At 43.1% G+C, this 108,376-nt stretch overlaps 1 protein-coding gene across 1 annotated transcript; it reads right to left on the bottom strand.

Moving 5' to 3' along the window:
• Positions 1-17,207: 17,207 nt before the first annotated feature.
• On the bottom strand, positions 17,208-103,368 carry dchs1b (dachsous cadherin-related 1b). The gene is made up of 29 exons (XM_069539958.1): positions 102,687-103,368; positions 85,723-86,559; positions 85,415-85,612; positions 84,546-85,319; positions 37,496-37,687; positions 36,140-36,371; positions 35,809-36,045; positions 34,065-35,123; positions 33,765-33,952; positions 33,395-33,491; positions 33,124-33,281; positions 30,489-30,929; positions 30,060-30,355; positions 29,778-29,893; positions 27,639-27,878; positions 26,888-27,013; positions 26,566-26,775; positions 25,957-26,213; positions 25,613-25,819; positions 25,122-25,518; positions 24,898-25,011; positions 24,582-24,793; positions 24,323-24,474; positions 23,794-23,924; positions 23,162-23,448; positions 22,417-22,558; positions 21,758-21,929; positions 21,257-21,666; positions 17,208-21,178 (listed from the first exon to the last, which is right to left on the bottom strand). Exons 2-29 carry the CDS (start codon positions 86,539-86,541, stop codon positions 19,131-19,133), a joined length of 9,912 nt encoding a protein of 3,303 aa, XP_069396059.1. The 5' UTR covers positions 86,542-86,559; positions 102,687-103,368; the 3' UTR covers positions 17,208-19,130.
• Between the last annotated feature and the right edge of the window lie 5,008 nt (positions 103,369-108,376).

The raw sequence follows: 108,376 nt of genomic DNA, 5'->3' as shown, positions 1-108,376 counted from the left end.
CTTTCATTCATTTTATGGATTATTTGTGTGGATGAGGGAGTCTTTGTTCGGTGCCCAAAGATTCCAGAGCCCTCCCTGTGGTGTACGTTACTTGAAACTCAAACAAACCTAACATCAAAAAATGAACAGTGTTTGTTTAGACAAACACAAACATGGCCTCCGTCGGCTCCGGGCTGCAGCGCATGTCGGCCCGCAGTGATTGCATTGGCTGCAGAGTGTGACAATCCAAACCATATACCATAGAGGGAGCGGCACACTTGAATGACATTAGCAGATGAATATAATTCAGCGTGCAGGAGCTGCCCTGGTCCGCGTTGAACACACAGACACTCGAACATGGATTCAAACAGCTCTTGGTCGATCTCCAGAAGCAAATATAGAGCTGCAGTGTGTTTTTTCATCCCAGCGAGAATTTAATGGGACCCAAAAGTTGTGGTGTTGACTCAAGTCGGACAGCCATTCATTAAGGCAGGACCCTGTGAGCATGCGGGCTGTTCACTCAACTATTCTGTTTGATGGATTGATTGAAATATGAAATGCTGCTGTGTAACACCATGGTTGTTTGCGCTGCTTGGAAGAATAGACAATTATCTCTATGACAACCGCAGAAACAGTGAAGAGGATGAAATCAAACAATGCTCTTAAAAACACTTAAATGAGGGAGTTGAAAAGTATTGGTCATGGAAAATGAATTTGCTTTGTTCCCTTTGATTCAGATATCATAAACAAAAAAGACAATACAGTTGTTCTTTTGGCATCTGTCTGTTAGTGTATCTCTTTATTGCTCCCTTTCTTCCTCCTTATCCCATTAATCAGTAGATCTCATACCTCTTCCAAGGCCCAACATTAAATTCATTCAAGCTGCACCAAATTTGCACATGACTCACAGATATCCTAAACGTGCCCAATCAAGATGAAGAAGAATGGAAATATAGAACAAATGGCCTATCTCACAATATCAAATGAACGGATCTGTTCCAAAATTAAATGGGTTCTTTCTTGGCCCATGTGCCATCCTTTCACCAAGTTTGTAATCCATCCTGTATCCGTCCCGTCCTTAATTGGCAAACTTCACACACACATAAATATCAGTTTCTTTTTCCCCTGGACATTTTTTCAACAAGCTCCATGAATTCTCTTTTTGACGAAATCCATGAAAATGTTGAAAAAGCCCATCTCGCAAAATGAAATCCTGGATCTGCCCCCTGATCCATATCTGCACCAACATTTGATGGCTTCTTTCCTCACTGGTTCCACATCCTTCCAGCACGTTTCATGGTAATCTGTCCAGGAGCTTTTGTGTAATCTTACCAACAAACAAACAAACAAACAAACAAAGGGACAGTGGTGAAAACATAACCTTCCTGTTCTGATAATTTCATTTATCAATAATAATCAGTGGGAAGAGACAAGTTGCCAAGACAACAGATGTAAACTGAACACTTGAATACTTCTGATAAATGATTTTGATGAATATTGTCTGCCACTAATATAAATAAATGACTTGTCATCTCTTCAAAATGGAAAATTTTTCTATTTCTGTTCTATTTAATTCAAAAAAGGAAAAAGACGGAAAAAGGAAAAACAGACGCTAGTCATCAGAAATGTTCCCATAGCAACAAAAAGGCAGAGACGACATTTGAGATGAGGTAAAAATCCTCCTGGTACACAAATTAAAAACAAACCCAAGTGTTGCATATGAGGAGGATCAGATCTGGCCTTTACTGGGGGACACTTTATATCGTAACACCACAGGACAGTTTTCAGTTCTCACATTCAAGTCGACTCTCTAAATCCGAAACAAAGCAAGAATAAAGAAAATCTTGAAATGGTGATACAGTGAAAAGAGCAGGATGGGAACGAAGGATGGATGGAGAGAGAAGTGCAATAAAAGTGTTCAGTAGGGATCTTTATTTAGTTTAGGACTCAGACTCTAAAGTGAAAGCAGATGGAACTCGAGTCTGGAATAGTTTCCACTTGATGTCTTGGACTTGAGTTTTCTCTGCTCGCTGTTTCTGAGCCCGGTCCAGTTTTCTTCAACCTGTGTTTCTGGCCCTTCAACAGGAGGTTTTCTGACCACAGATAGGAACAGACGCTCAAATCCTGCTTATGAATTTGGATATGCACACTTGCACATGGAGCACAACGCCTCGTAAGCGTTTCGGCTGCGCTGGCTGTGTGAGGTCAGCAGAGTGGTATTAGAAAGACAGAGCGCTGTGACAGGGCGAGCGTGAGAGAAACCCCAACAGCACAAAAACACAATAAGATAGATGTGGCTGACAATCCTGTGTGAGGTTCGTTAGAGGTCAGTTGACAGTTGCTGATGTAGCACACAATAACTTACAGTCACAGCTCACAATGGTGCGACATACACCCCCCCCCCCTCCTGTAGATGACAAGAATGATGTTTGCAGCACAAACATCTGCAATGTGACCCTGAGAAATAAAAAAAGTCAGGCAAATAACCAGCCGTGTTCATTCGTGTTCATTCTGCAGGCCTGAGAGGGAAGAGTGGTCCTCGACCTACATCTCAAAAATGTATTTCTAGCAGTGGTGTAGGAAGTACTTAACCATTTTATTGAAGTAAAAGTACAAATTAATAGACACAAATGCACTCAGGTAAAAGTACCTCATTAAGTTTTCAACTAAGATAACTAAGTACTTGGTTTTCAATATACTCTCATGAGCAAAAGTAGTGGACAAGCAAATTCTCTGATGCAACGATCTACTACAGCTACAACGGTCTCTACTGTGTATTCTGTTTGGTACCACGATAATACAGCTACACTCATATTAATGAAGAACAACGCAGACGATGCTACAACAAACATTTGCTTCTCGACTTTTACAAAATCTATTTTAGATACTGAAATACATAGAAACATGATGTGGAGTTAAAGGTACAGATACAGAATGTACTTGAGTACAGTAATGAAGAAAAGTACTTAAATCCCGCCACTGATTTCCATTATTATAAAACTGCATGCATCTAAGTCTAACAACATGATGCAACTCAATGGGAATCCTCACATTTGTTTCACTTGTATATATTTAATGGTGATATGAGGGGTATGGGAGATCCTGACTGTAAAAAGATCCGTATATGTTTTAACAGCCAACTGTAAATTAAGTTGCAATCAGCGCCTCTTGGCTTCTCCAAACATAGAAGTCCTGTGTCATAACTTACAGTGCTGCAGCTTGGCTCACATTTACATTTACTGTATGGCCATATGCACACACACACACACAGACACACAAATACACACACACAGTATTAAGCTGTTTCCAACATCTCTAGCTGCACTCTCAGGAGAGTCACTGTTTTGGTCACCTTCTCCATCACTTAAAGCTGTGTGATTTATTTTTAGCCGGGGACACCAGCAGTTCCTCTGTGAGCGGTCTCCCATACGTTTGTTATTCAGTGGAAAACAAAAGCACAAAGATGGACTCACTCAGCGGTTGTGTGTCTGAATTCAACAACTTCTTTCACACGCCAAACCTTTGACGAGGTCGGTGGACGACAGGGACCCAAGAGTTTGCTGCTCAAAGAGGATTACTTTGTCCTCCACACTCAGTTTTTTCACGTTAGCATCGGAAAGTTCTGTGCCTTTATTTCAGATGACCTCCTCACCCATATATACCTCATCTTTGGGAGGAAGCCGGGATTCTAACCAGGAACCAGCTTGCTGTGAGGTGAGAGCGCTAACCACTGTACCACTGCGCCCGAACCTAAATAAACCCAAATAAAAAATCTAAAATTTTATTAAAAGTAAGTTCTAATACACATTTTAACTTCGCTTTAATGATTTTTGCTGCAGTAGTACATTTTTGCTTTGTGCAATTTAGATAAATGTGTTAGAGACAAGCGACTTATAGGTTATTTAAATCTGAGGTCTTGTGTATGACATTTCTGATATATGTACAATACAGAAACACAAAGTTTATATATAAATCCAATGTAGTTTTAGAATAATGGACCCACTGTACATCTTAAATCAACCCTGCAATAACTTATCTGTTGGCCCTTTGGAGTGGAAACAAGCTGTGAAACTTGCCTATTAACACAATCAGCTGATATTGTTGTTTATTAGGAGTCATACTGCGATTGTATATGAAGAATAATAGTAAATGTGATTGTAATTACATATAACAGCCTTCAGGTTTACAGTAAACTGTAACTTAACAGTTAAATCATTTGTGCAAAAACAAAATATATAAACCTGGTTCACCCTGACCGGCATCTCTAATGAAATGGAATTCTCACCTCATCTGTCTTGTTCCAACGCACAATCTCCAGGGTTAAATATTTTCCCCTCCCTCCTTCACTCACGGCTCGCTGGCCTTGACATCTCACTGTTCCTCCGAGTGTCATGCCACGCTGCCAGGAATTCAGTTCATCTGAGCTATGCACAACCACAAACCGTATCCCTTACAACCTGGTCGGCTCGCTCAGCGGGGGCCATGGGAAACGAGAGGAGGAGGCAGATGGAGGTTTAAGGCTGAAGAAAAAAACCTGAGGCAAAACTTGCCTCCTGTCAAAAATCAGATCCCTCCTGTAGTTCTTCTGAAATGTGAGGGGATACGGTGTTTTGTATTTCGTAATATACCTACAAATGGCAACCGCATGTGCTGAGTGCTGGTATTCAGGCTGCTACTTTAAAGAGGGAGCTGGAAAGAATATAACAAAGCTGCCGGAGGAACGTTAACGTTCCTGGAAACTCTGGTGGGACAGTTAATCTTCACGATCATGGTGTGACTTCACTCCTCTGCAGATTAAAGGGCAGGTCAACGCTGAGGTGTGGGTCAATGCAATCTTGTAGTTCACGGGGAGAATCAAAACTTTGACCTCACAACTCAGCAGCAGATCTTTCTGTTCATAATCGTCTCCTTTCCTGTCAAATACGTTTTCACAAATTCATCTGGACAATTCTGACCATGAGCCAAGACGCTGCGAAAGTTGGCAACTAAAATCAAACAATTTCAATCTGCCAATTTCTTATTTGTCTTTAATCGCCTGTCGGGTGTTTGAGGAGACACATGATGCATTTAGGCATTTTCTTCCTCTCATGTGCTGTATATGTTTTTTGTCATCACCATGTTATGCATACTATATATATATATATATATATACTGTACATATACTGTATATAGAGTATTCACCAAAAATGTTATTATGAATCTGAATCTGAACTATAATATTCATTAATTAATTATTATATTAAGATTGTGACGATAGGAATTATCTTTGAATAAAATACAAGGTGGGAACTTGGCTCTGGATTTTATTTCCCATGCAGGTCAGAGTGTAGTTGTCAGCTGTGTAAATGTAGATATTTTCCAGTTTTCTCCGTGTCAGCACGACCTACACAATGTTCTAATTGAGTGTAAAACAGATTTATCGACTCAATGCTTTGTGTATCTGCTCCTTTGGCACTGTCACGTTTATGCTTTACTGTTAATGACTTCGCCAACAAAGCCAACATCCAAATCTCCCCTGTCTCTCCAGGAGGAGAGAGAGTAACTGTGCAGACATCTTTCATACTGACATCACTGGAACACAAAACCTTGACGCCTTGAACCGTGGAGACGACTGACAAAATTAAAAATGGGTGAGAACAAGCAAACCGATGATAACGGCCTCACTAACAGTGACTTGCAAAAACAGCATTGCGTTTATCGCCACATTCTTTCCCTCCTTCTTTCCCTCCTTCTTTCCCTGTCGTTGGACTCAACCAGCACTTGTTTTTGTTTAAGCTTGTGTTTTTCCACACCAGATATAATTCATAAAGACAAAGCACTGTAAGTATGATAGAAAGGGGCTTTGAAAAGGTGCAACGCACTGATGCATCCATCTAAATATCCGTGAGAGGAGAGGTGAAGGGAATTAGCAGGAGAGAACGAGCGCGGTGCAGGAGGTGACGGCGATGAGCGGGAATTCTGGAGCTGAGATCACGGGGGGGAGTCTGCATCCTGGACGTGACAGGAAATGAGGGAGTCGTGGGGGGGGGGGGGGGGCACTTCGGAGATTTCCACGGAGCCCACATAAACCTTCGTCACTCACACCTCGCTGCCTGATATCTTTGTTATGTTGTCCTCGGCTGTCATCGGTTAGGAAGCCAAACCAATATTTCTGGAGTCCAGTCATTCATTATGAGGAAAACCACCTCGTTGAAACGCGACTCAGGACGGTCCATTCACAACTCTTGACCTTTCAGTGACATAAATGGTTTCATGCAAAGTTCAACACTGTTGTAAATCAGTGAAACTTTATCCAGGTTTTTTTTTTTGTCAGCCAGAAAACGACATTTTTGGAAAGCGTCAAAATCCAAATCTTGTTAATTTATACGATTCTGTGTCTCTGCAGTGACGCGATCCCGCCCTCTCCCGCTCCCTTCCGTGCAAGAGAGAAGAAATGTGGTTTCATTAGTCATGCAGGCCAAAACAGATCGTCGTTTTTTTCCCCTTGTTTTCTCCACAGAAAACAGCCTGTGAGAGACACTGTGGGAGACATGTGGAGCCCTGAGACACTCGGTTATAATCAAACACAGGAGCCACAGTGTCCTGACTCAGCTACTATTACTACGACTACTGGCAGCTGCAGTGACTCAGTCTTTTCAAAGAAACTCCGAGCTGTCATTTACAGTAATGATTTATCGGGTAATGAGCCAGAACCAACATTTCCCTGATGATTTTACGAGAGGCGGTGCCACATTTCAGCGTCTTTAGTCGTACCTGTGTCAATACCTCAGTCACAAAATAACAGTTTGTTCAACAACTGTGTAATCTGATCGTATTAAACCTTGTCTGGATTCTGTTCAGTGACTAAATCTATTTACTGGATTGTGGAGCAGCCTTTGGTGGTATGGTGGTGCAGTGGTTAGCACACCATGAAGGTTCGGGGTTTGAACCCGTTGGTCTTTTTGTGTGGAATTTGCATGTTCTCCGTTTTCTCTGGGAACTTCCTCCCACAGTCCTAAAACATGTAGCCTTGGTTAATGGAGATTCTAAATTAAAGGTTTAAAACTGAATGTGAACAGTTGCAGCAGGGATTGACTCCAACTGCCCTGTGACCCTGAAGACCAAGGGGTATAGATAACGGATGGACCATCCTCTAATTGGCCGAATCAGACAATCAACACTTCCACTGATGCCACAAATTTAACTCCCATCTAACATTGTCTGTGATGTCGACATGAAAAAAAAGTACATTTTGAAATTAGTAAAAAGAAAAAGTCCCACTTAAAATTTTGGATTTCTGGAAATAGCCTCACTGAGCTCATATACAGCTGGAGAATGATCGGAAAACTGGCGGCGAGCGAGCAGAGTTTTTGATGGCGTGATGTGACGGACTTGAGACTGAAAAAAACAAAATGAATACAGGACCTCAGGATGAATGAAGAGGTGCCTTACACGTAGAAGACGACAAGATTCAAGAGCTATTTCAGTTTGGAGGTGCTGGGTTGAAATGACACGTTATGTCCTGGCGCCGTCTGACACATGCTACTCGGAAAATTGGACTCAAACATTTTCCAGTTCATTTCTGAAAACGGTTCATTTCTATGATTGGTTTATTAAAGATCAATCCACTGAGAGTTACCAAACGTAATTGATAGGAATCACATCAGTATTTCCATTTTTATTTGTGCTGTATGTTTTTGCAAGATACATTAGGAAGATAAGCTGTCACCGCAATTACAACTGATGTGGGTTTGATTGGAGTAAAATACTTCACAAAAACCAAACAAACATTAATATAATCTTTGACCTGCAGGAAAGAAATTTAAACTTTCCGTGTTGGGTCGATTTTCTTAATGTAATGCTCATCCAGTGTCGTGCCAGCCACACGTCAGCTCAGTGCCAGTCACCTCAGTCGTTCTGCGAAGGAGCACGATGCTGCTGCTGCTGCTGCATGAACGTGTGTCTGTCAAAGGAATCACCAGAAGACGAGTCAATTTATTAAAATGAGAATAGCGTGGATATAAGCCATGCTACTTAGCAATACTTTTTCCTTCCAACTTAATCTAAACAGAGTGTTGAGCAAAAACTTCTGTGCCCAGAGTACTTAAGCAGTCCAACGCTTTAAGCTGAAATGACAAGCAGTTGGCTTGTTTCAATGATAAGCCTGATCCACGTCTCCTCTCGGCCAAAACGCTGCACACAACCGATCTGCCTCTTACTGTAAATACTCCCTAATTCCCTGTTCTACCTCTCCACTCTGGGCAGCCTCATCCGCAGCAGAGACATGTCTGCCTGCGCTGACGACAGAAAGATTGTTAAGATCATGTAGCGCTGAAGAAAAGCAGAGTGAAAGTTTGGAGACATATTTTGATTTGAGTCAAAATACTAGTTTTCCACTGATGTGAAAGAGAAAGATGTTGAATTTCTACATGTTTCAAACCATAGGAGGGACACGACACAACCAGCTAGTGAAAATGTATGTTGAGGATGTATGTTCTTTTTAAATTGTACTTATTGCTAAAATCAAAATCAAATAATTGAGTTTAATGAACACTGTTCTGCTTATCACACTGTAAAACGAAAACCTGACCAGAGAATATTCAGTCACTGGTGAGCAGTGACGTTAATCGGTTATATTTAAAAGTCAAAATGTTCTTCTGGGTTTTTATATTCATCAAAGTTAAAAGATCAGAGCTAAAGATAAACTGTATGTGATTTCAAAGATTTGGTTTCTGTAGTTCAACCTGTCCTGTATTTCAAGTGAACGTTGCAGTACTTCCACATTACTTCCAGTTTTAATGCAGCCATAAATAACCGCTGCAGAGTAACTGCACATACAAGTGCAGTGATTCAGGAGACATGTGTTTGAGAAAGACTTAAATGAAGTGAATGAGAGAAAACACCAGTTCTGATCGGAACCAACCAAGCTTGAATTTTGGATTGAACCGTCAAAGTTGATAAAAGCAATGAAGAGCACATCGATGGCACCACAGATGTGTTCAGACAGCAGCCTGCTATACCCACTGTTATCAGGGAATATTTATTACTCCTGTGAATTATGATGATTACAGTGTGAACTGTTGGCTGCTTCTTAATATTTTACTGCTTCTGTATCTCAGCACTTTGCACTAGTGTCCGAACCATAAAACAGCTGCACTGCTCACGGTCTCCTGGAGAGACTCCTGCCTTCAGCCTGACGGGCACAGAACTTAAATAAAGACAGAAGCTGTTTAAAAAATGCCAGTGAACGAGACCAATTCAATTAGAGAAGGATCATAATAAGAAGAAGTGAGTGAACCAAAGTTTCCACAAAACAATTCTGTTGAGCTGGTTCACCACCGGAAACGAATTATTCACAGCCCAACTTTCTCTGAATACGTTTTTGTCAGATAACACGAGAGATGAGAATAAAGTGGGAAAACAGAAGACTGGGACTTTGAAATACAGCTATCCTCCACGATTGTTTTCAGTGCGTATCGCCAAAATGCAAAACAATAAGTGGACGCTCTGAGATCGGATGTCTCCGCTGATTTGTTCTGCTCTTATTGAATCCATTACGAGGGTTTACATGCGTGAGATTTTGCTCAGGAGCGAGCAGCAGACAAATAATCCGGCTGGAATGCCTCTTGTAGCCCCCACCAGTAAAGCTCGCAGTTATTGTTTTTATTTGAAAAATCTGCAGCGGATAATGCCGAACGTTTCCTTGACAGTGAGGGGTCAGCGACCTGCACCTCCGTACAGAGCGCTGGGATATGCTCCACATACCAGAGGGGAAAACGTACACGCATGATCCGCAGAGCCACGGGGAAATAAACGGGCAACTGTGGTGTTTTAAAATGCTGGAAATGTTTGGCTGCAGCGTTTTTTAATTTTTCCATTTTAAAAAAACTGCTTGACTCACAGACTATCAATCTATCAATCATAAATCAGTATAATGGCTCCTAATGTGAAACATATTCCACGTCCACCACAGTCACAGATTTTCCCTTTTAAAGGCTGCATCAAGACCATTTTTTAGTGCTTTTGTTGTCCTGTTGCTTTTCCCTCACTGCCCGTGGTGTTGCTTTAACCTTCCTGACTGAGGGCCAGGACTGTTTTCTTAAGTTCGGTATCTGTGTCAGACCTTTGGCTCACATCGTGGGCACAGAGCAGAGCAGAGGCCGGGAGAGAGCAGGAGAAGAGGGGGGTGGTTATTGTGACAGTGGGACGGATGGAGAAATGGTTTGGTTTCATATAATTGGAGACAAAAATGACATTAAATAAAAACCAAAATGTGAACTCAGACTAAGCTGTTGTTCCGACAATCCTCACCGACTAAAGCCGTTCACACACATGAACTTTGGATAACGTTCTGAAAAGACATTTTCCGGTCTTTCAGATGCGAGGAACGCAGCAGGAGATTGTCCAGGTCAGATACAACATGAGGGAAATCTCCAGAGCGTTCAGCTGAGGGACGGTGCTGCGTTCTCACACCGGCATTCACATGTTATCTGGAGTTTTTACTGAGGTACTGGCAAGGAAATGTCCAGAGAAAGCCTAGAGCCACTGCCTCGGACACATAGCCCCTCCAGTGCATGTGTGAAAGCAGCTTAAGGACCAGCTACGGTATCTCGCCGCAGTTGCTGTTCCTACTGTGTAAGTAGGAGAGAAAGCTGTGGGAGAGACAGAAACAGAGGGGGGTGAAGAAAGTGAAGATGTGAGGGAGAGAAAGATTCGGAGTCCATTAGGATTTCTGCAGAACAGGGAAGATTGAATAATCTTGGCACACGCTGACTCAGCCTCCCTCTCTTTTCCTCTGTACTTTCCAAACTGGGTGCCATCCAGTGACCTTTGAACCCCCGTCTTAGTGACTGTGGCCTGTAAATTCATGCAAATAAAGAATTAATAACTGGTAAGGCACCCCACCCAGGAATGTGTTGGCTGGCGGCACCACAACCTGTGCAGGGACTGAATGGCCCATTCAGACTCAGAGCATGAGATCACGAATAAACCAGCTGCAGCGTCATCCTTCACAATCAGTGAAGGCGGCTGGCGGCGCAGAATTATGATGTCAAATGTTGAATCTGTCCGGCGCTCTGCTGTCTGATGATGTACATCACACATGGAGTGGAAAAGCTTTTGGAAGCAGGAAATAAATATATGATTTTTTAAAATGCTTAAGATAAAGAAAAGTCTGATTCTTATTTTATTAGTTTACATTTGATTTGTAAACTAAGCTGTAAATGACCCAGAATATACAATTACACCCAGACTAGTACAAACCCAATAAAACTTAATGATGATTTAGTTCAACATCCCAAGATGAATAAGTGATAATCGTATTTTCTTAAATAAGAAGTTGGTCAATTATTTCTTTTAAAACTCGATGTCCATGCAGCCATTGTCACAGAGAATTATCCCTGAAAAGAACAGGTATAGCAAATATGTGAAAGAGGAATATGTTACTGTAAATAATACTGTAATGTTGCTGTTGTGTTCAATCTATCTTCAGAAATGTCTCACTCATCATCCATCAGTCCATCGTCTTTAACACTTTGAGGGTCTCAGGAGGAGCTTGAGCCAATCACAGCCGACACTGGGAGAGGAGTGGGCCACACCCTGGTCACGTCACTCTCACATTCACACCTACAGTCATTTTAAACAGAGAGCTGTGAGAAAACCCACACAGACACGGAGAGAACAGGAAACCTTCTTGCTGCCTATCATATAAAAGTAAATAATGACAACTACCACTAATAATAAGGTTGTTGTAAACAGAAATGTAAAAGCTCCAGATACTGACCACAGCTCGACAGTATTTTGAGGAACAGTTGGACAAACCTCTTACTCCATGTTTTGCCTGAGGAGCTTTGGAGCTTCTAAAAGCAAACAGATTGATTGACTGACCGTAAACTGAAATGTTTGGTTTCTCTCACCGGAGTATCTGATACCTGCTCGCTCTCACACGGAAACACTCAGGAAAGACTTCGGGGAAATACGCTTGCGTGTTTTGTACATTTTTACTTTTGTTTGCTGACTGATTGATCTGCACTGCAATCCAGAGAACAATTTATTATTCTAACAATTCAAAACTTGATTAATGGCACAATAAACAGCTTGAAACACTATTTGGAATGATTCCCTTCAATTCGTTTTAATTCCATTTAATTAACACTGTAAGACTGAATGTGATTTTCCATAACACTGAGTATGATTTCATTTTTCAGTCTGCTTCAGAGGTAACTAAGCTACAGTTTGTTTTTCCTGACAGTCTCTGCTGAGCTCACTCTCCTCCTCCTCCCTCCTTCCTCCTCCTCCCTCCTGCAGCGTGAAGTGTGAGTGACACTAGTGAAGGAGTCCTGTAACACAAGGTCAGCACAAATGAGAACCAGGCTCACACTGACTCAGCTGGCTTCTTTCTCCTGTCATTTTTTTTCCTCTGCTTGATGCCGCAGAAGGAAAAAAAAAAGTGAAACCTCACTATAAATAGAGACTCAAAGGCCACGGGCCAGAGAGCCCCGGTTTTTCCTCCATGAATCCTGTGAGGCACAATAAATCCAGAGATGACCTCTGGTTCAGGTTTGATTTTGATAAATTTACAGTTTGTCTTTGAGTGAATTCTGCAAAATCTCAACAAAAGTCTTTGGAAAACCGGTCGGATCGAGGTGATGAATTTCAAAACCAAGGCTGTTTTACAAAAGCTGATATTTGGAACCGGACTGCTTCACAGTAAACATCACACATATCTATCATAAAACCCACAAAAGGAAAACGGTGAGAAGCTTTTCCTCTGCCAGCAGAGATAACGACTGACAAATAGAACTGGATGTTGGCACCAGTGTCGGGCTTGTATACGTTCATGTGTTCGTGATCATTCCCTGATGGTTGAGGATGCCAGAGAGGTGGGGGGGTGGGGTGGGGCAGATTCACTGCGGCACGACTGACCTTGAAACAGAAGTCGCTTCAGCCAACTTCCACAGGTCTTGTTTGTGGTTCTGGGAGTCTGTTCAAAAGAGATTTGCAGGTGAATATGATGCAGTGAATTGAGATATTCTTTACCTTATGTAACAGTATCCTGTTGTTGACTCGAGGAAAATGAGATGACAATGCTGGACATGCTCCATGTGTCTTTGTGGAACTTTTTTACTTGTTCAACATATTTTTGCGGGAACGATTTTCATGGGGATTAAAGGAGGCTGAGATATCATGACACCCAGAGAAATCAACGAAAATGTTAAATGTCTGCCCCTGATCCAGATCCACAGATCAAACACTTTCTTCCCTGATCACATCCCTCGCCCAAGTTTCATGGTAAACCGTCCACAAACAGACACGGCATAGCAAACTAATAAAAAGGTGTTACTACTGGCACTGTCCTTACGCATGTCAAGTGTATTAACCTTAATAGGAGGTTGCATACGAACTCCGGTTTCCTCCCTCAGACCTGTCCTGGATGGACCCAATGTCAGCTGGGATCAACTCCGGCCCCCTGGTGACCCTGAAAGGAAAAGAGGTCTAAATAATGATAATAATAAATAATGGATGAATGGATGAATTATTACTAATTACTGAATAATAATAATGTTCAGGTATAAGAAAGCAAACACACATCATGTGATCATCGCAGTTTACCATCAGCTTAATGAACTTCTCTCATCTTTCAAATCAAACTTGACGAGTCATCCTTGATACGTTCTAGTTGCCTTCAAATGAAATCAGACTCAAATAAAAAATTTGTTTCATTAATATTTCATCAGAATTCATTAAATCCAAGTCTTAAACTTCTTCCTCTGACGTGTACATCAAATAGGAAATATTGCTACACTTGTACCGCAGACTTTACATTTGCGTCTTATTTCAACATGTTTTTATTAAAGACTTGATTCCTCTGACAAACAGTTGTAGAAATCTCCGCAGCACCTCAGCCTCAATTAGAAGTTTCAACAAAAGTGTTTTACTTTCACTTCCTGTCTTGTTTTTTCTGTTACTCTCTCTGTGCACTGACCTACATTCACGAGTGCTGCAACCGGTGCACTGCAGCAATATTTTATTCTAATACACAGCACCTTGCACAATTCTTCATACTCCACAGCTGCGTGCATATTTTAAAGTAGCTGTACATTTCAGTGTGTGTAATGATCGTTCATCATTAAAATACTACGAACTGATCAAAGTCAGAGTGAAGGAGCACCTGGATGCTAACTACAGCGTGAGGCCGGTTTAATGTGATGTTTACAGGCTTGATTCCCAGAGAGAGCGTGCAGGGGCGGATTAGCGGAGACCCACGGGAAAGAAAACATGGTCCCTAACAGAGCGCGCTGACATTTCAACAGAATAAGATCAAAGTGTTTAACCATGTTTCTGCAGAAGCTTCACTTCTCTTCCAAACTCTTGAGATTCTGGCAGTTAGAATTAAAGAAATTCCAAAAGCTGTCAGTGAAAGTGAGGATTTCTCAACAATTTCAACTTATATAAATCTTCATTTGTATTTCACTGACAAAAAAAAATTAAAATGATCTGTTGCAAGAGCAAAGCTCTGAACCCTGCACGCTGTATTTAGTTAAAGATTGATGATATCATTTTTTATTTTTACTTTCATGTGTTGAATCTCCCGTCATGTGAAGTTAAATTAGGAGGAACTGAATGTATCTGCCAATTCAAACTGCAGTTGTTTGTATCGAGCTCTGATTTCAGACATTTTGAAGTGATACTGTCAGAGGACTCAACAGACTCGTTAAAGACGATGAGCCGAGCGAAGCTCCTCCAAACTTGGTTTTAAATCATAAGCATTTCTCACAGCTTGTATATACACGTGGACAAACATGAAGGCTTCCCAAACTGGTGCCGAATCATAAGACATAAACCCTGCCTCCTCCATGGTATTGCATGGGACATGGATCAAACCAAAAAACATTTTTATGTCATTTTAGGTAGTTCTTATTACACTGATGTTAGTTTAAGTGCTCATTTTCCAGTAAGTTTACATCATATACACTGCACATTAATACTGAAGTACCTAAGAACATTGAAGTTTTCTTTGTTAAATACCCAGACAATCAGTTTCAACAACAACCTGGTAACTAAAGAAAACTTCTCAACAGTTGTCTTCAGATTTATGATGTCGTTGAACATTTTCTCTAATTCAAACCAGTGAAAATTAAAATAATCAAAACTGTTCCAACTGTTCAAGTAATGTTTTGTGGTCTGTTAGCACCTCGTTACTCAGAGTTAGAGAATATTTTTTAAATAAGGTTCTCAAGAAGGTTTAAAGAGCAAATGAACCAGATAAGTCGTACAGATGTTAAAGTGAATATGCTGGGTCCATCTTTGTCCTGATAACTTAACACATTGGTTAATTATCGCTTATAGACCTGATGCATGCAGTGTCTGGATGTTTATTGTGCCTTGACAGCAGCTGTCCCAAAGACTATCGTTATCCTCTGTCACAAAACCAAACACACACTCAAATATCACAGTTCCAAATTTCATGTTGAGCTTTCATTCACATAAATTCTTCAGGGGACAGATTTCAACGTCAGACGGATTTCTTTCTTTCTCCAAGATTTTACAACAAAACTAAAAAACCTGCGACTGTAACTGCAAGGCTGGATCTGAGCCAGAATCAGCTGGGGAGATTGTTGCGGGCCATGTGTGTCACTGTGTAGTCTCATTTAAGTGTGTGTGGGTGTGTGTGTATGTGTGTGTGTGTGTGTGTGTGTGTGTGTGTGTGTGTGTGTGTGTGCATGCGTGTCTGTGTGTGTGCGTGTGTGTGAGAGAGAGAGAGCAGATTGTAAACACAGCTGTGTTGAGGTGCTCATGTTTCTCTTGCCCCCTGCAGGCAACACTATAGGTTAGTTAACATGTACGGCATTAACACACAGTGAAGGTAGAGCCATGTTGTAAATTGTACACTTGCACCTGAGCTGTCTACAAATACAAGAACTTTCACCATATAAATCACACAATCATGTCAACATTCAAATACGGTTGTCATTTGAAAATGGCCAATTCATCATCACCTCTCATTCCACAGGAACTCATGCACGTCTCGCCAGGACCACAACGGCTTCTGTCTCTGGCTCTTTCTCTTGCACCTTGTCAGAGCCGGCGTTCGGCTCCTTCTGTACAAAACAATAACAGAGAAACACTGCTCCGGCCTGTGTGTGATGACCAAATGAGGCAGAAATCCCCCCGCAGCTACGCAAACATATCTGTGCTCCATATGAAATAAACATTTTGTAATTATTCAGCTATATCAACATCATATGCCTTCATGTGAGCTGGAGGAACTTAATCCACCGTTGACTGGATCTTGGCTCGATCTCAGGTTTCTGGTTTCTGTGATGTACGACTCAAGGCTGACATTCACTGTGTCCACTGATAGAAAAATACTTCTCCCAGAATCACAATCAGAATTCAGTGAAATATTTTACAAAATGAAAAAGTAAAATCAAAATTTCATTCTGTTACCTACAAACATTTTGTCAAGTCAGAGGTGCAGTGCACTGATAATCTCAAGTCTCTTTGGCGTTAATCTGTCATGTGCATCATTAGTCATCACATCAGCCAGATGAGAGGAGAGAGGGCAGACTGTCTCAGCGTCCTCTGTCTGTCCATTCTACTTCTTCTTAATCTGATCCAAAAGGTTAGACAGGTTTATATTTGCCGCCATTTTCACAAACCATTTTTAAAAATGTTTTTGTGTACGTCCCTAATATTACAGATGGCGTGGTTTGTTTTTCATCACCAGCACGAGACAAATGTGAATGGTAATTTAACATGCTTCCTACCTAAAAGTATTAATAGTAAGTGTAAATTAAATATTGCAACCACGGGCTACTGTTCAGTGATACCTCCAGGTGAATACTTGCCCATACTGGACCTACAGCTCAATCAATCAAGCAAATTGTATTTGTACAGCCCATATTCACAAATCACAATTTGTCTCATAGGGCTTAACCAGGTGTGACATCCTCTGTCCTCAACAAGTAAAAAAAAAAAAAAAAGGGGGGGGGGGAATAAAGTAGAAACCTCGGAGAGAGCCACATGTGAGGGATCCCTCTCCCAGGACGGACAGCTCTGCCACCTGCTAACCTCATAAGAGATAACTCGGCCACTGTCTGACTCTTCCCATAAATGACTGGAATAAAGTCCAGAGCTTCAAAGTTCCCCCTCACAGCACAGACAACCATTTCAAACTTGAATCACTTCTTTCTTCTTCCCCATAAAGTCTTGAATTGAGTTCTGAAAAAGACAGAGTCAAACTCCAGTTTGTCAAAAGGGATCAGTTTATTATTTGCCTTAAACACATGTTCAGCTCAATACTTTTTCTGCCATGGCTCCACTGATCAGTCACTGGCATTCATCTCAAACTCAGCTCCAAATTGACTCCAATGCAGAAATGCGTCTGTCACAGCGTGATTATGAGACGAGAACATGTTGTGCTAGAGTCAGGCTCACGGCATGTGTAGCTTTTTGATGAACCAGTGTCAGACTTGCATGAGTCAATTTGTTGGGTTACATGCTGAACAAAGAACAGAGGTACAAGCCATCTTTTGAAAAGGAGAAGACGTCCAATCTGCAAAGATTAAAAACAGGCCAGAGGGAAAGATACACACGGAAGAATGAAAAGAACATTCATGAAGTCTTTTGCCTCTAGCAGCGCAGGCAGACGGCTTAAACTCGATCTGAACGATGAGAGAAAAGAGAGAAGGTGCGGCTGATGAGTTGAGCACATGGTGGGTGAAAACACCTCATCATGCCATTGACAATCTTGATGTGTGACTAACGGAAATAAAATGTACAGAACAGAGGGTTCACATGGAAATAAATACTGCACTGGTTGCAAAATCCTTCTACATTCATCAGGGTTCATGCATTCAGGCTCCTGCTTCCCATTAGTTTGGCTTGTGTGCTACATTTGTCCAAGTTATGCCACTTCTCCGTTACAAGAATCCCAGCCTGCTCACTGCAAGTTACTGCTGTTGTGCTAAGATGAACAACTTCACAGTAAAATGAATTAAAGACTGGTGTTATCCACTTTAGGAAGCACTTTTATTTTTCAAAGACACAGAGGTGATCAGTAAAGGAAGCCGTCCCTGGAGAAACAAAGGTGGTGCCTGTGCTGCTGAATGTGCTGAATGTCTGGAGAAGCAGGCATTTAGATTGGTTTGCATCAAGCTGCTGTTCTGGATGTGGAGGGATCTACAATTTGACAAAAAAAAAAGAAAACTCTTAAGAACACAGCAAAGTGTGAGCTGTTCGGTTTCCTACTGGTGGAAATGGAGCGACAAGTCTTTTCATATAAATAATGATAAAAACACAACAGTCTCCCAGTCACTCACAACAGAAATGTCACAAGAGTCTCTAAAAACCTAGGAGACACATACAGTACATAATGTAGTCTGCATACAAATATACATATATGCAATTACACAAAATCAATAACCTCTCCGTGTGGAATAATGGCATTTTTGGAAATCTGAAATCATAATTTCATATAAAAATATTTAAAAAAAATAAAATCAAAATCAAAAGACATGTCATCTGTCTCCATTGGTCGTCTCCTGTGTGATGCAGTGGCGAGTCAGTGAATCAGTGTCTTTGTGAACGCAACCGTTCATTTGTCCGTTGGATTCACAAACATGTGCAGCAGCCATTTTGAAAGCAGCCACTCGATGAGTTTAATACTGGAGAGTAAAAATGTCCATGGACACAAAGAGAGGAACAAGGCCCTTAACTCTCTGGCCAGCCAGCGAGGTAACATGAAAACTACACATTTATCTATCTACACACTAAGGGATCTCTGACTGCAGGGCTTGGTAAGAGAGAGGTCCGTTAACCTCCTCACCCCGATCAGTTCATGGAGACCTGCGTCACTGTGGAAGGGTGGGCTGGTCCTGTCAACCCAGGCACATGTTCCACTTCTGTGTGTTCCTGTAACACTGTCGAGCAAGGGAAGTACTTCAAAACCAATATTCTAACAGAGGAAGGTTTACGTTTGCTTTTGTGGGTGCGTTTATTGTCCAGATCTGAAGACTGGACATCTGCGAAACCCTCATTCAAAACAATGGTTTCTGTCAATGACAGTACAACTGACACCCAAGAGAAACAGTCAGAGGGATGCTCTGTCATGCTTTGCTCTGTTTGTCTGTATTAACAGTTCTTCCTTAAATAGTTTTCAAATTTTTACATCATATTCTCATCTCACGGTCTGGACTCTGGTCCAGCGAGGGCTCTCTAGTGCTGATCATGGATGCCGAGGGCCCTTGGTTGACTCCAAAAGGAGAAACAGCGGGGGACCGAGCCGCCAGAGGGGACAGAGAGGGGGAGAAGCTGGGGGACATTGCTGCTGATGAGATGGATCCCTCATGACTGATAGGGGACCTGCGGAGTGAGGCCAAATGGGGGAATGTCCGTCCAATCACAGGGACCTTGGGTGGGACTGACATGGCCCCTGGGTGAGCCACTGATGTGATGAGGGGTGGAGGATCAATTCTAGGTTTGGGGTCCATTTTGGGCTTGGGCTGGAAGGGTTGGCGGGGGTTCTGGCTCTGCTGGGCGGTTTCGTCTTTCAGCCTGGCAATCTCTGTGAAGACATTGGCAAGAGGCTGGAACTGCGGGCACCAGTTGAGCAGGTAATCCCAGTTATAGCTTCCACGGAGCTCCTCGTCACTGGCGACGATAGCTGTGAGGGAACCATCCACTGAAGGTTTACCGTCTTCAGGGAAGGGATAATCCTTAGGTAAGGAGATGTTGAGGCCACGGCCAACTCCCAGGTACCCACCTCCCTCATCCCTGTACACTGGGAGCTGGCCAGACAGCAAAGTCCCACTGAGACTGCCTCCCAGTTTCTTTCCTTTGAACCAAGTGCTACCCTCTAGAGCTGCGGGTTCACAGGAGATATCTGAGAGCTGGTCGGCATCCTGCTGGATCCCAGAGTCTGGTCCTCTGGCCGAGATGTGCTCCTGCATGGACGAGGTGATGGAGGCAACGCGGGGGTACTCGTTTATCATCCTGATTTCATCATCTTCCGCCGCTTCAGCCGATCCTCTTCCACTAGAGTGAGAGGGATCGAGAGAGCCCCCTCGAGTGTAGGGACCACCACCAGCTCCACCCTGATCTCCAGCATAGCCTGGCAAGGCCTGGTGGTAGATTCTCTCCCCTCCAGGTCCCGAGTTGCACTCATCCAGTTTCTGCAGAGCAGTTCCTGAGGCTGCAGTTCTGTTTCCTGTTTCCTGTGCTTTCTTTCTCCTTCGGGACTTGACCAGGAACACCACCACGGCCATGACCACAAGCAAGATGATGAAACCAAGGGACACAGCAATGATGCTAATCAGTAGAATGTTCACGTCAGGAACTAGGCCAAAGTTGGTGTTTGTGACGTCGATGGAAACCTGGGCAGTAGTGGTGCGAGATGTATCCAGAGGACTGTGAGCTTTCACGTCCAGAGTCATCAGCCTGGTGTCTCTTTTGGCCCTGCCCGAGCCACTGCTACTGCTACTGCCTGAACTGTCCAGCTTGAGGAAAATTGACCCAGTCGTTTTGTTTACATCAAAGTATGGAGAGTTGGTGGAGAGAGAATAAAGAACAATTCCATCCACACCTCCATCCTCATCATTTGCTTGGACCTGGCCAATGGTCTGGCCTTTCTTGGCTCCATCAGGGACTTCAAAAGTGAAATCAGACGATGTGAAGGCAGGATCATACTCATCCTCGCCTGTGACAAATACCTGAACAGTCACAGTGGCTGTGTGGTTTCCTGAATCTACAGCGATTGCTACGAAGTTAAAGGCATTGACCTTCTCAAAGTCAAAAGGAATTTTGCTTCTGATTTCTCCTGAGTTTTGGTCCACGATGAAGCTGTCTTTTCCCACCCTGGACCGTTCCACCATGTAATACTTCAGCTGGCCGAAAACCCCGGTGTCATGATCAATAGCGTGGAGAACAGTCACTGCTGAGTTGGCCGGTTGGTTTTCTCTGATACTAGCTGTCAGGACTTCCACGGGGAAGAATGGATGATTATCATTGATGTCTTTGACCTCGAGAATCACTGGAGCTAGCGTGAAGTGTCCCTGTCCGTCTGTGGCCTGGACGATGACAACATGTGTTGACTGGTGCTCACGATCCAGTGCTTGCTGAAGCCGCAGAGCTCCAGTCCATTGGTCCACGGAAAATAAGTTCACCTCATTACCAGAGCTTATGGTGTACTGGACCTCAGCGTTGGGAGTTGAGTCTGGGTCTGACAAATAGGAAAACAACAGAGTTAGTAAGAATGGAACAATGAGACAGGAAGAGAAAATTAGAAACTATTTCCCACCTGTTGCAGTGAGTCGAATGATCTCCGTCCCAGCAGCAGCTCCCTCACTCAGGGACACGGTATATTCAGCACTGCTGAACACTGGAGGGTTATCATTCACATCACCGATGGTTATCACCGCGGCAACACTCGAGCTCCTCTGGGGAACGCCACGGTCTGATACCACCACTGTAAGGTTGTAAAGTGGCTTGGTTTCGAAGTCAAGCCCCTCAGCCAACAGCAGAGTCCCAACAGTTTGAAAGCCCCGCCCCTCCAGGAAGCGCACGCTGCTTTCAATCTGGAATGCGTTTCCCTCATTGCCGTTGGCGATGGCGAAGTCAAAGCCACAGTTTTCTCTTGAGAGGTCACTATCAAAGGCCTCAAAGGTCAATACTGTCGACCCTGGAATGGTGTCCTCTGCAACTGTAGCCCTGCAAACCGAAGAATATAACATCTGTAAGAGCAGCTAATGAGTTTCCACCATGAATCATCCAGCTCCTAATATAATGAATGTAGACTGACCTGTACTCAGATTGATGGAACACAGGAGCGTTATCATTGACGTCAGAGATTTGAACCTGGACTGTAGTCAAGGACGAGAGCGAAGGCGAGCCTCCATCGCGAGCTTCAATGACAACACTGACTGACGGACGCTCAGGGTCAAACTCAGCCCTGTGACTAATAAACAGGGTGCCTGGATACAGAAAGCAATAAGAGTGAGTCAGACAATGTGCTTTCACTCAACTTTCAAAATGTAATGAATTTCATATTACTGAACCTTCAATCCATTTTGACACGAACAACGGAAAAAGTCCAATTAATTGGGTCTGGAAATTTTCTGGAATTTGACTTTGACGTATGAAAAACACAGCAGGAGAATGTCCAATTATATTTGGATATATTTTTTTCAGTTTTTTACGTCCATCCTGTGCTAGAAATGTCATCAACACACCCACTCGCTCACTGTGAATTTTCATTTTCTGCTGAAACTCACATGGGATGGCTTGGACATTGTCTAAACAAGGCTAGCAAGAAAAGTTCGACAAAATTTTGCAACCAAATAACTGGGACGTTTGCTTTCTCACATGCAGCCCCTCCAAAAAATAAGTGTTCTTCAGTGCAAAGCAGCTCTTGTGAGGTAAATAAATATCAGGACAGAAACTAAAAGGTTGTTTGTTTACCATTGTGGGGGTCAATGTAGAATCCCTCCTGGGTTGACGACGTCACTCTGTAGGTGATCTTTCCGTTGTCGCCTGAGTCCCTGTCAGTTGCTGTTACTGTGACAACTGCACTTCCCGGCGGCGTGTGCTCCGGCAGAGTAACCTGGGGCGCAGAAAGATCACAAACAAAAGTTGAGCATCTGTGTGAAAAATAAAAAATAACAGCGCACATAAACACTGTCATAAATTCCCTCAACTCATGGCGAGGAGGTCAACAAGCACTAAACTAAGCATTTTACACTGTAGTTCCTGTTTTTCCTGAACTCACGCTCATGTTGAGGTCATTTCCTGCACCCGAGTAGTAAATATTATACAGGCTCATCTCTGCAGCCTTTCCCCAGTGAATATTAGGTAGTTAACTTTTATCACCCACACTGTGTGCACTTTGAGAATGTACTTGTGTGTGTTTTTTTTGCAGTGTGCGTACATGCCTACATGTGCAGTTTTCCCCTTCTCGATGAAGTAGTCTGTTTCTGAAGTGAATTTAAATTCCCTATCAAACTTTATTAGCCGTGAAGACATGAGAAACTTGAATCAAATTCCTTTCTACACCATATTTATGATGTACATTAAACTACAGTACAGAGACAAAACAAATCCTACAGATAAACATGAATGTTCATAATTTTTTAAGTGCATGTATGAATTTGCAGGAAAGAGATTTGCACAGCACACACAGAACATGAGCTCGATTTATAAGTCATACCTGGTAGAGATCATGGGTGAACACGGGTGCATTGTCGTTAACATCCTCCACCAGTATTGTGATGTTAGCCTCCGCCTGGTGCTGGCTGTCTGTGGCTCGGACAGTGACAGTGTACCACGTCTTCTCCTCAAAGTCCAGAGGGGCGGTGAGTGACACGCCTCCGCTGTAACGGTGAATCCCAAACTTGCCGGACGCTGTTGGATCCAGCTGCAAGGAGTAGGAGAGGGCGGGACTAGAGTCGACGTCATTGCCCGTCACAAGAGTGATCTCTGTGCCGATCAACATGTCTGATAGAGGGAGAGAGAAATCGGACAAAAAAGTGTTGGTTGAATCCGTGTTTCTCTTTTGCACAACTCACACGTTCAAATGCAAGTCTCACACGTATACGCTGCTCTGCCATTGTGCTGTGTTACTCGTGCTGTGTATAGCAGAAGTATAGCAGAGCTAAACTCTCCATACTGCAACGGAGGCATCAGCCCACCGTCAACCATTTACGAAGCACATACGTGTGAGTGCAGCGTATGACCTGTACAGAGTTTGTATTGTGACAGAATGTGTTTTGCACTCATAACTTGCAGCACCATGCAATACAAAATCAGAAAGCATAAAATTCCTGCAAATGAATTACTTACTCTCTGGGATGCGGACTTCCTTGGGTAACGGAATAGTGGGACTATTGTCATTCTGATCGATGATGATCACTGTCAATGTGGCCGAACCAGCCAATCTTGGACTTCCTCTATCGGTTGCTGTAACCACGAGTCTGTGGGTCAGCAAAGAAAAAGAGGTTTTCCAAAAAGTCTCTTATTACATTAGATTCTACAAATTAAATTTTAATGCTTATCAACTTGATTTCACATTTTTACCTTCAGCTACACATTCTCTCTCACACACACACACACACACACACACATCTGGCATGCAGATATCAGTGTGTAATGTTGTATTTGTCTTCACCAGACTACGTCAGCTTCCTCAGCGGCTATCGTAACACAAGCGGGTTGAGTGAGTATGATTCATGATGTGCTTGTCTAATTTCTTCCTTCTCCTGTACACCACCATGAAGTAACAGCTATTACAGGTAAAATATATATCCATCCTCAAAATCTGCACATCGAGTAGTTCTTGCTGAGGTTTATTTAACCGAAGGTCTGTTCTCACTTGGTCTGGGTAAAGATTTCACGGTCCATGATGGCGGCTGTGGTGATGCTCCCTGTCATCGGGTCGATCTTGAACAGGCCGCTCATACCTGATGACTGAATGGAGTAGGTCACCTGACCGTTCTGGCCCTGATCCACATCCTCGGCAACCACCTGGGAAAAAGGTGGAGGAGGATGAAATAGGCAGAAGTCGTGCAGACCACGAACCAGTCGTACACCATCTTATTTCTTTATTGGTCGGGTTTTACATTTATCAATACCTGTATAATCGGCATTTCATATCCCTGTGCCTCTCTCATGTAGGCTACATAATTCTGTAGTTGAAAGCGTGGAAGGTTGTCATTGACATCCTGCAGGATCAGGTTGATGGCCATGAAAGAGGTGGAGGATATGGTTTCAGCCTTCACGACAAGGCGGAGTCTAGGGGTGTCCTCAAAGTCCAGGCCCCTTGACTTCTGCACCCAGATTTCACCTGGAGGAAGAAATGAGAAAATGGGTTTCAGGAGGTCATCGGCCATGAACATCCTATTTGCAATCTGTAGTCTGTTACTTGAAAACTTTTTTTGGGAGTATTACCTGATGAGGAGCTGATGCCAAATGCTTGCTTCCTGTTCCCACTGAAGAGGCTGTAGCTGATACCGTTTCGTGTGCCGTCTGGGTATTGAGCCTGAGCCTGAGCCACGGTTGTGCCTAAATGTAAGAAAAAAAAATTATTCCTTAACTGTGACACCAGGGACGTCATTAAATGGTATAAAAGCACAAATCAATAGACGCCTAATAAAAATGTATTATTTTCCAACCGTTTGCTGTGTTCTCCTGTATGCTGACGTCTCTGGCATTCCTCGAGAAGCGAATGCCACTGTACTGCACCTCCTTCACGTAAATCACCACCACACCCTGTGCGGACTGAGCAGGGCTGCCCTGGTCCATGGCCTCCACGATCAACGTCCTCTGAGCCTGAGTCAGGTCTCCCAATGGCTGAGTGGCCTGGATCTCCCCAGTCAGGGAGTTGATACTGAAACCCTTCACTGGCATCGCAAAACGGTAGAACACAGAACCGTTGGCCCCGAAGTCCTTGTCCTCTGCCTTCATCGTGGCTAGAACCCGTTGAGAATGTCTGCTTGACACTTCAATGACAAGCGGATCCTGGATGAAGAAGGGGGTGTTGTCGTTGACGTCCAGGACGGTGACTGTCACCTACAGGGAGGAGTTCTCAAAATTAAGTAAAGAACACAAAAAGTACTCTAAAAGGGAACTGAACACCTTCTCCTCAACATCGAACCTCCTTTACCTGAGCAGACGTGTTCCTGGGTGCAGCAGGTGAAAGGTCAACAGCTAACACCTGGAAACTGTACGATGCCACTTTCTCCCGGTCCAGAGGTGCAGCTGTGGTGATTCGACCAGTGTTCTCGTCCACAGTAAACGCTCCATGCGTCTCCCGGCTAAGGAAATACAGAACCTTTCCATTCAGGTCATCATCAGCATCTGTGGCCGTCACCTGGAAATACACAAATAAACATATAACATATATTAAAACATATATAGGATTAAATCAGTGTTGATATATGAGCACTTTTGTTAGTATGATGCATGTTTTCTGATTTACTAATCATCTTCATTTAAATTTCTGCCAACCTCCAGAATGTGTGTGCCCTCTGCAGCGTCCTCTGACACTTCCACAGAGTAGCTGGTTCTGCTGAAGACCGGGCTGTTGTCATTGACATCCAGCACTTTGACCTCCACTGTGGCGGTCGTGCTGAGAGCGGGGCTGCCTCGGTCTGTGGCCACCACCTCAAGAGTATATTCGGCCTTCGTCTCCCGGTCCAGGCTGCGGGACGTAGACAGGGCTCCGGTGCTGGCGTGGAGTTGGAAATCTCCTTGAGGGTCCCCTGCTGAAGGAAGTCATGCGACAGATGAATAATCTTTAATACAGGGTTTCTGCAGGTTTCAACAAGTTCAAGAGATTTCAAACCATAAGGAATGAAATATAAGACCAGATATGACAGAATTATATACTTTCCCATAACTGAAGATGAAGTAATCTAGTAGAGAGTAATCTTGCAAACACCAGATTATTTCACAAACTATAGTGACAGCAGTCGGTATCTATAATCTTTGCTACAGCCAAGACAATCCATTTTGTTCTTGTTTGTATCTACTGATAAAGAACTACAACACATTGAGACATTACAACTTTGCACGTCTCCAAAGCATTTCTCTGAGACACACAACACTGCTCCTCACCAGTGATCCTGTACTCCAGCTGTCCACCAGGGCCTGAGTCAGGGTCTGTAGCTTTGAGAAAGCAGAGCTCTACCGGGGCCTGGTTCTCCGGTACCTCCAGCTGGTACCACGGCTTCGAGAAGACCGGAGCGTTGTCGTTCACGTCCTGCACCTCTACACGGACCACAGCCTTGGCAAAGTTGGGAGGCAGCCCTCCATCCCTGGCGTACACTGATGAAAACATGGAAATTGTTAAGCTGATGAGATGCTGGATCCCACACAAAGGCTTTAAACCACGTGCTCGAGCTGCTCTGTGGATATAAATGAGTTTTAGTTGTAGTACCAGTGAGAGTGAAGTGATCCTGTAGCTCTGCGTCCAGCTCCTTCGTGGTGGTGATGACTCCCGTCACAGGGTTGATGACGAAGCCTTCCTCTGTCACACCTCCATATGTCACTTGGCCGTTGGACCCTGCGTTAAAACACAACAAAGAAAAAAAACCTAACACACTGGGCACACTGCAAAACAAGCCATAAAGAAAATTGGCTACGTTTAATGTAATAAGGTAATGATTTGATGACTCCAAAGCTGCAAAACGCCTTGAGGAAATCCTAATGAAAGCTGCAGCAGCACAAGGCTCTGGACAATGACTGCGACCACACATTTTCATTAGCAGGAGCTTGTGGTTTGTTTTATAATCATGTGGGTTTTTTATGTCTCCCTCTTGTTTAGTTCTCCAGCCTGATTCCTACTGGAGGCGTACAGTATGAAAAGTACGTCAGCTGGACCTTTTAAGTCATTCTTTCCACACAGAATTTTTGAGCTTTATACTACACAGCTCCATCTTTAAATTATATAAAGAAACAATGTGTTCATGGAATTTCAGACTTTATATATTTATAGATTTTACACATATGATATGTTATGGAATTATAGAGAAGAAAATCTGGGTAACACATGTTTCCAGTTTGTTTTTATTGAGTTAAAAGTTCCTTGTTTCATAAAATAAGATGTGTTCGTATCTCCACGTACTCTGTAGGTGTGTTTGTCTCTGTTTTCCACTCACTGACTGAATTATTTTATTATTTGAACAAACCTTGATCCTTGTCGGTGGCGGTTACTGTCAACACTGTTGTTCCTGGTCCTTGGTTTTCCATCACCTGGGTCTCAAACTCTGCTCGCTGGAACACCGGAGCTTCATCGTTCACGTCAATCACCTGCACGCACAGCACCTGAGACGTGGATAGCTGAGGTATCCCATGATCCTCTGCCATGATGGTCAGATTAAAGACTTCCTGTTCTTCCCGGTCCAAGGCTTTCAGGATGGAGAGAGAACCTACAAAAGATGAAAACAATATTTAGTGAGCAGTGAAGAAGTTTACTTTGTGAACATATGATTGTGTGTACCTGAGAGATGCAGATCACCACAGTGCATTCAAGCAGCTCTATCAATTAACATGTGTGATTATTGCAAAGTACAAGAATTTCAGCAAAAAATAATAATAACCTGGAGCTACATATTCGCCAACTCAAATCAACCTTTGACCTTCCCTAAAATTCTGACATTGTTTTTTTTCTTCATTTCTCTGGACGACATTACAGCGACCTTTGACCTTCTAAGGGATTACTTTGTGTTTATTTTAGGTAAATTAAGTTCAGATAGAGACTGAATTAGACCTCTACTGTTTAGACTATGGCTTCAGTTACTCTCCTAACTTTCTGTGTGTGTGTACCCCACACACCTGTCATCACCCCGACTATGACAAGGAGAGCCAGCCAGATGCGAGAGGAAATATGAAACGTGTGTGTGTGTGTGTGTGTGTGTGTGTGTGTGTGTGTGTGTGTGTGTGTGTGTGTGTGTGTGTGTGTGCAGTTCAGAGCAGTGTAAAAGTTTAGCTGGCATGCTGCGTCTGAGAAATGTGTGTAATGTGTTAATGTCCCACTGTGTCAGACGCACACAGTACATTCAGAGTTCTGTGAGTTTATTACTCCACTGTTTCTGTGAAGTTCTGTTTCCTCCCGTGTTTTAGACAGGTCCAAAACACAGACTGCATTTCATCCTCCTCTGTGAGTAATTTACTGATAACAGCTTCATCCTCAAACTGGGTTACTGCTAAATATGCATATTATAAGACAGACATTTAATCGCATGCAGGGCTGCATCTCTAACTAGAGGATGCTTGAGAGTGCGTAACTCCACCATCATTTATCCGGATTCACTCCAAGGTTCTTCCTTGGGTCATGTTGCACCCCTCCACAAAATTTCAAGATGTGGGTTCAGTAGTTTTTTTTTCCTTGGCTGAGGTAATGATTGCGTGCAGAAATGTGGTTTTTCTTACATTTAAAAGTCTGGCAAGAGCCAAAGAGACAAATAGAAAACATTAGCTTTCAAGTGGTCAATAAAACCACCAGGAAAGCAGCTGTAATGTGAAATGACAGAAATCTAATATTGGCAGAGCAGACATGTAATTTATTCGCAGTAATCATGCTAATGATACCCCCATATCAGCCAGGCAGTTTGGTAAATGTCTCTGCAGTACAAAGCTAATCTGCTATTACAGCTACTCTTAACCATGAGCTTAAGCCATAACCACACAGTCTGAGACACAGAGCAGGAGTGAAATCAACCCCTGCAAACACACGAGACACTTGACAGTAATGAAGTAAAGACTTTCTTCCATCTGGAAGCTCCATTAAATGTCCGTCTCATGGTTCCTAATCCCATCCCCGCCAGAGTGGAGCACACCCACACCACCCAGCACAAGCGATGAAGAGATTACACATACACATATATAAGATATCAAAGGCAGTCCACGTCCGCAGCCCAAATAAAGATCTGTTCCCATGAAGGAAGCCGTCAAGAAAAGAACACAAGGGCATTATTCAATGGGAATATTGCACTGTACGGCAGTGAAAGATCGTCTAGTAAAGCAGGTTATGGGGGTTATGAGTGTTTCAGCAGTTGAGACCCCGTAGACGCAGAAGTTCAGTGGATAATTATGATGTTCTGGAAAGTTCTGTTCATTCAGGGGGCGTCCAGGGGTTGGATGCTGATGATCTATCAATCATAGTCCTGCAGTGTTAAATCATTCAAAAACAAGATTTTAAATGCAAGGAATTATGTGGTGAGTTTTTCTCCAATCAGCTCTTGATGGAGTGTGAACTGGATATTTATGGGAAACTCTCAGCCTCCTGTTATTTCTAGATGATGTCCTCAGCCTGAAAATAATCTTACCAGTGTTGGGGTTCAGACTAAAGCGGCCAGCGCTGTTCCCCATCTGGATCCTGTACGACACGCGGCCATTTTCACCCTCATCTTCATCTCGAGCCATCACGTACAAAATCACAAACCTGCCAGTAAAGATACAAACAAACTGTCACATGATAGCAAACATGAACATTTGCTGATTTTCAAGCTTTCAGCCATAAAAGTGAATCAAAATTAAGACTTTATTCCCAAATATTTCATTTGTTTCTAGTATTACTGCATATTTCAGATTTACAGTTCGCCCCTCACCCCACAGGCTGGTCCTCCATGATGCTGACTGCAGATGGAGAGCTGAAGACAGGAGCGTTGTCGTTTTCGTCCGTCACAAACACTCGAGCGGTGACCGATCCCCAGCGCCTCTGAGAAGGATCCACTGCCTGATCTGTGGCCCGCACCACGAGAAAGAGGGAGGGCATGGACTCACGATCTAACTTCTGCCCAAGGGTCAGGACTCCGCTGAGGGGGTCGAGGGTCAGGAAGTCTGGCGAGTCAGGCCAGTAGTGTTCAATGGAGTAACGTAGCTCACAGTTGGGTCCACTGCCGTCCTGTAAAAACACAGAAGCACAAATGGAAATGCTAAACCAGCATGGAGAAATGAAAACTTTCAGATTTGCATCCACATAGTTTATTTCAGTACATGACATTTGCCTTTACATGTGATTTATTTCAGTTTCCCACCTGATCCACAGCCTGGAAGGTGTATATTGACGCCCCGGACTCCATGTTCTCTGGGATCACGATGGTAACAGGGTCCTCTGTGAACTGGGGGGCGTGGTCATTGCTGTCCTGCACGTTGATATCCAGCTGCACCAGGTGGCTGCTGGGAAACGCTTGAGAGAAGTCGGACACCTCGACATGCATCATGTACTTCGACCCTTTCTCATAGTCCAGCTCGCGCACCAGATACACGTCGCCCTTCAAACGGTCCACCATGAACGTGCCGTCGCGGTCTGTCCCTCCCACCACGAGATACGTGACCTGCCCTTCCAGTAGAGCAGAGTCATGCTTGTCATGCGGGCGGAGGGAGCCGATGACGGAACCCGGGGCAACGCCTTCCACTATGTTCAGGGTCATGGAGAGCATGTTCGGATTAGGACTGGACCTGGAGGAGCTGAGAATCTGCAGGAAAATGGGTACAATAAATTGAAATGTGGGAGAAAAGTGTCAAGTTGAGTTTTGCCCTGTGTACGTTAAAGGATCTTATTTCCTTTGGTATTCTGCAGACGATGCAGACATATATGGCTCAAACCCCAGGCCATCCCCAAACATGGCCTTGGGCTGCAGTCTGTGTCTGTTTTGTTGTTAATACCATAATAACCCTCACAAGCATTTCTCATTTTACACGAAGACATTATGTTCGATTCTTCCAGTAAATATCTTGACACTGCAGCATCATGTCTTCGAGATGAGAGTCAGGATTTGTGATCTGTGACAATATAATGACGGGGATGTGTATGTGGAGGGAATAATGTAAATATATCATGGCTCCATATGCAGCAGTCTGGTCAGATGAGGAACAAATACATGCCAGGAGGCTTTCGCTGCTTTGAGCAATGGTTTCAGGGTTTTAATATTGTTCTGGGGCAGATGAAAGAACTCTGAAGACAGCAAACATAAGCAGATTTTTACAAGCTCTGGTTACAGCATTTAAAAGATCCACACACACACACATCCTTCACTTGCTTTAACAAGGTCTCTTGCAATGAATTGCATCTTTCTTCTTTATTAAACGTAAAAAGCAACAATAAAGACAGAAAAAGAGGAACGTGATGTGGGTAATGTGCATAATTAAACCTCATGTGCTGACTAAAAAGACCAATCGATGTCCAGACATTTGAAGTCAACCATATATCGATGTAAGAAAAATAGCTCAAGCCTTCTGTATGTGCCTCCCATATTTCCATAACTGTTTGTCTTATTTGCTACAGCTTTGGCGTGTGTGTTGTTAAGGATCCAAGGAAGTGCAGTGTCGAATTTGGTGCAATTTGAACAAGTTCAATAACTTTGAAAAAACAGGTGACGAGTGTAGAAGTGACAATTAGGATTCAACAATGTGGGTTTGATGTACTATATCGAGTCTCACTGATCTTTGAATAAACAGGTGAACAGGTCTTGCGAGGTGGTGCAGCTTCAGGGTTCTGTGGACTGAGTCCTTCAGCCACTCTATACTTTCTGCTGCTCAATTACTGCAGGTCACTTTTACAGTTTCAGAAAGAAAAGCTGAAACAAGCATCACCACAGGCCAAACAAACAGTCCATTCCAAACATGTAAGCCATAGATGCAGTGTATGTGTGTGAATGGGTGACCGGCAAAACACTGAACTGCTTTATAAATTTCGACTGTTTACCATTTTAATGCATCACAGCATTTCAGTTATCTGCTGTACTTATCTTTCCCCACTGCCTTCTCCTCTACAAGCTACATGGGTACTTGAGTATTTGTGGTGTACAACAACATCCCTGTGTCAGTTTTCACCCACAGCTGTTTGAAATGTTATCTCCAAATCATTATATGGAAACGTTACCTCCTGAGAGTGTTTGAATGTGCCGTGTGCAGCGTGCACGTCCGTGTGCGTGCATGTACCGCGGCCTGCTACCGTACGGTGGTGTATTCCCTTTCTCTTTGTGCGATTCGATGCAGCTGGCTCTCATCAGATCTCATCTGGGACCATTTGATTCCAAGGTGCCTGTTTCCCCTCAGTCTAATCTCAGTGTCGCACAAGCAGGCAAAATCTAAGGCAAGCGCTCCTGCTGTAATTAACATCCTTTTCCTTTCTGAAATCACATCACACAAAAAACACAGAGCTCTGCAGCTCCACAGTCAAAGCAGAACCACCACCCTTCCCTGGCTACATGCCTCTGTGGCAGACCACTCTCTTTCCTGCTGGTGAACTCCTGATAGTGTATGTTGATACACAGGATTGACCCTCCTACAGAAAGTTCAGAACAATAACTCAATTGGGACCAGCTCCCTCCTGCAGCTTGGGGTTTCTCACCTTGGGTTTTGATTACCCTACGAACCTTTGGAGCAGGAAACGCACGCTAGATTGGATAGATGATTTTGTTTGTATGGGCCCAGGCTCAGTTTCTCTCCTTCTCATATTTACCTCCTTTTTCAATTCCTTTGACAGTTATACTGTTCTTTCTGTGCACAGTTTGAGGAAATTACTCTCGGCAAGGAATGCAGAGGGGCTGAGGTAATGTGGAGATATGAGCTGCTTTTTGGCCTGTTCACCAGATTGGTCTTTGTTTAAAATTGTCCAATGCCTCAGAAAAGTTTTTGAGAAGCAACAAATGCACAGATTAAGTTTACCTGTATCCGTATCTGGCAGGTGGAGCTGAGGCCCGGCGTTCCGTGGTCAGCAGCGGTCACAGTGAAGATGTACTCAGCTCGCTCCGCCCATCTCAGAGGGGCGGCAGTTCTCAGCTCGCCGCTGGTCGGGTTGAAGGAAAAACGCTCCACTCTGGAGCCTTTGGAGGATGTGACAGATGTAGTTATCAGCTCAGAGTAAAAGCAGTGATGAGGTAATACTGGGATTTAAGTGAATAAAGGGTCGAAATGTAAAAGTATTATTGACACTCACCTGATAAAGAGTAGTACACAGTCCCATTCTCACCCTCATCTGAGTCTTTAGCTGCCACTGTCCCTAAGACAGTCCCAGATGGAAGCCCCTCCATCACCTGCATTCAAGAATGATTTGTATTATTGAATATATATTCATGACTTTCTCCAACATACCATGTGGGATTCTTATGATATGAAAGAAAAACAAACAAATCAGAGGATTAGACTTGAAAACCCACTTTAAGAAAATGTTTATTATATTTAAGAACCCATGCAGTATTAAATCAATATGGGAATGAAAAAAACAAAATTGCTGCAGTCATATGAAAATAGTAATATGAAAATAGTTTTTCCAGGCAACTGATCAGATCTATCAAATTCATTCTCACCTGAAGGAGCAGCTCCCTGTCCGGCCTGGAATGTGTAAAACTGGGGGCATGGTCGTTTTCATCCAGCACAGTGATATGAGCGGTGCCGGTGGCACTGCGAGGGGGCGTCCCTCCGTCCTGGACGACCACAACCAGCTGGTAACTGGACTGCTGCTCTCTGTCCAGGGCGAGGCGGGTGCTTATCTCACCTAAAGAAATACAGGACGATTGAATGAGTGAAGGCTTGAGCTAACAAATCATTCTTCTTATGGAGTAAATTCACCACATTCATTTCACTTAACACAAAGTCTTCATCTTCACCTGTTTGTGAGTTGATCTGAAAGTGTCTGTCAGCATGCAGGAGCCTGTAGGTGAGTCGAGCATTCAGTCCTGCATCCCTGTCTGTAGCAGACACTCTTCCAAAGCCTGTCCCGGCCAGCAGGTTCTCTCTGACAGCCAGGAACACCCTCTCCTGGCTTAGTCTGGGGGAGTTGTCGTTCTCGTCAGTCACTGTCACCCTGACTGTGGCACTTCCAGTTCTCCCCACCCCTCCTGGGCCTGAAGAGGCGAGGACAGTCAACAGGTACATGTCTTTGACTTCTCTGTCCAGAGAACTACGGACAAAGAGCCATCCGCTATCGGGCATGATGCCAAAACCAGCGGCATCACCGTCAGGCCTAAGGCGGTAGGAAATAGAGGAGGAAGAAGATGAGGAGGAGCTTCCACCATTCCCAGAAGCCTCTCTGTTGAGTGCTCGGACCTGGAGGAAACGTGTGTTGAGCGGTGTGTTTTCCCGTAACTCCACACGGTAGGTCAGGGTGTCAAAGTTGGGTCCTTGTGCATCTTGTGCTTGGATGTGGACCACGAGTGTGAAGGTGGAGCTAAGCTGAGGCGCTCCGCCATCCTTGGCAACCACCTGAAGGTCATAGCGTTGGACATTGTCATAAGACAGAGTCCCAATCAGACGTACCTCCCCACTTCCCCGGTCAACACCAAACGTCCTCTGGCCAGTGCTGCCTGCAGCTCCGGCAGAGACCAGGTCGAAGCTGAGCTGACCGTTATGACCAGAATCCTTGTCAGTGGCCTGAATGCGGTAGATAACAGTCCCCATTTTGGTGACCTCTGGTAAGAGGAGGGACTCTGATGAAGAGGGGAGGAAGGTGGGGGCGTTGTCATTGACATCAGAGATGGTTATTCGCACTCGGCTGGTTCCGTACGCGGGAGGAGAGCCGGAGCGTGCCTGGATTTCCAGGTCTAGACTGGAGCAGGTCTCATGGTCCAAAGGAAGAGCTGTACGGATGGTACCAGAAGCACTGTCCACCTTGAAGTAACCCTCAGGGTCTCCGGAAGAGATGGAGTAGAAGATGTCCTTAGAGACAGCTGAGTGGAGGACGACAAAAAAAGATATAAAACTGCAAATAGTTTGAGTTAAAGAAGGAAAAATAACAATGTTTCATAAATAAAAGAGACTGAAAGAGTGTTGATTGTCCACTCCACTTGTAAGTGAATACATACCCAGGACATTAAATAAAATCCACATCCACTCTCATTTCAAGTGTTAATGAAGGTCTGGGTTTACTCAGAGAGGGAGCACGTCTGGATTCACTGAAAGCCTTGTACAGGTCAGGACAGATATGAAGCACTCCACAACTGAGAACAGTTCATTCTGACTCCCACTCAGAATTATAGCCCCATTCAAATCCATTTCTCCATCATTAATAGTGGGAGAAAATAAAATTCTAGCCACGGCTAAAAAAAATAATCCCCTGTAAAGTGCGTGCTGTGTGATGGATGTGATTTCTTAACGGAGTCTATGCTCTTGTTGCCGACATATTTGTTCAACTGCTGCAGAGTAAGAGCTACAGCACCGTGCATGCTGCAGCCCATTAGTGCATTTCCATCCTGTGCGTGTCAGGAAGATGGAAACAGGTAAATCACATGAAGCTGGGTGCTGCTGGTGAGGTATGTGAAGGGAATAGATAAAAGAAAACCTGAACTGACTAAAGCTTGTGGTTTGAAGAGAAACAATATAAATCTGAGGACATGATTGAACAGGTGACCTCACCTGTCTTGGCAGCGGCACGGACAACTCCCACCGCCGTCCCCCTTAGAACGTCTTCGGACACGGTGAAGAAATACTGCGCCTGTTCAAACGTGGGAGACGCCACTGAGCCGCCAACCACGCTCACATTCACCCGAGCGTTGACTGGCGCCGTCAGACCGCCGCCATCTTCCGCCGATATCACCATGGAGATGACCGTGTTGGCTTTGCCGTGGAGCGAGCGGGAGAGAGAAATGACTCCTGCAGGGAAAGAAGGATAAAAATTACACAACATTCATTGATTTTGTCCAAAGTGCCCCTGTGTCACAAAGAAAACACAGCCACACATTCATACCTGTGTCCTTGTTGAGGGTAAAGAATGTGGAGCCTCCTCCAGGCACTGTGCGGTAGGTCACCCTGCCGTTCTCCCCAGCATCAGGGTCATTGGCTGTTACCTTGACGACAGAAGTTCCCGGGGCGCTATGGGCGCTGAGACTGACTGTGTAGAGGACCGGATAAAATGTGGGCCGGTTGTCATTAATGTCCACCACAGAAACCTGCACACGGGCTACTGAGCTCAGACCACCCTGAAAAAGAAAAAAAAGTTGTTTCAATTACATTTTATTAAAAATGTAATAATAGTCTATTGAAGCACAAGATATACAGTTAAATACCATCCTTCCTCCCTTGCTTCAGAGAATATCCCCAAAGGCAACACTGATTTCGTTTTCTGCCCCTCGGTGAAAGTGACACTGACACAGTTCAGGTTTTTATTAAAAACTTTATGAAACTGCGACAATAGATTTACGTCACACTGTAAAGATGAAGCAGCTGTAAATGAAGACAGATGAACTCTCTGTTGAAGATCCCTGACATTTGGACCCAAACGCCCTCTGCAGCATTTGTCAGCAAGAAGAAGAGTTTGAACTCATTACACTGTATCTGTGCGCTTTAGTTTTACAAGAGCGTTAAAAACAGGGATATTCGAGACAAGGGGAGCAGACACCGGCTGGATTAAACTGGGAATGTGCTGTGGCTGCGAGGAAAGATGCATTGTGGGATCATTAATTACCTGAACATGGGTAAAAAATAAAGAAAGTAAGAATAATACTACGATGCATAGAAATGGCTGTGTATCTATTTCTTTATATAACCCAACTATACACGTGAGAATAAATGTTTTATTGCATCTCATGTAGTGTCTCGGTGTTGTTAAAGTGCACCCATTGTGATTAATTGAAGCTTTAAATGTTCATGGATCTATTGGCATGATCCAAGGACAACAGTGTGTAAATGTGGTCAGGTAGAGCTGTTTAACTGAGATGGTATCATTCTTTAGTTAAAGGTCAATTAAATGGGTCTGTTTCCGTACTTTACTCTACGTTTTCTTTTCCTCCTGTTTTCCTCTGATTGCTTCGCCATGCTGCTGAGGTTCCCTTGATTTTTTTTGATGACACTGGGTACCTTCCTCTTCAAACATATCTTCAATGCATCTTTGATCAGATATAGTTTTCCTGCAGCTGTACACAACTTTAATTTGATGTCTGCCTGAAGCTTTGATCGGATGAGACACTGCACACTCCGTGGGCGACGTGTTTGGTCATGGAGCAACTCAAAGAACGAATACTTTGACTTTAGTGGAGTTTGACGTTTTGCTAGGAAAAAGAAAAAGGTTATAGAGTTTTGAACTTATCACAATAACTTTTCTTACTCCATCTGTTGCAGTTACAGTCAAGTCAAACTTGTCCAGCCCCTCGTCACGGTCAAGAGCCGTGCTGGTGCACAACTGGCCCGTCTCCTTGTTGAGGGTGAAGTGCGTCGGTACCAGGCCTCCTGCGGAGCCTGAGCCTAGCGTGTAGGAAATGGCGCCGAAGGAACCGCGATCCTCATCTGTGGCCGACACCTGAAGGGAAACAGACATAGGCTGAGTCACGGACGGTCCAGAGGCGTCAAACGGCCTGTGACACATGAGGATCACATAAACACACAAAGCCAAAGTCTGCGTGAAAGCAAACCTACACGTGTCATAATTATTATATACGAGCGAAGGGCCTTTCTGTTATCACAATAACCACCCCATAACACGAGCCCATACATCTGCACTTGTCCAAATATCACACACCATAGCACTACTTGTTATGATTTCCAGAGTAGAATAAAAAAAAACGGAGCATATGTCAGAGTAATTCATTTTTTTAGATCACGTATAAGGAGTGTGTAAAAAAAATTGACCCATCTCCCAGCGGTGTGTTTGAAAACCCGGCAAAGGAACAGGTGATGTGGTGTAACCATGGATACAGAGGGGGGGGGCCTGACAGGTAACCTTTAGCAGATGAGAGGAGAGTTGTTGACGGAGGTTGTGAGTTTGGGTCAGAGGTCAACAGAGGCATTAACTGGTTTTCAACTGACGTTTAAATAAGATGCAGTCTGACCGGACGACTCCTTGATCTTTGACCTGTTTCATCTCATCTACCATCCTTCATCCTGCTGCGCATACACACACGCACACACACACACGCACACGCACACACACACACACGCACACACAAATATACACCGTACGCTCCACTAAACCACGAAAAAAATCCCATAATACAACAAAGATTTCCTTGCAAAAACCGAAAGGGTTATATCCCCTGCATGTGCTCCAGGGTCCTGTCTCTGGCTGGAGTTTTACACGGGTCTATAACATTGTTTGGTGGCGTTTATGGAGCCTGTTTAAAGTAGCACTCTCCCTCAGATCTCGAAGCCTTGAAGGCGAGCCAAGATCCAGGAGGCCTCGTGATATCAGCCCTCCTCTGGATTACAGTCTCTTCTCATTCAGCCACAGTGAGATATCTGATGTGTTTGATTTCACAATGAACGGAGACATTTTGGATTTTAGCGGTTTAACGTTTTGAGACGGAGGAAGGATGTTGCTCTGTTTCCAAATGGGATGATGTGATTCACCTCAATCACAGCACAAAGTGTAATATGCATATATGCTTATAATTTGAAAGACAGATAAAGAAATAAAGATGGAAAAACACAAGTTGTAAGTGTAATGAACGTTTATATACACACTCATACACTTTTCTTTTCATACATTCAATTTCATGAAATTTCAGAAAGTGAAACCAAAGCATCTTAATCAGCCCCCGGTGGCTGGTTGCAGTATAGGTGATGGTGATAAACCCCACCTCCTCCATGTTAGCAGATGTTTCCTCTCATTTTAGGTAGTTCGCTAACCTCCTATCGCTACTTTCCATTCTGATGTCTTCTGCATTTGTAAATGAAACTTTGGCTTTCACTTCTGGATAGTAGAGGGAAGTAGAAACAAGTCAGCGATCTTTATATAAAGTCTACGTCCAGTTTACACACTGATGACATCGGAGCCTTGACCCAGGACACTTTGTCCATGGGCAACGGAGGAGCAAGGGAGCAAGGGAGCAAGGAGCAAGGGAGCTCCCCCCCAACGTTCTAATTAGTGGTCGACCTTCACAGCCACAGCTGCGAGTGGATGTCATGCTATGAAAATAAAGTTTCTATAGTTCAGGAATCAAGCAGTAGTATGAAAAAGAAGATAGTATGTTTGTGAGGACAAGTGAGATATTTTTTGTAATAGGATTATTAAACTATTCTCTTCTCTTTTTTTAACAGTAGTCCCAGTATTCGATCAGTTTAAAGTGATTATTCTTCTATAGATGCACATCCCCTGGAGTTGTCACAGAGTATTTTCCACCTTAATTAACTCCTCAAAAAAAAAGTGAAATAGACAGACAGATTTCTTATGTCTACGCTTTTTGCTTAATGATTTCATCATACGCCTGAAACCTATTTTCTGAACTCGCCCTGGCCCTGAACCCCGCAGAGCGCAAGACCACCGCAGCAGCAGACATCCGGCAACAACCTTCCTCCTGTCCCACTGACACCTGTCTTCTTCATTACACTTAACTACTGGCTACAGACAGAAAGACAGACAGACATACGGGACAGGAATAATACCACCTTAACTCATACTGCTGCTCCTATAGAATATTCAAACATGGAAATAGTAGAACAGCACTTTCTGGGTTTGACCAGGGCAGGGACAGTTGTGGTTTCGGTGCAGCTCGATCCGAACCTCGTCCTCTGGTCGGCCTTTACAGCGTGGTGGGGTTTCATATCATTGCTGAGACTTCCTATAGAGTACAGTGTTGACACTGACGCTATCTTTAGGATCGAGGCTCATGTCTGGGTGTTCCTCGTGTCTTTCTGGCTGTCTGTGATGGATTAGCCACCTGTGGTGATGAGAACTAGATGAACACACACAGACACTCACATATATGATGACCCCATCCTTTTCACAAATCTAATTAAAGAGGTTTTAACAACCATGACTGCCCACCTGGTCATAGTGTGACCTCATCGACACAAATGCCCGTCCCGAACAAAGGCAAGCGAAAGGTCGTTGTGTCATGGATACGACAGCAAAGGAGACAAATGTTGTGTCTTTAGGTTTATATAAAATACAGGCAGGAGCAAACAGCACATGAATACACTTGTTTTTGAGGAGGGAAGGACTGGGAACAAAAAGAAGAGCAGGACATCGATTCTCCACACAGTTAAATTTAAAAACCCTCAGCAGTATGGTATGGATTCTTCATGCTGGAGGGAAAAAAAGTGCAACGCAAACGCAAGGAGGTAGTACAGCAAGAAAACGTCTATTTAAGCACGCTTTCATGGAAACCTTGGGAGCTATAAAATAAAAGATGTAAGGATTTGGGGTTTTTTTCTGCAGCAACATACTGTACACACAAAGCACAGCGGTTATGTGGTTCCACAGCTGAAATGCTGAGTTAAAACATGGGATAAAAATGGAGAGGGACAGAACAGAGACAGGACTTCAAGGCAGAAATACACAATGGTTTTGCCCAAGAACAAAAGTTGTACATGTGCGGCAGACAAAACAAAAAAGATGGAAGGGAGCATCTTAGAATCGAATTTCATCGTTTCATTTCCCTCCTGTAAATCCATCTGACAGCACCAGCAGGTTGGGTCAAACTGCCGAAACTACACAAAGCTCCTTCTCTTAGTTTGTTTCCTTTTTCTGAATTTTTAGTGCTCATTCAAAAAAGACAGCACAGTTTTGAAGCCAACAAGATAAACTGGTAAACACTTAGACTCAACATGTCTTCTTAAATCAAGAGCTCTGCTCGGCCAGACGAGGGTGTTTGTTTGCCAGGGAGGAATTCCTCCCACGCCTGATCCTGCTCTGTCATCCACGACCAGCCAGCCAACCTCAGCTCTGCACAGCTATTCCTCGTCGCATCCCTCCATGATAAATACACAACTACACAGCAACCCGTACTTCTTTGTTGCTCACAATTCAATGTGGGCCTTCCAGAGTCACAGTGACTTTTGGATGAGGTCCTTTGGTAGTAGAGTGTGGATACACAGTGAGTTAAACCAGGTTCAGACAAAATATGTTTTTGGGTTCGGGTTGACTTGATTTTTTCGGTGCATGCGCCTGTAATCGGGGAAAACATCAGTCTCGGGTTGGGTTGAGAGACCAAAATACGAGATTCCTGAACAGATTTGGGTTTGGTTCAGTAAGTTTTCTTTTGCACTTACACAGAAAATTGCCGCCCAAGCCGATCTCCAGTTGGCAGGTCTGTTCTTTGGCTGAAAGGTCAAAAGTTTTTGTAATGCTATAGAGCTGCTTTGGATGATGCAGGGTTTGAGGACAAAAAAGTTTAATCCTATTGTGTTCAAACATTAAATTAAAGACTATAAGTGTGGTTTTGCAAGTTGATTTCCATTTATCGTTGGAATTACCTGAAACTAATGGCTGCCGGGAAGGTGGCAAATGTCTGGAGTAAGGTTTACTTTGGAAAAGGGTCTGCAGTAATTAATAAGTGTACACAATTTATAGTTAATGGGCTAAAACTTGCTTAAACCTCCAGTGTGGTTCTCCTCTCTGTGGGAGAGTTGATATCTCACCTGGCGCCAGTAAATTTAAAAGTGTTTGGAAAAAACCTTTGGCAAACGTGATGCGGAGCAGAGCGAGGAAACAAAGAGATTAAGGTCAGTAAAACGTTTAAATCTCTCGAGTACGATCAAGTGAGGTCATACTCGGAGTAAGAGTAAAAGTAATGTAGGCAGTGACGTTGTAAGTTGCAGTTAAAGAACATCAACATCATCTACTGCATCTGCCAAACATCTGAACTGACAGTACCACGATCCATGATTTGCACACAGCAGCGTATTGACCAACTTCTATAAATACAGTTTCACACAGCACACGTCAGCCCGTTAAGACTTTGTGAAAAACAGTCAGGAAGAGCGTGCCGAGTATCGGATTCAGCCCAGACTCAGGCCTGGGGTCGTTTTTTTTCTTTTGTCCATAGAGAGTCATTCATCCCTGGCTGCGGCAGAAGAGGAGCAATCACTCACTGGAGCATTAGCAGAGATCCAGACCCCATCACTCATTTGCCTCAAACGACACCCTCTCTTTCTGTCTCTTTGTCTCTCTACCTTTCCACTTAACCTCTCTCTGTTCCCACTGTCGCTCTCGGTCGCTCTCAGATACAGCGGCTATCTCTCACAGGGTTTTACTTAGATCGCAGACACTCACGTAACCCTTCCTATCCACAACTCAACGTCCACACCCATCTGTCGGTGGAATTTACCGCTGCACGGAAGGAGCGGCCTCCTGCCCGTGATACGGTGCAGATTAACAGCTATTGTCTAATGATACCAGCAGGCCAGTGGTTATCGCACAGCAAACATCTGGCACACCTGTAACTCTTGAGCTGGTCAGCTTTTATTTGTTTTTATACTATACATGCTTTCCTTTTTCCATCTCTACTCTTCTTTTTCGCTATACTCATTGCTCTATACCCCTTTTATTGTATTACACCTCCGCTATTCATTCCTCTCATCTATGCTCGTCCTCTCCAGATGTGGGCGCTGATCCAGATGGACCCTGCTCCTCTCTGCAGTTTGTCTCTGTAAAACATCAGTTAGTGTCAAAGGGGGTTTGCGCACGGCTTCCCAGAGGCGGCCGCAGTTCTGCTGCAGTTCAGGACTTTTATGGCCTCTCATGAAAGAGAGGGAGGGAGGTTTTCTATAGGCTTTCACAGTAAAAACCTGTAAAACACAGAGTTATACCGACCTAATCCACTTCTTCCTCATGACTGTTGCCAGGCCTGAATGTTTATGAAGCAATCATCATCTCTGAGGTCGAACGGGCCAAGAATAAGCCTATATCTCTGCAAATATAGATCCACCACAAGCTTACAACTTTTTTTGTAGATTTCACAATAACTTGTATTAGTTATGACACTGTGCTCACCAAAGAGATTTTGAAAGTAGGGCTATATGTAAAAATATATATTGTTTTTAAAATAGTATTTAATGCTTGGATTAGTCTTGAGCCATTTTCAGACATGAACTCTGGATATTTTCAAGACAACTGGGTCCAGATATTATCAGGAGCTTGCCTTTTACATAAGAACAATGCAGCAGGAGATAGTCAAGGTCAGATGCATTCACAGCAACAGGAAAATCGCTGCAAAATTGAAATGAGGCATGGCGTCTGGGTAGAGCGTGCAGAACGCAGGACATAATGTGACCCGTCTTTTTGTTTATAGCACAATGGCATCCCCAAAAGATCTCGAATCTCGTTGTCTACTTATGCAACCTGTAGTACCTACTACCTTTTTTTTATCCTGAGATATTTTTGTTCTCCTCGGACCGTTTCTTTCTTTGTTTGTCGGCACAATTATGCAAAAACTACAGAACATATTTCAACAAAATTGGTGGAAGGATGGAACATGGGCCAAGAAAGAAGACATGAAATGTTGGTATCGATCTGGTCAAAGGAGACGGATACAGGATTTTTGTTATCATTTTCTTTCCAAATTCCCAAAATATCTGGCAACTGCAATCCCACATCTCAGAAATCAACTAGATGAGCACAATTCTTCTTATTACTGATATAAATAATAATTGCAGAAACTATGAAAACTAGAACCAAACGGTAATAAACCTGAATGATCCTTTAAAGCAGCAGCGGTGACCATAAAAGAGCACGAGAGACCTGAAGCCTGTGAAGTGAATGCATCATCGTTGGGATAATTCAACACATGCTGACGTTATTTACAAGAAACTGAAATTGGAGAAGTGATAGCGATTGTTGGTGTGTTGTGTGGAGCCTTAACCTTAACTTAATTTCACTGTATTTTTCCACTGACACATTCCTCAGCCCCCCAGTGAGCTGCATTCCTCATATCAGACATTCTCATGTCTCCAAATCAATTTGTGCCTCACTGTTGCCGATGAGTTGAGGCACTACTTGCACAATGATGTATGGCAGGAAGGGAGAGATGAGGAGGGGAAGGTAGGAGAGGGAATGAATTGGGCTGGAGAAGGAACAAAAGGCCGAGCTAATGATAACATGAGACCTTGAAATGAGGAGGAACAAGTCTTCATCTCGCTTCTCATTCTCCATTCCTCCCTTGACCTCTGCTTTCTCTTAGCGTCTCCCCTCTTTCCTATCCTCTCCCTCGCTCGGCCCTTCGGCACCCTATTATGGCAAGTGGTTGTTGTCTTTCATGTGGAGTTCACGGCTGGAAATGATTATGAACATCAAACCACAGAGGGGAAGAGAAGGAGAGGGAGGTGAAGGAGACGGAGCGGGAGAGATTGACTTCTATATTTGGAAGAAAGAATGCTAATATATTAATGAACGTAATAAAGGATGATGGCCTCTAGAACTCTCTCTTTCTCTTTTCGTCTCCCACAATAGTTCCCACACACACACGGCAGGTTCTTATACACAGAAATCTAAACAGTAAAATGTACCATAAGGTAACTGCTGTAGCCCGTGGGCTTTTTTAACATGCAGACATGTGGTGTGTGTTAGGAAGTTTATCTCTGGGCTGCATCACATGTTAAAAAAACAGCAGGCACGGTTTACCCACGCTGGCTCAACAACATGTTGTCACTCCCCGTGCCTGCTTATTCTCCAGGCTTCGCAACAAACAAAAGATGGAGCACGGCAGCAACGGGAAACTGTGATCGCACACCACGGCAGGTTGCATTGCTGAAATGAAACGCAACTAAAAATGGGACCAATCAGAAAACACAACATTGTGATTGAGAGATGCTGAATGTGTTTTTTGAGCTGGAAACGAAACTATAAGGCTGATTGTTCTAGAATGAAACACATGAATATCTTCATAACATAACCTAGTGTTTAAAACCGTCTTGGACGTTGCAGGACTGATGCTAACGTAGAGTGAACCATTTGGGATGCCTTTACATCATGACATTTCTCTCTACTTGTATATAAATGGTTATAGGCTTTGTGTGTGTGTGTGTGTGTGTGTGTGTGTGTGTCTGTCGGTGCCTCCCTGCCCCCTTCCCCAGTTTATAGATTCCTTTCAAAGGGAATCCTGTGGGCCCTGACTGACAGCTGGCCTAATCAGTTTGGAAATCAGCCCTATTTTTTACTTATTGTTAAATATTTATAGCCATTTAAACCCTGTCTCTCTCTCTGTGCATGTCCAGGCCTTAGTGAGACTCACTCTGGCCGGCGCGGCATCTGCGCACAGCGGATCTGCATATCTGTGAAATGCCAGAGATTTTTAGTGCCGCTATCTCACAAACAGCAAAGCTAATGAGGAGCTCGGGGTGAAGTGTCAAAGCTAAAGGGTAAGTGTGCACGTTCACCACCCACAGAGACGCACACGGACTGTCAACGTATATTCACAGTTGTGAATGTTGCCTTAAGGGCAGCAACATGGTTCACAATCCTCCACAACAGCTCAGGAGCGGGGTTGTTTTCTTTCGGCATAATTAGGTGAATTAACATTGGAAGTGACCCTCGGTCAGCAATCAAACTCAGATATTTGTGAGCTTAATGAGGCTCAACGCTGCTACACTGTTGATGAAGAGCAGCGCAACTGTTCTGCTTTGTGTGTTGAAGGTAGAAATACATCGTTTTGAAGCTGGAATTTATTTGTTAGCGTCACATGAATATCACGATCAGGTATCATAAATTGTCCTTTGCCTAATAAAGACAATTTCTTTTCCTTTTTGAAGCAAGAATTTCCCATTTATTCAACTAGAATATGTGTTTGTTGAATCATCTATAAGACTTATCCTATGAGGGAAGAGCTGAAGCGTGGAGTTTATTGGGCGAGAGGCAGGGCTCAACTATTCACACTTGTGTGTACACTTGCAGCCAATTTAGAGTCTCTAATTAACTTAACGTGTCTTTGGACTGTGGGAGGAATCAATCAATCAACTTTTATATGTATAGACCATATTCAAACATCACATTTGCCTCATGGGGCTTCACAAGGTGCGGAATCCTACAAGCTTATCCATTGGAAGAGTGAGGAAAAACTACCAAAATAACCCTTTTAACAGGAAAGAATAACATGGAAACTTCTGAGAGGGCTGCATGTGAAGGATCCCTCTCCCAGAAGTGCAACAGAGCACATCAAGCGAGTAACACTACAAACATTCATGAGAAAAAACAGTGTCGAGCATAAATGGAGCGGAAGTGTATCAATGTGGAACGTATTCAAACACGAAGCCAACGTACCCGCAGAAATGAGCTAAACAAGAATACGTACGTTGGCAGTCGTCAAAAGTTGAGAAAACTCAAAAATCTCTTGCATGATGTTGACTTGATGATTCTTAATGTTTTCTCGTTGTCATTGTGAACTGTACGTCAAAATACTGCATGGGGGGGTGGGGTGCAAAAGCTGCTCCAAGAGAGAGCAAACACAATGCCTGAGAGAAAAGTTCTCCCTCAGCTATCATCTTTGTTTTACACTGTGAGGTCTGTAATGTAAAGCGATGATTATCACTTCTTGTTTCCCAGCTGTAATTTTGCTTCAGAGATGAAGAGAAAACAGTAATTAAGGAGTGAGAGGGAGCACAAAGGCAGACTGGAGCTGGACCTCAAACTGGGGGGGGACGGCGGTCTGAGACTGTCTGAGGCTGTCGTTGGGTTTTTGGGATGAACGAGCGGATGAATGATTGAGAGCGAGTAGCCCACTGTTGCCACTCGGGGTAATTTTGAAATCCTCTAGCTGGCTAAAACAGCAGTGTGTGTTCGGCAGGATGTGTCTGTGTTTCTGCTGCAGCATCTCTCTCAAATGGGAGCAGACACTTGTGTGTGTATATATAAATTTGGGGCATTTTAGCGGTTTATCCAATAAAAACATGACAAAGAGATGGAGAGAGTGCAGCGGAATCCGTTTTGTTGTTGTTTCTCTCTTCCTCCTCTGGGACACCGCATGATTTTATTTCCTCTTTGATGAGTTAGTGAGACTTTTTTTTTTGAGCATATCATTGGTAGTGGGCACTTGGAATTTGAGGCTTAGCGTCTTGTTTACAGTTATTGTTTCCAATTTGTGCTTTAATGTTGAACGCATGTGTGCATGGCGAGAGAGGACGCGAGAATTTGGGATTCGCAAATCTGCAAATGTTGTTTATCGAAGCCCGATATATCTGTGTGTGTGTGTGTGTGTGTGTGTGTTGTGAAGCAACACCAGTAGCAGTTTAGGTATCGATTAGTCAAACTGTGGAAGACAGGAGATCAATAGGTCTGATTCGAAAGCGATCTATCATGAAGACATCTGTTAAGAGCTAAACTATCATAAATAATATCATATCAGCCGCAGGAATTCATTCAAAGACAAAATGTTCGTGTTAATCTGTGATCTGGTTTAAAATCAGGGTGCCGCTGAGAAAACATCAGTTATCTGTGTGTTTACATTCTGCGGGTGAGTTTTTCCTGATAAGGCTGATGTTTTACAGTCTTAAAATAAACACTATTACCACCATCTCTATATTATGTCTGAGCTGTTTAGACAAGCCTCTCTAATCTGAGGCCAACGGGGGAAACTCCTGCCCTCCCAAAAATATGGTTCAAGTTGATACACAAATAGAGACACACGTATCTTCTAAACATGTTACTCAGAGGTTCGGGCTCATCCACTTTTGATTGCATAGCTTCGTTCCTCTGAACCAAAATAGTGTCTGTAAGCCTTTGTAGCCCTCCGCCTATTCAGCGGTGCTTCCTGGACGTGATCCCCGAGGCCGTGGAGCGGTTTCATCATGCTCTCCTCCGTCACTGTGTCAACACTGAGCAAATGAATTAACACCAGACTCCAGCCAAATAAAGCTGAACTGTGGCTATGACTGGGACGTTTCTCTACCAGTCACAATGGTGGGTTACTAAAACCAACTAGAAGGATAATAAGTGATAAGTTCACATTGTTTTATGTCTGTTGAGTTTTATTTGTAGTCTATGAGAAAATTATTCTACTTCTCACTTGATTTATTAAGTCAGTTAATAAGGAGTTTATGGTCTCAAGCTGTAGTTCCAAGTCTTCCTCATTACAATAATGTTCATTTTATAAATCCTGGTCCCTTTGAGAGCCAAATAGATGATAAAGCACTGTATGCATTGGGGCGTGGATACCGTTGGATTGACAGCAAGTACCGTCCAATGGGTGCAGGTTGCAGGTGTAGGTGGGCGTGTAGGTCACAGGCCGCTCTGCCCGTCAGTCCTCCTTATATGTCTACTTCTGGTTTCAAAAAACTAAAATGGTGCAAAATTCCAAACTCAAAGCTTAAACTCAGCAATTGAAACAATCTGTTGTAAAAAAAAAACAAACAAACAATACAACTATTGATTTAGTTTTACACATCAGTTTTGTTTGTTTGAAAAATACATTGCTGCAATTTTCTTTAAATGATTTTACAAACTATATATTTCAAGTAAATACAGTAAATATTAATATTAGACAAATTTAATATTGGGATTTCCAACCGTACTGCTCAGCCCTGATACTAAACTATTCTCAAAAATGCGGTTGATAAAACGTCAAAGCAACTTGGGATTTTGTTTGTGTATCAATCGACTGCGGTCAGTTAGAAAACGAAATTCTCTTATTTTCCATGAAGTTTAAACTGATTTGAAGGGGGAACCCAAACATGACTCATTGAAAAACCACAGTTTTTCCACCACTCCCCCACGCTCCAGAAAAAACCCTCCAAACATGGCAGATAAAAAAAAATGGCTGAACTCACACGAGCACAGAGGTAAAAATCATTTGTCACTGCCACAATGATTCCTTGTATCTTACGCCTACGGCACGGCCTTGGTTAGGGCATTGTGGTACGTTGCCAGATGGAAGCCTTTAACTCAAAGACTTATTACATTATTTATCTATTATTATCTATGCCCAGGGGCTAAGAATATAATAAATCTAGCCAAACTTGAGTTAAAGGATTACGCCCTGACATGTTTCCAATTCAAACTAAATCAGGGGTTTATAAAGTAAATCTGATTGAAACCACGTCCTGCTCCGTGCAGGAGGGACGCAGCCTCTTTGATTTGCATTCAGGCTTCCACGCAAGATGAATTGCTCCAGATAAACATTTATGTTTCAGTGTCATTTTCTTTCCTAATTTGTAAACCAACACATTGCAGCTATGTGGGAGGTTCACACTAATCAAGCAGAGTGTGTTTATCGTTACGAGGGAGCTCGGCTTTACTGGGGACAGACTAAACCTTCGTCTGCCGTCCAGAAGTGGTCGCACAGAGAGCCAATCGAAAAAGAGCCAAGACGTCTGACAATATTAGTTCCTGAGATGAATTTCATTACAAACTGTGTGTCTGTGCATGTGTGTGGCATGTGTGTGTATGTGTACGACCAAATCCCTGAGTTAAAGGGGTCAAAGGTGAACCAAACATCCAGCTGTGACTCTCTTTCCTTGACCCCTAAAGATAGAGAAGCTATTATATGTTCATCTATATTTTCTGAGAAATGGCAGATCAGCACACATGACACATTTAACCAGCTGTGTGTACTGTGTGTACTTTCTTTTGTCCCTCATCTCTGTCCGTACTTTCTCCACGTTGCTCTCCCTTTTCCCGACTCCTCCCGAGGTCAGCTCGGCTGGCGACCTCCACCTCAGGGAGGTGATAATAGTAAAAGATAGCAGGAGCGCCCCCTGAGCTCTGGGCTTACATCTGGTGTTGGGTTACTCCGATAGATGTTGACCTCAGCAGAGAGGTACAGTCAACACACAAGGATCCACACCATAAGATCCTTGTGTGCGTGTGTGTTTGTGTGTGTTGGCTTGTGTGCTTGAGACTTCACACTTTGAAAATGAGATAATATAACAGTGTCAGTCTGCAGTGTTGTGTTAAAAGTGGGTCTGTGTTTAAAAGTAGTGTAAATATACACTGCATATAGCATTATAAAATGCTCTGTCTTGAACAAAGGAGAAACCCACTTCAAAATAAAGTGGGAAACCACCTTCAACCCTCACACACAGTAATATGCACATTACAGAGCAGCTCGGGCTGTGATTTTACGTCCGAGCCCGACCGAGCCTGATGTGCCTGAAAACAATTTCAAACATTTAGTTTGAACCCTGCCCAACCTGTCAGGTCCCCTCGGGTCCTGGTGGGCTTGGGTCAAGTATCCACACTCACACACATACACATCTTATCACAAGCATATCATACTTAAAAAGGCATAATTGCACCATGAGAGTGAATTTAATGAAGCTCAAAAAGCCAAAGGAACACTAATCAGTATTGTTTAACGAAGAATATAAGCTAATTAACTGGTTGGCAACTTTAAAATGTGTTGGTGCTAATGTCAAGCTTCACAAACTACTCAAAATATTTCAATGGTTAAAATGAAAAAAAGTTATCACACATTACTTTCTCAGGCTCTCAATTGTAGAACCACAAAGTTGAATTGTAAACTTGCTGGAGCCATTTAAATCTCCAGCGAATGTTCTCTGCACGTTTTGCAGATGTTGACAGATTTTTGAGATGCCTGCTGCCGTCGATCCCTCAGTATCAGTGCTTCACTGCAGATGTGTGTATTCTGACATCGCATGAACATTTCGCTTTAGGCTAAAAAAAACAATACATTACTGTACATGGCCTTGACTCTGTGCACGTCTGTAGTCATGTGCATGACAAGGGTCGAACAACAACAGCTGGTTATATTAGATCTCAGACTGACAATGGAGCTAAGTTGATTGTGCAGTTAGGAGAAGTGATGATAAATGAATTACCCTCTGACTGACCCGGGTCTGACCCACAGCCAGAGTCAGGGACGGGTCACCCAGTCAGAGGCCGTGTAGGGAAACATAAAGAGGTTCTTTTGTGTGCGTTAATGTTCATTAGCACCAGGGTCAACGGCAAGATTAAACGTAACACAGTTAGCGAATTTAATGTTGAGAAGGTTAAGCTATTTGGGTCCCACCCAAGACCCTGCAGGTCACGAACTCCAGCTGATGTGCACGATGAGCGTGGACGATTAAAAGAGCGATAGGTACAGTTTAAACACATAACCCTCATTAGCCCACACAAGTAAAGCAAAGTATAGGCCCCCACAGTGTCACACAAAGTGCTGAATGGTCAGCTCGAAGTCAAAGCTATTACAACTTAATGAACACTATTGATTAACCTTTTTCTGCTGAAGATACAGGAGCCAAACCCTTGTCTTCTCCACACACACACACACACACACACACACACACACACACACACACACACACACACACACACACACACACACTTAATTGACCCACAGAGACACAAGAAGCGTCCATGTGCATATTTGGGGGGGTTGGAGGTATCAGACCTGCGATTACACATTCGTACACAGCCTGAGGGGGTGAGAAACTAGCTTATCCTTGTTAAATTAATTTCCTGAGTCTGCACATGTGAGGTGAGCACAAGGAAGTGGTGAAGAAACACATCTCTGATTCCTGAAGCACCTGTTAAATAAAAGTTCATGCAGGACCAAAGATGATCCCCAGATCTTTCGACCATGCTTAGAAGAGGCAGCCAAGTTATTCTCAGGATAAACTGTTCTGTCTAAAGCTAAACATGGCTGCTTTAAATCATCATCGTCTTTCTCCGCTGTTTTTTTTTATTCGCCGCTCACGTGTTTCATGTGCTCTCGCCGGTTTCTCTGGAGAGGATTAAACGTAATTATTCCTTTGGGTTCGTCTTTTGGGCTCATTTGTTTTCCTGTCCCTCTGATTCTGGTGCTAACAAAAGACAGTCAGTGATGGCTCAGTCCACCAGCAGGGAATTAAAGTGCAATTAAAAGCGAGCACCAGAGGCTCATAAAAAATAAAACACACTTGATCAACCAGGTTGTCAGTGATGTAGTACATCTATCAAAGACACGTCCATGTGTGCAGAGGTATACAAGCGCACATGTGCATGCTCTTCCCCCCGCATTATCATCCCATCCTCCACGGTTAGCTCAGCCAGCTGGAATTTCCAAGAAAAACAGGTTGGCTATGCATGATGCAGCCCCGGGGTCAGAGACACGGCCAAACTCCTGCAGGGAGAGAATCAGGCAGGGATGAAGAAAAGGGGGAAAGAGAGAGGAGTGTGAGGGGAAAGAAGACGAGGGAGGGAGAGGGGGTTGGCGTTGCACACCTACGGACGTGTTGAAAGAAGTCTTAAATCAGCCGCACGTCCACACTTCATCAGTCAGTTCAGCGGGAAACGACTTCTTCACACAGAGACACACTGGAAGCACTGTGCAGCACAGTAGTGGCTTCAAACACAAACACTGCAGAAGTGAACTGGGCAGACAGGGCATGAGCCATAGATTACTTCATTGTCTCCTGTAAAACTACAACAGAACACCGCAGCTATTCCAAAAAAACGATGAATGCTAAGAAAGATGCTTTATCTGGATGTCGGGAAACTGAAAATCTTAATTGCTTGAACTGAGGCGAAGATAAACGGGAACGAAGATTAACTTGAAGCTGAATAGTCTCCGCAAAGAGAGACTTCGGCTTCAAAAGAAAGAATTAATGAGAATGTGACTGATTAATTGAGGGGCTTTTTTCTATCTTCATTACTTCATCTTTGTCGCTATCGCTATCGTATCTCCGCTGCCTCCATTCACTGTGCTGAATCATTACCACGGCATCGCTGAAGTGATTACAAGCCAACGCGTCGCTGATTACCTCATCTCTCATGCAGAAAGTTTTGGCTAATTTATGTTCGTGGGGAGATAGAAGACGATGTCGTCACACTCCAGGAGAAGAATGGTGAAAGTTGACTTTACGATGTCTTTGGAGAAAGAAAAAGGAGGAAAACTGCCATCGTGCTACAGAGATGCTGCTCCGAGGCCTCGAGTCCTCGTCTCGACGGACACCATCATCTGCTGCGTAGATCACGATGCACCTGTCATTTCCATCCCACGTAGCGAGGAGGAAGGAGGTGTTAACAGAAGTCAGGAGTTAAGGGGATGAAAGCAAGATTACACTAATGGGTATGATAGTGAGGGATGAGGTGGTGATGTGCAGTGAAAGTCTCGGGTACAGTACGTGTTGGGAAGGAGTGGAAATTGTTAGGATAAGAGGTGTGTATGAGGGAAGGTGCATATAAGGGAGGGAGAGAGGCAGCTGAACTAATGTGGTGTTTCAGAGAAGTGGAAAAAGAGGGTTAAGCAAGATGAAGCGGGGGCGGATAGACGGATAACCGAAGGGAAAAGAGGGGAACTAACGCTTCACCCAATAAAGATGATGACAGAATAGCATGTGATTTACTTTTTTTTAATGTCAGTTGCCTATTTTGGCACCGTTTTGCCTCATAATGGGGGGGGGGGGAGACAGGCAATGAAGGTTGAGAGGTTTAGCCGGGAGTTAGAGGGGATTAGCTCGAAGTCACGGGGTAAACAGACCTCCAACACAGCGAGCCAAGGGGTTCAAGGTAGGGGGCGCTGAGCAGTAATGGGAAATGATAGGGTCCCAGCTATCACATGGCTGGTCACACCGCGGCCAGGAGAGGGGTGAGATGGGGCGGCGGACCCGCGGATGGCGTAGATTATTACCCAGATCAAAGCCGCGTTTGAGTGGATTTGGGTTTCAGAAAAAAAAGGAGCAGAACAGGGGGAAGAGTGTAGCATGAGGGGAGGGCGCAGATCTAAAGATGCAGTATTTTAAAGAGGTTTTAAATCATAACATCTTAAGTCGTTCCTCTGTAACTACACCCCTAAACACACAGCGCTCACCATTTCTTTCATCACGCACCTGCTGTGACAGATTTGCATCTCGCCACCGTCCCCCCCTCTCCTCTTTCCCCAACCCCCACTTTAGTGCACAGCTGCCAAAAACAGCTTCTGCCCATGCATCCTGTTTGCTTACCCTCTAATGCATTTACTTGACCTCCAAGAGGCATCCATTCCTCGATGTTTTTCTCATCCCAATAAACTACCCCCCCCCTTCCCTCCAACCCCTGCTCGGATAGCAGCGTCGTACCTTAGCCAGCAGAGCTCCCCCATCACTGGGGTCACATTTAGCTCAGCTCAGCACTCACAAAGGAGAATAACAGAGGGACAACTGATACACCTGCAAGATGCAGAGGGGAAAACAGAGATAGAGGGATGAAAGTGGAGGCCAGGGATGAAAATACTTGGAGGAGGGAGAGGAAAAGGAGGTCCCTGTTGTGTTTTACTTTACTCGTGGGGTTCCTCTTCCATTGCAGAAACTGTTTGCCTTGACCCACACATACAAAACCAACAAAACCAACTCATCATACCAACACCAGCAACTTCCGATACTGCAGAAAATACCAGGTCCGGCATCGGCAAGTAGTCTATGCAAATCTGTGAACTGATCGAGCAGTTGCACTATTCTGCCACTTGGAAATACTGTTTATATAGCAGTGAGGAAGAAGAAGAAGAAGAAGAAGAAGTGATTCCCGGCTGTGCAGCGTTTGGCACAGCGAGCTAAAAAATATCAATATTTTGCACCGGTATTGCCAATTACAACAGTATATTAATCTCATAAAGCATTTGAAGAACGATCAAACAAAGTTCACAAAGCAAAGGGAAAAAAGGGAGGAACTGCAGATGCAAACTTTCACATTGTTGAAATAAATTTAACAATGCTCCAAAGTTAGAGAGATAACTGACAAACTTGTCAGTGTAACCTCTTTTTAAATGCACTGGTATCAGAGCAGTGCTTGTTATCTGACGTTACACAAACTCCAGGTAACAGAATCAATATCTAAGGGAAAACATGTCAGAACATCGTCTTTAATCTCTAGTGGCAAATACAACAAAAAAGAAGCTACTTGCTTCAGCAGCAGAACATCGATATAAACCCAATGTTCCGCTCGGTAGCACATCTCCAGTCTGCAGAGATTTGCCTCCACGAGAAAAAAGGGTAAATATCATTCTTGTGTCTCTTGCGAGTGAAGCATGAAGGGGGAGCGAGGCAAATGCTGCTTTATATACGACGTGGAAACAACATGCCCCTGTAAATTTCTAGCTTAAACACATTGCTCCCCACGGGACCAGTCAAAACAGCCCCGTCAAACCTCGTTAGCCGGCTACTACGGATGCACAATGGAGCCTTGTGTGTGGAGGGCCAACCTAAATATTCCCCCCCTGTTGGCCCATCTCTGCAATGATGTATTTCCCGTAAGACCTACTTCCTTTTTACATTTCTAGTTCCATGTTACCATTTCCTTTACCTCTCCGCTTTTTACGGCACTTGTCAACTCAATCTCTTCCTCGTCCCGTGAAACCACTGGTTTGAATTTATAACATAAGTGGATTTTCTTTGTTGGAGGTAAAATCTAGGTAAATGCACATATTCACTTTTCTTTTTCCTCCTCTCTTTTTTATTCCATTGCCTTGTATCCTTATTTCCAATTCCATCTTCGTAAACGCTTCTGCATTTCGGGACGTGTAAACTTTTTGTTTTCAGTTTTGGTCACAGTTTACTGTCCGTTACTGCACAGATGCAGGGTGTGTCACATTCATTTCTGGATGTGTCCACTACAGTCCACTCTCATTTTGGTTTTGACCGAGGAAGTGAACCCAAAAATATTTGAGGTAGATTTTTTTATTTCACTTCAGCCATTTCAGGGTGAACTGTGTTGACCTCGATGTACATTCGTTCAGCAGCGGGGGCACTGCATCACTGGAGAGTGAACGCAAAGTACATCAATCTGAAGAAAATCTGACTTTTGAGAAATCCCCGTCAGAGACATTTTCCTGAATGCATGTCAGAAGCAAGATTTCAAGAATGATGTATTACTTTAAACAAACCTTTATCTTGAATCAAACATTTACAAATATGGCTAATGGAGGCTTGAGTCTGCGATTGTCTGGGTTCCGACTCGGCCCTTTGCTGCATGTCTGCCCCTGTTCTCTTGGACTTGCTGTCCACTTTCCTATCGCGAAAGAAAAGGTGAAAAATATGTTATGTTCCTGCGAGCAGCTCTGTAAGTGGAGATGGTGATGTGGCTTGCAAATGGACCACAAACTAAAAGTGACTCTAACCCTGCTGTTCCAAATAAAGAAAACACACACTAACACACACACACTGTAAACAAATCTATTTTAGTGATGAAAAGATGGAAATGTTCAATTGTCTTCAGGGCTGTGAACACAAATCCCGACTTTACTTTGTGTTCTACACAAAATGCTGGTTTTTATTCTGCAGAAAAGTCTGTCTTACAATGAACGACTCCCTCTATAAGAGCACTGAGATTTGTCCAGCATATCCCTTGAAAATTGGATCTGAGAATCGAGAAATTGAGTTTTATATTCCATTCTTCAAAAGTCTTGGGTCTATGATTGTGAAGCACACAAACGTGGTATTGAAAATTGTTGTATAATATCAACGAAAGGACAAAATAAGTAAATAACAACCTTTTTAAAACACCAGGAAAACCCAATTTAAGTCTTTATTCCTTTCACACTCCTTCCCCTCCATGTCTTTTTATCCCCCAGGGTTTTTAATCTCTGTTTTTCCTCGTCTTGTGCTTCCCACTCTCCTCCCCTCTCGTTCTCTCTGTACTCTAGTCAGTGCCAGCCTCTGCTCCCTTTTGTTCTCCGCTAGGTGTGGCCGATGACAGAAGGCTAGGGGGCAGTAAACTCAGACATTTGCTGTAAAGCTGCTTCACAGATTCACTGCTGCTTTGGTGCCGTCGCTAATCTCCTGCGCTGGCACATAGTAGCACAGAACTACACACACACACACACACACACAGGCCAAGACAACTGCTATGAACAAAGGATTCAAACCAATTGAGGCTACAGTGTGTACAGTGAGAGTCAACACAAACAGAGAGAGAGAGATCTAAAGCCAATGAAGCAAAATCTGATCTTTTCCATCAGCGTACTTCATATTTAAAACTCATATTCAGGCTTACGGCAGCAGAACACCAGCTGCACCTTCCACTGAAGAACTGGCTCCGTCTGTAGATACTGTTTCCTTCATTCTGTGTTTCGCCAGAGCAGCAAACTGAGCAGTGTCGGGTTCAGAAAACAAGGAATGAACAAATGGCTGAGTGGAGTCTCTCTCTCTCTCTCTCTCTCACACACACACACACACAGATGCAGTTGATTACTTTGCTGAAAGTTACTCTTCATCATCATTATTTCTGATTGGACGGCACATTTATCCAGAGCTACAGAGAACTATACAGTATACATAAGATTTCTACTTGAAGATGAGATATCCACCATTTGCAAACACTTAGAAACTGGCGAATGAGAATAGAACTAATATTATTGTGGATAATGGAACAAATGCACCAATAACATAAAGTGACGACACTGGTTTTACTGGAATACGAGGTAATATTTCCACAGCTGGAAGTAAGATACATTTTTCAGAAACAGAATCCATGGGCACACGATGAAAAGAGTCACCTGATGAGATCTTTAATTTCATGGTCTGATTTTCTCTTTTTGTTGTAGATATAAAAAAAATCAGTGCAACAGCAGAACGTAGATTGTGTATACTGCTGGACTTTACCTTTCAAGAAAGTTCTGTAATCCTTAAAGTCAAGGGAGCCGCAAAGGAGACATACAAACTGTTTCAGACAGAGGCTGAAAAGAGGAGCTGCAGCAAACCAAAATTCTGAACCTGAATATGAGCAGAATACGTCTCCTCTTTGTTCCCTGAACTGTTCTTATCTTTTGTAAAAGTGAAACAGATAACTTTAAATCTTTCATCCTCTATAAGCCATTTTGGTATCTGGCCCTTTCTGATGAGCTTTTACACAATCAAGCCAAATGTTCTAAATGCAATTAAGCGATTCTAAGTTTACATTATGCCAAACCTAGTGATTACATATGATGGAAGCTGAAATCAGCCAGAAGAATACACGCAATCAGTGCATCATTGCTACATGGCACTACAGCAATGTTTTCATTAGACGGGTCCCCCGGCAAGATGAAATGGAATGTATGACAAAAATAAAGATTGAGGCGAGCAGGACAATGGTTCCAGCTCGAGTTTGATTTAAAAGTCTGTGTCATTACCCCTGGGGTCGTATCCTTCCACACGCCTGGCACAGGAGTGAGTGCTGGATAAGGGACAGGAACAGATTAACTTGTCAGCATTGTGTTGGTTAAAGTTAGGCCTGTCCTATTCTGGCCTGCCTGCATCATGACTGTGAGTACACAGCTCGTCTTCATCCCACTCTGGAGCTGCTGTAAACAAGGCTCCGGGCCAGGTATATCAGGCCACAACCCTACGAAGGGATTCAGCCTTACTGGCATGACTTAATTCAAACAATGATGAAACACAAGGCTAAGTGGAGCGCCGTGGTTTTGTCATTCTTGAGTATTGCGCTTGCCTTTGGAATAAAAAACCATAAATGAGGGAAAGAGAGAAGTGAGTTGTTAGGAGTTGGACTCCAAGACCGACGTGATCTCCTGGATGGACAAGACCACCCGAGCAGTGGCCTTTGTTCCACAACATGACGATATAGATAATCCCTGTGAAAACCCCTCTTCAGATCCCTCCTCTGCACACACACACACACAGACACTATATATATATATATATATACAGACACAAGTGGGCAAAGCACATGTCACAAAAACCTTATCTGGTCCTTTGACCTCAGATTTAAAGGACAGAGTAGACTGTCAATGTGCACAGGGTTGTATAATAACACAATCTTAATATGAGAGTGTATTTTTTTTATTGTAATCCAACAAAGCTTGACATCCTAGGAGGTTAACACGATACCACAGTACCTGTGATAAATCTGGGGTTAGAAAGAAAATATCCTGTTTATCTGTTTTCCATCATTAGCTGAGCAATATCGATCGATTGCAACGCAGTTGGACACAGCTACAGGGCATTACAACGTGAGATACTGGGGGAAATTGTTGCAGAAGAAGTGTAACATTTGACTTTAATGGTGAGCTCACAATCTGAAGATGACCTGATAAGTTTTCAGGGCAGACTAATGGGAACAAGGACATGAGTTCATGTTTTCCTACAGTTTATTGAGGAAATAGAACAAATGATTTATGGTGCATGGAATCATTAATTTCATTTATGAAATCAAATTATCTTCGCCTGATCCTTAAACTTTTACCCTTTCTCTGATTGAATGCATGGGTTGAGGTGGATTTCCAGTCTCCTGGCCCAGACGCTGTGAAACGGCGATACTGAACCAAGACAGGAAATGATGCGATAAACCAGGAAGTTGCCACTATTGTTGGGAACCAGAAACGGAAGCTCTGCTCAGGGCGATATGTTCAGGAACTGGACTTTTATGCAGAAATCTCATAAGGAACACATTGTAAACACCACACACACACACAGACACACACGCACACACACACACCTTCACACACTTTCTCAACATTAAGATAAGTTGTATTTCCTGTAATAAACTTCTTCCAACTTCATTTCCACTTGAATATACATCTACCGAGTCTGTAGTTGCTTTTAGACGATATATCTGACTGACAACAAAAACTAACATCGACAACAACGAGAACAGGCTTTGATTGACATTCCTCATCAAAGTGGAAACACTGATGTCATTATTTAACATACGACCAATAAACAATGAGTTTCTCACCATAGTAACATAGTTTGAAGCACAATGACATATTAATCACATAATAAGTACAAAAAAGTGCACACATATATATTAGAGGCCTGCTTATATGGATTTTAAGTTTTGATTGATATATATATTTTATTTTTTTTAAATGAAAATGACTCCTGTGATGTCTCCTGAAAGTAATACACTTATTAAACTTATCATAAATAACTATAAATACAAAGGAAACACAAATTTCTACCAGATATTTAGAACCTGAATCAAGAAAACTGATTTAAAATCTAAACATTAATGCAAATCTTTTTTGTGTTGTTTATTCTGCTGAATTAAATTAACACAGATAATGTTGCGTCTGTGAAATATTGGCAGATTTTAATACATAATACATATGATACATGCATATATTCTTGTATATATAAAAGTATAAATAGGTAATATGTTAGGCCTGTGATTTCTGGTTATACACTGGAATAACACATTTATCTGCGGCAAAGCTAATAGAAAGTATTTGTTATGTTTTTGCGAATAAGCTAAATAATTAGATCTGCGCTAACAAAGAAGGATGAGTAATCTGATGAGTGATACATTGGATTTCTCATTTTCTGGCACCACAGTATAATTCTGTGAATAACACAGACAAATTAAAAACCTTCCAGATACAGGACGACAACTTGGACATTTATTCTGCTCTGACTCCACCGTCACTACAGTTTGCTGACACGCATTTCACACCTCGTCTCGACAGAATCAATTAAACCTTCTTGCAGCGTCGCCCCAGGAGAAACACGCACATCCCCCTTACTCTGCGTTTCAACACACCTCTCCCTCCTCCTCTCGTCCTCCCGTTACACACATAAATGGATTGGTGACAGAAGTGTTTATTCTCTCACGGCCAAGTCTTTACACATCTACGCTATGCTTAAACTCCTTATCAACATCCGAAATTCTTTCACACAGACAGAGAGGCAGACGTGTAAAAGATAGAGCTGCCGCACACGTCTTGTCGCCTCAAACTGCTTCAAGCGAGCCAGTTTTTATCTGCGTCGGAGATGCTCTCCTTGTGCGTGTTTCTCTTTGCTCCTGCAGGTTTTGACATTTCTATTCAGCAGAAAAACCTCATTATGAACAAGGACAAAAGGGATGCTTGTCAATCAAACCATGATTACATGGGATTTTTGCATGCAGCCAACAGCGACAGACAATCTGTGAGTGTGAGATGGTGTGCACACATGTGCTAATGAATGCATTTCAGTGAGCGCCCGACAGCGACAGCTAGACTGTAGGAGACGTCAGGGATTAGGTACAAAAACCGATCTCGACCAGCCATGACCGAAGCCCTGTGAAATAATAAAGGAGCAGAGCTTAGCAGACGCAAGCTGAGACGGAATGGGCCTTTCATTGGTTCATTACGGGAGACGAGCCACGGGAGAACACATCTGGATTACTCATATAGCCTTAATCAAACAGCTGGCTGTGACCAGTTTGAAAAGGAGACCACAAGGTTAATGTGTGTCACCGTGAGTGATCGCATGTGTGCCCGTGCTCGTGCATCTTGTTCGCAGTCACAGTTTCATACTGTAGTGTGACCGTGTACAATTAAAATATCTGTTTCAGTCATGGTGAAAGTCAATTTGGAGACGGTAGAGAAGACCCCCTGATGAGGCTGTGTCCTTGTTTGTTACTATGGCAACACAGCAAATGCATCCTAATCACAAAAGTCATGGGAGAGAACTGGGTCGGATACTATTAGCAAATGTATTTCAATAAAATATGAAAATATGAAAATATATATATATATATATTACAAATATGAATATATTTCCTTTGGCTGTTTGTTTTACATGTCTTATATCCCAGGGATTTAAACAGTTATGGGAAATTTGGGTGTATGATTAATCCAAGGACAGTTTTGATGCAATTTAAGTCATTTTAATGAGATAACTTGGTAATTATGTATTTCAGGATTATAATTAACAGATAAAAGCTTCATGTAAGATCCAATCCACGCTGTGTGAACAATTCTTTCTCTCTCGATCAATGCTGGTGTTTCTTTCTTTCTTTCTTTTCTCTCTGGCTCTTGTTATCCAAGGAAACTGCAGAGGCATTCGATAACAAACCAACCTTGATATTTGTTTGAATCCGCCAGCCCCCCCCCCCGTCTCTCTGAGCTCCACGTCCCCACGGGGAAATGATTTTAATGCTGTGTTGATAATGCACAACACAATATACAAGCTTCTACGTGAGGCATCATTGGACTCCCCAGTCATTTATGTGAAGGAACTACAAAGTTGTTTGAGGACGGGAAAAGTTTGGAAGAGTTTGTATCAAAGAGCCTCAGAAAGCAGGGAGGGGGCGTCCAAGACACAACTTTGATTTTGTAGCATGATTTTGATTTTTGGAAGAAATAATCCTGCTGCGGCATCTGTGCCATAAATCTCTCAGGGGCAGAACAAGGATGCTTAACTTTCCAAACACTCTTCCTCTTCTGATCAGCTCAGGAAACACACATGCGGAGCCAGGAAGAAATTGAACAGGTTGACTTGTCATCACACTTTTGCAGCAAGTGAAATCTTTGAAGCAAAGGAGGGCAGCTCCAGATAATGATTTCCAGAGTGGCTGACTTCAGACGGACGGGGGGAATAATCCTGGTACTTCATTGCCAAGGTTAGAGCTACGCACTGTGATGTATATGCACTTCGAATAACCCAGACAGACGCCGCAGCAAGAGGAGACGTAGTATAAACATCCAGGGTCAGCGCTTTGATGCCTCGCGTCTGGTTTTTTGGAGGGTGGTCCTCTAAACTGCCCCTACATGATCAATAGGCCTGTAAATGTTTTAGGCGCTGGCGCTACAAGGGGCATAAAATATTGAAGCAACAGAGTGAAACACAACCTTGCGGGTTGCGGAGGAGAGGCGGGGGTGACACTAGAGAGCCAGTCAGCATTATAAACCGCCCCATCAGTCACTCTACACCACTGTTTGTATGAAGACAGAAAAGGAGACAGGGGAGAGAGACCGTAAACGTTACAGCAATTCAGACTAAAACTGTTTTCCGACCACTTTACATTAATCTTTAAGTCGGCGGGTGATTGGTGCCCTGATAAGAAGATATTTCATTTTCAGAAATTTCATCAGTGATACTTGACTTTGACAACGGCAGGATGACTTTGTCCGACCTCACATGATCATACACACAAACATACACAGGGAGATCGTGTATAACTTGTTTACATATAAACCATTACATTGCTCAGGCGCCAGCCTCCCGTTCAGCTGCTGACATGAGAGATTACCTTTACCCACTCCTGTTCCGCCCTCCCACACACAAACCCTGCACTCAGCTCCGGCTCCACATGATTTACTTGAATCCACTGTATATAGACTATACACAAAATTAACTCAAACAGGCCCATACGCTACACTGCACACATACATAACTGCATACAGACTCCAAGCAAATTCAAAATGCAACCAAGTGTGCAGAAGCAGAGTTGACCTCAGGTTACTGCGGGTGTTAAATGTCAAGTGCGGACAAGTGGCTTGAAGTTGGGGCCTGGATGTGAGGCTGGACCTTTATGACAACAGCAACATGATCCCTTGTGTTTATGACAACGGGAACTGATATCCAGCGTCTCAGCAGGAAGCTGAGCAGAGGGAGATGAGGAGATTAGAATATGGTTTATTTCAATATGGGTTTTATTTTTTGTCACAATAATCACAATTTGTATCAATTGCGATAATATTTCACTCCCCGCAGAGATTTGCAAAGATGGTGACGTGAAACACGAGCAGTCGGACGGGTTAAGAATAATCAGCCAGGTGTAATAAACTTCTATTTGAAAGAAAATTTCCTTTACGACTGTGGAAATAAAACCAAATTTGTAATAAACCACAATTTTCTCTAAGCTGGAGAGTTTTAGGGGACGTGAGTGAGGGAGCAGAGAAGTGAACCTGTGTCCACACTCCTCTTGACCTGCGTGACACTGTGACGACCTCCAGCAGGGACACAAAAACACACACACATGTTCGTCCTCTCAAAGCGTGAGACACTTTATCAAACATGTCAATAGCTCTCTTTACCCTTTTATTTCTTTTTTACAGTCACATTAGTCTTGTTTTTACCAACGTCTCTTGGTTCGTAAGCATGATTACCGGATTACCACAAAACTTGGTGAAGAGATGCGGAATAGGTCGGGAAAGATCACAATTTTTGTGTAGATTCAGAGAAACGTAGCGATCCAGGGATATCTTTTCATTTTCATTAACAGTGTGAGATACTGTGTTCTTTAACATTTTCACATTTTCCCCAGGATATAACTCATGGATCTTGATGAAAAAGATCAGACACGTTCAGGGAACTGATATCTATGACTGTGAGAAATTTGGTTCTGCTCAATTGAATTTAAGGGGCCTTGTTGGGCCTGGGCGGAAATATAAGCTCTACCGAGTGCCACTGTAGATTTTCATCTGAAGAGAGCCGCCGTTGGTGCACTGCATGTTGGCTGACGACAGACGTAAGCCAACATGTAGGATGTAAGGATAAACATTTTGCTGATGCCAATACATGGCATCTTTAACAAAAAGAGTTTACACAGGAATTATGGCCATGAAACACAATCAGCTCATAAATTACCGTTTAATGTTTCGATCCAAGAAAAACCAAACTTTTTTCCTGTGAATGGAAGCTTTATGTAACCTGAGCTTTGTCCCGAGGTTTGAGTCGCCCTCACTTTCCTTTTTGCATCTGTGTATATGTTATGTGACAGAAACATGGCTGACAGATGGTTTGGGGTCCCGACTCACCACTTCACGTGAGTAGCAGGGGCCTCAGAGCCGTCTCTCACCCCCAGCCTCTGCCCGGGACCCAGGCCTTAACCAAATCAGAGAAGTGGATATTTACATACATCTGTTAAATCTGTCCCTTAGGGAAACGAGAGCTGAGTGGACGAGGCAGAAAGACAAACAAATGACAATAAGGGCCGAAAGAAAGACCAAAGAAAATGGAGGAGAACTATATGGTGCAAGTTTTCAAACATCCCTGAACCTGATCCAGGTCTTCTCCTCGTCCTTGTCCTCTCGTCTGTCCTGCGGGTCGCTGCAGCAGTTAGACCAATAATTAGACTAATTTCCTCACAGCTGACTCACCCTGGAGGCGGTCAGTATTAAACCGTTTGCCAGATGGAGAATATACAGAGCTGCAGTGCTGAGATCACTGTTGATAATTCACTTTTTCCCACTAGTTCAATACACGAACAGTACCACAGAGCGATGGAACATGTGGGCTGTTGAAGTGACGGCGTGTGATTGTTTCCAAGTGTGCGAGTGAAAACGCAAAAAGAGAAAATGGGGAAGAGATCGACCAAATATTTTGCTACTTATGGCAAATTAGTTTTTGACTTAAATAAATAAATTACTGACACAAAAAAATGACTAATTCAAATCAGCTGATCTAACAAACATCACACGTCGCATTCACATCTATGGAGGACTTGGAGTCTCAGATTAACTCCAACCTTTATGTCTGTGGTATGGAGCCACACAGACGCAGGGAGAACATGCAAACTCCACACAGAAATACACCAAGCTGGGATTCAATCCGGGTACATTCTTGGGACAGTGCTTACCACCAAACCACCGCGCCATCCACCCTTACAGGATGTTTAGCCAATATTCAGCAACCCTGCCCAGATCCTTCATCCCAGAAAAAACACACAAGTCGTTGCTACTTGAGCTATTTCATTCATCTTGTCACACATGCACAGATTTTGTTGTTGGCCCAGGAAGCACAACCCGACATTACCATGACCAAAGAGGTCTGAGGAGATGGGAGTGAGTAGGGGAGGTAATGGGCTGATGCACCTCGTGTGATTATAGTCGCTGTAATTGATCAGGACACTGGGTGAGGTCGAGAGTGGGCGCTGAAGGGAGTGCTGGTTACATGAGATTCTGACCCTAACTTCAGAGACCCTGCAGGAAAACACTACACAGAACCATGTGTGAACACAGAGACTCTGTGAGACTGCACACTACTCACTGTATGTATGTGTATATGACGATTTCAGTAGCGTGTTGCTCTCAGGCATGTGTGTGTCTGGGGGAGTGCACAGGTACGACAAGACAAGACGAGGGAGATGAGCAGACGTGGACAAAGAGAGTGGAGTATTTCAGATGTGTCCATAATAAATCAAAGTAGTTCTCCGTAAAAAAAAAAAAATCCCATAAGAGAGGAGCAGCAGAGCGACGCCACTGGCTCAGTTTAATAGTACAGATTAAATCTCTATAGCTGGACTATAAACGGACGTCTCCCTGTTTCCATAGGTCCGCTATAGTCTGCATCTCACGTTTCCTCCATCCTGGATCTGAGGTCTGCAAGCTAACCAAATCTGACTCTTTACTCCTGTGTCTCATCAAGGTAGCATGAAGCCGAGATCAGTGGTTCCAAAAGCAGGGTCCAGACACCATAAAGGGAGCTGGGGGGGCCACAAAGGGGTCCATTATAAGATGAGGAATACTTAATCATGTATATATAACAGTCCCTGGTCAGAATCGTGATACAATATATGAGAAATCTCTACCACAATCTTCAAAAGTTGGTGTACAGTAACTCACAGTGAAAATTGCAGGCACTTGTGCACTGAACATCGGTTCCCAAATACAATTATCACAAAAAGCAGCTGCAAAACAATAGAAAAAAATCTGGCCATTCAGATAATACCGATAAGTAGGTCTGAGTCCTTCTGAGTCCTTGGTTCCAAAAACAAATGCCCCAAAATATCGTTGAAATTAAAGAATTGCTGTTTATGCCTTCAAAGCCATTTGAGTCCTACACAAATTCAAAAGTCCCGATAACCCATACAAGTATAAAATTCTTGTGCTATTAATACAGTTTGTGCAGAAAGTGGATCAGCCCAGGTATAAAATAACTCATAATCTGCCTGTGTGATGGGCCCAAAGGTGCGAAATCCTGCTGAGCAAGTGTGTTTGTGTGCGTGCCCAGTAAACCACTTTCACTGCGATGACTGAAAATGTCTACGAGGACCAAGAGAACACAGAAAATAATTGGAAACCAAACGCAAACCAGTCCCTCTTGTGTTTAATCGGGATAATTGACTACAAGTTATCATCAGTGCAACATGACGGAATCCTGTAAATCCTCCCACCTCCTCTGTATCTCTCGCACCTCGCTGGCTGACGTTGCAGTGTTTTACATCAGGACTTGTTTTGAAAAATGTGAGTTAATTTGGTTTGACATCAAACCTGTGTCATTCAAAACGTTCCTCTCCATTCTTTCGCCCTTTCGTCTCACATGTACTGGAGTATACGACCCCGTTTGTTCACCATGAATATGAATTTGTGGCGGAGCCTCGAGGACGGAGCTGTCAGCTGTAATTCTGTCAAGCGTCCCGGGACGTAAATGCACCTTTGTCCCTCGCACCTGAGAAACCCCAGTGCATCTGACACACTCATCCTGTTTTGCCCGGCTGAGCCCAACCCCTGGCTTAGTGCAGGATGGGAGAACCCCACCCCTCCTCTATACGTGCAGGTTTCCAAAAGTGGGAGAGACATGATGGCTGAACCAGGCAGCATGTTTTACGCCCCTGCAGATCCAGATCTCTGATAGTCCTCCGTCACTCCACCCAACGGAGGAATCTGAACGGAGCCTGATTCAGCCTGGGGACCGCTTCAGAGACGTCGAAGGAGTCAGAGCTGTGGCGTTCTCAAATGAGTCCCTTCATAAGGCAGCTGTCACACATGAAACAATGCATGTGTGCCTGCACTCCAGCCAAGGTGACCTCTAAAAGGAAAGAACATTATTAGACAAGCCTATGTGAGCCTGCTGTGTGTGTGTGAGTATGGATGTGTGTGTAAAGGTCAGCAGTGTAGAGGTGTGTGTGTCACTGTGTGGGTTGCAAAGTGAACACATACATACAAAAATGAGTGAATGACTGTATAATTGCCACAGCTCTCCTCTTATCTTGGCTGGTGTGTGTGTGTGTGTGTGCGTGTCGGAGTGAGCGACATGCAACAGATTAATGGAACACAGCACGCTAACTCCACGCAGACCACCAGCATCGTGTGAACGTTGTATACAAAGAAATTGATGCAAAAGACCATGAAATTTGTGTGTGTAGCTGAATATGAGCCTGTTTGGCAGTTGACCTGCACGCCTGTCCATCTCATTCTCGTCCTTCAATCCCCGACTCTTTCTTTCTTTTCTCTTCTTTTCTTTTCTTCAGCCTGGTTAAATGTTTAAAATCCTCAAAGTTCGATTTTCTACATAGAATTCCAGCATCTTCTTTTAACGCTCGCTCTGAAGAGACTCAGGTATTTAACTGTGATTCTGTGAGTCTCATTTAGGATTTCAGCCAAACATCCTCTGGTGTATGTCGAGCCTCACTAACTCGAAAGAAGAAAAAGAGAGAGAGGCTGAAAATCTCACACAGACCCAGAGAGCTGTGCCAGAAGAAATCGTATTCATCAAACTGAACCCTGTGAAAACGAGGACCTGACTACACTCCTCTAAATCAGCAGGATGAAATGGCAGAAGGGGGATAAGACGCCACACCACTTTACTACACATTGCACAGGCTTTATAGTGCTGGAGCCACGACTGTAAAAAAGGCGGTGGGGGGAAAATAAAAAACTTTTCTTCCTCCAAAAAAATAGAAGAACCTGTTTGGCTTTTAGAATAAATGTAAATTGAAGGAAATGGCTTGAACTCAGTTGCTCATTGACAAATTCTGCCTTTGCCAGATTCTATGATTGATTTTTCCTTTTTAACTCCTAATGGTTCCAATAGAGAGGCCGACAGCTGCCTCAGAAAATGAGCCGCTGATTGGACCTCAAGCCAAGGTTCAAGTCCTCGCTCTTTTGAGTCTTAAACCAATAAAGACGGCTCTGAATTCGGAGCCTTAATTATGGGTCTTCGGGGCCGTGCGGCAGGAGGACATTAATTAAGCTAAATGATCCTTTCTCTGTGGGCAACATCTCAGCAGCATTCATCAAGGAGCAAGCAGGAGGATTGCTCCAGCAGCGTGAGATATAGGTGTGCATTGTGAGGAGCTGTGGGCAGCCTGGACAACTCCGCCATGAAAAGAGAGGCAGCTGGAGGGAAGGCCAGACTAATGTGTAAAATGGAGGACGTGTGATTGGAGCGGGACGTCTAATAAATATAAAAGAATAATCACCCTCTGGGAAAAAAAGAAAGAAGGTGCCCACTTTATAACATGTTGCAGTTTTCCATTCTGGAGGCACCACTCCTCTTCCTTCATATTTCACACACAGCTCTACGATGGATGGGGTTTCTGGTGGCACTTGGGGAAATAGAAACACACACGGACCCGCATGCTTGCCCTAACATCTACGTGCTCACGAGTACTACTTGTGTTTACACACACACACATGCACACACACACGCACACACACACACACACACACACACGAGCAAGAGAATGAGGCAGCCTGTGAGGTGATTGTTACCAGATGAGGGGGTCGTCCATCCAGCCTCACTCTGTGACAGACAAAAGATTGCACCGACTTTCCTTCATCCTCTCCTGGTTGTGTGTGTGTGTGTGTGTGTGTGTGTGTGTGTGTGTGTGTGTGTGTGTGTGTGTGTGTGTGTGTGTGTGTGTGTGATTTAAACGCATGCTCAATTAGTTTTTTTGTGGGGAAGGGGGCTCGTGTCTCTAACCCCCCCACCACCACCACCACCACCATTTATTTTCTCCATTGGGGGAACCGGCAGCTGGCATATGTGTGTCCCATTCAAGCAGAGTGACATGTTTAATTTGACAATTAAGAAAACAAAGAACTCCATTTAGATCCACAGTTGGAGGCTATGTATATTATCCGAGTGTGCGTGCTCGTCTCGAGTCTCCGCTGAATTGGGAGAGACAGAAGGGGAAGTGTTGTGGATGCAGCCGCCTGAAAAGCTGGAGCGAACCTGCAGCGTCAGTTTAGATAAGCAGGGGAGGAAAAGAAGGCATGAGTGAAAACAGGCGAGAGCAAGAGAACAAACTTAAACGGGAATTTACTTTTCTGCTAATTCAAACCACTGGGCCTTAACCCGCTGCTGTGCCAGTCGATCTGGCTCATGCGCAGAGTATTTAAAGTTGTGGACAGAGCAGCGCTCAAAAAGCCAGTTTAAACATTACCTCAGTTTACCTCAAAGCGGCCGCACACCGCAGGGATTTAAAGGTGATGCAAATAAAACACGCACATGGTGTTTCTCTTTAGCTGGCGGAGGATCGTTAACCTCACATTAAGTCACACTTTGGTTGCTGAAAGAATGAGTTTGAGCACTCATACGCACGTACACACACATTGTCTGTGTCGCAAATGTGCGTGAAATTACACTACAAAAGCAAATAGCACACATATGTGCACAAAACAGAGCAGGAGAAACGTTTTCTTTGGCCTAAAGATCACATTTCGATAGTCCACAAAGGAGCTGCAGGAACAGACAAAAAGAAGTTTATGAAACAATTGCATTTATACTTTTTTTATGCAATTTCACACTCATTCTTCAATTCCTCTCATTCAGATACTTCAGTCATTCAAAAGTCTCATTCATTAGGATTTTCATTTGCTTTAAATCTTATTTTGATTTGTCACATGGCCAAAAAAAACACGCTGCTCTCCATTTTGGATCAGCGGGGCCCAGATTTTCATTATGGCTTATCATAAGACACAGACCCCAACCACGCTCCCCCATAATTCCCTCTGTCTCACCCTCCTCCTCCTCCTTTTTCTTCCCTCCCTGTGGTCCTGAGAGTCCTGTTACCATGGTTACCGTTGAACGATGGCTCCAACCCTTCCGAAAGCCCATCACGCCAACCCCCCTCCACCACATGCATACACGCATGCACATGCTATCTGTATGAAGTAATGGCGATCATCCTTCATATGGCTGAGTGTTCATATGAAGACTGTCTGCCTGCTCCTCTCTGTGCCCAGTTACAATAACATGACCCCTCTCTCCCCCTGACAGCAATAAAAAATATCTTTGAAAGGAAGATTCCTGCCTCACACACAAACACACACACACACACACACACACACACACACACACAAACACACACACACACACACACAGTCTAATCTGCACTCATTCGGTGGCTTTAATTTGCAAAGACAGATACAGTCCTCTCATTGACGCCATTATCATCAGATCAATAGCATGTCTCGTGCAGCCTTGTGGAATTTTCTGATACCACGCTCAGTCTGAAGGTTCGACAAGATAATGCCTTGAAAACAATGTAGACAATGATGTGCTGCTTAGAGACAAAGACATTTGTCCTCTTTTCACTCCATCTCTCTCTCTCTTTCCCTCTCTCAATGCAAAATGCAGTGTTCCACAAGCTGCACAGCTGGTCTTCCTGCTACCAATCTGTTTCCCATCCAAGTCTCCACTGTCCTGCTCCACTTTATTTTAAATGAATGTGTGTTAGCAAGGAATGCTGCAGAGAAATAGCCTGTTTCAAGGGTGCAGTCAGACAGGTAGAGGTGAAATCCTGCACGCAAACACACACAGTTGCACACACACGAGTAAAGTGGTGATGAATTGGTTCGGCCCCAGCTCCCCTATCCTCCATCTCATTGTCATGGTAACCATCAGCACCTCCGAAGCATCCTGCTTTCACACCACAAGGCGCCATCCTTTTCACCACTCCCTTTTCCACCCACAGCTCACTGTGTTAGAATGTGCTGAGTCCTCCTCTATTCACGGCTCTTCATTTCTTTATCATGAAGCATCTATACATTCAGCACCCTCAGCTCTTCATCGTGGAATATTTAGTTGTTCAAGCAAGAGTATTAAATACATTTCCCATTCCACACCGTCTCATTTGGTTATTGAATATGGTTATAATGCACGTTTAAGAAAACAAATGTGAACAGGTTGTTTTTCACTTTAAGACCAGGAGCTTCAGTGACCTCTGTCTGCTGGAGCTGGAGTGAGTAGGTGTGATTTCCATGTGAGCTGCTGCTCCTTTTACTCCCTAATTAATCACATCACAGTGCAAATTAGGGAATGTAATCAGGTAATTACATCCCCAATGGTGGTGCTACAACTATATATAGCAATGTAATCTTATGAATATATGATATCAAGCATTTTGATGGGATTGATAAACCTGAGAGAGAAATTACTGCAAAAGTTAACAGAAATGTTCAAAAAGACAAACTATGGGTGAAAGAATGAGAAAATACGCTTGGATTTTGGAAATAAAAGAAAAGGAAAAGAAAAACCATGAATATCTGATAAATATCTGTACATCTTCTGTTATTACAATGTTTGTTAAAATACTAGTAATTGTTGATACTTTGGCAGTATGCAGGTTTACCAATGTGTTGATCATTGATTGCACCTGAACATTAAATGTTAATTACAATTCACCTTGCATATTGTAAAGCATGAAACAGCCATATGATCAATCGATGCCAGACTTTTGCAATTCATTACCATCACTACACGCTTCATATAGTGCAGTGCACAATATTCAGAGTAAGCAGTATCACATGTTTTGCATTCACTGTGATCTCACGTTCTCCATCTGCATGACTTGAAGGAACCATTATTTAGATAAGAAACAAAGGGTTGAGAGGAGAAAATACCCCTCGATGGATCCACATTAGCCCTCGTATCCGGTATTTGAGCGGCAAATCCGGCACTCCGAGATTTGTGCAATCAAGCAGCTCCTCTATAATCATCCCCTGGAGCAGAGGCACCAAGTGCTTGCAACAGCCCGGCAGTGTTGTACGACACAAACAGGTCTGTAGCATAGGGAAACCTGTAGACATGAGTGTGTGTGTGTGTGTCTGTGTGTGTGGAAAGCAATTTAGAAAGCATTCCAGTTTTGCAAAGTTCTTTTACCCTACAGAGAATAGGACATTGCAGAAAAATGTAATGGGGTTTCTTCTTGGCCCATGGCCCATCTTCCTACTAAATTTCTTGGAAATTAATTGTGTAGTTTTGCATAATCCTGCTGACAAACAAAGAAACCAACAAACCTTCTTGGCAGAAATAACTACATCCCATGCAGATGCTCCAAATAATGTTTTAAGTGTCTTTATTTTCACAGTTGTGGCATGTATATACATATATATATACATATATGTTTGTGTGTACACTTCTTATCCTGTTGTTTGTTGAGGTTCAATTTCACTATAGTCATCTGTTTAAATGGTTTTGACCTTAAATGTGTGGGTAAATTTGTATTAATATCTGCAACTACACAGACATGTGGTTTATTAAGTGTCGAGAAGAGCGACTCGAGCAAATCCCATCCTTGCACTAGTTCCTGTATTACAACATGGCTCGGAACCAAAACCGTTTGTCATCCTCTCTATTGGAAAATGAATGAGTGCATGTAAGATTCAATAGAAATCTTCTTTTCATTTTCCGACCATCCAACTGCTCTGCTGGGCCTTGATGAGTGACAGCAGCTGGGACACCAGATGTTGACATTCAACAATGGCTCGTGCGACTGGCTGCTACTTTCCCTGTTCTTTTGATCCCAATGAACAGCGTGTAGAGCTCTTGATTATAGTGATGTATCTCTGTCACGAGTCTGAGCCCAGTGCCGCTCTGTTTACAACAATGTACACCTGCTTTATTTCCCCTCTCGTCTGTGCGCTGCGGCCTGAAAACATCATCCAGTAGCACTTTTACCGCTAAATTCTGCAAGATGGACATGTTATTTCAAAACCGAGGGATTTATTCCAAGTAGTATAAAGAACTTCCTCAACTGCACACCAGGGTGTGTTGGGCCGCAGGAAATCTGATCCAAAACCACAGAGCTGAATTTTGGCCACGCGCACAAGAAATGTTCCTTCTCCTGAATTGACACTGAATCTGATTCATCTTTGCTCGAAAAGAAAAATCACTTAGACCAGCGAGACAGACCAAATGTGATGATTTACCTAACGTCAGCCAACACCTATCACCCAGACCCCATGCCTGTGAATGTACTCAGTGTGAAGAAAAAGTACGAATAGTAGATTCATCTTTCTTACACAAACATATTAAATGTAATCTGAATGCAAGACATGTCCCTAAAAGAAATGTGAATGTGCTGAATTTTTATTAGCAGTAGTTACTTTTCAATTTTTAAGGACCACTTAAAGCTCTTTGAAGAACAACACACTCTTGCAGTGCTTTAATACACAGGGATTTTTCTATTACACAACATTCATACACAGCCATCACAGACGTCAGGGGCAATTTAGGGTTCAGTGTCTTGCTCAAGGACGCACACGGCACGCAGACCCTCTGGTTAATGGACGACCTGCTCTACACCTGGTGAGCCCCTATACATGTATTATAGAAAATTGAAGAACGCAGCAGGAGATTGTGCGGATCAGACACGTTCACAACAGCAGGAAAATGTGCGGAACACTCAGGCGAGGGATGTTGTTTGAGTAGAGCATGCGATATAATCCATAAAGTCTTATTTACATCACATTTACACCAGCACCAGCCCTTATCGCCTCATTGTCTTTCCAAGTTGACATTTATTTGTCTTCGTCCAGCTTCGTGTGCATCATGCATCATAAACGTCGTCAAAATGCTCCACGCGCTCTCTGACGGGATATTCTGTTGCATTCTTGCATGAGCTCACCGCATGTCCGAAAGCAGCAGTAAAAATATATGTCATGGATATGTGTACAGAAATATATCCAAAGAGAGAGAAGATTAACTAATGACAATATAGTAATATAAGTTCTGACAAATGCATTTGATTATAGTGTTGCTCTCCTGATGTTAACATTGGCAGTTAAAGTAGCGGCAGCTCTACAGCAGCTAATGGATATTCTAATAAAATTTTAATCTAATGAATAAATAATAAAAGTACATCAAGTGAGCCTTGTCCAATGTAGGCTGGAAATATTGTAATACTGCACAGCAGAATCCATTTTCCTTAAATACAAGTTACTGTATGATTGGTCAGAAAAGGACAGACCACCCTGAAGCTGCTGACAGTGGCTTGAAGCAGCATTTTGAAACACCAGAGTATGAAACCAGTATACGGCCTGTCAAGACTGTTTAAAGTCAAGAGCTTAGAGAAATAATCAAAGCTATTATTGATGAATGGCAAACTGTGTTTATAGCTGTATTATTAGTGTTAATGTCAGCGGAGCTTTACTGATATTTCACCGAGTGTTCATTCAAAGGGATATAAAAGCTGAAAGTGATTGATAAATTAGACCTTGGCCCGGTGGCTATAAATTTGTGGAAATGTCCGAGGCTGCAATAAACACAGTTCTAGCTTTTGAAAACTCCAACACACAATGAGCTGGTTGTGAGTTTAAAGGAAAAAAAAAAGACACTGAGGTTTATTCCACAACTCAAGGCTGCTTATTAAATTAATATTCTGCTCGTCCTGCGTGTGCGAGTTCACCGAGTCCAGGCTACAGTGCAGAGGAATCTCCGGGGCACGTCTGAGGATGAAACCGCTACTGCTAAGGGAAAAAGACAGGAGTTTTACGACGAAGATAAAGTTAATAATCAAGCCCCATGAATCAATTTTCTCTCGTGTCACTTGCTTTTCTGTTCCCACATTTCTAATCCCCCTCCTCTCCGTTCGTGTCATCACTCTTTCATTCTTCCCCGTCCTGTCACGCTCGCGGTTCCAAGATTTGTACAGCTCACCGAAACACATCACAGCAGTTTGCCCATGCAAACAGTGAAGTTATTTCCACTCCTGTAGTCCTTCCAACCCTGTCTGACAGACCGCAGCCAGTGACCGCAAACACACATGCACCTTCACATGCACGCTCACATGCACCGAGACCAAAATCAAAATACATCTCCCACTTTTCTGTGGTTTTCATCAAAGTCCGTACTCCACGGTTTGATCCTTTGCCTCTTTTCTCCTCGTGTGCATGCATGCATTTGGAATTCAATATATACGATTAGTGTCATCTGATAATAAATGTGCATGAGACAGTATCATTATTTTACAGCATGATGCTCATGTACAAATACTGCTGGGTATCGAAAAAGAGGCACAAAAGAAGGGAAGCGGAGGTTTGAGTGGGCAGGTGGGAGGTATTTGGGGATTCTCTCGTAAAATATTCCACTATAGGGGAGTGGAAACTTTCTCTCACTCTTTCTGATGTTGCTCTAACCTTTAATGGACATCTCATGGTGAGAACTATCCTTATAAAAGCTGGAGTCCAAAGACAAGACAATACGAGGTGCACGCATGACAGAAATGCATCTGGGAGATGTAAAGAAAGTGAGACGCGTGATGTGGACCACATTGAACATAAAATGCTTTTTTATTTGGTCAGTGCTACAGTGCAATTTCTGTGATCTCACATGGACCAGGCGGGATCAGCAGTATTGTTTAATACTGTGTCTTTTGGCACGATGAACGCAACACTAGATCTGGAATAGCACTGTCTCTCAGCATCTCACTCCACATTTGAGTTCCTGAGGTGAGACTGGGAAAAAATGTGTAATGATTAAATGGATGATTCATTTGAGAAAACAAATATCTGTAGCTGCACTGTCTTTGACCCCTCAGAAATAGTGAAAATAAACAGTGCGGAGTGAGCTGGGACGCAGACGCAACACCAGAGGAGCAGAGTCGGCCAGATAACAGCTCAGAGGCTACTGCTGCAACACACACACAAACACACACACACACACACACACACACACACACACACACACACACACACACACACACACACACACACACACACACACACACACACAACGAATGGAAGCCATGCCCTCCAGCACTAAGAAGATCACAACACAGAAAAATTAATTAAATCCCTCAAATCATTCGTATCTTTATCTTGGTGAGTTGACATCTTGGTCACATCCACCTGTGACTTCAAACCCTACATCCACATCTTCTTAAAGCCAAAATGACAAAATATGATACGCTGGGAAACAGGCTTTTTCTACCACCCCTCACCCTGGATTTATTGACCACCTGCTGCTCCCAAACTACAGAGCCCCGTCCCAAAGCAAACATAATCCAGAGAAACACAGGAAGCGTACTAATTTACACCAACTTAAATCAGCGTGTGTCCTGAAATTAGATTAGGAGTTGACCTAATGCACTGCGGAGAGCCGCGGGATCACCGGCCGCTCGTGCGTGGTGCGTACCTTTGGCCTACGTGACTGTGTATGTGTGTGTGTGTGTATGTGTGTGTGTGTATTTGTCTCTGAGCATGTTTCCTTTCACTCCCAAAGTGAAGGAGGATTCGAGCAATTAGACGTGAGACATGTGACAGAGCGAAGGCCCAGACAGCGATAGAGAGGACGTCTGGACGGCAGACACGTTTGAAAAAAAGACACAAAGGCAGCACAGGAGAGCTGGAATACAGAGATAGGACAGGAAGGTTGAGACAGACAGAAAATGAGTGAATGTGCTTTCGCTATTGTCTGTTCTGTGCAGTGGATCCTGTGATTCCAGAAACTAGCATCCGTCTTGTCAGCTTATGAAGACGTCCGCACTAAAAACAAGCTTAGCAAATCACCTCAGTCTTCTCTATGCACCTTTATCGATGATTTATTAGATCAGAACCTGCTGAATTTGAGGGGTTCAGATTATAGACTGTATATGACGATGGTCGACATGACAGCTCCCCAAAAGTGAAGCCAAAGTGTCAAGATCACCCCCTGGTGGATGGCTGAAGAAAGGTTCCCTGGAATCCTCGGTGAATGGGACATGGGCCAAACTAAAAAGTCAAAATACATGTGAAATAAATCTTATGACACTGATGAATGTCCTTAGTTATTTTATGCTATAAAAACAGGGTGAACCTTCATGATTGACAGCTGAGACTGATGTTGGAAGCGGAGACCCATCGTCCACTTTTATATACTGTCTATAGCTCCAATGTTCAAGATGAGCCCAACAGCGTTTTGTGAAGTCCTTGTTTTATCTGATTGTAAATTCTGTATATTTGGTCTTTCTGCTAATCTTTAAAAAAAAGTTAATTTGAAGACGTCACCTTGGGACTGTTTACAATTCTTTTTATAGTTTTAAATACTTTAAATGCTAAACCACTGACCAATAATGAAAATAATCAGTTGCAGCCCGACTATTTAGTATTTCCATAATAAGGAAAAGTGGTTCCAACACCACAACTATAAAAACAAAACCTAATACCAGTAGATTCCTTGATTCTACACTTAGACATGTCCAACACTTAATGACTGGTGGAATAAAACTGAAGAGATCATCGAAAGGTTTCATCTTTCTCCCGACTCATTTTGAAGAATGAAACAGTGAGACACACTCTCTGCTATAGAAATATACACGAGGGCAACAACTGACCACCAAGTTAGTCGACCTAATAATCCAGTGTTTTTAATAGACTGTCGTCATATTTGGAGAAAACGTCTTTAGCGTCTGTAGATCTCTGGAACTGAGGAACAACAAAACGTGACCACACAAAGAAAAAAGTATTTTCCACTCAGAATAGTCTCGCTCACTGATTGATTCCTTGGCAGAGATTAAATTGCCGAGACCAGCAGCGCAGCCTGAAGGGTAAAAGCCAATGACACATGAGGTTGAAACAAATAACGAGAAAGAATGGAGAGAACAATAGTCGCTAACAGATGAGACGAAGAAATGGAATAGAGAGCAGTCACACTAGAGAGAGACAGAAAGAGTGAGAGAAGAAAACCCCTCACTGCCATATGGTACAGAGTATTGGGCTTAATGAGGCGTGAGGCCATCCTCTCCACAGAGGCATCAGCCAGTCACATCACACATGACTGAACACTCTGATAAGTTTAAAACGCAGCATATGCCAACAGCTATTGATATGGAACCAAACTGCTGCTTCTGAGGGGGAAGAGAGGGAAAAAAAAACCCGAATGATTTAACCCAAACCGACCTAAGAGCTGAAAAATCCTCCAGCGAAGAGAAATGCGTCTGATAAGAGTTTTAAAGCTTTGAAGCACTTTGATTGCTCCTGAAAATATTCCAGCAGAAAGAGATAGAATCGCACTTGTTGAAACTTTCCGCTCAAAACTCAGAAACGGTTAACGTCTGGTGGCGCTAGGGGAAAATTCAGAGAATCTCCACACTCTGTTTATAAACTGGACCAAAGCATCCATCTAATGATTCCAGAAATCTCCCTCTGTCTTTATGTGGCTCTGATAACTCAAGAACCTTTCAAATTATCGGCTTCAAACTTGGTTTGTGTATTGTTGGGGGCTCAAGGAAGTGCAGTGTTGAATTTAGTGCGATTTGGACACATGACACGTTCAATATTAATAAACAGAACAAACAGGTGAACAGCTCCTGGTGCAGCAGAGGTGGTGCAGCTTCAGGGTTCTGCAGCAGGTCTTGATTTTAACAGTTTCAGAAAGAAAACTGCAACCAGCATCACCACAGGCAAAATAAACAGCCCATTCCAAACAGGCAGGTTTAGAATAGGCACTGCACTCGTATGATAAATGAATCTCAAGAATTAAACCCTTAATATCTCTAAAAACATTCCCAGGAGATGTTACCACCACAACGTTCGAAGCCCATGTCATTATCAATAAACTTCAGGGCTTTGAGCGTGAAGCCAAGACGGATTTTGTTCATGGCACCGGAGCCTCCAGTAGCAAACAGGTGATGAATTCACAGTGGGCGTTGATGGATGTTATGAGAATAGTTTGCATGGCGAACACACACATCACAATCCCTCGTCACACACATTCTGTCAACATGGCTGGCAGCTGAGGGTTGTGTGAGTCGGTGACAGAAAGCTGGAGGAGACAGTAACACAGAGTGCGAGTGAGAGCGAGCGAATCCGAACAGGGGCAGCTGTTAACAACACAATTCTCCAAAATTCATTTGTGAGTGTGAAGTCGACTGTTTGGTGCAGATCGCCTGTTCGAAGCAGCCGAGGAACGTGGCGACAGCGAACACTCCGACCTGCAGCCTCTCTTCACTCTGATCCTTTGGCAAATTAAACACACCGACAGAATAATTAAGGTCTCAACAGAGCGCGGCCGTATTTGAAGCACAGCTGCCACTGTGAGAGGATGGAGGACATCAAGCGCACAATAAACTTCATCTCACCCCACATTTTCAAGCTTAATAAAGACTGGAGCGTGTGTGTTGTGAGTCTGGGCTGAGGAGCGAGCGTGCAAGTGGAAGCTGTGGTTTGGTCTGGCTCCGGTTTCTGTGGGGTCGGATTCAGCACAACACCAGCAGGAAGTTACAGGAAGCTTGAAGCGAACACCTTCTTGGTTTCGGTGCGTCACCATATGTCTCCAGCTCTATTGGTTTATCAAATGTGATTAGTCTCACTGTGCGTGTGTGTGTATGTTTTAAATATGATCAGTCTTTCCTCATAGAGAAATAGAGATTTAAGCCACGGGGTCCCCAACTTTGGACTTCACACCAAAAGAGGCTGATTGCTCTGACAGACAGTCGAGCTGTGTTTGTCTAAGTGGTTATGTGGTGAGTTCAGGTCCAACTCCACCTGTGAAAAGAACCCTGTCACCTTCACACCTCACTCACGTTTTCTTGTGTGGCTTTCTTGTATTTTATTGTTTTAAAGATAATTTTGGACGTGTTGGTTTTAATTGAGAATTTAAGGCTACATCCACAGAAATGCATTTTTGTTGAAACAATCTGTGTCCACACAAGCATTTTGACTCTGCATCTGTAAGAACACCTCCATTCAGACATCCACTCCGCAGTTGGTTGCTTAGTTACAGAAAATAGTATGAATTAGAAATACAATGAGGGATACATTTTCTTGGATCGACGATAAGGTGGAACTGCACCATAGACACACTGCTAGTCCATTTGTGAATGTGGATGACTGCTTCCAAACGTCTCAGTTTTGGCCCGCCCAGACTACTGGACTAAGATTTCTGCACATCTGAATGGTGAGACTGGATTGATATCACAACCATTGGGTCAGAATTTCCTCTTGATCTGCAGTTTAGATCATGACCAAGCTTACAAACCCCACATTTCCATGAAATTGGAAGAGTCATGTTCTAATTCGATGGACAGAGCGCTGCAACATTTACTGAGCATATCCTTGCTCAGTTTAACATCTCTCTCTGCTGGAATATTTTCAGAAGCAATCAGCAGCGATAAACTTCAAAAATGTTAAATTCTGCATGGTGCAACTGTACGGCTCCCCAGCAGATGAACCATTTCTACTTTTCTCCAGAGGAACTCTTGAAGTCCCAGGTCAGTTTAATGGCTTCTTTCTGCAAAGCTTCCCCCTCAGGACAATCTTAAATCTTATCCCCAACTATAGCACAGATGTATAAATAGCAAAAGTATTATATGGGCCCCTAGCTTGTAGGTTTTACTCATGTTTCCACTGATTTATTTTTCATAATCAAAGTTTTTGATCTTTAAAACACTGATCCAAACTGTAGTCTTTCTAACAGACCTTGCAATGCCATTATACTGTTGTACTGCAATGCCTGCATGCCATTCTTTGTATATCTCCCAGCTGAGCACATCTGTGTGTCTGTCGAAATGATTGAGTGTTGTTTAACAGGCTTGACCAGGAAACCACATGGTGAACATCGCAGGGGAGATGCATCACCTGCTCAAAGTGATTTCTTGGCCTCGACCGTGTACACAAGTGCACATACACAGATGTACCACATACATGCACATGTGCATGTACCGGGAAGCACACGTGCAAATGTTTGCTTTGTCTTGTTGCTTTGACGTCATCTCATTTCCCTTATCGCATGAGTCCCTGTATTTTAGTTCATTCTATTCAAACTGTTTCTTTCTTGCAGCTCATCTGTTGGTTTGAGAACTGGCAAGAGCACCGGTGTCACTGCTTGTGAGATCAGCGGTGGTAATGGCCAGGTCATGCTGGGAGTGCATGTCATTGGATTTGACAGAAGCTCTGCAGGGCACCACCCACACAGAAAAAGGAAAAGACGCTTATAGATGCTGAAAAACACAGATAATACCCAAGAAAAGGAGCGAGAGATCTGAAACTAATTATATGAACTCACTGGCATTAGCTCTCACTCACAGAGGCCCCACGCTGATCGGAAGGTTTTAGCAACCTCTACATGCTAATAAGGGTTTTGAGCCACACTAAATATGCTTGTCACTTTTCGTCATCCAGGCACGATTCACGCTGTTCTCATGACCTCGTCCTTCTCAGGATATGAACCTGAGTCAGATGAATGTACATGCAAACACACACACACACACACATACAAACAAAGAGGCACCATAACTTCTTCTGTCTGGGAAATACTTTACGGAAGCAGGGGAAGAGGAAAAGAAGGAAACCAAGAAATAAATAACTCCTTTGTATCACGGCTACATAAACAGTGCAGCACATTACAGATTACTATAACGGACTAACTGATAAGAAGCTTCCTATGCACTATGACTGCACAGCATGTGTGTGTGTGTGTACTGTGTGTGTGAGGAGAGAGAAAGCAAAAGAGATGAAGAAAGTACAAAGACTGAGAAACAGAAATAGAAAGAAAATAGACAAAAAGAGTGTGAGCGGAAGAGAATAAGGAGACTATGAAGAAAATACCTGGAACTAAAGTAGGTTTTGGCAGAAAAGAGAGGATAAATAAACCTTACCTTATGTGCATATATGTTTCACTCCTTCAGACACTTTTTTTGCTAACACATTTTCTTGTTTTGATATTAAACATTTGATATTTTTGTCCTCCATTTCTCAGTGTCCAAATTCCCGACCTGTCAGCCAGGCCACTAAAATAATTCCAAAACCCAAATGCGATTCTTATCTCTTATAAATATTAGCACAATTCTGAGAATATTCTTTGTCTCGACTTTGTATAACATAACACAAAAATGTGAAACCGGGGCTTATTGCACCAGCTGAGCCAATTCTTCACTTTGGTCATTATCTTGACAAAACAAAACACGAAATGCTCCACAATCTTGACAGTCAGTTGGCAGATAAACAGAGAAAGCACAGAGAAAATCCAGAATGGCATCCATTTAGGGTGTGTGTCAGGTTTAACATAATACCAATGTGTATGTGTGTGTGTGTGTGTGTGTGTGTGTGTGTGTGTGTGTGTGTGTGTGTGTGTGTGTGTGTGTGTGTGTGTGTGTGTCATATCTGCAGAGGCCACAAATGCCAGTGACCCAGAAAAAAGTTTACTACCATAGCCTTCAAATCCCAAATCCCCCTGTGAGGAGACTCTTGCCTTGAGAAGTCTTAAAGAACGTGCCGGAATGAGCAAATCAAGCCTTATTCACTCACTCTGGCATGTTTCGGAAAACCACCCGTGATGTCTGGCATGGGATTACGCCTGCACCTAGTGCCAGAATAACTGCTGGCTAAAGGGTAAAAAAAAGACCAACTATTTGATTACAACTGTTGCAACAACTGGACTCAAAGTCCGGGGGGGTATTTTGTTGGTTGAGGGGTATAATAATTCAACAGGGCAGCCACATTAGGAGCAAATTACAGGGTTCAATTATTCCACGATGGACAGGCCATATCTAGAAAGGAAACAGTAAATCAGGTTAAGGTCTCGCTTTCTTCTTTTCTCCTTCCCCTGCTCAGTCAAGCTCACTTCTGCTTTTTCTATTTCATATGAATCCCATATTCTTCATCAAATTCCCTTGCTTCTGCTCTTCCCTAAGGAGCAGAGAAGCCCATATGCCAGTTTCCACAGTACACCAAACAGCCGTTCCTGGTAAATGAACCTGAAAAAATTTAAAATTCAACTATTTATCTAATTCCAGTACAGTTGCCATATATTAGCAACACCAGAGGCTTTTCATTGTAGGAAGTTTGCAGTCTTGAGTTTAGGCAGCCAATTTTCTTTGGTTGTGACCAACAGACTTTTCAGTTTAGCCCTAATCTAAATAACAGGTACGAAAGGTGCCTTGGACCATGGGACAAAATTTTGTCCAACCAAAAGAGGTGGTCTCGGATGAATGGACATTGGCATTGTTTGCACACCGATTGACGATAATAGAAGAACATATGTCATACAAAAGTCTTAAGTCCACTTCCTGAGTTGAATTCCAATGATCAAATGTAAACAATGTAACATACATGTTAGTTTTGACCATGGTTTGGACGTAAATATGCTGACAAACTGAAGTGCTGCTTTTTTTTCTCATCCACTTTAGAGAACAGGTGTAAATACCAACCTGTAAAAACATTGAGTCTATACGGAGCAAGATGCTGGAAGACAAACAGCCAGTGACCCTTTTCTTTCCATTTCTCAGGAGAGGTCCTGCTTATATGTAAGAGCTGCAAGAGCCGAGATAAAAGCAAGACAGCCAGGCTGCCGCACTGACACCAAGGGCTCACCCTACGCTGCTGCCTGCGTTACCATGACAACTCCGCGAGGTGAGAGAGAGGACATACCAGTGCAGAGTAAATCTCCTCACAGTAGCTTCAGGAATGCAGGTGAAGTCTCACTCCCTGCCTTTCTCCCACTTTTTTCTCATACCTCCAGACATCGTTTCTTGTCTAAATGATCACACTGAACGGCTGCTTTTCGCCTCTTATAGACCTGTTTTCATGAATCACATCAAACGCCAGCACTGCAGAGTGCACCATCCTTCCTTTTCACTTCAGGAACGAGTTTGATTACCAGACTCATTTATACTGATTTATAAATTAGGCTTTTGCCAGCAAAGTAATCAGAGGGGGCTTTAGAGGAGGGTGTGAAAGAAAAGAAAGAGTGAATAAAGAGATGAGAGGACAGGGGATTCTTGGTTTTGGCTGCATAAGTAGGACAGTAGTGCTGAGGCCAAAACACAGCAAGACTGAGCACATTGAGAATAAAAAACGGCAGTTCCCTTACAAAGTAAAGACGAGTGCAGAGGAAACAGAAGAAAAAGAGAAAGATAAAAGATAGATGAGAGGGAAAGAGGGGAGAGAAAACTTGTTCAGGGTTTTTCTTACCTCTAAGAAGCAGGTCCCAGCTGGAGTGTTCTCTTTTATGGAGGCATTGTAGAGGCTGCTGGAGAACACAGGTGGGTTATCGTTAACATCCTGCAGCACAATGTCCACCTTCGCAGTGGATGACAGGGGCGGCCGGCCATTATCAGTCGCAACCACAGTCACGCTCGGTGCTGGCTCTGATTCAAAATCCAGAGCGGCTGCAGTGGTAATGATCCCTGTGACCGGGTCAATTGAAAACCAATCAGAGTGAGAGTTTTTGCCCTTGAGGAGGCTATATCGGATGTCCCCATTGGGGCCTTGGTCCTTGTCCCTAGCAGTAACTTGCAAAACAAAAGATCCAGGATACACAACCTCAGGAATAGTTTGTCTGTAGGCCTGCTGGTCAAACAGAGGGGGGTTGTCATTAACGTCAGTCACCTGGATGGTGAAAGATGACTCCGCCCTGAGGGGAGGGGTGCCGGAATCTGTGGCCATCACCCGGAGATCATACGAATCGCGCTCCTCTCTATCCAAGACTTGGTCTACATATATGAGGTAAATGATGCTGTCCTTTGTTGTAAGAGCAAACTTTCCATCGCCGCCCTCGAGGGACACATTAACGTTGGCGTACTCTCCATAGTCTGGGTCAGTGACAGATATCCGGGCAACATACTGTCCTGGTTGGGCTCCTTCTGAGATTCTCGGAGAGCCGTCCTCACTGAGGAAGATGATGGTCATGGTTGGCTGGTTGTCATTGTAGTCACGGACATGGATAGTCACAAACGCGTTGGTCACCTGGGAAGAGATAATAGTTCAAAAATTAAAGTTACATTGTGCTCAAATCAAGGATGATTTTGATTAATTAGTTTCTGTTTCATTGTTGAAATTACCTCAGGGTGGCTGGCGTTATCCCTGGCCTGGACCACCAGTTCATGGACCCTCTTTAGCTCATAGTCCAGGGGTCTATTTAAGGTGATGACCCCAGACTTTATGTCCATGACGAAATAGCGGTCAGGGTCACTCTGACGCCGGTTGATTTCATAAAGCACCAGACCATTATCGCTCTCATCCTCGTCTGTTGCAAACACCTACAAAGACAAGGAAGTCGGACACAAAATGAATCAGCTGGATTTATTGAGACAAGGACTATTACTGAAGTGATAACAAACTACACAAATACTAACAACTCTATACAAACCTGTAGGATGCTACTTCCTTGTGGAAGACTTTCAGAGATAATGGCGTGGTATCTGCTCTGATTGAACACCGGTGCATGATCGTTGATGTCGGTCACTGTCACCTCCAGGCTCATGGATCCCATCTTCCTAGGCGAGCCCCCATCAAATGCCTCCAGTATAAGGCTGTAGGATGAGCGTTTCTCCCTGTCTAGTGGCCCATTGACAACCAGGTCAATATACAAAACCTTGTTAGTGGCTCTCTTGGTCTCCAGTCTGAATGCCTGGCCTACATTGCCCTCTCTAATCGCATAGCCTTGGGTAGTCAGCTGGTCCTTGTCTGCATCAGTCGCAGGTTCCAGGGAAAATCTTGTCCCTACTGCTGTGTGCTCAGGAATCTTGAGAAAGGCTTTCTTTTTAGGGAACACAGGCACATGGTCGTTGATGTCGATGACAGTGACTGACACCTCGATCGTGACTCCTGTCATTGTCACGGCAATGAAGCTGTAGTGGTCCCTCTGCTCACGGTCCAGGCGGCGAGCGGTGGTGATGATGCCAGTGGTTTCGTCAATGTTAAGATCACTGCCAACACCTGTGCCTTCATGGTCTGAGATGAAGTAAAGACTTGCAGTTTCACCAGGTGGTAACCCGGCACTAATATCCCCAACGATGGTCCCCGCAGGCTGCTCTTCATCCAGCTGGAGCTCCAACGCTCCATGGACGTTTGTAAACTGAATAACAACAAGGACAATGCAGAGATAGAGTGGCTTCCACCGCCAGTGACGCACAGAGGGTCCGCTGACCCAAGCCCGCCGTCTTGACCCTTTACTTGTTATTGGCATGGTTGGGTTCTGCTACACCTGGGATAAGAAAACAGAGAAAGAGTATTTTTTAGATGTGATTTGAGTAACTGAAATCCTTTCTTCATTCTCACACTGAAAACATTTAAGAAATTCAGTTGCTTTGTTTGCAAAAATTGAAAACAATTTTTCTTTTCTTAAGTGGAGCCTGTATCTTAAATCTTTGCATGACAATGTGCGAACACTTTGACGATCCAGAACCAATATTAAAAACACTGCCTGATGAAATTCAGCTTTTGCCCCATAAAAGGGGTTTATACATAACATTTTGGAAAGAACTCAGCTGGGTCATGAAGATTTGACAAAGCGCGGAAATGGAAGTCTAAGTCGGTCCAGGATCCACACTGGCTTGAACCGTACTGAGGACAGAATCATAAACTATATTTATCTGAAGGATAACAAATTTTATTCACTGGGTGAGAACATTTTAAAGTGTCCTGAAATCCCACGATAAAAGTCATTGAAATGAGCATCAAAAATATTTTTATGCCCAACACAGATCACAATAGAAAAACGCTTACACACACATACACACACATGTCGGAATGCATGGGAAAGTAAGTCTATAGCTCCTTCATGGGGAAAAACAGACATTTAAGACTGTAAGCTTAGCCTCTATGTTCCCCAAACTCTAAATCATGCACAAATCCATAAAGATAATATTCCTCTCATGCTAATGCTAAATCAATCTTATCAGCCATAAACTGAGCATAATCACAAACAGATACACACACTGTAACTGTTCACAAAGTCATGCGTCAGTATGGGTTCAAACACAAAATGTTGATGTTTGCATTAATGTGGGTATACTTCATAAACATCGTATGGCACACTAACTCCAAGAAAGGCAATAACAAGAGTTTAAAAGGCAATCTAAAACTCACGTGACACTATTGGAGTTATCCTGCAGCAAACCCACCATCTGGTGCTTCCAGCAAGTTAAGACAAACACCACTAATTATTTGCAAATGGTACTTGACCCACCAATGACACACATACTTCTGCACAGTACCATAAAATTGTGGAAATACGCTCTTAACTGCGCTGGCGAGGTTAACCTGTCCGGATGCACAAAACTCCCATGAGAACAAGTAGACGCATGTTTTACCTGTTGATGAAGTCAACAAATATTTAGATTATGTTCAAAATTGGTCTAGAATATCTAAGAGCATGTTCTAATAATTATCATGAAAGATTTATGGGCTGAATAACTCTTGAAAACATCCTGCAATGAGTAGAATCAACCAACCATGACACCACTCATTCATCACACTTTGAGAGCAGGGGGATGCTGCTTTTCAACAATCTCCTCCATTAATCCGAGAATTAATACCTAAACTCTTCGGAATGTGAACAAGTTCTGCCTCGATTAGCTAATGTTCGGAACAAATGATCGAAAAAGTATGGATGTGTATTACAGGCAAAGGGCCAGGAGCAGAGAGGGGGTTAGTTATCAGCGGAGGGTGTTGGCCCTTGCTGGCCAGCTATATTCACCCAGACAATCACTCCCACAGTGCATGTATAATCTGGACAGTTAACTTTAGGAATGTCTGCCACCTCTCGAGAGAACGCCAGTATGCTGCCGGCTGCAGAATCTGCACATACATTGAACTGAAGCATTCACACTCACACATAAAAAATATTATACACTGGGTTTCTTGCAGACTGATGGTAGGACTACTATCCCCTTTACAAAAGAATATAAACCTGTCTAATAGATACAGTTTGTTTACATACATTAATTCTACTGAGCAAACGCCATTCTGAAAGACTTTCAATTTAATTAAAAACAAATGTATTTGTCGCCGGAGGACAATTCTAATTTTCTAATGCTAATAACTCCAACAAGGCCCAACAGTCTTCTTGGATTATGACCACATTATGTTTCTGTGTTTGTCACTGCTGGTAGTTACAGGCTTCCAGCCCTATATGTAATTGTAAAGTGGCAAAACAAAAGCTAATATCTTTATAAACCACATTTAACCACATCAAAATCAGTTTCCTAACCAGGATCTCCACTAAACTTTTGTGGCTTCTTCCCTGATCCATACCACATCCTTCCACCAAGTTTAGTGGTAATCCGTCCAGTAGTTTGTGTGTAATCCTGTTTACTAATAGACAAACAAACGCAGAGTAAGACATAACCTCCTTGGCACAGGTTATAATTAAAATAGATCTAATGGATCCTACTGCAACCTTTCTAATGACCCTGGCCTCCTGCAGTCGTCTCTGAGGCCCCTGAGGAGGGGAGATTAATAAAGTATATAGCTCCACTGGGACAGGGACACGGATACTGGGCCCTGTGGTACAGTCACTGACCTCCACATCTGGTCCAGACGGCTGCTCTGGACAGTTGCTGCACTCCCACAAAATGAGGCAAGCTAAGTCTGAGCCCATGCAGGCTGCATACACACCCTTCTTTTGTTGTGTTTGCTGTGTGGCAAAGTTGTGAGTGTTTGTCTGTCTTCAATAGAGTTGGAAGAATAGAAAAAAGGAGTGTAGCTATAAAAAAAAAGAGGTCTGGCAGAGATAATTAGGGGCGTGATGATGAAGAGAAGCCCTCCTGCTGCTGAAAGGGAAATTCAGAGTCACAGCTCGGCCCTTGTGAGACACTGAGTACAGAACCATAATGCAGCCATTGAGAACGCCAAGGAAAGAAAAGAACAAAGAAGAGGAATGGAAAGATTAGATTCAGGACACAAAGTTACAAACTGAGGCGTGATTACAGTTTGATTCGTCTTTCGGGACCTCTGAGCTGTGCAGGTGAACCTTGAGATTGAAAAATAAAAGTCAGAATGGGTGTATTCCAAAGTGTGACAGTGTTTTATTTTTCCCTCTTACGTCCTCCCTCCCTCTTTGCTTTAGCTGAGTGTCAGTAAAAGGTTATATTGATGAACAGATCTCACGGCTGCAATTTGTCATCGTCAGCGAGCAGTCGGTCCATGACATCATCCCCCCCTTCGACATGTACTGTAATACACTTGTGTTTGTCCTGGAGAACACAAACTGGAGAGGGATCGAGAGCGCGGGTCGCTAAAATATAGCTCATGTTGACAGGATACCGGCTTAAACAGATGGTCAGTGACGTGAAAGACGGCCACATGATTCTCTCCCTCTAGTGGAAGCTCCATATAACATCAACAACAATTACATTTCTACTAGTTCAAATGCACAAAATAAATTCTTCTAAAATATAAGAAATACAGCAAACTCTTTCAACCTGTCTGGTAACCTGTGTTTTAACATGTGTGTTGCTCTGTATGCCTGCACAACACATGTGCATGCAGAAGGTGACATCATCTCTGTGCGACCACACTGACAGGCAGGACAGACCCAGTGGGCTCCAAGCAGTCTCAGCCGCATTATATCTGGCATTGCACCCCCATAATCTGCCTCTTCTGTGCACAAGCCTCAAAGCCTCAAATACATGGGCCTCTGCTCTTAAGTACTGTTACCATATAATAGAAAACCAGGGTGTTTTCTATAGGATGTGACCATTTAAAGTGGTCTACTGTGTGTGTGAGTGTGTTTGTGCTGTTGTATCTCAGTTGTGAGGGATGGCTTTTCCTTGTGCAGTGCCAATTCTTAATGGGCCCCTCTATCTCCCTATATCCCTCCTATGGCCCCTCCTCCCACCTTCCCTCAGTCCATCCCCTTTAATGGATTTAGCAGATCTAGTTGGGCACGCCATAGCTACCCGGGGCCAAGCTAAACAGGACCTAAAGTCACAAAGTTCCTAGTAATAAATGGCCACTCCATAATGCCTGTATCTCAGCTATGTTTCTTGTGTTTTGATGGAACGGTGAAAGGTTGCATTCAACTGGTTCCTCAGTGGTTGAGAGGTCTGGCAGTGGAGATGGTTGGCAGCTCTGCAACAGCTTCTGTGTCACACAGAGAAAACACTGCAGGCAAATCCTGGGATTGACAGTGAAGTTACACTGAGGAGAGTAATAAGACTAAAGGGGAAGCTTGTCAAAATGAAGTATGCCTATACCTCAAAGATAGACACAATTGCAGGTACAACAATCTGATTTCTGGAGGAACTTCACCTTTTTTTGCAATCCAGGTCACGCATGTGCTCTAAAGATACTACGTTGATTTAGTTTTGGTGCCATTTCAGGGCATAAAAGATTATTTTGACTGCTCTCAGCAAGTGTTCAGTTACAGGGTGGCTGGAGCGACACCAAATCTTTAAATGACCGAGAATGAAAGGTTAGGTTAGGTTGTGGTGAAAAAAAAAAAAGGCTCAGCAGTCTGCAGTGGTAAAACAGCTTTGTGAGAAGAGGGGCGGGAGGGGTGAGAGTCTGGAGGGGCTGAGAGGATGGAGGAATGCTTTGCATCTCAGTTTTCATGTCGTTTGGGTTATGTGTGTTTAGGGGGCCGACAACTATGACCCCCGTCTCCCCTAGAATTGCCTTTCCCCAGATCCCTGGATATAGATGTCCCATTTCTAACCCCAGCTGTCACCAGCACAGTGTGTGTATATGTGTGTGTGTGTGTGCGTGCACTGTTGTATAGATCCGTATCCTCAGTTCCTCCTTAACTGTTTCACCTATTTAAGAGTCTACACTAAAGGTGGATATCAGTTTCAATTTATTTAAAATAACTGATTCAATTAAAGCAAAATCAAACACGATGAAGTGCTTCTGAAGCTGAAGTGAGGGAGGTCCGGACTCTGGCAAGACAATTTAATTCAACTTGAAAAAGCAAATGCAGCAGCAATATCTTTTTTCTGCGGTAAAATAAAATAACACTAAATAGTGGACTGACATCTTTTAGGGTGGTGGTCTCTTCTGGCTGTGCGCGTGTCAGTGTTTAGCGGTTACAAGTCATTGCTAACCTGCATCATGACAACTGTCAAGAAAAGAAAAGTAAACGCAGAATGTTGCGCTTTATTAATTTTTTTAAAAAGATAAGCCAGTCCGCCATGTTTGCAGGGATGCATTCACAGTGGTGGGCTGCAAGTATAAATGCGTTTGGATAAAGTTAACGCTCTTCAGCAGGGTCAGGACGCCCAACAAACAACTTCTACAAAAATCAAATTCTGACGCTGCAGAGCTACTAGCACAGGAGAAAGTAAAATTGTTAAAAATACAATTTTTCAATAATACTATTTTGTTTTTTGTGAATGGGATCACTGCTCCGCTTCGCTACAGGCCGACTGACCCACACCTGGAAAACCAGCAGCAGGCATCATCATCATCATCACTGCCATCTGACATCAGACACCTTGCCACAGAGAAGCAGGTCCAGTTGTTTGGTTAGTGTGATGTATGTGTTCAATAATTAAGTACAGCCCTCGAAGGGTGTCATAAAAATTGAAATGGCCCTTGATAGGAAAAAGGATCCCCCACCCCTGTTCTTAAGTATCACAGCACCAGCCGCCTCAGACAGCCAAACGACCACTGGTGTCTGGACTGTTACACACACACTGAAATATACATGCACATGCTGCACTGGGGCGCAATCAATATTTATACAACTACACATAGGAGAGATTTCACGACTGCATCACCCAGAGGAATCCTGAGGTCATAAAAGCTCTCACAACATGTGAAACCCAACCTATCTGGTTTGTGGGGACGGGCACTGTAGAGTAGGTAAGTCTGAATTAATCATGACGTAGCGAGGACCAGTTGCTTGGCTGCTCTTCACTGTAGCTCAAACAGTTGCTCTGACACATTGTGACAACCAACACAACCACAAATGCATAATGTAAAGGGACGGGTGAAAAAGAAGTCAGTAAAATTAATCTGAAGTTCAACTTTCCTCCAGCTGATTAGTCATCAAGCAACTGATTAGGGTTGTGTACAGAAATCTTATTCCTACACAGCCGGTACCTACGAATAATGATGCAGATTTCAGTGCGTGAGTTCTGTACTGTAGTTTTTCTCCTTACAGGGAACATAAACATCACCGCACGTGCCTGGTTAACATTACACTTAACTCTGGTGGCAACACAATCTCCACATGGCTCTGGCAGCACGTTACCTTCACCTACGCCTCAGACTTAAGTTGACACAACAACTTGCCTGAAGCTAAACGGTTGAAAATGTGTCTGTATTTCACACGTAAGGATTCCGACAACGGGCCACACACAGGATACATTGGTAAGCTGAGGGACGCCTCGTGTGAGTTTGGAGTATTTGTCTGTATTATGCACTGAAACTGTTATTTAATATTAAACTATTATAGTTGGGTTAGGTTTTACATATGATTTAATTTTGTTCTGTAAATTTAGTAAAGGTTTAAGGCAAGTTTAAGGTAAGTATTCTTTAAGCGGGTACCCATTACTATATAAATTTAAACTTCTAATTTTCCTTTGCAGTGAAAAAGGCTGTCGGTTTCTGCTTTCTTTAAACGAAAGTATAATTTATGGCACTGGTTAGGCACTGGAACCCTTTTAAAAGTATTGATTTAGTACCGGTATCGTTATACATGTTTTTTTCCAATCCGATCATTACTAGAATCTTTTATTGTCTTCCTCTGTTCTTTGTCTTGTATAATTCAGATTTAAACCATAATTATAAAGAGGAAAAAAGCTGTAACATTTTCCCCAGTTTACCTTAACAATGGGAAAGCTTTTGTTTCAAACTCTGTCCATGTAATGCTGCTCTGGAGATTTATTTTATGACCTAAATTTCCCACATAAGCAACCATGTCAGTGACATCAGTGAGGCTGCAGAGGATGAAGGGTGGGGAGCGGGGGACCACGTCATCAGTCAGTTCACAGTGAGAGCGAACCTCGGTGCCAGGAGCCGACTAAGATCAAAAGTCTGAGTCCACACTTAGTTTTCATGTTGAAGTATTTGCACCAGTCTGCTGAGAAGAATGGATAAGAAGAAAATAGAAGACCTAGGCCTCATTCTCCAATCAAGGTAATTAATGTTGATTACATGTGAACAATTTTTGTTCCTATCCAAAGGTATTTGGAAAGAGATTTTCTTGTGTTTTTTTTATGGTTTGGCTCCGCACTCTCATTTGGATGTGAAACGATGCGATGAGGTTAAAGCACTGACTTGTTGTTTAAGTTTTGTTTTATTCTCAGCCATAAAAGTTGTAAGTTACGTGTCCTCATTTTGAGGTCTGTCTGTGCTATTTCAGATATTTTCCAATAAAACACGTTTTGGTGTGTCACTTCCCATTCTTTGCACGCAAGGAAACCATGATCAGGTCCTGAGTGCTCGTTACAGTCATTTGTACGGTGGCCCTGAGAGCTCAACACACTGCAATTTAAGAACACACAATCAAATAGACAACACATGCAAATGGAGAAAATATCTTCATCAGTTTGAAAACATATGCACGCATATGTTTTCAGTTTGAAAACATATGCACGCCAACGCTACAATTACTCACAATACAACCAAAAACTCACAACTCCACCAAATACTCACACCTCAACCGGATACTCACAATACAACCAAATACCCACAAAACAATCAGATACACACAAAACAATCAAATACTCACAACACAACCAAATACCTACAATACAACCAAATACACACAACACATACAAAATACTAAACCAGTGTGTCCAGGAGACATCAAATGGTGAACACGGCTGGGACAATTCAAATTATCTGATAAAATAAAGTTAAATAACTGAGAAACAGACTGACGTCACGTTAGCTAGCTCCATAACATGCTAACTCTGTCTTTTTCCTGATTAACATATCAGTACTGTGGTGTTGTTGAACTGAAAAACTCAAAGTTAGCATATTAGCACAACGTTTTCACCTCAATCTTTTCTGTCATTTCCTCTTTGCAGCGCACTGAATCATGGGATATGTTGGGCCGGGAATGATCCACCCCTGTGGAGCCTCCGTTGCTCGGGGCCGCTGTGACACAACCACTCTACGAATTCAGCCGATGAAGGATGCTACCCCCAAACTGAGACACAGCTTTGAACCACGCTGACTCATGTAATCTGTAGTGTATGAGTATTAGGTCATGATTTCTTGAAGTTATCAGTCTCAGCACAACTACAGTATGAGACAGCCAAGCTTCACCATCATCTCCCCACCAACATTCATTGTGGAGTCCGTGGGGTCTGAGCTGAGAAACAAACAACCGCACAAGACAGTGAAACTCAGTTGCAGCAGCAGCATGACAATTCAAAGCTGGTGTGATGACTCAGATTTGTTTATTTACCCGCACAGTGGCTGTCAAGATGGAACACAGTCGCACACACCAGGTCCCGTGTGACACAACGTCCCAGATTTTACAGCCCCATAGGCCAGAAGGAGAACAAGAACAATACAATGAGCGGAGGAAGAAAGGGAAGCGAGAAACGTGGAATAAAAAGTGTGATTGTGGGGGAAAAAAAAAACTGACATAATGACAAGATACAGAAACGCAAAGTTAAACTTAGTCTGAGCGAGTGCTGAACTGCACATATAAATAATGTAAGTGAAAACAGGCAGGGAGATTCACTGTCTTCTGAACCTTCAAGGCCACACGACAGGAACCATTTCTGTGTTTGCAAATTAGTTTTTAACAGAGAAAGCAAGTAGGAAATAAAAGAAAATGATGCAGCGACGAGTGAGATGATACTTCAAAACAAAGCGATGGTGGCAAGAGTTGAAAGAAGAATTTAAAAAAAGATGTATGGAGATGTCCCTGAAGGTGAAGCAGCAGCTGCCATCCACCATCACTCAACGCCCCTCCCCATCAGAGCGTGTTTAATATCCCACAAGGGCACGTTGTCGAGCCGAGCTGTGTCCAGGCCTGTCCGTCAAACATTATTACCTCACTGGTGAAACGTAGATAAATGTCCTCAGCGACTCCGACAAACCATTTCCCCATTAATGAGTCGATTTTGGTCTAAGAACCTCCATTCAATCCTCTGCGGTGAAAAACCAGAACATTATCTGGAAGCAATTAAACACCAGAAAATCCCTGTCAGTGTTGAATGTGGAAGACTTTAAAATGAACAAACAAGCACTTCATGGATCCATTTTGACTCAATATTGTAATAAAATAAGCTGCACACATAACTGCTACGGTTCCCTGTTGGCAAGTATTTTTGGTATTATCACTATATTCCGATATTAATGTGATTCAAATCCAAGGCAAACAAACACTGACCCCTCACAGTTGATTATACTGCAATCATAATCAAATTATGAATTAAAATCTCCATCACATGAAATTCCCCAATGACTTGTTTGGTTTCCTGTTTTTGTAGCACTATACACTTGTAAGGATGTGTATTGACTTACATTAATTCCCTGGAGGGTTATTCTAACCCTGAATGCCTTTCTCCAACCTTTACCCCAACCTTAACCCTGTCAAAACTGCTAAAGCTAAAACTTTCAAAACGAACGTTAAACTTTAGTGAGGACTGGAATTTTGTTCAAAGTTCAAAGAAGGAAAATAAAAACTCAGCTAATAGCCAAAACAGGGTCAGGAGAAGAGAAACCAAAGATCCATCTTGTAACTTCAACACACACACAATCATATACACACTTCAATCTCTTTGCATTCCACCCATTGAAATCATCAGCAATGTGGCCCAACAGCAAACCACACACAAAGTCATACCGGGTCATGTTATTGTTTCGGAAAACACATGAATATCAATATAAGTAATTATATAGCTTATCTCCAGTTTGCAAGTGAACAACTATTATTTTAGGGTGAAAAGAGCCAAGTATCTTCCTTCCTTGATTTCTCCATTTTTGAGGCTTTTCAATTAAAATCTGTAATTACTCATCTCCAGCTCGAAATAGAGAAACAGCAACTTGGCTTATTAGTTATTAAATTCTCCATCAACTCCCGGGTTAGTGGCGCGCCAACAGCTGCTGCTCCAGGAGAATGCCTTTGTATCGTGTTACGCCATTATATTTCTTGTGGTAAGCCTGTGAATTAAGTCCGTCTGTCTTTGTTTTAATTTATTCCACAGGGTTAAACAGACGTCAATTCTCCTCAGTTATTGATGATTAAGTGATAAAAGGGCCCAGACGTGAGATGTGATGAGTTTGAGTCTCACTCCTGAGCTGATGAGTAGTGATTTGATTCAATGGGAAACATCAGATAATTACTTTTCTTGTTGTGCACAAAGGTCACATCTTTCAGTGTCTAAGTTATCTAGAGGACTTTCATCTCCTCTCATCTCACACCTTAACTTGCATAACACGTCGCTCTACCTGAGCCGCGATGCCCTACATGCAGCACTCGGCTCCGTGCGAGCGTTTGAAGTTGTACCAGAAGCTCAGATCATCTCGCCGACTTCATTAAAAACACATGTGACGCTACGCAGACAGGCTCTCTCTTCCTCTCTCTCCCTCTCCTCTGCCTGCTCGCCTTTCGCACTCAGACACCTCTCATCCATCAAGCGAAGCAGATGGGCAGCAGTTACCATGTTTCATTCATCTCTTGCTCAGAGACATTCCGCATATTTATCCCTTCCAACAACTATAATGAAATTACTTCATTCAGAGATGTGAGAGTATACGGCGCAAGGGTCTGCGCAACATCATCTGCTGAACGGGGAAGAATCGGAAAAAGGTCTGAAGAGGTGAAAGGCTCTGTTGGCCGGAGCAGTAATGCTTGGAACTCTACAATAGAAATGGTCTGCCAATCTTCAAATGCCTCACACCTCTAAACTCTGTACAACTTGGGCTGAAAGGCTCTACAAGTCAACATTTCATGATAAACAAATTGATTGATAGATTTTTTTTAAAAACTAAAAACAACAAACATGCTTTTCATTAAAAGATTTCTCAATAGCAAAAACTTTGAATTCGCCTGTAGCGTCCTGGGTCTAAAAGAATGGATGTTCTAGATTTTATGGTTTCTATTTATTTTCAATTTAGCCACCCATGGGACATCCGTTTTCAGAGGGTTGACAACTTTCTGCTTCAAATTTAGAAAATACAAAGCTGTACAATGTTACAGAATTATACGTGGGATACGTTTGGTCTGAGTTTGGAAAAAGATCCCAAGTGTTTATCACTGAATTTAGACATGTTATTGTCTAAATCATTAATCACTGTTGGAAATGGTCATAATTTGCAGGCGTGCTGACATGTCCCTATCAGCCACACAGGTAAACTCTAAGGCCACACATCTGCTTGCATGCAGAGAAACACACACGCTTCTTTCATCCATCTACTGCAATAACGAGAAAGCCAGAGTTCCAACGATCTTTGGCACCCGGGAGCCAGTGTCACAGCTCCAACCCACAGCGGGGGGAAGCACAGGATGGGGAAACTCGAGACAACACAAGGACTTTAGAGGACTTCCATCTGCAGCTTCCTCCAGGAGTATAACAACCCATATCCAGCCATTATTCTACCAGATCTCAATCTCGAGCCAGCGAAAAGCCTGGTTTCGCTATATTGGCCAAAATTTGTTGACAAATTTGAAGCTTACACACAAGCAACTGGAGTCATTTGAAACTTTTCAAGGTCAGTGTAGACTGCACCAATGCCGCACACTGTTAAGAATATCTTTTGGTCAGTGACTGTAGTATTCCGCTGACCCGATCATTAAATTAACAGCATCCTGACTGCCTGGATAAGGACCATGAATAACGAAAAAGCCAGTTACTTCAGAACTGGGCCTCAGAACAAACGAAAAGGGGAATTTCACCAATTCAAAGCTCCACGTTTAGTTTGGGTGAGTCAGTCAAACAGTAATATCTTCTCCAGAGGAGCAGTTAGAGGGCTGTTCACACTGGACGTGGGACGTTAGGGTCTGTATTCGCTCAAGGCAAAGAGTAAAGGAAACTGTCAGTAAAGAAGCTTCAGTTCGAGCTTGGGCTGGAAGATATGGTCAGAAATATTATCAAGATAAAAAATATTTCATACACGGATAGTAACTGCTCTTAGAACTGGAATTCCTTTTGTTATGGGTGGACCAACAATGAAAATAATTCAATTATAACCTGCTTTTATCTCTACACAATTTCAAACTGTGCCAATGCACCTGTGTGCTCAAAGCTCTGCTTCAGACGTCACCAAAACCAACCTGACATGGCTGCATTTTAACTCCAGTGTGATATTTGGTGGCGCTTTCATTTCACCATGTCGGCACACACACACACACAGTTCAAATTTTAGAACGGCATAATTAAATTTCATGATTGTAATCACAGTGAGATTGGTGATTGTAGCTGTCATGGCAACCAAGAGGCCCTCAGGCTCAAAGCTAATGAAATGTGAAGCAATCAGTGTAGGGGGATTCTTTATCAATGGGAATCTTATTTTCTGAGTCTACAACTGATGCTATTAATAAAACGCCTGGCCTTCCTGTGAACGAATGATGCAAATATAAGCTGCTTTCCAGGAAACCGAAGCTCGCTCCCTCATGCATCGCGGCACGGCAGCCACCGGTTATACTTTATACGCCGACTTCAAAACTAAAATCAATTTAAATCCCCTCAGTATTGAGTGTTAGGTGCTATGTCTAAGATGGTGGTCTGAGAGGTAAATAAAAACACCAGCACAAGATCCCAAGCATGATGGAGTGAGGATAAATATTTCCACTGGCTACTTGAGGAGCCTGGAAAGAGGAAAACTATTTTATTTAGTTGGACGCACCTGGAGTGAGAGTTGGGATTTTCGATTGGCCTGGGATACAGATCACGGTTCAGAATATAACTGACGGAGGTAAGGAAACATATGTAGGAGTGTATGTTGTGTGTATGCTTGTTCATGTGTGTGTGCGTGAGTGACAGAGGGAGAAAGCGGACGAGGGAGTGTCTGAGTCACTTTCCGATATTTGTGCTCAGATGCTGATTTCTCACGCACAAAAAACAAAAACCCAGGAAAAAACAGTTCTGGGATACAATCAGAGAAGGTTTTTAGTTTGAGCTGCGACAGTTGGGGGGGAAGATGCTTTCTGTTTTTTTCTCTGTTGGCAGCCCTCCATGATTTGGGTTGATGAACTGAAGCGGATACAACACAAACGCCTCATCTCTGTATTTTACTTTTGGAGCCTTTGTGTTGAACAATTCATCAATTCATCAAGTCATCCCATGTGACTGTGGGAGAGGAAGGTTAAGGGATAAAGTCATGTACTTAATATAACTTGACTGAAAAATACAAATTTGTCCTTTTATGTGGGTTTTGTCGGCCCCAGGATTGCAGTGTCAATGTGGGTGGCAAACGTGCAGTTTGATTGCACTGTATATCTGCAGAGTTTAAAGTAAACTCCCGAGATTGCCTGAGATTTGCAAAGGAATAAAGCATCAACATTCTCTATTGTAACTCGATATAAACAAGAACAAACTGAGAGGATGTGAATGATGGTGTTAAATTTCATCTGGACAAAATAAAAACACAAAGCTGATGGAAGGTTAATGCAGAGATTTGAGGTTATCTGCTTTTACACCTGACTGAGCTGAAGGAGACGCGGTATGATGCCGCGTTGCTGCCAACATTAATTGAACGTGAATCTCAATCGTGATTCTGGCGTCCAACGATTAAACAAACAGGATCGACTGTGATATTGAGATGTTTGGGCTTCACTTTTGGGAAGTTGTCAAGAGTAACAGCAGAGAGTGGAAAGGCATATTTGTTTTTAATTAACCTGAACTTGAGGTAAAAATTGATGTTTATTTTACTTCTAGACGATGCACTGACTTCAGGTTAGGTAGTAAACCTGATTTTAAGTATTATTTTGATGCAAATATTTGCTAGTTAGCAGTTACAGATTATATAAAGATGTGTCTCCACTACCTCCCACTATTCCCAAAATGAATCTGAAACATCCAAGACACAAATGCTGCCATCTTGCTTATATGAGCCAGAGTCTGCGCAGTAGCGGTTGGGTGATGGAGCCATGGTAGCAAGATCCCGTCGATAAGTGCACTCTGTTTTTATACCAACAAAAACAAATGAAAACTGACTGGACATATGCCAGTGTGATAAGAACTTCATAAAATCACAAAAAAAAAACATCTGTTAGAAAATTGTATCTGACGTGTACTTTGACCTTTTAGATTGGTCCATGTCCCATCCATTAACAGGGAAGAGGTGGGGTTTATGACTTTATACTGCAGCCAGCCATCAGGTGGCGATCAAGATGATTAGAAGTGAGTGTGTTTAAGCCCCCTGACCCTGGTAGAGTCAGTATCATCAACTGCACAGGACCACATGAAGCGCAAGGTTATCAGTGCAATGTTTACTTTGTGGATAAGCTCGACAAAGTGACTCGACACTGAGCAACATGGCCAGACCTCTTTGCCTTGACAATGTTGAAAACAAATCGCAATGGTAACATTTATCATCACGGCCGTTATTGACAAGCAAATGAAGATGAATAAGAGCCTCTTTCACTGGGAGGTCAGAGGTCAAGGGGGGTCACCTCAGCTGCCGCACTCCCACCCAAGAGCCACAGCAACATCAGACAAAGCTCAAGTCTCTGCTCAGTTTATCCAGGATTCCACTTTCATCCTCTAAAAATTACAATATGACTTAATGAATCAAACACAGACCTGAGTTAATATCTAAATATGGCAAATTGTCTTAATTACCAGTGCAGTTCTGCTCCTGTTAAGGACAATCTGTTCCTATGAGCAGCTGATGTAAGTAATCATGACTTGTTTGTACAAATATAAACTCTACTCGGTTGCAGGCGCTCCAATAGATATCCATATGGTTCCTGTTAGACAATGTCTTGCTGCACGCTTCGTCACTCTGCAAGAAACCAAACTCTAACTTGTTGTAATCAGACCAAACGCTGAGGCCGAGGCCGACGTATTCTGCCGAACATGAAGCACACAGGACCATGTAAGTGGATAGTTCAATAATAATGCAAATATCTGTATCCCTCCTTACAGCATAGAGCCAGGAGCCGAGGACGCCAGTGGACACCAGATATGACGAGAATAACTATTGTGGTGAGGTGCTTAAATATGCCCCTGGGCTCCCATTTTTAGATGTTGGCCATGTCAACACATACAGAGCGATCTGGCTGCTATAAATACACATCTTGTTAGGAAAAAATGTCATAGTTCTGTCAGAATCAATTTTCTTGACAATAAAAATCCCCTAAAACCCTTATTATTTAGGTATGTTTAAGGTGGCTTACTGCAGAGTCTGATCATGCCGGAGATCAGAGGCTCCCAAACTTTTCAGCCAATGCATGAAATAATTATCCTAACAGATATTTATTTGAGCCAAAATTGCACCTATGTGCTCGTTTCCTGTGGTGCTGTAAATTAACCTGCAGCGACTGAGGTTGGAATCACCTCAGGGGTCACGTAGAGACAAGAAAAATCATAAAGTTGATGATTTATTTGGTTTTATTTTAAATTTAACAGAGCACGAAGGTTCCCAGTCAAGTCCTGGTTTGGCCGAGATGTTTCTGTGTGGAGTTTGCATCTGTTCCACGTGTCTGTGTTGGTTTCCTCCCAACATGCAGATTGGGGTTAGGTTAATGGAAGACTATAAATTGACCTTAAGTCAGGAAATCATCTTGCAACCTCCTCCCCATGTTTGTGAACCACTGTTTTTGCAGTGTAGATAAAGTGCCTTGCTCAAAGGCTGCCAATGGTACTCCATATTCTCACTCTCTCTGATGCCACTCATCCTAAAGCCCTGTGCAGGAAAAAGCTAAAAAAAAAAAGTGCTGGCCCCTTTCCGTGCACTTCATGGTGTTTCCCATTAAGTGGTTCTGTCCTGCATCCAAAACAAAGTGTATTTGCTGTAAGTTGCCAACCCTGGGGAAGAAATCACTGACTCGCTGTTATTAAATAGTTCCATATTAAGCCTCTGCGCTGGCCCATCAGACATTAAACATCTCTTTCATGTCTGCCATATGATTTAAATGGGAAGCCATTGGTGTGTGGGGTTTTTTTGTCTCTTTTTCCAGCCTGGCTGTTTAGCTGGCTGGGCTGTGTGAATGGCAATCAATAATCAATACGAGGCTATATGCTGCATCACCATGATTTATTGATCTTATAACGCTATTGTAGCCCCTCTGGTAGCCTATATGGTCACAGTAGCTGCCTGACCAGCAACCGGCTCATGCATGCAAGGTGCAGCTGCAGGGTGCACCCCCTTCTATGCGTAAAAGAACCAGACGCTTCCACCCCATTTTCTGCACGTTTGTCCCTCAGTGATGTGATGCACCAGAGGACGGAGGATGAGAATAAAGGAGATGCCACTTACATTCATCTGAGCCGGTCCTCTGCTCTCTGGATGTGCGCTCCCGATATCCCCCTCCGAAAACCTGATTAGTATGCAAACGGTTTTTCCAATTCAACGACAGACAATCCAAGCAGGTCACAAATCCTGAATTGGAGCCCTGCTGGTCAACTGGTTTTCCTTTTCCTTTCTTTTTCTTTCTTTCTTTCTTTGTTTTTTTTTACATAATATCCACACTCACACAAAAGAATGACAGCTGTAGCAATTCCACAGATGTTCTAATCCAGCAGACCGGTGGGTCGGATTATCCCACTCCTCCTTTTCGCGTCTTGGTCAGGTGAGCGCGTCTGGATGAGCGTGGTGCTGCCTGCAGCGGAGAGGAGCCGTCTGCAGCCCCGCAGAGATCCGCCTCAGTCTCTCGCTGATCGTAAACTCTTCTCCTTCCTTCCCTCAGCATCCAGTCACTCAGACCCGGTGTGTGTGTATGTCTGTGTGTGTGTGAGCCGCTTCATGGCACCGTGCGCCTCACCGACTGAAAGCCGACTCCTCCGGCACAAGGCCCAGCCCCCCTGCTCTGCTCCATACCCTCCTCTTCTTCCTCTTCCTCCTCCCCTCCACAGATTTGGTAATTTATTCGGGTAGCTCTCTACACAAAAGGGGGGGGACAGAGGAGAGAGGCAGACTGGGGAATACGGTAGGCAGAGCAGAGAGAGAGGGAGCAGGGAGAGAGGAGGCTGGAGAGCAGCCTCTGGTGCCCCCCAGCTCCGCTCAGTGGAAGTAGTGCTGGAGACAAAGGAGCGATCAAAGGAGCTCAGCTCAGCGTGGCACATTATATATGGATGTGACTCATTAGCAAAATAATTTCTCTCCTCCTCCTTCTTAATATTATGCTGTGATTAAGAAGGACACCACACAAAACCACAGAGCTTCCTATGGGGATTCAGTATTTTATCTATTTTCTGAAAAGATAAGAAATAAGATGATCACATCATTTGGAGGTAAGGCTTAGATTTCAAGTTTCAGTATGTGGTCCTAAAACCCACGCACGAAAAGATTTTAAATATCTGGATGTAAAAGCTTGAGACTATAGTAAGCAGCCGAGGCAGCTGAGGTGAGGTTAAGGCACACGGAGACAAAAATCACACACACCCTTTGGGCTGCTAGCATCAGCAAGATGGGAGTCATGCATCACCCCAGATTTTAGGTCAAGTATCCACCTGCAAAGGAAGAGATATGGAGGAGGAAGAGGAGGAGATGGATGAGGGGTGGAGGTGAACGAGGACAGAAATCCATCTTTTTAGGTTTGGGAGACAACACTGTTTACGTTGCAGTCAGTCATTGGTGGGAAATGGTACGTTTACACTTTCACCTCTAATCATAGGATACATTAACACAACAGACTTGTTTAAATGTTGTTAAAAAAAATTTGTAAAAAAAATCTACACATAGACCAGGTAATATATGTGAAAAAAGGCGTTGATTACTAAGAGGTCGACACCCAACACCCAAATTGATGCTTGGTATTTTACAGTTTAAAGGTAAACTTTATTTTTAATAACTTATAAAATATCAAATGTAAACATTAACATAGATCTATTCTGTAAGATAAAAGTCAGTGCATATCTGTCCATCCATTATCTATATCAATTATCCTTTGAGGGTCATGGGGGGAGCTGCAGCCACTCCTTGCTGACATTTCGAAAGGGGGCAGGGTCCATCCTGGACGGATCTCCAGTGTGATCACCGCGTATCGGCCAACATCAACGGCGATATCGGCCGATAATACCATCACACTGGGTCTATAGTTCAAATCCTTTTCATTACTGCAAACGTGATTTCTCGTGAATCATAAAACTTTGCTTGTCAATAACAGTAACAGTTGTAGATGAGAATAGTATTTGTAAATAGAATTTGTTTATGCAGTGTATTAATTTACTGCCATTATAAAGACGTCCCTTCAGCTTTTTAAGAGCCACAAGTACAACTCAGTCATTGGTTTTGTTTTCATTTTCTATGAAGTATTTTCATCCAACGAGCCAAAAACAGCAACATATTTATTACATTACTGGTCTTTATTGTTGTCATAGCAAGTCTAACTTATTTTAGCTTGACTGTTTGCATATAAAAAATCTGTCTCTTATTCCCACCCTCTGCTTCTCACCTCCTGAACCTGAGGCCCCTGCATTTCTCAGATAACACAATGAGGGGTTAACATGAAAAGATGCAATTTATAGCTGAGATACAGAACCTGATCCACCGGTTGATTGTGCCGTGCTCCTGCTGCCTCTGAGTTATGAGGGCTGTGCAGTACAAGCCTTTGGAAAAATTTGCAAAAGGTCTGTCGGCCGGAAAAAACCTGACACCTCCAAAATGAACGCACCTCCTTTAAGGTTTGGAAAATAAATTTGTCAGAAGAAAATGAATAAATGGAAAAAATAGACAAGTAAACCAATAAATAAATCTTCTCCTGCCCCACGACTCCATGTGCGGCTTTATCTCAAAATTTAATCTGTGTTCTAGTCCTGTGTGTGTGTCTGTGTGTGTGTACATGTGTTTATGTTTGGGAGGGAATTTATTCGGCATCGAACTTGCCGTGTAAAACTGGCCACAGAGTTGCAATTACACGGCTTTAAGCAGGAGCAGATGGCTGAGCAGTGACACTTGAGGTGGGGCTCCCCACGGCGCAGGAGACCAGTGCAAGATTTATATCGTCGCCGCAAATAAATGTTACAATCTTTCTCTGCTTCTCGGTCAAATACAAACACTCATGTACACGTACACGCTCGGTCCCGTGTACAAACTTTACCAAAACCATGCAGTAAGATTTAATTACCTCCTGTTTGTCATTTTCTCCCTCTAACCTCAAAATCCACAGCTTGACCATGATAACCCGGGTCCACATTTCAAACCTTTCGCACACCTCCATGATTTATATTCTATCAGGTCAAAGATCGGCCTGATATGTTCAAACTCCATGGATTCATAGGAAAAAAGATTAAATAGCGCTCAGTATAGCGTGCATACCTCCGCCAGCGCCCAACAAGGCCGGATCCGCACCAAATTGCACAAACGCATAAATATCTGTCCCCTGAATATGAATCATTTCCTTGGAAAATCTGTAAAAAAAAAAAAAATGTTGCAATGTTAAACTAAGTGGGATCTGCCCCTTTCATCCAGGTCTGCATCACATTTGAATGGGTCCTCTCACACCTCATGTCTCATCCTTCCACCAAAGCTGCTTCCAGATGAGTACTGAACTCCAGATTTTCTACACGTATTACCGATTCTCCAGACATTAACTGGAATTCATGTCTGAAAACATTTTGTGAAAATCCGCTCTGTGGTTGTCACGCAATCTTGCTGACAAGCAAACAAAGATTCAGCGGACAGGGGGCGAAACACAAACTCCTTTTCAGTAAATCTCTTTATTACCTGCAGAAATCCTTTAATTTTGGCTTTTTAAAAACCCTCTTACTGATTTGAATTGTCTTGGATCTTGACTCTGCTTGTGGTCATCATGAAACCAACAAAGAAATAAGCGTGACCCGGTGGTTAACCAACGACGAGTGGCTGCGAGGTCATTTAGAATTGCATCGTTAGGAGCTAATGGAGGGGCCTGTCTTTATTGGCTGTACGATTGGACTTGTTGGCCAAGCTTCCCCTTCTCACTCACACACACACACACGATGTGATGCCTCTCAAGCGAATCAAAGCAGTAAATTGCTCAAACTGACATGTTTGCATGCTCAGTGGACTGAGACTAATTATTTTGGATTCCATCACTTAAAGAAATATGCTGGTGAATACTGTAACATAACAAATATTTCTCCTTTGAGAAGAATCCTCTGGAAAGTGCATCTGAATCTGCTCCTTGACTGACAGGCGACACAATATCCTAGTTCCATATGTGCGCTGGCAGCTCCATCGCAAAAAGAGCTCAATGTGTCTATTTCCACAGCGTCTTAATTCATTCAACTGTCTCACTTCCTCTCTTTGGATTCAGTCCCTTTCCTGACACACAGGTTCATATTGTGCATACACACATTGACTTTCTTATATTTTCAGGTCACTGAACTCTCGGATTCTCCCTAAGCCGAACACATAGTTTGACCCTGGGTCCATGCAGGTGTCGGCCTCGCTATCTGATCCACCTTTCCTGTTCGACAGGATGGGATGAGGTCACAGTTCCGCTCTGTGACTCTGCCAAGAAGGGAACGAGCGGTGGCTCGATCAGTCCTTCCTTTCCCATAGACTAAATACCACTCTGTGTCATTAATTGGAGTTTATTTCAGATATTGTTTATCTTGGAGTCACAGTCAATTTTTTTAATAAAAAGTCTGGATTTTTTTTTAAATCTAAACAAATCACATGAAAAGATAAAAACAAATTTATCCTTCTGAAAAGTTCTCCTTGTGAAGCCATATCCTCACAGAGCATAGACCCCAAAAACTGCTCCAAGCCATCGCTGAGCCAAGCAGCTGATCAGAGGGACACGTGAAATCCCTTTGAAAAGAGTGAAATCAAGTGGAACAGTGTATTTACAAATCATTTTTTAAACATTGGCATTTCCAGTTGGAATTAATGGGCTTCGGCTCAGTGCCACAGGCAGGAAGCAGGAAGTCAGAAAATATTTAGAGATACAGAAGAACAATGTTGTTTTTTATGATATAAAACTTTAGAATACAAAATTATCATTTTATAGTATCAGGAAAATGAATTTTAGTGCATCCAGACCAACCCTCATGTCTTTGTTACATTGCTTACATCTGGTCAGTTTTGGTTTCACATTGTGATTTAGGGAGCGCTCAAAAGACCAAAGACGTTTGTATGACATAGAGACGTACTGAGGTCATAACCTACGTGGGCTGCGTCTAACTGTACTTGACATTTTGAGTTTGTAGGGTTGGGCGTGCGCCTGACGTCAGCGTGTTTTTAAATCTGTGATTGCATTTGCCAACTTTTCTGAATAAAGTGTGTAGAGAAAGAGTCGTCCCTCCATTTACAGGGAGAAAATCAATGAACAGGTATAATGGTTGTCACTGTATCTTTATGGTACTACTGCCAGCTTCACTAACTCAAGGCACAGTACTCGACTAGTTCAAATACACCAAATTAATGTTGACATCTTTTAACAAAGGCTACAAGCAATCCTGCCTGTGCTTCTTTATTCCCTCTGTGTCAGATTCAATGATTAATTTTGATCTGGACTACCACCTCTTTTGGTCGGACTAAACTTTGGTCCACTGACTCTTTGGTTCAAACTAAACTGAAAAGTTAGAAGGTCACATTTTTTGAATCGCAGACCTTTGGAAGTATGCTCACCTCGACTAACACCACTTTCACTTGGCTTGTCTCGTGCTTCCCTCTGCCACTGGAAACAAATAAAGTTGTATTTGTCTTCATCTGTTCCTGCGGGATATTCTTAGGGACACTATTATAGCTTATTTTACTCTCAGGCCAGTCTTCCCACCATGCAACCATATTCTGGCTCAATGACTTTGGCTGTTCTGTCAAAGGGTTTCAAACATTTCTGCAGATGTCACTAAAAAGGGACCGACATTTAAATATGTAGGAATGGTATTGAATATGAATCGTGACTTTTGTTCTGCCAACAGAGGAAAAAAACTACATTTTGTTTCCTTTTGCTGGGTGTTGGCATCATATTTCCTGCAGGTTATGTGCGGTTTCCTCCAGACCTTTTTTTACCCATTTCA

The sequence above is a fragment of the Paralichthys olivaceus genome, chromosome 15 (assembly GCF_024713975.1).
Source record: "Paralichthys olivaceus isolate ysfri-2021 chromosome 15, ASM2471397v2, whole genome shotgun sequence".
NCBI lineage: Eukaryota > Metazoa > Chordata > Actinopteri > Pleuronectiformes > Paralichthyidae > Paralichthys > Paralichthys olivaceus.
The sequence above is the reverse complement of the archived record's forward strand: the minus strand, read 5'-3'. Positions and strand labels throughout refer to the sequence as shown.

What these genes read in the sequence shown, in the direction of transcription:
- dchs1b (XM_069539958.1), bottom strand. Translation starts at nt 86,541, where the DNA reads ATGCCAATAACAAGTAAAGGGTCAAGACGGCGGGCTTGGGTCAGCGGA. An exon ending in AAGGAAGTAGCATCCTACAG is followed by an intron (nt 85,613 to 85,722) that starts GTTTGTATAGAG and finishes TTGTCTTTGTAG; the next exon opens with GTGTTTGCAACAGACGAGGA. An exon ending in CATTCGACTCACTGCAACAG is followed by an intron (nt 21,179 to 21,256) that starts GTGGGAAATAGT and finishes CCTATTTGTCAG; the next exon opens with ACCCAGACTCAACTCCCAAC.